Source organism: Coregonus lavaretus (assembly GCF_964263955.1).
Source record: "Coregonus lavaretus genome assembly, chromosome: 7".
Classification (NCBI taxonomy): Eukaryota; Metazoa; Chordata; class Actinopteri; order Salmoniformes; family Salmonidae; genus Coregonus; species Coregonus lavaretus.
In genome coordinates this window covers 32917664-33039559 of record NC_139994.1, presented here as the reverse complement: position 1 = coordinate 33039559, position 121896 = coordinate 32917664, and the positions used below count along the sequence as shown (strand labels likewise).

At 43.3% G+C, this 121896-nt stretch overlaps 5 protein-coding genes across 7 annotated transcripts; 3 read left to right on the top strand and 2 right to left on the bottom strand.

The window, feature by feature from the left end:
• The first annotated feature begins 335 nt into the window (after window positions 1–335).
• On the top strand, window positions 336–27884 carry LOC311132148 (lysosomal thioesterase PPT2-A-like). Of its 2 annotated transcripts, XM_084165369.1 has the most exons (9): window positions 336–502; window positions 675–825; window positions 23129–23282; window positions 23397–23492; window positions 23640–23747; window positions 23865–23948; window positions 25630–25714; window positions 26433–26487; window positions 26620–27884. In XM_084165369.1, exons 1-9 carry the CDS (start codon window positions 489–491, stop codon window positions 26761–26763), a joined length of 891 nt encoding a protein of 296 aa, XP_084021495.1. In that variant the 5' UTR covers window positions 336–488; the 3' UTR covers window positions 26764–27884. The 2 variants fall into 2 exon arrangements, with proteins under 2 accessions (XP_084021495.1, XP_084021494.1); XM_084165368.1 differs by lacking the exon at window positions 336–502 and having other exon boundaries at window positions 549–825.
• Window positions 27885–32639: 4755 nt separating this feature from the next.
• On the top strand, window positions 32640–35711 carry LOC311132644 (small ribosomal subunit protein uS7). The gene is made up of 6 exons (XM_084165904.1): window positions 32640–32716; window positions 33542–33651; window positions 33946–34155; window positions 34808–34936; window positions 35305–35403; window positions 35595–35711. Coding segments are annotated over exons 1-6 (618 nt in total). The 5' UTR covers window positions 32640–32715; the 3' UTR covers window positions 35664–35711.
• Window positions 35712–35790: 79 nt separating this feature from the next.
• Window positions 35791–45158, bottom strand: LOC311132643 (putative hydrolase DDAH2). The gene is made up of 6 exons (XM_084165903.1): window positions 44953–45158; window positions 42998–43644; window positions 42525–42713; window positions 41577–41696; window positions 41022–41165; window positions 35791–38183 (listed from the first exon to the last, which is right to left on the bottom strand). Exons 2-6 carry the CDS (start codon window positions 43304–43306, stop codon window positions 38067–38069), a joined length of 879 nt encoding a protein of 292 aa, XP_084022029.1. The 5' UTR covers window positions 43307–43644; window positions 44953–45158; the 3' UTR covers window positions 35791–38066.
• Window positions 45159–47208: 2050 nt separating this feature from the next.
• LOC311132417 (uncharacterized protein) lies at window positions 47209–49201 on the top strand (the record flags this gene model as incomplete). The annotated part of the gene is made up of 3 exons (XM_084165704.1): window positions 47209–47260; window positions 48116–48235; window positions 48990–49201. 3 exons carry the CDS (start codon window positions 47209–47211, stop codon window positions 49199–49201), a joined length of 384 nt encoding a protein of 127 aa, XP_084021830.1.
• A 261-nt stretch (window positions 49202–49462) lies between these two features.
• On the bottom strand, window positions 49463–60579 carry LOC311132416 (chloride intracellular channel protein 1-like). 2 transcript variants are annotated; one of them, XM_084165702.1, is made up of 7 exons: window positions 60478–60579; window positions 60098–60176; window positions 57335–57444; window positions 57068–57193; window positions 55592–55698; window positions 54816–54997; window positions 49463–53348 (listed from the first exon to the last, which is right to left on the bottom strand). In XM_084165702.1, exons 2-7 carry the CDS (start codon window positions 60137–60139, stop codon window positions 53187–53189), a joined length of 729 nt encoding a protein of 242 aa, XP_084021828.1. In that variant the 5' UTR covers window positions 60140–60176; window positions 60478–60579; the 3' UTR covers window positions 49463–53186. The 2 variants fall into 2 exon arrangements, with proteins under 2 accessions (XP_084021828.1, XP_084021829.1); XM_084165703.1 differs by lacking the exon at window positions 60478–60579 and adding an exon at window positions 60387–60417.
• Window positions 60580–121896: the final 61317 nt, after the last annotated feature.

Genomic DNA, 121896 nt, shown 5'->3' with positions numbered 1-121896 from the left:
GTGATTTTGTGGGTGAGCAAAATAGTAACTGAGCGACACATTCAATAGTTGTATTTTGGTATGATGACCAGGCCTTGGCGACATCCGGAACAATTCAGCAGATCTTGACTTGAATTATCATTTGAGTATGTCCTGACTGAGCTACAAACTTGTTTACAATGGATTTATTGTATGTTGACGTCCTAAGTGTGTTATTTTGGGAAAAGGTGCATGCTGTATTTGTCTGTGTAGGTGGTATTTTTCTGTCTAGGATAGTTGGGGCCACGGTTGGGGCATGCGGCTCCTTTGAGATGCTATCGAAACCGGAAATGACTTAATGTGTGGTCTTACGTTTTGATCAAGAACCGGAACAAACAAAACCCCAAGCAAATATCAAGTGGTGTTGTCTAAACACCAGTCATATGCAGAATGTGCATGCAGACATTCTGCAAGGGTGTTGATTTAATTTAAAAGGGTTTATGAAAGGGAACGAGAGTAACGAGTAGCAGATGAGATGGCAATTGTATGTAGGACCTATTTATTTCTAACATTGTCAAAAAGCAACAAGATTTTAACCTGATTCGGTGTTGGGCGGATTGTGTACAGTGTACGATATTTTAGTATTCGTTGGTTTTTACCGCGATTTAATGTTTTGTTAGAATAACTATGAAAGGGCCCTCTTCTGCTGTCTTTAGCCGGAGGAAGAGCGGGGCGACAAGGTTGTTGTGGACACTGTTTGGTGCCTGCCTTGTTGCTGCGGTCATCGGGTACAAACCAGTGGTCATAGTCCATGGGTTGTTCGACAGCTCCGGGCAATTTGTGGAGTTGCTTCGCTTCATCAATCAGGTGAGTGCATGAAAATATACCAACACAGGCTACAACAAATATCACTCAAGAAAGATTGGATATGGGTGATAATAAACGCCTGTTAGGCTATGTAACAATGGAACAGATATGGCAGACTAAATTATATAGAATGTAACATGTCTAAGACCCACATCAGTATCTTAAACTATAACTTGTTTGTATTAGGGTTTCCATTGTGCTGCTGTAACCTTGGCCCGCGCTTAAGTTTACTCATCAAACATGGCTGTGGTCTGCTTGAATAGCACGAGACCATGTTTTTTTTTAAATAAGAACTTCGGTCGCTACAATGTTTCCAATCTCGCTGGGACTGTTACATAAGTGTCACATTGTTCTTCTATGAAGGCTATGTTTTAATGAAATCATCAACGTTTGTCGCCAGTCATATCAGCTGAGCTCTTAATGAATACTACTGAAATAGGCTGTTGATTGTTGCCAGATTCTTGGCATAATATTGCCTTTGTTACCCTTTGCCTTGGTGTGTGCACAAGAAAACAATCATAAGGAATATAGCTGTGAGCAGCAATAAACGGGGTTCACAGGATGACAGAAAGGACAAGATTAACTGGATAAAGCAAGCACTATCCTGTAGGAACTATCTTCCTTTATGTGCAATCTGTGAAAGCATTACCATGTTTCTCTCAATAACTGAAGGATGACGAAAGTGAAGTTTAGTCTAGCGCTGTTTGAATGCAGCAGGTAATCAATTCTTAGTCATTGTCAGTGGTGATTTTAGCATGTAAATCTTGGTGGGGCAAAACCAAACAAAAAAAGTGATGCATGCCAGCAAAGCCACAACACTAAACAATACATTAATTGCACAATAACGGTGATAAACCATGCCCACAAACTGTTAGGGCCTACATAAAGCTGTCCCAACATCTTACCACTGCTACACCTGGCTGTCAGCGGAGCCTTGTCTGGCAGTGAAACAGTTCATTCAGCCTCATTTACTTACTTAAAAAAACAAAAAACATAGCTGATATGGCTGAGTTGCTTAAGCAAATGTGGTTTCTACTGACAATTGAGATGTACAAACTATGGCATAAGGGGACGACAAGCGGATAAGAGGCAGTCCGTAATTTCGATTAAGACATTAATGAGCGAGCTAGGATGGACATAGTCAATAGCTATTTGTTTAGCACTTTTTAAATATACAGCGACAATTCAGAACATGGGCAATTTTTACAGTATTCTCCCTGTACACCAAGTCAGAACCGTAGGATAAATAAAGGGGGCATATAAGCAGACAATGAAAGCTCTTACAATATTCAATGATGACATTTCTCTAAAACAGGTTAAAGGCTACATGTGCACCACCAAGTCCGAACTGTAGGTGAAATTAAGAGGGGTAAATAGACCAAATTATTAGGGTGAGGCGCATGGGCTACTAACATCTTACTACACAACATACACTTAGTATTACTTTCTTAGCTACAGTATACGTACAGTGAGGGAAAAAAGTATTTGATCCCCTGCTGATTTTTGTACGTTTGCCCACTGAGAAAGAAATTATCCGTCTATAATTTTAATGGTAGGTTTATTTGAACAGTGCGAGACAGAATAACAACAACAAAATTCTGAAAAACGCATGTCAAAAATGTTATAAATTGATTTGCATTTTAATGAGGGAAATAAGTATTTGACCCCCTCTCAATCAGAAAGATTTCTGGCTCCCAGGTGTCTTTTATACAGGTAACGAGCTGAGATTAGGAGCACACTCTTAAATGGAGTGCTCCTAATCTCAGCTTGTTACCTGTATAACAGACACCTGTCCACAGAAGCAATCAATCAATCAGATTCCAAACTCTCCACCATGGCCAAGACCAAAGAGCTCTCCAAGGATGTCAGGGACAAGATTGTAGACCTACACAAGGCTGCAATGGGCTACAAGACCATCGCCAAACAGCTTGGTGAGAAGGTGACAACAGTTGGTGCGATTATTCGCAAATGGAAGAAACACAAAAGAACTGTCAATCTCCCTCGGCCTGGGGCTCCATGCAAGATCTCACCTCGTGGAGTTGCTATGATCACGAGAACGGTGAGGAATCAGCCCAGAACTACACGGGAGGATCTTATAATATAACAATATAAATAATAATATGCCATTTAGCAGACGCTTTTATCCAAAGCGACTTACAGTCATGCGTGCATACATTTTTGTGTATGGGTGGTCCCGGGGATCGAACCCACTACCTTGGCGTTACAAGCGCCGTGCTCTACCAGCTGAGCTACAGAGGATCATCTTGTCAATGATCTCAAGGCAGCTGGGACCATAGTCACCAAGAAAACAATTGGTAACACACCGCCGTGAAGGACTGAAATCCTGCAGCGCCCGCCAAGGTCCCCCTGCTCAAGAAAGCACATATACAGGCCCGTCTGAAGTTTGCCAATGAACATCTGAATGATTCAGAGGAGAACTGGGTGAAAGTGTTGTGGTCAGATGAGACCAAAATGGAGCTCTTTGGCATCAACTCAACTCGCCGTGTTTGGAGGAGGAGGAATGCTGCCTATGACCCCAAGAACACCATCCCCACCGTCAAACATGGAGGTGGAAACATTATGCTTTGGGGGTGTTTTTCTGCTAAGGGGACAGGACAACTTCACCGCATCAAAGGGACGATGGACGGGGCCATGTACCGTCAAATCTTGGGTGAGAACCTCCTTCCCTCAGCCAGGGCATTGAAAATGGGTCGTGGATGGGGTATTCCAGCATGACAATGACCCAAAACACACGGCCAAGGCAACAAAGGAGTGACTCAAGAAGAAGCACATTAAGGTCCTGGAGTGGCCTAGCCAGTCTCCAGACCTTAATCCCATAGAAAATATGTGGAGGGAGCTGAAGGTTCGAGTTGGCAAACGTCAGCCTCGAAACCTTAATGACTTGGAGAAGATCTGCAAAGAGGAGTGGGACAAAATCCCTCCTGAGATGTGTGCAAACCTGGTGGCCAACTACAAGAAACGTCTGACCTCTGTGATTGCCAACAAGGGTTTTGCCACCAAGTACTAAGTCATGTTTTGCAGAGGGGTCAAATACTTATTTCCCTCATTAAAATGCAAATCAATTTATAACATTTTTGACATTCTGTCTCTCACTGTTCAAATAAACCTACCATTAAAAATATAGACTGATCATGTCTTTGTCAGTGGGCAAACGTACAAAATCAGCAGGGGATCAAATACTTTTTTCCCTCACGGTATCTCCCTGGAATATTACATCATCAATACATTTTTGGACTCACCTTGTGCTGTGCTCACTTGATCAGGAAGGTGGTGCGGCGGTCCTTCATGGGCAAATTTTGTCATCAAAGAAAGAGAAAGAGGCTTTACAATTCCGATTTGGATGACCGTTCAAAATGTATTTTCCCAATCGGAGCTCGTTTATTCGACTTCCCAGTTAACTTGACTTCAGTGAGTTCAAGACTTCGCAGTTCAGAGTTAACAATTGTTTTGATCACGGCACAAATCATGCTTCATTGACCGCATGGCCAATGTTGAATGTTTATCATTTTAAACTTGGAAAAGAGCCCCTTAATCCCAGATTTGGGACCACACAGCCACTCCACTGAATAGCAGGCTAGTGATTGCTTTGCAATGCTTGCAGTTAGCCACTGTCACCGATTCCTTCCAAACCACTCATTGTTGAATTTGCGATTTCCAACTTGTTGTGTAATGTTATATTATATATTTATATTTTAGTCATTTAGCAGACGCTCTTATCCAGAGCAACTTACAGTTAGTGAGTGCATACATTTTCATACTGGCCCCCCGTGGGAAACGAACCCACAACCCTGGCGTTGCAAGCGCCATGCTCTACCAACTGAGCTACACGGGGCCATGTTTATGTCCAATGGCTGATGAGCACCGATACGTTTTATCTGTAATTTCTCTTCATTATTTATTTTCATATGACAAGGATTAAAAAGCATTTGCCAGTAGATTGTCGACTTGATTAATGATGATGACTGCTAGCTAAGATTTTGAAAGTATGATGTTGACATGATCAGTCCAATCAAAGCTACTGTACGTATAACGTGATTTGATGTCATTTTATCTGTGGCCAATGACCTTTAGCCTTCTTGGATGGGCACTTCTAATGTAACTCTATGGCAGCACCAGAGCATGTGAGCGGAGTGGAGCGGGAGCGAGCGTGGGGCGCGAGCGGGCGGATTTTGGACGGAGCGCAGAGCGGCATTTTTAAAAGGACGGAGCGTCGCCCTATGTCCCGCTCCAATTTCGCTCGCTCACACCACGAGTCTTAAGCATGCTCAAGCCTTACCCAGAATCCATCTGTTTAATTTAATTTGTGTCGTCCATGAATTTGTATTTTATAGAGCGAGAGGAGCAGCAGCAGCAACAAGAGAAAAGGGTTGAGGAATTCAAAAGTTTCTTCACTGCACGCAAAGGCCCAACCATAACAAGGGAGAGAAGCATTTTTAAAAAATGATTTTCATGGACTATGAACCGCTGAGTAAAGGAGAACGCGAAGGGATGCAACGCTTCGCCAGCGCAGCTCATCCGGGCTACACCCCCCCCGCCCCCCATGCTACAACACCGTACGGGACACGCTCATGCCACATGCCCTGGAAGAGATGGAAGCCAAACTGCAAGACCTACTGCAAAATGGTGATGGGTTCGTTCTGTCAGCGGACATTTGGACCAGTAGAAGAGGGCACAGCTTCCTTGGCATCGTGGCCAGTTTCATTGATGGGACGTTCCGGGGGCACACGGTTTTGTTGGGCTGTGAGCACATACAGGGGCACCATACCGCAGATCGTATTTACCAAAAGTATGAAAGTGTACTTAAATATTGGAACGTGCAACGACGTGTGATTCGGGTCGTCACTGACACAGCAACATGATCAAGGCGTTTAACCTCCTCCCTGGCACTGAAGAGGAGGCGGAGGGTGAAGTGACTGCGGATGCCAGCAGCAGTGCAGAACATGAAGAGGAGGATGAGGGACCACCTGCGCCCTCGCAAGTCCATGTGGAAGTGATAACCTCTAATGTAGAAACTATGATAAATCAGTACTTTACTTTGTCAAATTTACATCTGAGATGCCCCATTCACATGCTTCAGCTGGCGATCAAAGATGCCTTTAACGAGCACGACAACATTAATAGGCTGTTAGTGAAAGTCGGGCACCTGGTGAAAAGTGTACGCAAGAGCACAGAGGAAACCGACCAATTAGGTGTCCGCCCCACAAATGCCTGCACCATTCGATGGAGCAGCCAGCTGCGGATGATTCAGTCGTTCATCCAGTTGTTCCAAAAAGACCTGTTATGGCAAAACAAACTCAAGTCTAATGTTGCTAACATCACCCTGAATCAAGTACGGCAGCTGACGCACCTTGTCAGTGTGCTGACACCACTGGCAGACCTTGCAGACAAAATGCAGAAGGAGCTGCGGAACCTGGGGATGATCCTCCCTGCTGTCACAGAAATCAAATCCCTGCTCACCGATGACACTCACGCTGCACTTCCAATGGGCATCGCTGCTTTTGCAGAAACATTGGCAAACAACGTGTCAATTCGCTATGGAATATACTATACTGATTAACATCTCATTTTAGCATCAGTGTTAGATCCCCGTTTCAAGACAGAATGGATAATCCGAGATGAGTCTGTATGCAACAAATTCGGGGAGATAAAGTAGGCTGTGGTTTAAGCTAAAAGTGAAATACATGCAGATTTTGTTCCTTTTTTGGAGCGAGTGGGGGGCGATTTGAGTGGAGCGCGATGCAAACTGCGTTGAGTGCTGAGCGATAATGAGCGGACTGGCCTGATGTGGCTTTGAGCGGGGGGAGCGGAGGGGTGAACAGCTCCGTGATCGCTCACCGCTCCACTCCGCTCATATGCTCTGGGCAGCACCCAAGGGGCTTGAATTTTCTAGCTCTACACTTAGACTTGGCGGTGAAGTAGTGTTCCCATGAGTGACAGAACACTGAGCCAATCACGGCGCAACGCTCCGTATGTTCTGCTGGCTTGCCCCACCACCACAGAAAGCACTGAGCTAGGCTGAAACACCTGCGTTTTGGAGCTGCCTTACTCAAGAAAACAAAAGAGACCATGTTTATATGTGGCTTTATTAACTCGATGACATTGATTTTTTTTTTACATTGTTTGCAAACTGATATGTGACATGTATTAATGCCAAAATAACATGCAAAACAGGCTTTCTTTTGCTAAAAGTGGGGGGCTCCAAACAGGTGCCTTGAATGACGGGTCGCCACTGGTCATTGTATTGAGTTTATATACCAATACTGGGGTCCATTTGACTAATGATTTATGTTAAGTTTTGTAAAATATTTTTAATGGTATATTGCGGTCATATTTGAATTCTGGGACTTTATTTTGTTAAACTCATTAGAGATGAATTTGTTAAAGGTGCAATATGCAGAAATCGCTCTGCCATTTCCTGGTTGCTAAAATTCTAATAGTTCGCCTAATTTCAGTTTCTGACAAAACAAGCAATGTATGTATAGTGTAGAGAATCATTGTACCATCTAAACCGCTGTGAAATATCTGGTCAATAACAAAAAATATTGTATTTTCAGCTATTTGAAGCTGGTGTACAAACCTGAAAGTAAAAGACGCAAAAACGAAACTTAAACGGGAAGCACTGAAAGGGCGCACATAGAACAGATCTACCGCTTCTTATACTTGCTTTCAATGAGTGACAGATCTATAACTCACATTTAGATGTGAAGTTCGCCCAAAAAGTTAAATATTTAACCTTTTGGGCGAAGTCTACGTACCAAATATGGTTTGAATATGATTTGTGGTTTTAGAATTGTTCTCTTAACAGTTTTGTTCTTGACTCCTTGTGCATCCCTTGGAGCGTGTAGGTATGTGTGTTATGGTGTGAATTTGGTAAGATTTAGGAATTGTATTGATTGAAATAAACTAAACTACAGGTAAGTGCGTACATCATTAGTTAAGGCAATTTCAATTCTTAACAGTTTTTCAAGCCAATTTGTCTAGCGGCAACAAGGTGAAAATAAGACATTATGGTTAAATTCTTATAGGATGTGAATATATTGTGCCACTGGTGGCAATGACATCTATAGTGTCATCAACTGGTCTGGTGCAGTCATCTAAGGTTGCAGCGACTTTATATTCACACAGCTTCTAATTTAAATACCAAATTTCATGGCCCCATGTCCATCGCTTCAGTTCTTATAGCCCTGGTGTGATATGGTATAGCATGGCCGACTTTGAATGAAGCTAAATAATAATAATATGCCATTTAGCAGACGCTTTTATCCAAAGCGACTTAGTCATGTGTGCATAATTTTTTTAACGTATGGGTGGTCCCGGGGATTGAACCCACTACCCTGGCGTTACAAGCGCCATGCTCTACCAATTGAGCTACAGAGCTACTAATCATTCTGTCATTATAGGTGAATTCATTGAGTTTATATACCAAATCTGGAGTCAATCTGACTTATGGTTCATGAGAAGAAGATTCTGAAACTATTTTTAGCATATGTGCTAACGTGCATCTATAAGTACAATGCGGCCATAGTTTAATAAAATAACAAATCTAAAACAGACTGATGGATTTAGACTCATTACAACATCTGGAGTAAATCTGATGTATGTATCATGAGGAGAAGATTATTTTGAGCATTAGTGTTACATATGCAAAGAATTAGTTGATGATAGTTCCCTTGTTTTTTGAGATATCAATACCAAATTCAGTGTGGTTCATCCTAGGGACGTCCATGATAGCGATGACCAGTTTCAAGTTGATAAGCCACTGTGGAGGGATTTACAGTGGTTTAAATGGACAAGTGAAATCTGATTTGAGTTGTCAATAACTCTTTTGACCAATCCCTTAGCTCTGTACCATGGGCCTACATTCCACATTTGGTGCTATGGTTCATGAGAAGAAGATTTTTTATATATTTTTAGTATATGCGCTAATATGCATCTAGTGTGGCCATCTTTAAATGTATCAACGTTATTTTCTCAAACTCTTTAGGGACTACTGTGATGAGTCCGAAGAACATATTTGGAGTGAATCTGACTTTTAGTCCTTGAGAAGACAATTTTTTGGATTATTTTAAGCATTAGCGTTACATAGTCCAAATGAATTGAAGTTATTTTTTAAGATATCAATGCCAAACGTAACATGGTTAATCTTAATAATAACTTTTTAGGGTCATCAAAGACAAGTTGATAGGCCATTGTGGAGTGGATTTAAATGGACACAAAATCGGAATTGCTGATTTATCAATCACTCAGCCATCTCTTAACCAATCCCTTAGCTTTTCTCAAACTAAGTTAAGAGATGTACCATGGGCCTATATATTGGCCATATACCATACCCCTTGTGCCTTATTGCTTAAATCATAGCAGTCAAACAAGTTAAATCGACATCCATTGATGGAAAATGATCTGGCGAGTTTAATAAGTGCGAATTATCTTTTCTCGCCACATTCAAATTATTTTTATTACGTCATGTCATAGCTTGCAGTAATCATTATTTTGAGGAAACCCGAATTTTACTATGAAAGTTACTATGATATTCATTCTTAATTGGACCGATAACGTTATGGAAAAAGGGTTTATTGTATAGATATATCAACTCCTCTCTTGCTGTGAAAAAAAGTGGGCTAGTTTTCAGGCCTTTAGGGTGGGTTTTGAGTGGTCATTGGGCTAGAAATCTGAGCTTGACCTGGCAACCCTGCACACACTACATCATACACACATGCTCAAAGAAGTCAGCTCAGACAGATCCAGCTCAGCTCCTGAGCCCCATCAGTATCAGATATTAATTTAGAATGGAAAATGAATGTGTTCATGCAACAATTGTTAGTGCATCAAACAAAATCACATTGATTAGTTCCACTAATCGAATCATTTCAAACTAAAAGTATTGTGTCAGAGCCCATATATCAAGATGCGTATTGAATCGTGCTTGTAAGGAGAGATGCACATCCCTAGTTATTTGACCATGTAAAAAAAAAAAAGTAGATTCTTTGTGAACCCCTAATGATGAGACCACAGAAAATAAAGTACTTGAAACTAGTTTGTCATCATTCAGTTTTATAGATATCTAAATAACTTAAATGCCAAAGAGGGTATTACTGTAAGGGACAGAATTTAATGTAACCTGATTGCAATGTACACCGGATGGCAGGTGTGAGAATTAACTAGGTATCACAGGGACATTTTGATACAAGTGTGGTCTAGAATTCTGCTAGAAAGGCACACATCATACAAAATCTGATTTGAAGTCTCACTCTCACACACACCCATACTCAAATGAAGTGCACCCACTACTTCCAAACTGCCTTGCGATCAATATTTAAAACAACCTTAAAAGGGGAATTCAACCCTGGGGGAATCAAATTGCCCAGGAGGAAGGCAGGTCTGGACTTGAAACACCCTATGACGGCTTCGGGAGAATTGATGGGAGGGGGCGAGATCTACAAATAAATGTAGTCCTGCTTTATGGCATTTCGCGAAGGCTATGTTATACTGATTGCACTATACATTTTTGTGCATGTAGATATGGTTGTCCTTGTTCGAAAGAGCCATTGGATGTCTTTCAGCAATTTTCCTATCGGCTTATTCATTGCTAAATATACAAGCAGACAATTTTTTTCCAATCTCTGAAAGACTACAACTTGTGTTGGGTGGTGCTTCGTGCTCTGGCCCCCGTCCCTCCCCCAAGGCAGGCTTTTTTTTTAAAGGAAGCTGACACAAACACAATCCTTTGGGCAAAAGCAATGGCTTCAAGTGATTCCTCTCATCAACACGAATTCTAAGATGGATAATTTTTTGATGTTCTATTAGCTACATGGTGACATTCAACCATACATGTTTCAACCAGAATATAGCGAAAAGGATTCGAAACAGAGTTGGATTAGTGCCGTTAGAATCTCACAGCTGATGCCAGCACCAAGAGGGCAGATGATACGGTGCCTAGCTAAGTAAGTTATTTTTCCAGCAAGCCACCTAGCTAACTTTAGTTTATCTACTGAAACCCATATTATGTGTTGTTGGCTAACGTACTACTGAGATCTATTGTATCTCGATTGTAAAACCTATTTTCTTTTTAGTAGTAGATATGGCTACAACCAGCCACCTAAAGCTAGGTTTACTAGCAAACGTTAGCACATGACTGGAGTTGGCTAGCTATACTGAACAAAAATATAAATGCAACAAAGATTTTACTGAGTTACAGTTCATAAAAGGAAATCAGTCAATTGAAAAATTCATTAGGCCCTAATCTATGGATTTCACATGACTGGGAATACAGATATGCATCTGTTGGTCATTTACATTTACGTCATTTAGCAGACGCTCTTATCCAGAGCGACTTACAAATTGGTGCATTCACCTTATAGCCAGTGGGATAACCACTTTACAATATTATTTATTTTTTGTGGGGTAACGGGGGGTAGAAGGATTACTTTATCCTATCCCAGGTATTCCTTAAAGAGGTGGGGTTTCAAGTGTCTCCGGAAGGTGGTGAGTGACTCCGCTGTCCTGGCGTCGTGAGGGAGCTTGTTCCACCATTGGGGTGCCAGAGCAGCGAACAGTTTTGACTGGGCTGAGCAGGAACTGTGCTTCCGCAGAGGTAGTGGGGCCAGCAGGCCAGAGGTGGATGAACGCAATGCCCTCGTTTGGGTGTAGGGACTGATCAGAGCCTGAAGGTACGGAGGTGCCGTTCCCCTCACAGCTCCGTAGGCAAGCACCATGGTCTTGTAGCAGATGCGAGCTTCAACTGGAAGCCAGTGGAGTGTGCGGAGGAGCGGGGTGACGTGAGAGAACTTGGGAAGGTTGAACACCAGACGGGCTGCGGCATTCTGGATGAGTTGTAGGTGTTTAATGACACAGGCAGGGAGCCCAGCCAACAGCGAGTTGCAGTATTCCAGACGGGAGATGACAAGTGCCTGGATTAGGACATGTGCCGCTTCCTGTGTAAGGCAGGGTCGTACTCTCCAAATGTTGTAGAGCATGAACCTACAGGATTGGGTCACCGCCTTGATGTTAGCGGAGAACGACAGGGTGTTGTCCAGGGTCACGCCAAGGCTCTTCGCACTCTGGGAGGAGGACACAATGGAGTTGTCAACCGTGATGGCGAGATCATGGAACGGGCAGTCCTTCCCCGGGAGGAAAAGCAGCTCCGTCTTGCCGAGGTACAGCTTGAGGTGGTGATCCGTCATCCACACTGATATGTCTGCCAGACATGCAGAGATGCGATTCGCCACCTGGTTATCAGAAGTGTCGTCTGCGTAGCAATGATAGGAGAGACCATGTGAGGATATGACAGAGCCAAGTGACTTGGTGTATAGAGAGAATAGGAGAGGACCTAGAACTGAGCCCTGGGGGACACCAGTGGTGAGAGCATGTGGTGCGGAGACAGATTCTCGCCACACCACCTGGTAGGAGCGACCTGTGAGGTAGGACACAATCCAAGAGTGAGCCGCGCCGAAGATGCCCAATTCGGAGAGGGTGGAGAGGAGGATCTGATGGTTCACAGTATCAAAGGCAGCAGATAGGTCTAGAAGGATGAGAGCAGAGGAGAGAGAGTTAGCTTTAGCAGTGCGGAGAGCCTCTGTGACACAGAGAAGAGCAGTCTCAGTTGAATGACCAGTCTTGAAACCTGACTGGTTTGGATCAAGGAGGTCATTCTGAGAGAGATAGCAAGAGAGTTGGCTAAAGACGGCACGCTCAAGAGTTTTGCAGAGAAAAGAAAGAAGGGATACTGGTCTGTAGTCGTTGACATCAGAGGGATCGAGTGTTGTTTTTTGAGAAGGGGTGCAACTCTCGTTCTCTTGAAGACGGAAGGGACATAGCCAGCGGTCAAGGATGAGTTGATGAGCGAGGTGAGGTAAGGGAGAAGGTCACCGGAGATGGTCTGGAGAAGAGAGGAGGGGATAGGGTCAAGCGGGCAGGTTGTTGGGCGGCCGGCCGTCACAAGTTGCAAGATTTCATCTGGAAAGAGAGGGGAGAAAGAAGTAAAAGCATAGGGTAGGGAAGTGTGAGCAGGACCAGCAGTGTCATTTGACTTAACAAACGAGGATCGGATGTCGTCAACCTTCTTTTCAAAATGGTTGACGAAGTCATCCACAGAGGAGGGGGGAGGGGGGGGGGGGGGGGGGGATTCAGCAGGGAGGAGAAGGTGGCAAAGAGCTTCCTAGGGTTAGAGGCAGATGCTTGGAATTTAGAGTGGTAGAAAGTGGCTTTAGCAGCGGAAACAGAGGATGAAAATGTAGAGAGGAGGGAGTGAAAAGATGCCAGGTCCGCAGGGAGTCTAGTTTTCCTCCATTTCCGCTCGGCTGCCCGGAGCCCTGTTCTGTGAGCTCGCAATGAGTCGTCAAGCCACGGAGCAGGAGGGGAGGACCGAGCCGGCCGGGAGGATAGGGGACATAGAGAGTCAAAGGATGGAGAAAGGGAGGAGAGGAGGGTTGAGGAGGCAGAATCAGGAGATTGGAGGGAGAAGGATTGAGCAGAGGGAAGAGATGATAGGATGGAAGAGGAGAGAGTAGCGGGAGAGAGAGAGCGAAGGTTGCGGCGGCGCATTACCATCTGAGTAGGGGCAGAGTGAGTAGTGTTGGAGGAGAGCGAGAGAGAAAAGGATACAAAGTAGTGGTCGGAGACATGGAGGGGAGTTGCAGTGAGTAAAGATGAGGTCAAGCGTATTGCCTGCCTTGTGAGTAGGGGGAGAGGGTGAGGTAAAAAGAGGAGAGGAGTGGAAAGGAGGAGGCAGAGAGAAATGAGTCAAAGGTAGACGTAGGGAGGTCGAAGTCACCCAGAACTGTGAGGGGTGAGCCATCCTCAAGAAAGGAACTTATCAAGGCGTCAAGCTCATTGATGAACTCTCCAAGGGAACCTGGAGGGCGATAAATGACAAGGATGTTAAGCTTGAATGGGCTAGTGACTGTGACAGCATGGAATTCAAATGAGGAGATAGACAGATGGGTCAGGGGAAAAAGAGAGAATGTCCACTTGGGAGAGATGAGGATTCCTGTGCCACCACCCCGCTGACCAGATGCTCTCGGGGTATGCGAAAACACATGGTCAGACGAGGAGAGAGCAGTAGGAGTAGCAATGTTTTCAGTGGTAATCCATGTTTCCGTCAGCGCCAAGAAGTCGAGGGACTGGAGGGTAGCATAGGCTGAGATGAACTCTGCCTTGTTGGCTGCAGAACGGCAGTTCCAGAGGCTGCCGGAGACCTGGAACTCCACGTGGGTGGTGCGTGCAGGGACGCGGTGTGAGGCGTTTTGTATAGCCTGTGCGGAGAGGAGAGAACAGGGATAGACAGAGGCATAGTTGACAGGCTACAGAAAATGGCTACAATAATGCAAAGGAGATCGGAATGAAATGAACTAAACATCTGGGAAAGCGAGAGAGCGGGGCCTCCCTCACTTACGTTTCACTGAAACACCCAAATATAACTCTCCCAACTTCCACCTCAGAAACTATAATTGCTGTAAACTACAGCGGTTCAATGTTTTCTAGGAATAGACTAACTTAGTTTATTCAGCTAGCTAAATTGGTACAGTATTCTTCCGTGAAAACCGTCCAGGGCACCTAGTCATATGACGCCACAGCCAACTAGCATGCCGGACTCCAACAACAAGGTTTAGCACCAATACTCGGCCACAACAAACCACCAGTGTGTCAACACGCCAAGCAGATCATTCGTGTCCGTGTCTAACGTTGTGGGTTAGTCCCGACAGCTTGAGCGAGTCCATCGTCAACTTATTCAGCCAGTTAGCTAGCTAGAATAGTTAGCATACTAGCTAGCGATTGCTTTCTGCCAACGAAGAAACCCCTCCTCCCCCTGCACGAACACACAGAGAGAGCCAAGCTAACGTTAACTAGTCACCAATGTCCCGAATTCCCTTGAACGATTCTGGCTACCAGTATGTAAAAACAAAACACAAATGTAGGTTATAACTTACCCCTAGCAGCTACTGTTAGCTAGCCAAGTGCAAAGCTAGCCACTGAATTGACTCAGCCAGTTCGCGTCTGTTCGCTAGGTCGTTCCAGCTATTGTTTAGTAGCTATCCAGGTAGCAACAAGCTAGCTAAATTTCAAGCACAGTAGCCACTTACTACCTAACGTTAACGCTTCAGACAATGAGGTTAGAAAAACAGCTGAAATGGTAGGCATTATTGTATGTAATTATTGTAGGCAGCTAGCTGGCGTAATTACAGGTACTCTCAGGCGTAAAACAACTATCCACAATACAATACTAACCTACAATAATTACATACAACAACCCACGATAACTACCTACAATACTACCTAGAATACTTAACTACAATCTAAATACATAGTTTAAGCTTTACTCGACAAAGCCCAAACTATGTATATAAGCCATATAAGCCAAGCTTACCTCCCGCCAGAGAGAGACACAACCTCACCCAACGACGACCACACCAAGACCTCCCTACGTCTATGAAATACGGGTGCAAATTTTCAGCCTGCTAGGGGTGCAGTTTTCCTGTTTTTGTTCCTTCCCTGGCATATAATTGATTAGTATGTTACGATTGATTAAAATTGGTGTTATTGATTGCTCAGACAGTACACACAGCTAGTTCTACAGGTCTTAGTCCCAGTCCTTTGTGATCTCCCTTTTAAGGTCACAGATACCTTAATAAAAAGGTAGGGGCGTGAATCAGAAAACCAGTCAGTATCTGGTGTGACCATTTGCCTCATGCAGTGCGACATCTCCTTTGCATAGAGTTGATCAGGCTGTTGATTTAGGAATGCTGTCCCACTCCTCTTAAATGGCTGTGCGAAGTTGCTGGATATTGGCTGGAACTGGAACACGCTGTCGTACACGTCGTTCCAGAGCATCCCAAACATGCTCAATGGGTGACATGTCTGGTGAGTATGCAGGCCATGGAAGACCTGGGACATTTTCAGCTTCTAGGAATTGTGTACAGATCCTTGCGACATGGGGCCGTGCATTATCATGCTAAAACATTAGTTGATGGCCGCGGATGAATGGCACGACAATGGGCCTCAGGATCTCGTCATGGTATCTCTGTGCATTTGAATTGCCATCGATAAAATGCAACTGTGTTCGTTGTCCGTAGCTTATGCCTGCCCCCACTGCCACCATGGGGTACTCAGCAAACCGCTCACCCACACAACGCCATACATGTGGTCTGCGGTTGAGGCCGGTTGGACGTACTGCCAAATTTTCTAAAACTGATCTGATATGTGATCTGTGGTATTGTTGTGTGACAAAACCGCACATTTTAGTTTCCTTTTATTGTCCCCAGCACAAGGTGCACCTGTGCAATGATCATGCTGTTTTAATTAGCTTCTTGATATGCCACACCTGTCAGGTGGATGGATTATTTTAGCAAAGGAGAAATGCTCACTAACAAGGATGTAAAGAAATAAGAGAAATAAGCTTTGAGCAGAAGGAACATTTCAGGGATCTTTTATTTCAGCTCATGAAACATGGTACAAACACTTTACATGGTGCGTTTTATATTTTTGTTCAGTGTAGTTAGCAGGCACCAGGCTAGCTTTAACTTGTTAGCAAACATGTAACATCAGCAACTGTAAATAATTTTACTAGCTAGCTATCTTAACATAATTGACAAGGGATGACATTGATTATGACGCAAAATAGGATTCCAAACGGTCGTAAATAACAAGTACTGTATATCCAGCAAGCTAGCTAGCTAAGTTCACTAGCAAGCAGTGAGAAGAAACTATAATACAACAATTTGCTGTTGTAAATCTATAAAACTGAAGCTGGTTTTCCTAGAAAGATATTTCTCTAAGCATGCATGATAGACATGGCTGTAGGTAGATACTGTCTGCCTACCTACCAAGATACATTTGTACGGTCTAGTCACTGTGCAAAGGTTGAGGGTTATGCCATATTTCTTTTTATTATTAGGCTAGATATTGTTGTAAATGTAATCTCTGTGCCTGTGCACATGTTTGCAACTAGTCTACCCTAATGTTGATGTTATGCTGGCACAGTTCAACTCTCGTTCAAACTGTACAATAGAGTATAATATATATTTTTGTCTTACAGACAATATCGTGTGGTGCTTCTTCCTGGAGTGGATTCTAGATGGAGAGAAACAGAATTAATTTGACTGCGTGTGTCATTGTAACAGAACTGTATCCCTCTCGAGGGATTAGACATTATGCTGGATTTCAAGCAGACTCATGAGGAGCTGAATGGCAGTTTGAACATGACAACACTCCTCTCACAGCTTTACAAGTGTTCCCTGAACTTTACTACACTGATCATACTGTATGTTTCTTTGTGAATGGCAATTTCATCATAACCACCAGTTCTCTTAGCTAGAGATTGTTACACCAGATAATGTCATTTAACTAAAGATTTTTGGTATCCATTACTGGGAGAGTTACAGGATAGGTACTGTTTTGTGTAGCACAGAGCATTTTTGACCAACCTTAGCGATGATGCCTTTGTCCACGATTCGGGGAAACAGGAGTCTCATAAAATGTCCTTGTCCAGTTGCAGGGGGTCAGTTTGAATTTAGAAAATGCTCGTTATTAAAGTAAATACTTATTTGCTCCATGAAGTAATCCAACGATGTGTATGCCGCCATCTTGTGTATTTCAAGTCTTCTCTCATTGATTGAGACAGGTCTCTGTCATCATGACATGCAGCACCTTGGGGTGGACACCCACCTGTCTCGATCAATGAAAGAAGACTTGAAATAGACGAGATGTCATCAAAAATCTTTGGGTAAATCACATTATCGGGTGTAATAATCTGTAGCTACTGTTCTCTGCACTTGTGTGTGTCTACACCTGAGACACACTACACTGTTCAAATTATTATTATTTTTGTTACTTTTACCATAACATTCTTGCTGAATACCCAGTTGTCTTGAGTTGGCATTAAATAGTGGACACTCCCCTGTATTTTAGACAAATAAACATATCTGTTTGACGCTATAGAACCCTGTACATCTCATATAAATATATTCTGTGTAGCCATAAAGGCAGGCAAATTTCGAAGATTGATAGAAAATATCCATGTTTATTTTATGGTGGTTCTACATCAGGGCTCTCCAACCCTGTTCCTGGTGAGCTACCTTCCAAATGGTCTTGTCCTGTCTGCAGTGAACGGCCAGCTGGATAAGACTGCCGAAAGTGGTGGAGGGCTTCTTAACCACCAACTGTTTGGTCCTCTTGCAGAAGATTTTCTGGTACTGCACGTCTCCTGGAAAGACATGGTTGTGTTGTTAACATTTTACACTTTTGGTGGAAGGGACGTAGGGCAACACGCCTTTGTTGGTAAAGGTGTCAACCGAATTGGAGCGGCTAGCGTATTGTTTATTGACAATGAGGGACATTGGGAGCTGCTTTTGAGAGGAAAGATCAGTCAACAATGTGAAGCCTAAGTGTTGTTGTCCATTAGTTTACTCCAATTAGGAGAGGTGGTAGGGTTAGGGGAAAATATATATTTAAAAGGTGTGTAGGGGATGGCTGCCGTTTTATGGGCTCTTAACCAACCGTGCTATTTTGTTAGTTTTTTCGCATTGTAACTTATTTTGTACATAATGTTGCTGCTACCGTCTCTTATGATCGAAAAGAGCTTCTGGACATCAAAACAGCGATTACTCACCTTGAACTGGATTAATAATTTTTATTTAATGAGTCGGGCGAGAGGGATTTGCTCCAGACACCCGACAGGGCCCTCATCCCCGTCATTTGCAGTAGAAAGAGAAGGAGATATCGCGGAAGGAGATCGGGGTGCCTGGTAAGGAGCCGGCGACGAGTGGCTAATCTGCCTTTGCCATCGTTACTATTGGCCAATGTACAATCACTTGAAAATAAAGTACTAGCACATATATCCTACCAACGGAACATTAAAAACTGTAATATCTTATGTTTCACCGAGTCGTGGCTGAACGATGACATGAATAACATACAGCTGGCGGGTTATACACTGTATCGGCAGGATAGAACAGCAGCCTCTGGTAAGACAAGGGGTGGCGGTCGATGTATATTTGTAAACAACAGCTGGTGCATGATATCTAAGGAAGTCTCTAGGTTTTGCTCACCTGAGGTAGAGTATATCATGATAAGCTATAGACCACACTATCTACCAAGAGAGTTTTCATCTATATTCTTCGTAGCTGTCTATTTACCACCACAAACCGATGCTGGCACTAAGACCGCACTCAATGAACTGTATACGGCCATAAGCAAACAGGAAAACGCTCATCCAGAGGCAGCGCTCCTAGTGTCCGGGGACTTTTAATGGAGGGAAACTTAAATTCGTTTTACCTCATTTCGACCAGCATGTTAAATGTGCAACCAGAGGGGAAAAAACTCTAGACCACATTTACTCAACACACAGAGACGCGTACAAAGCTCGCCCTCCATTTGGCAAATCTGACCATAATTCTATCCTCCTGATTCCTGCTTACAAGCAAAAAGCACCAGTGACTCGGTCAATAAAAAAAAAAGTGGTCAGGTGAAGCAGATGCTAAGCTACAGGACTGTTTTGCTAGCACAGACTGGAATATGTTCTGGGATTCTTCCGATGGCATTGAGGAGTACACCACATCAGTCACTGGCTTCATCAATAAGTGCATTGATGACATCGTCCCCACAGTGACTGTACGTACATACCCCAACCAGAAGCCATGGATTACAGGCAACATCCGCACTGAGCTAAAGGGTAGAGCTGCCGCTTTCAAGGAGCGGGACACTAACCCGGAAGCTTACAAGAAATCCTGCTGTGCCCTCTGACGAACCATCAAACAAGTAAAGCGTCAATACAGGACTAAGATCTAATCATACTACACCGGTTCCGACGCTCGTCGGATGTGGCAGGGCTTGCAAACTATTAGACTACAAAGGGAAGCACAGCCGCGAGCTGCCCAGTGACACAAGCCTACCAGACGAGCTAAATTACTTATTTGCTCGCTTCGAGTCAAGTAACACTGAAACATGCATGAGAGCATCAGCTGTTACGGACGACTGTGTGATCACGCTCTCCGTAGCCGATGTGAGTAAGACCTTTAAACAGGTCAAAATTCAGACAGATTACCAGGACGTGTACTCCGAGTATGCGCTGACCAACTGGCAAGTGTCTTCACTGACATTTTCAACCTCTCCCTGTCTGAGTTTGTAATACCAACATGTTTCAAGCAGACCACCATAGTCAATGTGCCCAAGAACACTAAGGTAACCTGCCTAAATGACTACCGACCGGTAGCACTCACGTCTGTAGCCATGAAGTGCTTTGAAAGGCTGGTCATGGCTCACATCAACACCATTATCCCAGAAACCCTAGGCCCACTCCAATTTGCATACCGACCCAACAGATCCACAGATGATGCAATCTCTATTGCGCTCCACACTGCCCTTTCACACCTTGACAAAAGGAACACCTAAGTGAGAATGCTATTCATTGACCACAGCTCAGCGTTCAACACCATAGTGCCCTCAAAGCTCATCACTAAGCTAAGGACCCTGGGAATAAACACCTCCCTCTGCAACTGGATCCTGGACTTCCTGACGAGCCGCCCCCAGGTGGTAAGGGTAGGTAACAACACATCAGCCACGCTGATCCTCAACACGGGGCCCCTCAGGTGTGTGTGCTCAGTCCCCTCCTGTACTCCCTGTTCACCCATGACTCCATGGCCAGGCACGACTCCAACACCATCATTAAGTTTGCCGATGACACAACCGTGGTAGGCCTGATCACAGACAACGATGAGACAGCATATAGGGAGGAGGTCAGAGACCTGGCCGTGTGGTGCCAGGACAACAACCTCTCCCGCAACGTGATCAAGACAAAGGAGATGATTCTGGACTACAGGAAAAAGAAGAGGACCGAGCACGCCCCCCTTCTATCGACGGGGCTGTAGTGGAGCAGGTTGAGAGCTTCAAGTTCCTTGGTGTCCAGATCACCAACAAACTAACATGGTCCAAGCACACCAAGACAGTCGTGAAGAGGGCACGACAAAACCTATTCCCCCTAAGGAGACTGAAAAGAGTTGGCATGTGTCCTCAGATCCTCAAAAGGTTCTACAGCTGCACCATCGGGAGCATCCTGACTGGTTGCATCACTGCCTGGTACGGCAACTGCTCGGCCTCCGACCGCAAGGCACTACAGAGGGTAGTGTGTACGGCCCAGTACATCACTGGGGCCAAGCCACCCTAGTCATAGACTGTTCTCTCTGCTACTGCACGGCAAGCGGTACCGGAGGGCCAAGTCTAGGTCCAAGAGGCTTCTAAACAGCTTCTACCCCCAAGCCTTAAGACTCCTGAACATCTTATAAAAATGGCAACCCAGACTATTTGCATTTTTCAGCAGGGCACTGTGGAATAACTCCAGATAACCTGAGTTTTACAAAGAGAAAATGTAAAAATAGATGAGGGGTAGACTAAATTGATTACATGGTCTGTCTGGAAGGTACCTCTAACCCCATAACATAAACCATACAAACACTACCCAATTCATGTTTATGCCATGCTTACTGTAAATTGAGCAAATGTACCTTCACCTTGTGCAGAGCTTGGGTTGGAAGCACATGTTGGTACCATCTACAACAAAATATACAACAATACACAGTTTAACCACCACACTAATTGTATTGAGCTCTATTAGACTGGCTAACTTAGCACGCCTAATATGGACATTTCAAAATTGGCAGCTTGCGTCACTAAATTGGCAGCAAGATTGCTAGCCAGCTGAGACTGGCTGAGAACCAACTAAACAACCATAGACGATTTATACACATTCATCATTGCTACCAACACACAATCAGAGTGAGTTAGCTATATCGACAATTCAATTTTTAGTAACAGTGTTTTCCAGACAAGGGTAGAATAGATGACTACCAGATTGAGCTACTCTTATGGCACAAAACAAACATGTTTACTCTGCTGAAGGTATCTACCAGTCTAGCAGTGACTACCATGGCATAGGCGAAATTGATTGACAGGACCAAAAAAGTTTGTTTAATTAGCACAGAACACCACACAGTTCTGAGATTGTTGTGTGTTGTTCGACGTACACAATGCCACCATCCACGTTTGTGGGCATGCCCAATCTACTTCAGCGGGCGGTATCTGCATTCGCTGTGAATGCCGGACTTTGTGGTTCACTATGAGCAGACGAATACACAGGAAGTCGAAACTACCAGTGAAATGAAAATGTGCTAGTTCTAGCTTGTGGTTTGGATAATTGTGATGTTTATGACGAACATAATGTTGTTAATATAGTAATGGTTGAAATTCCCCTTTAATCGCCTCCCATTGATTTGTAATGCCTTACAAAGGATACGGCTATGCGATAACAAGACAAGCTGAGGCATTTCAAGCAATATTATAGTATCCCTGTTTGGCAGGGATCATCAACTAGATTCAGCCGCAGGCCGTTTCTTTTTGTCTTTTTTTTTCTTGAGCAGATGTTCAGGGGCCCGGAACATAATGGGCACGTTTGACATTGCCGCAGACTTTAAAGGCGAGATTGACTAATCTACAAATCATCTTCCATAATAAATTACTACTCAATATTGTTTGTAGATCACTGTCGGTCACAATTGACCCATGATTCAAATCAAATTTTATTTTCCACATGCGCCGAATACAACAGGTGTAGACCTTACAGTGAAATGCTTACTTACAAGCCCTTAACCAACAATGCAGTTTTAAGAAAAGGGGAAAAAAAGTGTTAAGTAAAAAATAGATAAGTATTTTTTTTTTTTTTTAAAGCAAATAATTAAAGAGCAGCAGTAAAATAAAATAACAGTAGGGAGGCTATATACAAAGGGTTCTAAATGATATGGAATCCAAAAAGGTGCTATCTAGTGATTATTTGGCTGTCCCCATAGGAGAACCCTTTGAAGAACCCCTTTTGGTTCCAGGTAGAACCCTTTTGGATTCCATATAGAACCCTTTCCACAGAGGGTTATACATGGAGCCCAAAAGAGTTCTACCTGGAACCAAAAATGGTTCTACATGGAACCAAAAAGGGTTCTCCTAGTACACAAAAAACTGGGACCACTTTTGGCTCGTGAGCACCACTTTCAAAACTACTGGCTGAAATTATACAAAAGTTAGTGCATGTTTTAAGTTTTTGCATAAGAAATTCTGATGTCAGTTGAAGAGACATTTATTTGACATATATTGACTAATTTGTCATCTTCTCTGACATTGCTAGCTTTATATAAGGTTTATTTGGAAGGCTAGCTTTGTTATAGTCATTGATCCTATTCAATTAGGATTCATATTCTAATTATATGCTTATAGTGCTCTAATCTGTCCCATCCTTTTCTTCTGACAGTCTCACCCAGGAACCAATGTGTCAGTCATCGACCTGTTTGACCGCAGCTCCAGCTTACAGCCACTATGGAAACAAGTGGAGGGCTTCAAGGAAGCCATCTATCCCATCATGCAAAATGCTGCAGATGGAGTCCACTTCATCTGCTACTCTCAAGGTGTGTGTGTGCGACTGTGTTATGCTGAATCTCATGAATGTCATTTACAGAACAAATGTGTGGAGGAGTGTTTTTTTTAAATACAGCTTTATATTCACCCTCGTTCTGTTACAGGTGGACTGATTTGTAGAGGGATCCTGTCCACTCTCCCTAATCACAATGTCCACTCCTTCATCTCTCTGTCCTCGCCTCAGGCTGGACAGTATGGAGGTATGCGTTCATTATAAGCCATCAACTTGATCTTTGTGCTCAACATCCAATGTGATTGTTTGAAACATGGTACATTGATGTTTTGTGCTAATGTGTGCTGAGGCCTGAATTAAACTGAAACTCAAATGTTCTATTGTTTCTGTTCAGACACAGACTACCTAAAGTACCTCTTCCCCCAGTTCATGAAGTCCAATCTGTTCCATTTCTGCTACACCGTAGTAGGCCAGAGGATATCCATCTGCAACTACTGGAAAGGTGAGTGTGTTTAGGACATAGGTTTCTCAAGGAGTCACTGTGGATATACTGAGGATCTGTGATCGTAGTGAAAAGTTGTTGTTGTTGTTTGACTAAACTGTTTGTTTTCTCTTACAGACCCCCATCACACGGACATGTACGTGAACGGCAGTGATTATCTGGCTTTATTGAACAGTGAGAGGCCAAATCCCAATTCAACAGGTCAGCAACATTTACATTTACGTCATTTAGCAGACGCTCTTATCCAGAGCGACTTACAAATTGGTGCATTCACCTTATGATAGCCAGTGGGACAACCACTTTACAACATATCAATTTATTTTTTATTTTTTTTATTTTTTGGGGGGGTGGGGTAGGGGGAGGGTAGAAGGATTACTTTTATCCTATCCCAGGTATTCCTTAAAGAGGTGGGGTTTCAAGTGTCTCCGGAAGGTGGTGAGTGACTCCGCTGTCCTGGCGTCGTGAGGGAGCTTGTTCCACCATTGGGGTGCCAGAGCAGCGAACAGTTTTGACTGGGCTGAGCGGGAACTGTGCTTCCGCAGAGGTAGGGGGGCCAGCAGGCCAGAGGTGGATGAACGCAATGCCCTCGTTTGGGTGTAGGGACTGATCAGAGCCTGAAGGTACGGAGGTGCCGTTCCCCTCACAGCTCCGTAGGCAAGCACCATGGTCTTGTAGCAGATGCAGGCTTCAACTGGAAGCCAGTGGAGTGTGCGGAGGAGCGGGGTGACATGAGAGAACTTGGGAAGGTTGAACACCAGACAGGCTGCAGCGTTCTGGATGAGTTGTAGGGGTTTAATGGCACAGGCAGGGAGCCCAGCCAACAGTGAGTTGCAGTAATCCAGACGGGAGATGACAAGTGCCTGGATTAGGACATGTGCCGCTTCCTGTGTAAGGTAGGGTCGTACTCTGCGAATGTTGTAGAGCGTGAACCTACAGGATTGGTTCACCGCTTTGATGTTAGCGGAGAACGACAGGGTGTTGTCCAGGGTCATGCCAAGGTTCTTTGCACTCTGGGAGGAGGACACAACGGAGTTGTCAACCGTGATGGCGAGATCATGGAGCGGGCAGTCCTTCCCCGGGAGGAAGAGCAGCTCCGTCTTGCCGAGGTTCAGCTTGAGGTGGTGATCCGTCATCCACACTGATATGTCTGCCAGACATGCAGAGATGCGATTCGCCACCTGGTTATCAGAAGTGTCGTCTGCGTAGCAATGATAGGAGAGACCATGTGAGGATATGAGAGAGCCAAGTGACTTGGTGTATAGAGAGAATAGGAGAGGACCTAGAACTGAGCCCTGGGGGACACCAGTGGTGAGAGCATGTGGTGCGGAGACAGATTCTCGCCACACCACCTGGTAGGAGCGACCTGTGAGGTAGGACACAATCCAAGAGTGAGCCGCGCCGGAGATGCCCAACTCGGAGAGGGTGGAGAGGAGGATCTGATGGTTCACAGTATCAAAGGCAGCAGATAGGTCTAGAAGGATGAGAGCAGAGGAGAGAGAGTTAGCTTTAGCAGTGCGGAGAGCCTCCGTGACACAGAGAAGAGCAGTCTCAGTTGAATGACCAGTCTTGAAACCTGACTGGTTTGGATCAAGAAGGTCATTCTGAGAGAGATAGCAAAAGAGTTGGCTAAAGCAACGCGGCTTTAGTGAATCTTGTCGGTCCACATTGCTGTGGGTTTTATAGTCATCCACTATTTCAGAGAAGGGTTAGTCTATCTACTCTATTGCTGCTGAGTCAGTGTTGTCATGTGTTGTATTACTCTGCATTTTATAGGAACCTTTTAGTCATTGTGCATTATTGTTGTTATGTGCATTTTGTTATCTTGTCAGTAATTACAATGATATTATGTAGTTAGAAATCATATCCTTTCTCATTCAAACAGTGTGGAAGAAGAACTTCTTACGTATCAAGAAGCTGGTCTTAATCGGGGGGCCAGACGACGGAGTCATCACACCCTGGCAGTCCAGGTGACTAGTTCATCCTTCCTCTTTCCTAGAGAGTGGAATATTCTTTGTAATCTACACTGAGTATACAAAACATTAAGAACATCTGCTCTTTCCATGACATAGACTGACCAGGGGAAAGTTATGATCCCTTATTGATGTCACTTTTTAAATCCACTTCAATAAGTGTAGATGAAGGGGAGGAGACAGGTTAAATAAGGATTTTTAAGCCTTGAGACAATTGAGACATGGATTGTGTATGTGTGCCATTCAGAGGGTGAATGGGCAAGACAAAATATGTAAGTGCCTTTGAACAGGGTATGGTAGAAGGTGCCAGGCGCATCGGTTTGTGTCAAGAACTGCAACGCTGCTGGGTTTTTCACGCTCAACAGTTTTCCGTGTGTATCAAGAATGGTCCACCAGCCAAAGGACATCCATCCAACTTCACACAACTGTAGGAAGCATTGGAGTCAACATGGTCCAGCATCCCTGCGGAACGCTTTCAACACCTTGTGTGTTAGGTGTTCATAATGTTTGGTATACTCAGTGTATATTCTGGTAAAGCATTGATTCCATTCTATCTGCTTGATAAGGTATGTTTGATCTTAAATTGACTTATATTCTCTCTCCACGTTAATGTATGAGGCATTGTGTTCCTAGAGAGATGATATGTCTGTGTGTCTCTTATTCATTCAAGGTCATCCATTCACTGTTTCCCTCTTCTTCTGTTTTTACTCTTTAGTCAGTTTGGATTTTACAATGACAACGAGACTGTCGTTGAGATAAAGGACCAGGATGTAAGTATTATTTTAGACCATGGTTTTGCATCATTATTATGACACAAGATTCCATCTTGATGCTAGATGTATCAAGATGCTAGATGTTATCTTCTCATAATGATTCCTTATATTCGTCTCCTTCTTTCCCAGCTATATTTGAGAGATGTGTTTGGCCTGAAGACCCTAAACGCTCGCGGGGACCTGTTCCTGTGCTCCATGGCTGGAGTAGAGCACGTCAAGTGGCACTCCAATGACACGGTGTTCAACACCTGCATTGAGAAGTGGCTCATCTAGAGCTGACTACACCAAACAGCATTACAAGAACAGATCGTCATATTTCATACAATCTTTACAGTGAAACACACACACACAGTTTTACCGCTGCAGTGTGATTCACACAGTGGAAATATGAGTAACTCTGTCTGCACTACATTGTGAACTACTCCTTATGTTCTTACATTTCTGTGAGAATGATTCAAAACATACCGTCATCATTACACTTCAAACCCACATGTACATACTGTTACATGTGTATCCATGTGTCTGTGTTTTACCCACACATACCTAAGAAAGAACCACACAACAGTGCCTGACTGAGTGACGTTCTGTTCATTTTCAGACCTACTGCCCAGTTCATCTCATTGCTATAGTGACTTTTACCATTGGTTTTAGCTGGTAACAAATGTATTGTCTTTTTAACCTGTAATGTAAACACTGTTGCTGGTCATTGCTGTTGCTAAGCTACCCGGCAGACTGCTGCAGTAGAAATCATGCCTTACGTTTTTAGAATGTTAGCCATGTGTGTCTCAGTGTTCCATTTATATGTTTCCAAACCGAAGTGTTATGACACACTGCCTACAGGGATGGTGCTAAAAAGGTGGAGTGGAAGAAAAAAGGGAGGAGATACTGGAGATCAAAAATGATAATATGAGGAAGGAGGGTTTAGGAATGGATGGAAAGGGAGAAAAGTAAAGAGTGGTATTTACCTGTCCACCTGAACATAATGTATGTGACATACCTGTACCTCTCGTTGCATTTAGATATCTCAGGCTTTTGATCAAACCTATGTCTGTTTTTGTCAGAAAGGGAATGGTTTATTTTTAACTCAACTGTTTGTTATACTGTTATAGGTGTTTTTATTATGGTTGTATGAAAAAGGGGATTGCCTGTGGGACTATAGTGAAAGTACTCGAAGTTATGTGAATTCAAATAGCAAGCATTGCACAAAGATTAAAAATGTAACTAGAAATGAGACTGTCAGGTATGAGGGATTGTTATATCTTGTACAAATATTTGTAAAGTTGTTGACATTGCAGTATTATGTGTGTGTCTTCTTGGTTTATGTTCTGCTTCTAAGGGATTTCTAAAGTATTTTTATCCTCTCATACAGGAGTAATAAACGCCTAGTGCACTAATTTGGTGGGGGAAACAATTTTTTATATACATTTTTTTAATTGTGATTTATCAGGGGGCACCTCTACTTCCTACGGCTATGGATGTAAATGAAATAGATTTTTTTTCAATAACTTATTCAAAATAATATTGAAATGTAGCACCTTTTTAAATACACTGAACGAAAATATAAACGTAACATGCAACAATTTCACAGATTTTACTGAGTTACAGCCAGGTCATATAAGGAAATCAGTCAATTGAAATAAATTCATTAGGCCCTAATCTATGGATTTCACATGACTGGGAATACAGATATGTATCTGTTGGTCACAGATACCTTTTTTTTTTAAAGGTACGGGCGTGGATCAGAAAACCAGTCAGTATCTGGTGTGACCGGAAGTTATGAATGTAACTATGGTTCTACGACTACCTGGAAGACCGTCGGTACGGTTGAAAGTATGGATTATATCCCTTGCGCTCCGCGCAGATCGAGTAATAATAACAACAAAGTCACGCCAGTGACGTGACAGCGTGGGAGAACGTGCCCCCGCGGTTCATATAAAACCGTACGTCAGACCACGCACGAATTCTCGCCCAAAAGATTGAGTGACAGGAAAGTACTGACGGTCTTCCAGGTATTCGTAGAACTATAGTTACATTCGTAACTTCCGTTCTACTTCATACCTTTCAGACCATCAGTACGGTTGAAAGTATGGATGACCCATACCAACAAGGTCATGAGGAATAGCACTACTAACCTCTGATTAATGCACCAGTGCCACTGGAAGAATGGCAGAGCCCATGGTGTGGCTGGATGCGAGGTTGACCTTGTAAAATCTTGAGAACGTGCAGGGCGATGACCAGGTAGCAGCTGCGCATATCTCATTCAGGGGGACGTCTTTCAGCGCAACCCAGGATGTGGCGACACTTCTGGTCTAGTGACATATCACACCTTCTGGGACAGGGAGCCCTAGGCCTGAGTGATGATGTCCACAACCCAGTATGAAAGCCTCTGCTTGGACAATGCAAGGCCTTTTGACTTCCCACCGAGCTGGTCTGACTTCCTGTAATACTATGAGGTTTTCATATAGCGTTTGAGGGAATGGACTGGAAGCAGGTGATTTGCTCGCTCCTCCTCCGCACTCACATATTGCGCTGATGAAATAGCTAAGAGGAAAGCCGTTTTCAGAGAACCATTTTATGTCCGGCTCCTCCGTATGCTCGAAAGGAGGTTTTGTCCGATAATAGCAGGATCGCAGCCGATCAGTAGAGGGTCTGGCTTTTCAGAGGCCACACCTATAGCTGTAGTTGGTCTGGGCTGGGATGCCATATCCTGCCTTCCAACTGTGAAAGCAGGTCCTGTCTGTGAGGGAGCTGCCATGGCTCTCCCTCCAGAAGACTTGGGAGGGTTGGAAAGCAGGGTCTCGCTGGCCATCTGGGGGCTACAAACAGCAGCCTATGCTGAGGCTGAGAGACCCTGTGCAGCATTGCTAAGATCAGGTAGGTGGGGGGGGGGGGATACAGTAGGCCTTCTGGCGATGCGTGGGCTAAGGCGTCCATGCCCAGGGGGCTCTTGGACTCTGCCAGAGAGAAACAGAGGGAGCAGTGGGATGTTTGCTCTGAGGCGAACAGGTCCACATGTGCTGTTCCAAACCGCTGCCATATCATCTTCACTACTTGTGGGTGAAGTCTCCATTCCCCCGGGGGTGGTTTCTGTTGCGACAAGAAGTCTTCCACCTCGTTCACCTTGCCTGGGAGATGAATGACTCGTAGGGAGGCCAGATGTGGTAGGGCCCATATCAAGAGTTGTTGGGCCACATGTAGGGTCCCTACAGACCTCGTTCCCCCTTGATGGTTAATGTGGAACACTGTCGATGTATTGTCTGATCGTATCGGGACATGTTTGTGTTTGAGAACCGGCAGAAAGTGATTCAGGGCTAGGAAACTGTCTGAAGTTCTAGCACGTTGATGTGCTCTTTCCTCCAGTGGGGGCACCACTCTCCTCATACAGACCTGTGTTGCCACACTGCTCCCCAGCCTGTTAGCGAAGCGTCGGTCGTTACTACCTCCCGCCTTGCCGGAATTGATCAGAGAGGGACACCTGTAGTCAGGTAGGCTCTCTTCCTCCACGGCCGCAGAGTAGAGTAGCACGCACTTGTCACCCATATTTTGGTGTTTCTGTCCCGCTTGGGGTCCAAGCGGAGGTCGTTGAACCACCCTTGTAGAGGCCTTAAAGACAGCAGGCCTAATGGTGTCACCGCAGAGGCCACCACAAGCATGCCCATCAGTTGTTGGAATGTTTGTACCTTCACCAATGCATTCAACAGAAATTATTGCAGAAGAAGAAGAATGCTGTCCACGCGCTGAGGTGTTATACATGCCCTCATAGTGCGGGAGTTCAGAGCCATGCCAATAAAGGTGACCTTTTGGCTTGGTGTGAAGTTGCTCTTCTCTTTGTTCACGGTAAGACCCAGTGCGGTGACGTGGTTCAGTGTCAGTGCTGTTCCCTCGGGCCGCACACTCGCAAGACGGGGCGCAGATGAGCCAGTCGTCGAGGTAAGGAAGGATCTTGATCCCTTGTAGGTGGAGGGAGCTCAGGGCTGCACTCACGCATCTTGTGAAGACGCGAGGAGCCAGGGAGAGACTGAAGGGTAATACCGCAAACTGGTATGCCTGGCCCTGGAAGGTGAACCGCAGAAAACGCCTGTGTTCCGGTAACACAGTAACGTGAAAGTAAGCATCCTTTAAGTCCAGGGACGTGAACCATTCCCCTGCGGCTACGGTCTGGAGAACGTTGACCGTCTGCAACGTGAAAGGGGAGAACTTTTAGGAATACATTGAACCGTTTTAAATCCAGAACTGGACAGAAACTTCCGTCTTTCTTCGGAACCAGGAAATAGGTTGAGTTAAAGCCATCTTGCTGTTCTCATGCTTTTACTCTTGTGATCGCACCCTTCCCCAGGAGAGATGTAATCTCCTGGTTGAGGGCGCAAGCTGTCAAGGGTTCTGTGACTGAAGGTATTCTGATCCCTGAGAATGGTGGGGGCCGGAGTACAGTGGCCAACACACACACTAGCTGGTGGGCTAAATCAGCACAAGACAAGGAAGCCCGATATCCTCTGATAAAAAGGATAGGTAGGGGAGAGCTGTCACACAGCCTTGGAGGGTGAATTTTGCACTCTGATCCACAGGTCACAGGCTGTTGGTGACATACTGACAGTGCACACAACTCACACAGAGTTTAGCTTACCCTACCGGGACCTGAGAAGATGCAATCCGAAAAACGGGTGCAGCAGAGCAGTCAACTTGTGTGATATGGCTAAGCTAACTTTGCGAGAAGAAATAAGAGACTGTACGTCAGACCACACACTGTTTTATATGAACTGCGGGGGCACGTCCTCCCACGCTGTCATGTCACAGGCGTGACTTTGTTGTTATTATTACTCGATCTGCGCGGAGCGCGAGGGATGTAATCCATACTTTCAACCGTACTGACGGTCTGAAAGGTATGAGGTAGAACACCATTTGCCTCATGCAGCGCGACACATCTCCTTCACATAGAGTAGATCAGGCTGTTGATTGTGGCCTGTGGAATGTTATCCCGCTCCTCTTCAAGGGCTGTGCAAAGTTGCTGGATATTGGCGGGAACTGGAACATGCTATCGTACACGTCGATTCAGACCTGCCCATACCATAACCCCACCGCCACCACGGGGCACTCTGTTCACAACATTGACATCAGCAAACCGCTTGCCCACACGATGCCATACAGTTGAAACCGGGATTCATTCGTGAAGAGCACACTTCTCCAGCATGCCAGTGGCCATCGAAGGTGAGCATTTGCCCACTGAAGTCGGTTACGAAGCCGAACTACAGTCAGGTGAAGACCCAGGGGAGGACGACAAACACAGAGATGAGCTTCCCTGAGACGGTTTCTGACAGTTTGTGCAGAAATTATTTGGTTGTGCAAACTCACAGTTTCATCAGGTGTCCGGGTGGCTAGTCTCAGACTATCCCGCAGCTGAAAAAGCTGGCTGTGGAGGACCTGGGCTGGCGTGGTTACACGTGGTCTGCGGTTGTGAGGCCGGTTTGGACGTACTGCCAAATTCTCTAACATGACCTTGGAGGCGTGGTAGAGAAATGAACATTACATTCTCTGGCAACAGCTTTGGTGGACATTCCTGCAGTCAGGATGCCAATTGCAAGCTCCCTCAAAACTTGAGACATCTGTGGCATTGGATTGTGTGACAAAACTGCACATTTTAGAGTGGCCTTTTATTGTCCCCAGCACAATGTACACCTGTGTAATGATCGTGCTGTTTAATCAGCTTCTTGATATGTCACACCTGTCAGGTGGATGAATTATCTTGGCAAAGGAGAAATGCTCACTAACAGGGATGTAAAGAAATTTGTGCACAACATTTGAGATAAACTTTTTGTGCATATGGAACATTTATGGAATCTTTTATTTCAGCTCATGAAACATAGGACCAACACTTTACATGTTGCGTTTATACTTCTGTTCACTGTACAATCCTTGCTCCATCCAAATTCAGTAGGTGTTATTTTCATTGAAAAATATGTGGATCACCACATCAATAACTTGAATACAACATGAGGGTTTCTGTAAAACATATCAGGGAAATGATATAGTCCAATTTCAGTTTTAATTACATTTACAGATTTCATGTAACTATCGGAGATGAGATTTCTGCCATGGAACTAAATTTCCATAAAATCCGTGCAAGCCGGATACTTCCGCCTAATTTCCGCTTCGCTGGATATGTGCATGAGGCAACCTGACCAGGCCCTTTTCCGTCTCTAAGAAGTGTGGTACAGAACGGCAGACACAAGTGAGTAATTTTTTTTTACTATTTTCAAGGGCAAAATTGCATGAAAGTGCACAATGTCAAACCATCGTAAGTGTAACATTACTCGTTTGCCTTTGAGTCAAAAGAAGACCACAATTTTTAGTCCAAAGTCGTTTTTAAAGCATCTGAATGTTTACTCCGTGCTCAAATAATTTCAGCCGGGGCAGATTGTTAGCGCGATGCTAGCACATGTGCAACATGGCTAACTAGCTAACTACACGTTTAGCGTCCTCGCGGGATCACTCTGCACATTATGTTGGTTTACAAGATGTTAAGTTTGCTGTTAAACACTTTATTTTAAATAGATATTGTAGTTATGTTTTTGCTCACAATTTGACATTGGCTGGTCAAATTGTAAGGTGACTGTAGCTAACTAGCGACCGCTAGTTGGTAGACTTGAGCTGATGTTAGGCTTTTGGGCCTAGTGTGTAGGCGCGTTCACATTGCCTTTGTATTTGTATCCCTACTAGTTCATTAGACACGTTGTAGTTATTTACACATGTAATTATGCTTTCCATGTGTAGCCTAACCCACTTTGCCAACATCACTAGCAAACGTTAACCGGTATAATATCTAACGTTAGCTAACTATTCGTGTGTTGCCAGCAGTGGCAGAAATTCCTTCCTAGTGTTGGTGGTTGTCGTGAAGCCTTTTCATTTCCTCATGTATTCAACTAATTAGTTGATCGTGAAGTGGTAACGTCATTGATTAATGTGGGATCTGAGATCAGACATTGTGCATGTGGTACCTTGAATCTCATAATGAAATGATAAGTGTTACCAGACCAAATATTCTGTTTCTCTCCAGTGACTTCAGAGTCGTGGGAGACTGCCCCAGCAGTGGCTGAAACGCCAGAAATCAAGCTCTTTGGGAAATGGAGCACAGATGATGTTCAGATCAATGACATCTCCCTGCAGGTAAGCCATTTCAATGTTCGACTGAGAACCCTTCTTGATACCCTATGCCCTAAAATGCAATTTGTCATTTGTGTAAGCGAGGCTAGAGTCACGCCTTTACAGCCCTCATTGTCCTGGTGTGCTAGAGTGCTCGCATAGTAAACTTCTTTGCATATTCATTGGCTGTAGTCTCTTGTGGCCCAGTCAATCACCAGCTCAGAAACATGAAAATGTATGTATTCCCATTTAACCTGGACATTCAAACCTAAATTACTGGGAAGGGAGCTAGTATTGATTATTTTTCCTTCAACTCAGGATTACATTGCCGTGAAGGAGAAGTATGCTAAGTACCTGCCACACTCTGGAGGCCGTTATGCCGCCAAGCGTTTCCGCAAGGCCCAGTGCCCCATTGTGGAGCGTCTCACCAACTCCATGATGATGCACGGCCGCAACAACGGCAAGAAGCTGATGACCTGTCGCATCGTTAAGCATGCCTTCGAGATCATCCACCTGCTGACTGGGGAGGTACGTACCATCGCTGTGGGGCGGCAGGTAGCTTAATGGTTAAGAGCGTTGTGCCAGTAACCGAAAGGTCGCTGGTTCTAATCCCCGAGCCGACTAGGTGAAACATCTGTCGATGTGCCCTTGAGCAAGGCACTTAACCCTAATTGCTCCTGTAAGTCGCTCTGTATAAGAGCATCTGCTAAATGACTAAATTATTTATTTAAATGATTACCTTATTCAACATAGTTTTTTGCATCCCAAATGGAATCCTGTTCCCTTTATAGTGCACTACTATGGTCCTTGGTCAAAATAGGGTGCCATTTGGAACTTTTACTTTGCCTCAAACTCCATGCCTGTCAGCCTCCCGCCACTATGCCGGTCTGTTTTTGTGACTGAGTATAATCCAGTGGAGGCTCAGATAGACCCAGCTCTAGGAAGCAGGGCTGCTTAAACAAATGGGCAACTCTGTGCCGAAAGGCCTGGAACACACACCACATGGAACTTTTAATGCTTTAAGTCCATGCCTACTCTCCTGTTACTGTTATCACTCCAGTTTTAGTTCAGTCAGCAGGACGTCCTGAGTGTCTTTCCCTGTGATATTTGTACTCCTGAATATGGTTTACAGTACGGTTGTGGTGGTTGACCTTGTCTCTCCTCTGCCTTGCCCTCTCAGAACCCCCTGCAGGTGTTGGTCAATGCCATTATCAACAGCGGACCCCGTGAGGACTCCACCCGTATTGGTCGTGCTGGTACCGTGAGGAGGCAGGCTGTGGACGTGTCCCCTCTGCGTAGAGTCAACCAGGTAACGTGAACTGCCTGCACATTATGCTCTCCAACGCAGTACCTGTGCATGCTGCCACTTGGTTCACTACCAAAAATCTAGGCTAAATCACAAGTGAAGTAACAGGAATATTAGACTTGTCATTTTTTGTGTGTAAGCGAGGCTAGAGTCACGCCTTTACAAACTCATTGTCCTGGTGTGCTAGAGTGCTCGTAGAGTAAACATCTTTGCCTATTCATTGGCTATTGTCTCATGTGGCCCAGCCAATCACCAGCTCAGATACAGAACCTCCATTTTTGACTTGTGATTTGTGTAGATTCACAACAGTTTATTTCTATTCAGTGTTGTGCATATCTGCCTCCACTAATGTCTTGCCACCTGTGTCTCAGGCAATCTGGCTGCTGTGCACTGGAGCAAGAGAAGCTGCTTTCAGGAACATCAAGACCATTGCGGAGTGCCTCGCTGATGAGCTGATCAACGCTGCCAAGGTGAGACTTTGTTTAATGTGTAGTCTCAAATGATATTTCAGTACTGAACAGATTTGGTTCCAAACCAGTCTGCAGTTTTCATCAGATTTTTGTAGTGTGCTGTTATATGTTAGGGGGGGAAACATTTAAAAAAAGTTATCAGTGTCAATTTATTTGGTTTTGATCAATATTGAATGTTTTGTCTCTGTCAGGGTTCTTCTAACTCCTACGCCATCAAGAAGAAGGATGAGTTGGAGAGAGTCGCCAAGTCCAACCGTTAAAGTTTGCTTTCTAGAAAAAAAAACAAGGAAATAAATTTGAAAACGTCATTTTTGTTTTAAGTTTAATGTGTTATGGTTTTTAGTAAAATGCACACTTATAAAGGCCTTAATACATGACTGGGTTGAGGAATGAGTCAAATGTTTAAAATTATTTTATTTGAGAATCTACTAAATACAAAGTTCTAAACATCACATACAAAAGCTACACTAAAATATGTAAATGAATGCAGCGTCTTAGATGCATACTACAGATTTGGATTCTAATGGGAAGTAGGTCAATGTCAGTGCTTTATCACCAATGAGGACTTTGCAAAAAAGTACAAAACCCAAGTACTGAGATTCAAACAATGCCAGTTTGTTCAGAGTTGCTATATTTAAATTTTAGTCATTTAGCAGACGCTCTTATCCAGAGTGACTTAGTGAGTGCATACATTTTTCATACTATATCATGGTCTGGGGGTGTTGAGCAATATAGTCTACAACCCTCAGTGATGTGTTTGAGACATTATGAACAACTGTCAGTGTTTCAATCCATAAATCTTTCCAATTTGGTCCTTGGTTAATCCACAGGACCTACAAACAATGCAAGGGTAATGATGGAAATTGTTGAAGGGGACTTTTGAACTCGTTCCTTCCCGGGGCAATTAATTTCACAGTCGGATCTCAACCACCAGGACATTCTTTAAATGTTTACAATTCCACATTGGTCATTATGTCCTATGACAAAGAACATAACAGCCTACATTCATACCTAGCGCCAGAAATTTTTTTACTGGGGGGGGGGGGGGGTCTGGATTTTCAACACGCAGACCCTCAATCTGCATTTTAGTAGATTTCACCTGTACTAATTAAACAAACTTGAATTTATAATCCCCTTTACAATAAAGCCTTGCATGCCAGGGTTGTGGGTTCGATTCCCACGGAGGGCCAGTATGAAGAAGGAAAAAAAAGTATGCACTCACTAACTGTATAGTAGCTCTGGATAAGAGAGTCTGCTAAAATGACGTAAATGTAAATGCCTCTATCACATTTGCATAGTGCCCTCCGCCTACAGTTGAGCATAGGTGTTTTTAGGATTTGTCCACAGAATCCAGAAAAAAATGGGCCTTCCATAAACTCATTTCCTGCTATTCTATGTCATTTAGACTACATGAATGGAGTCAGCACAATCATTATTTGTTATACCACACATGACAGAAATTAGTGGTTACTCTGACACCGACAAACTGAGAACAACAACCTCATGGTGAATGCAACCAAGACAGTATTAGGAGGAAATATGGGCTAAAAAAAACAGTTGTTCGCGAGAGGTACTAGGGATTCGCTTTCCGCGGAACGGTGGGCTGTTAAGCTCCCGCCTATGCCTCTCTGGATTGGTGGATACATCTAATTATTTCAATATTCGATGAGTGGTGTTGACGTCAACCGCCTATATTCAATGGAAATGAACGCTATGCTAGCCTCGTGCATAGTCTGTCTCGAATTTCAATAGAGACAACTCCGATAGTGTTTTTTTTCTCAAAGTTGCCGGGAAGTGACATGCAACAGTTATATCAGTACATTCGTAACAACTTGAGCATGACCAAACTTCTATCAAATAAGCCTCACGTACCAATTAATTTTATCTTGAATAAATTCGATACTTTGCCATCCATACAAATACTCCTCACTTGGCAGTCTGATTTTGGAATGAGTAAAACTTCTCGCTCCGCCTCTCCCTTTATGTTCGCAAAATATTGAGTTTAAAAAAAGGTAGATTCTAGACAGATTCGCCGTCTTTTTCAGCACGAGGCATTTGCTTTCCAAACTACTTTTTCCTGTGATTGTATTTAGAAATGTGCAAAAGGTCGATAAAACCATAGACATAGAATCCATACAACGGACGTGCCGATTCAAGTCAGAAGTGGCAGCCATTGCAAGTTTTCCTGTCAATTTTAGACGTGGCACGTCCCTTCTATGGATTATATTTCTATGGCCGCAACAACAGCCTACTTTGAGGATGGATGAGTCTATTTAAATACAAGTTGTTATATAGGGACATAAAATGGCCGCATACATCACACCTACATTTCAAATCTAGAGCCTAATAAAATTCCTCAAGCCACACCGCACTCTTTCCACAGTAGGGGGTGCAGTTGTGCAGAATATGCACATTGAACCCTCTATTCCTGGTTAGTGCTATCTGGGATCCTTGGGATGTCCCTACCCTAAACACTGACCTTAACCCCTTACCTTAGCCGTTTTAAATTTCAACTTCAGAGTTGGGATGTCCCAAGGATCCCATTAAGACTTCCCCTTTAGCCCCATTCCCAACAGTTGGCGATGTCCTTGATATGTTCACATTTGTATTTACATATAGTCAATGAAGGTCTATGTGTGTACTATTGGAGAAGGGCAGGGCATTCAGAAGTATGGCTTCCTATTGATAAGTAGGCAGAATGAAGACAGAGACCCTCCAAGCTTGGAGGCCTCGCTGCACGCTGTAGGGAGGAGGGTGTATTCCGTCAGCTTCTGGAAGGCCTGGGGGGGCAGGAATAGAGAGATCATAAAATTTTATTTAACCACAAAGACCAGGGAGGTTTTCCAATGCATTGTAAAGAAGGGCACCTATTGGTAGATGGGTAAAAAAAAAAAGTGGACATTGAATATCCCTTTGAGCATGGTGAAGTTATTAATTACACTTTGGATGATGTATCAATACACCAGTCACTACAAAGATACAGGCATCCTTCCTAACTCAGTTACCGGAGAGGAAGGAAACCGCTCAGGGATTTCGCCATAAGGCCAATAGTGACTTTAAAACAGTTACAGAGTTGAATGGCTGGGATAGGAGAAAACTGAGGCTGGATCAACAACATTGTAGTTACTCCACAATACTAACCCAAATTACAGTGTGAAAAGAAGGAAGCCTGTACAGAAGAAAAATATTCCAAAACATGCATCCTGTTTGCAATAAGGCACTCAAGTAAAACTGCAAAAAATGTGGCAAAGAAATGAACTTTAGGTCCTGGATACAGAGCGTTATGTTTGGGGAAAATCCAACACTTCACTGAGTACCACTCTTCATATTTTCATGCATGGTGGTGTCTACATCATGTATTGGGTATGCTTATCATCGGCAAGGACTAGGGAGTTTTTTAAGTATAAAAATAAACTGAATAGAGCTAAGCACAGGCAAAATCCTAGAGGAAAACCTGGTTCAGTCTGCTTTCTAAAAGACACAGAGACAAAATCATCTTTCAGCAGGACAATAACCTAAAACACAAGGCCATATACAGTTGAAGTCGGAAATTTACATACACTTAGGTTGGAGTCATTAAAACTCGTTTTTCAACCACTCCACAAATTTCTTGTTAACAAACTATAGTTTTGGCAAGTCGGTTAGGACATCTACTTTGTGCATGACAAGTAATTTTATAATAAATAAACAATTGTTTACAGACAGATTATTTCACTTATAATTCACTGTATCACAATTCCAGTGGGTCAGAAGTTTACATACACTAAGTTGACTGTGCCTTTAAACAGCTTGGAAAATTCCAGAAAATGATGTCATGGCTTTAGAAGCTTCTGATAGGCTAATTTACATAATTTGAGTCAATTGGAGGTGTACCTGTGGATATATTTCAAGGCCTACCTTCAAACTCAGTGCCTCTTTGCTTGACATCATGGAAAAATCAAAAGAAATCAGCCAAGGCCTCATAAACAGAATTGTAGACCTCCACAAGTCTGGTTCAACATTGGGAGCAATTTCCAAACGCCTGAAGGTACCACGTTCATCTGTACAAACAATAGTACGCAAGTATAAACACCATGGTACCACGTAGCCGTCATTCTGATCAGGAAGGAGACGCAATCTGTCTCCTAGAGATGAACATACTTTGGTGTGAAAAGTGCAAATCAATCCCAGAACAACAGCAAAGGACCTTGTGAAGATGCTGGAGGAAACAGGTACAAAAGTATATATATCCACAGTAAAACTAGTCCTATATCGACATAACCTGAAAGGCCGCTCAGCAAGGAAGAAGCCACTGCTCCAAAACCGCCATAAAAAAGCCAGACTACGGTTTGCAACTGCACATGGGGACAAAGATCGTACTTTTTGGAGAAATGTTCTGATGAAACAAAAATATAACTGTTTGGCCATAATGACCATCGTTATGTTTGGAGGAAAAAGGGGAAGGCTTGCAAGCCGAAGAACACCATCCCAACCGTGAAGCACGGGGGTGGCAGCATCATGCTGTGGGGGTGCTTTGCTGCAGGAGGGACTGGTGCATTTCACAAAATAGATGGCATAATGAGGAAGGAAAATTATGTGGATATATTGAAGCAACATCTCAAGACATCAGTCAGGAAGTTAAAGCTTGGTCGCAAAAGCCCTGACCTCAATTCTATAGAACATTTGTGGGCAGAACTGAAAAAGCGTGTGCGAGCAAGGAGGCCTACAAACCTGACTCAGTTACACCAGCTCTGTCAGGAGGAATGGGCCAAAATTCACCCAACTTATTGTGGGAAGCTTGTGGAAGGCTACCCGAAACGTTTGACCCAAGTTAAACAATTTAAAGGCAATGCTACCAAATACTAATTGAGAGTATGTAAACTTCTGACCCACTGGGAATGTGATGAAAGAAATAAAAGCTTAAATAAATCATTCTCTCTACTATTATTCTGACATTTCACATTCTTAAAATAAATTGGTGATCCTAACTGACCTAGAACAGGGAATATTTACTAGGATTACATGTCAGGAATTGTGAAAAACTGAGTTGAAATGTAAGGTGTATGTAAACTTCCGACTTCAACTGTAGTTGCTTACCAAGATTACATAGAATGTTCCTGAGTGGCCTAATTACAGTTTTGCCTTAAATCGGCTTGAAAATCTATAGAAAGACTTGAAAATGGCTGTCTAGCAATAATCAACAACCAACTTGACAGAGCTTGAATTTTTTAAAAAAGAATAATGTGCAAATATTGTACAATCCAGGTGTGCAAATCTCTTAGAGATTTACCCAGAAAGACTCACAGTTGTATTCGCTGCCAAAGGTGATTCTAACATGCATTGACTGAGGGGTGTGAATACTTACGTAAATTGATTATTTCTGTATTTCATTTTCAATAAATGTGCAAAAATCTCTATAAACATGTTTTCACTTTGTCATTATGGGGTAGTGTGTGTAGATGGGTGAGAGAAAAAAATGCTATTTAATCCATTTTAAATTCAGGCTGTAACAACAAAATGTGGAATAAATCAAGGGGTACGAATACTTTCTGAAGGCAATGTATATGCCAAAGACACAATACGGTGGATATAAAAAAGAACTGCTTAGTAAAGCAACCTAAAGACCACTGTTCACTCACAGGGACACTGTCGGGACACTCCTCAGTGGGCGGGTAAAGCAGGTAGTCCCCTTTGGAGGGGCCCCTGATGTAGACACAGTTAGCTGCTGCGCCCTCAGGGACCGTGAGCACTTTGTAGTGGTGTTCAGTCAGCTGCTCCATCATCTACACACACACACACAGAGGCAGGGCTAACAAGATTTGCATGACAGCAGCAGCCAGAGTCTGTTCACATTAGAGTAGCCCACACAGGGAGAAACTGAAATGTGCATGAGCCAATCATCTCCGGATGGGGACCAAATGGAGCACACACACTAGGGTAATGTGGGCTAATGGGGCTCTAAACAACACCATGAGAGTTTAAAACAGCCCAATAAAGCTTGATTTATCATTTACTTTATTCATCTGAGCACAGTGACATAAATACTGGGCTAGAGACAGTCTTTTGAGGTGATCACTTTGCATGTCTGAATGGCAGTTTGTTGTGGCAAGCAGAATGTGGTCTGCACATGGATAGAGAGCTACAGTATATTCATTCAGTCTTTCTCTCGGACACACACAAACACACACACTCACCCGGAGGGTCTTCTTGGCCCCATCACTGTTGCTGATGATGATAGTATCAGGACCTCCCATAGAGCAGATGTTCTTTAGACGAGCACCCCCACACACTGGCACTGTGGACACAGCAAAGTCCTAAAACGAGGTCAGAGATGGTAAGAACATTAAGTGACCTATATAATATTGTACACAGGGACCGAAAGAAAATGATTTATCTTTTAATTACTTTTTTGTTTTTAATATGGTCATGTACTTGGACATCAAGTAAGTAATCAGATAGATTAGATAATAACTTGTGTAAATATTGCATGTAAAAGGAAAGCAGACAGACGCAGGCACAAACAGCCCTACACACAATGGTGTAGATTGCATGCCACACCCTGAGTGATATTGAATTATCAAATCCAACAGCTTATGGTATTAACTACCATTATAAGTCCATTCAAATTCAATTAAATAAACAGAACTGACTGCGAAAACATAATGTCTAGTTTATGGGAGCATGGTAGAGAAGTAAGAAGTATGCATTTACATTGTACATTCATACTCTCCCCTCTCTCTTTCTACCCTCACACAAGTGAACTCACGTGCACAGATATACACACAACTGCCAAAAATGCACTTAGCAAGAGAAAGCCATCAATACCTAATGGCACTACTGTGGACCATGTCAAATCTCAGGGGACTTCCTGGTGTGATCACCACCATCCCTGACCAATGGGACATAGCTTACTCCTCCATCATTTGTCTTTGAGCCTTAAATCTCATAATACAATAGGACAATGGCCACCTGCTCATCCCTGCTGCAACACATGGGCTCTTTCCCAATTTGTCTTTCCTTGATTCCTTACGTCCTCTTTGCTTGCCTCCTTCTCAGAACACATTGGAGGAGAAGGTCGGAGGGGAGGGACTTTGGGTCTTGTCCTCTCATGTGGTTTGAGAAAGGAATAAAACTATACTTACTCTGAAAGTGTCGGCCAGAACCTCAGCTCCTCTGTGGTTGGTGTGGGAGGAGATGCCCACAAAGAACTCCCTGCCAGTGAAGAGCACGTCACTGCCCTCCAGCGTGGCTCCTGCGGAGCCCCCCTCCTCTTCCCCCATCTCCACCACTGTCAGGTTGAGCTCCAACATCACCCTTCTCACCGCTTCAGCCTTAGGGAGATAGGAGAAAGGGACAGGGAGGGAGGGAAAAGGGGAGAGATAGTTGATTTTCCAGGTCAAACTGACTCTACTGCAACATTAATCTATAATTAAAACATAAATAACAGCAAAATAAATCAATAATTACATTTACATTTACATTTTAGTTGTAGACAGAACTACAACACGTTTAGCGGAATGATTCACAACACACACAAATGTCCTTCATTTAGTGTAAAAAAATTATGCGATAAAGAGAATAAATATTTTTCTCAGTTATTGTGGTCAATGTTTACCTCACTGCGTCTCTGCTGTTTGAAAGGTCTGGTGATGAGTGCCGTGTCTCCCTGTATCACCGCTACATCCTCTATCCTCCAGCTCTCTGGTAGCTCTGGGTCTGCAGGGATCTCTATGAGCTGCAGCCCCACCTTCTGTCTCAGCGCCCCTGTCAGCACCCCAAACTGACGCTGTGCTTTGGCCAGGTCCGTCGTGGTTTCCCCGTTTTCAACCTTGTCGGTTTTCTCGTTATCGACCTTCCCAAAGGTCTCTGGGATGACTCGCACCACGGCGTGGGTGAAGCGGCCGTACGGCAACACGCTCGCCATGATGTGTGTGTGCGTAGTGTATGTGTGAAGGTGTGGGAGTACCCTGGCTATGGGCTAGTAAAAGTGTGTGTGTGCGCCACAAGATGAGTGGGAGGGAGTGGGTGAGAGTTCTTGTCAGAGTGTATTCCCAACTGTTTGAGAAGCTGCGAGGTGTGATGGCAAGACCAACTGGACACTAAAGGGATGTAATGGAGAGAAACAGTAACTCTATGGGGAGTATGTCACCCAGGCAGGAAAACACACAGGAGAAAGTCTTCATCCCTGTTCTTCCACTTCAGTGATCAGCCACTCCAAAGTTCCAGGGAGGTAAATATGGGGAGTTTCTGTCTGATTGGTGTCTGAAAGAAAGGAGGAAGACAGATTCTTTGGGGCTTTTGATGTAAATGCTCAGTAAACATGCTCAGTGACTCATTAGATGAACGTTCCTGTGATCAATTGTCTCTGCTCTACTGCATACATCTCGGTCTCGTCAACTGTAGGCCATACAGTAGGCTAACCATTCTGTCTGGACCATAACATATTTTCCTCAGAGAGACAAATGTCTGTTTTGTGGTGGTACTGGAGTTGGACAAAGATGGCATGAAAGAAAAACAGGGTAATCTGAAGTGTCCAGTGTCCACCACTATATAGCCCCCATATGCTATTGAATAGGCCTACTTGATTTAAATGATTGAGACCAACTAAATAAAAACAATGATTCAATAGTTAGTCATGTAGATAGTGACACTATACTTATTTCAAGTTGAACTGTGAACCAGAATTAATACAGACAAGGGCTGCATTGTTCAAGGGCAGATTATTTGAGCACAACATCCTACAATGGCCTTGCAATGGCAAATCTATCTGCTCGTTGGCTACAGTTTAGAGACAATCACTGCTTTATTATCATCCTTTAGTGAATCCCAGCGGCAATATTCTCTTTGCATGAACGACTCTCCCTGCTATGCACATCACGTTTCCCAAACCAGAATGTGGAGCAAATTCAGGTTGACCCCTCTAACATTTTGACGCAACAAGTGTCGCGGGATTGTCAATATGTGCCCCTATATGTTCACATGCTGCCTACATTTGGTGTTTTCTGGATAATTAAGAGAAAAAAATAACATTTGATAGCAGGGTGATAATAACCATTCACGGCAGAATTTGAGTAACTATCAGACAATAAACAAAAAGTGATGTCTCTCAGTATTGATTTTAGGAATGTAGCCTACCTAAACCTAGATTTAGGAATATTGCTCTTACTAATTTATTTCAATGCCTTTTTATCATCCCATGCCAGCCATCTGCAGAGTAACAAATTAAACAAAAAGCATCTGAAATATTTGCCTGTAAGAGCTCATCACGCCCAGTGCAATGTCAATATTCCAAAATATAAATGGAGATGTAAGCCTACCTCATTATTGCTTTTACAGTTGTTCAAATTCTGTTATTTCCCCTGGCAGTGTCTTCCCGGTCATCGTATCCCGTTTTTATTTCCTCTTCTATATTCCCCTCTCCCCGTCTCACCGGTTGCCCTGTTCACGCTGTCATCCCCAACTTGCCCTCCCCATCCCCCACCAGTCTGTCCTGTCCAATCCGGATTCCCCCTCTCCGCTCAACGACAAAAGTAGACAGTAGGTTATATTAATGATATATTTGCTTCTTACCTTGTATGAAAAGTGTAGATCGAATAGAATTCATCCACCAGAGTTCAACTCGCAAATTATTCTGACTTCTGTCTCTTTAATAAAGTAGGCCTAGGCTTAACAGCTAATCTCTTTATAAAAGGTTTCCCAAACCCGTTGAAATGTTCCTTCTAACGTAATCTCTTTCTATGCAGCATTCTTAGTAACAAAGATTGATTTAAAGTGGTTTCCAAGTGTGCCCCCCCACCCCGGAGAGATTATTGGTTTCATATTTTCCCCCTGATCCATTGGGTTCATATTTTCCCCCTGATCCATTGTTTCCAAGTGTGCCGCCCCCCCCCCCCCCCCCCCCCCCCCCCCCCCTCGCCAAAGTTGTATCCGCCCATTCTACATATAAACGTCAACAGTTATATCAATTCGCAATGCTATTTTCTTCTCGTGCGCTCATCCGAGTAAATTCTACATGGCCACATTATTCATTTCCAACCTTTTTTTTTACAGACGCAATAAGTTTGTCTATTCAATTGTTTATCTTTGTGTGTGTGTGTGTGTGTGTGTGTGTGTGTATGTTGTTGGGGTCTAGTCTTTGTCTGCGAAAAATAATCCAATTTTTTCTGCAATATGGGTAATGTAACTGTGCAATGGGTCCAAGAGAAAGAGATATGATGGAGTCACATAACATAGTTTGTCAAAGTGTCTGTTTGTCTTGGAGAATTAACAACAGGTTTCTAATTTATTATCAATGCTGGTGGTTTATCACACTTCAGAGGTTCGGCCTGCAATTGTTGAGCATTACTCAGTCTCACATTTGAGATAATCATCTCTGAATAAATGGTTAACACACACAAACAGACCCACTAATGACAGATGGTGTGTGACCTGCAGACAGGGCAGTGCAATGTTCCCGTCTAGCGACTGGCATATGTTACTGCAGTCAAAAATATAAAAACAGTCCACTGCAGATTTGATTCATTTCATGTAGTTAGAGAGAGAGAGATGGGGAGAGAGACACAACAGACACACACACACACACACATGATTAACGAAGAACACCATCTGTCAGCCCAACTCCAGCCCACACAAAACATCCCACTGAAATACAGTGGAGGACATGTATTCTACACACCAGCACCAGCATAGGCCAACTAGCTAATCCTCCCTTCCCCATAGCAAAACAAGCAGTTCTTATTGGACAAGTTAATGTAGTTCTTCCCTGTTTCACTCTGTTTTCTTCCATTCTGTGCGCTATGAACATGACCCTTGCCTATCTAATGGGTTTCAGGAAGGCTGGCTGTATGTGGTGTGCTTAATGACTGGTAAACTGTTTATCCGGTCTGATCCCACCCCAATCACAAGGCCCCTGTCACTTGACTATCCTCCCTGCCCACCTCACGGCACTCTTTAGGGAGTTATGGATAATGCAGTTACTTTCTCTGCCTGCCTCCTACTTACTCTTTCTCTTTCTTAGTCATTCTCTGTCCGTCTGTCTGTTTGTCTGTCTCCCTCCCTTTCTCTCTTTATTATTTCATGCATAAGCTGAATGCATAAATTGAATGCATAAGCTTTTCAGCAATAAATACTAATGTATAAAATGCATAATGTTATATTGTAGGTTACACATACAGTGCATCCCCTCCACTGTTTTTACTGTGTCATCTGTATCCACATCTGTGGGTGTAGCTTTCATTTTGGACATGATGTGTAACTTGCCTTGCTATTTTTGAGTCAGTACAATATAAATCACATTTAGTTGTTTTCTTAAAAGTAAGGCCCTCTGTGTAAATCCCAGTTTTAGACAGATTTAGACATATTAAACTGTAGGCATGTCAGTTTAAGCATTACATGGTTACCATCCAAATTACATTTGGAGAGTTTTGGATGGGAACCTTTGCTCCCAATGTGTCTGGTTTGTCAGAAAGAAAGAGCACCAGAGATAGATGGGGAGGTAGATTGAGGGAACTTACAACTGACCATCTGAGGACAATACAAATTACATCTGGACACATTGCATTATCAGAGAGAGAAATAATACAGTAAGAAAAAACAGAGTTTGTGGTTGACTGGGAGAGAATGATTGAGAGTTGGATGGATTGGATGCTGACTTGGAAGGAAAGTAAATTCAATTTGGGTTTGAATGGGACACGCAACCTATTAACTGCTAGTGGAGTTGGGAGAAGAGAGAGGCTGAAGGTATCAGGCAGGGACGTTTACCAAAACGAGAGAAGAGCTTCTAATATTTTCTAAAGTGCCCAAGAATCAACTTCTACGACTTCTAAGATGTCTCCTCTACAACTGTTCCTTCTTTTCCTGTGCTGTCTTCCTTTGGCAGGTATGTAAGAAAAGGATGGAGATGAGAAAGTTTGAGGAAAAGAGATAAGCTTTATAATGCCTAGGAATACTAAATTCTCTATGTTTAACAAGGACAACTCTGTTTTTAGATTCGACCCATATCTCAATAGCAGGAAAAATGCATTGAGATAATAATGCTACATTATCTAGTTAGTCAACCCGGTCTCAGAGCATTTCGTATTATTCTGTATGTAAGCCCACTCCATTTAGTATGATATGTTACCTTTGGTATGGTTACGTAAGCCAGATGGTTACTTAAGGCAAGGTCAGGGTGGATGGGTGGGCTTATAACGCAAATGTCTAGCAACCCAAAGGTTGCGAGTTTGAATCTCCTCACAGAAGACATTAGCATTTTAGCAACTTTTCAACTACTTACTACTATTTAGCTACTTTGCAAATACTTAGCATGTTAGCTAACCCTTCCCATAACCTTAACCCTTTTAGATAACCCTTCCCCTAACCTTAACCCTTTAACCTAACTCCTAAACTTAACCCTAACCTTAACCCTAACCCCTAGCCTAGCTAACGTTAGCAAGCTAACTAACATTAGCCACCTAGCTAGAATTCATAACATATCATACGTTTTGCAAATTCGTAACATTAGTACATTTTGCAAATTGGTAACATATTGTACTTTTGGCAAATTCATAACATATAATATGAATTGTAATTCGTAGCATATCATACGAAATGGGTGATGGACATCTACAAATTAATACATAACATACGAAACGTAACATATCATACTACATTTTGTGTTTTACCCCCATTAGTATGATGTACATCTTATATTTAATACATAATTTTATTGTATGTTGGTCCCTTTCTTTATTAGCCCCTCTGTGCTGTTACACATGTGTGTTTCCTGCCATCTCTCCCATGGACTGCCTCAAGTTCCCTCAGGAGTGTCCTGACGGACAGCGCTGCCTAGCTAGCACTGCAGTGGGGACGCGAGGTGAGTGCAGGCTGTGCCTTTGTGTGTGTATGTGTGTGTGCGTGTATGCATGCGTGTGTTTGTCTATGTGTGTGGGCATTGGGGACAGTATTGGGTTTCCGGTGGAGGTGGCATGACATAAACTTAAGAGAATATACAATAATGTGTCATGATTGTGAATCGGATTGAATAACAAACTTGAGTGGCACTGCAATTGTGTAACGTTAACTGAAGTTGAAGAGTGTGGGAGATGTTTTATGGGACACTATGCCAGCCTTGCCTTCCTACTGGATATTCACTACATAATGTGAGACAAAAGACTAGCTGAAAAGACCAAATGTCACCACAATTCTCTCACCAAGCCGGTTGTTAGCTCTCTAATGCCTGTGATGCCATCAAATGATCTCTAAAAATAGCCAAGCGCTAAATGAGTGGGACACAGGATTCTGTGTGCCTCTGAGGATAAGAGGAAAGGGACTGCTCTGAAAAGTATTTATGCCACATAATTCAATTGAGGTCAGTAATTTGCAGTGATTTAATGTATTGTGTTAACACCTTTCTAAATGCAGAGCTGGTGTGGTCTATCCACTGACTTTTGGTGGGCCAATTGTATGTCTCTTAGTGTGACAGTAATACATCACAATGTCTGTCAGTCTAGCAATTACACTATCATCTCCTCTTGTCTCTATTTCAGCCAGTGCACTGACAAATAGGCCTCGATTTACTGAAGTGAAATATACTGTACTGTATGGATACAACTTTTCCCCATCTGTAGGCTCCCTGCGTCTGCTCCTGTATGAGAAGAGCTGTGCCATTCCCTCTCAATGTGGTCTATCTGGGGAGAAACATGCTGCAGGCCTGAACTTCACCTACCAAAACGACTGCTGTGACACGGACCTGTGCAACGGGGCTATGGCCCATGCTGCCCCCATCTGGAGGGGAGATGCACTGTGCATCCTGCTTATTTTCTCTCTCATACTGGGCTGATATACTCATTTATTGCATTTTATATGTACATTCATGATCATACAGTAACATGCACAACCTATACTGCAATGGGGTTAATCCCATTAACCCAAAAATCTCAGTATAGAGATACACAGTGTGACACACTGACAGTGCCTTGTTTACATGTAGGCTTAGAACTCACATACAATATATGCGCACGCACGCACGCCCACACACACACACGGCACGGAAACACCAACAGATGTATCCTTAAAATGAGTGCACAGTCACAGAGTCGCCTGAGGGTAGAAATGAGTAATGTGTCTGTTGAGACATATCACACAGTTTTAATGAAAATGAAACTAGTGTGCGAAACATAATCCACATGTAGATCAAATCCACTGCATTAATGTATCAGAACTTTTGTTTAAATTATGTTTAACATGGCTTTCTAACATTTCTACTTTTCTATGGTGCTATATTAAGCATAACTTTGTTGAAAAAGGATTGGCAGCAATTCATAAACAAACAAGTAAAGAAACAGTAACCAATTGTGTTTTTATTTTGACCTTATTGGAATTAAGAAATGACTGTCTTTTCAGGATGATTAAAACCTACAAAAGAAATAAAATACATTTCAGTCTCATACTAAGTTTGATTGTCATCATCAATAGAGATCTAATGAAATGTAATTGACTCAATGTCCACAACATAATCTACGTTAAGTGCAACAGCCTTCGAATAAAATTGAAGGTGAAGTAAAGAGCTGACATATGTGGAGGAAAGAATGCATCAAAAGTAGGAAGAAAATAAACAACAAAAATGAAGATGGGTCTTCAAAGAATTAGGATGGGTTTGAGGAGGAGGGGATAAAGATGGAAAATAGATATGTATGAAATGGAGAAGAAGTAAAGGAGGAGGATAATACATTAAAGAATAATTAAAGAGGAATGTAAAAAGTCCCTGAAGTCATCACTAATCTTACAGTAAAAGGAAGTAAAAAATAACTGTTGCAAGCTTCAATAAAGGAAAATAACAGAATACAACAGGCAACATTGAAATGAAGACTTGGTCCCTTTTGACAAATAGTAATGACAGCAGGACTATAGACAATTGTCCGGTAAAAGTTGGTCCATAGAAACCAAATAACATCAATAACAAATAATTCAGTCATGTAAAAATAATAATGGGTTTAATTAATAATTTTCTTATCTATCAGCTGTGGAGGACATGTATGGGTTTTAAACTACAGACTCATCCCACGGGTTGAGGATGCGACTGTATAAAATAGTTGACATAACAATGCCAACTCAGATGCTAAATATGTTGCAAATGACATCTTCATGTTTGTACTATTCAATATCGTGAATTGCACTTAGTGATAGTCTTACAAAACCTTACCCTGGAAGACATACAAAATATCTAGGTTCTGTTTGCACAAAGCTGTTGTAAGCTGATCCACTTAAATCATTACCATGAGACTGAACCATCTATCAGTCAGTCTGAGGGCTCTATTCAATCTATATCGCTGTGTTACAGACTGCGCAATAGAAATTCAAAGGTACATTGCCTTTACATTACATTTCAATCACGCTGTACCGCTGAACTTCCGCGATATGGATTGAATAGAGCCCAAACAAATATTTCCAGTTCTTTCCCAGGTGACTGAATTTCAAGTCAATGTAAAATGGATGACTTCTTCAAAGTCACTACACACTACAAAGCACTAGTGCTGAGCAATTAGCCAACATTTCGTTTTTTTCCCGCTTATTAAACAACTAATTGACCAAAGTCGGTTCAATTACTTGAATTCCATTTAGTTCGTTTTTTGTGAGCCCAGCGCGTCGTTTCTCTAAAGACAAATCAAATCATTCAGGAAAGAAATCATGTCAAGAACTATGTGGGACGCTGGGCTGAAGGGAGTTGTAGTTTTCATTAAGCAAATTTTCAACCTAGTTCAGCGCAGAAACGTCGTAATTCATTACAATGACCACAATACATTGCGCCAGTTTTTCCCCGGCTCAGACGGATCAGAGATGAAGAGGCGAAGCGAGAAGTTTTACTCTCGCCAAAATCTGTCCAAAATAAACCGCATGCAATGTGCTTATTTTGGTACGACCACGACGAGAGGGACAGAGACAGTTCGTGAAAGTATGCCTTATCTACTTTGAAGAACTAGTAAAATGATTTCGTCAGAAAGCTCTGCAGCATACAGTATGGGGCGGACATAATACAGTATGGAGCGGACATAATGTTAGATGACCTGGCTTGCTGATTGTTACTGCCTGAGCAGAGATGAGATTATTACTTTAAAGAATGAAAAAATAATAAAGTAATCAAATAAAAACTAAGTAATATACACAACTGAAATATTTTATTATTTCATAGTAATTTCAGATTTTTCTGTTGATGTTTATCCAATGTGGATCTGATCAGAGACAATGGAATATTTTCAATGTTTTGGAAATTCAATATTGACTATTTTAGGCTAAAAAAGCTCTAAAACATTGTAACGTAATTATTTCATAATGCATTTCATATTTAAAAAAATAATCAAAACCATGATAATTTTTTATTAAGCGAACCGAAACCGAACCGACCTAAAAAAGCACTAATCGCTCAGCACTACAAAGCACAGGACGGTAGTAGGTTCAAAGGTGTTGTTGATTTAAATAACTTAAACAACACCCAGCGCCATAAACCTGAAGTAAAACCTTTCATTTGGCTCACTAAAGGTTCAAACTCTTCTCTTTTTTCAAGTTTGATTGAGTCTTCCATTGTCAATAACCATATGAAAGAGTACAAATACACAATCCTGTAGCATTCTCTCCTTGAAGATTTCAGTTATCTATGCAATGTGCATCTCTATTTTTCATGAATGTGACGTTTATGGTTTAGTCATGTGAAGAGCTGTGTGCATGTCTGCATTACATTCTGTAGTTTTCCCTCAGATTTACAGTGAAACGTGACTGAACCGTCTTGGTGCCTCAAGGCCATACAGAGTAAAGTACTTCTTTAATAACCTAAAGTTCCCACAAAGCAGCAACAATAGCCACATTACTTCGTCTGGAATAACTCAACTGTCCTGCATTATGAGCCTCTCGCAGTTTTTTTTATAGTATAAAAAATATCCTTCACTTTGAATGGGGGAATGGAGGTCAATTACTAATAGCAAAAGAGACTTACAATGGGGGGATATAAACTTGATGAACCCTTCACAGCGCTACAAGGCGGAGAAAGGGGAAGCCGCGGTCTGTTGAAATAATTTCCTGTGTCGGTAACTGTACAGTGCTGAGAAACAACTCCGTATAGTGTGCCCCAATGTACTACTACTGGCCCAAGACCTGCTTTCCTATTCCCTGAACCTAACTTCTGACCATTTAGCACATATAAACAACTGATTCAAACTGACCATGTTAAAGGCGGTTTGCCCTGAACAATATATCAACTTTGTAATAATATATCTGTAATAATGTATAATTATAGACATGCCTATAACAGACCTCTCTCTTTCAGCTGCAGGTAGCAGTTAAACTGGTCTAAGTATGTGTGTCTGTGTGTAATCACAACAGAACAGCAGTTTCTTTAAGGCTTGGCCAAGAGATAGAAACTAATAGCTGGTAATGTGGCAATGTATGGAGTGCAGAATTAATCATAGTGACTGAACACCTTTAGTTGGATGCTACCATATGTAACCTACTGCCTGTGTATAGAACCTTAACTGTGTGTAACTGCCTGAATATACGGTATTAAGAGTGGATATGGCATGTGACAAAAAGGGAACCATACACTATAAGTCTCAGAGAGTTTCACAAACTCTTAAATGGCCAATTAAATATTTCCAACTTGATCTTACAGTAATATTGATTTCCTGTTCTAAAGCAAGGCTGTTGAATACTATGTGTGTCTGAGCGCATTAGTGTGTGTGTGTATGTGCGTAGGTGGGTGTGTAGGATGTCTGTACAGGTATGTGTGTAGGTGTGTATTCACTGGTGTGTGTGACTGATGGAATCCCCTTCTCCTCCTACTTAAGTGCTTTAGCCACGGCTGAGTAGGCGATGTGTATCTCTGTGTCGTTGGGGCAGGTAGAGGAGAACTCCTCACGGGCGTACGCAGCGTCCAGGTACCGCCACAGGTTGGAGAGAGACTTAGGGATGGAGAAAGTACGATACTTCAGACACACCACCTGAGGATTGGACAGGGAGAGAGAAAAAAAGAGAATGAACGGAGAGATAGATGTAATTTCCCCCATTGCACATAATCCTGTAACATTATTTTTATTCATACTGTATATCTCTACATGCATAGTTCTAATGTAGATTATAGTGTTCATAGTGTAGTCTGTAAATTCTGCGTCTATATACACATTGTCATGCTGAAACAGGAAAGGGCCTTTCCCAAACTGTTGCCACAAAGTTGGAAGCACAGAATCGTCTAGAATGTCATTGTATGCTGTAGCGTTAAGATTGCCCTTCACTGGAACTAAAGGGCCTCGCCCAAACCATGAAAAACAGCCCCAGACCATTATTTCTCCTCCACCAAACTTTACAGTTGGCACTATGCATTGGGGCAGGTAGCATTCTCCTGGCATCCGCCAAACCCAGATTCGTCCGTCGGACTGCCAGATGGTGAAGCGTGATTCATCCTTCCAGAGAATGCACTTCCACTTCTCCAGAGCCCAATGGTGGCGAGCTTTACACCACTCCAGCCGACGCTTGGCATTGCGCATGGTGATGGTAGGCTTGTGTGCGGCTGCTCAGCCATGGAAACCCTTTTCATGAAGCTCCCAACGAACAGTTCTTGTACTGACGTTGCTTCCAGAGGCAGTTTGGAACTCAGTAGTGAGTGTTGCAACCGAGGACAGACGATTCTTATGTGCTATGCGCTTCAGCACTTGGCAGTCCCGTTCTGTGAGCTTGTGTGGCCTACCACTTCGCGGCTGAGCCGTTGTTGCACCTAGACGTTTCCACTTCAGAATAACAGCACTTACAGTTGACCGGGGCAGCTTTAGCATGGCAGAAATTTGACGAACTGATTTATTGGAAAGGTGGCATTCTATGACGGTGCCATGTTGAAAGTCACTGAGCTCTTCAGTAAGGCCATTCTCCTGCCAATGTTTGTCTATGGAGATTGCATGGCTGTGTGCTCGATTTTATACACCTGTCAGCAACGGGTGTGACTGAAATAGCCGAATCCACTAATTTGAAGGGGTGTCCACATACCTTTGTATATATAGTGTATTGTATCCATATAGTTTGTTTATTGTGCCTGTCTGTATATTCTGTTTATTGTGGCAGCACCATTTCACAGAGTCAAATTCCTGAACATGCAAATGTATGCAAATGTCTTTGGTGGGTGTCTTTGGTGAATAACCAAAATAAAAGTATGATACAAAAAAGTAAAGACAAGAAAGGTAACAGTTATAGCCAATAAATGTTTACAGTCCAAAAAAGAATTATCAAAAGATCCCATTGGATCTGCCTAAACACTTTTATAAATATGCTCTTGTGTTCTTACTTTGCAGTTTGCACTGAAGTTAATACTGTACATGTGGGAGCATTTAGCTCACAAGTGGTCCACCAACCCCAATTAATACTGATTTGATTATGGACTTCACACTAGGCCACAAGCAGGGCTTAAAACAAAGGATTACCTTGACAATGTTCAGCTTCGGCAGCAAGTTGCAGTCGGCCAGAGTGAGGTCCTGCCCATCCAGGAAGGGGCGGGAGGAAGAAGTGACATCATCAGCACTATTCTCGTCAATCTCCTCAGGAAGTGGGGAGCCGAGGTAGTCATCTAGCTTCTTCAGGGCCTTGAGCAGGCCTTTCTCTAGGTCTGACGACACGGAGAACACACAAAGTACAACACATTGATTAAGCCTGACACGTACATAAACAAACTGTAGTATGAGCATAGCTAAAGCTCCTCACTAGTATCATGCAAGTAAAGCCTTCATAGAGCTCCCTGTAATTATACTGAAACAAACCTCTGAAAGAAGGAATTGAATGTGCTGCACCATGAAACAATGCACAATACAAAGGAAATATGACGTAACACCCATAGAAATAGAATTACTTGAATTATTTGAACAAAAACATAATTGAGGACTTGAGGCACAGTTGTAAATTGTTGAGTTAAAGAGTAATTTAAAATGTCCTTTTTGACTCATTGCGTGTGACAAATGCATATCTTAGTGTGTACTTTTCACTGTACTTCTGAAAGTGCTGCTAAAAATACAAGACAACAGGCAACCAGTTTGGGAAGAGACGCAAAGCTCAGAGCATAATACCATTAACAAAGACACTCCCTGCTGCTCTGGAATACAGAGACAGATTGTGGGAGTTCTTGCAGGTGCTTGTTAACATGCAATAGTGTTTTTGTACATGACTGGTCGGGCTCAGTTCATTCTGATTTGTCATTGTCACTCACTGTCATTGAGCTGGGGGTTTGAATTCTTGATGTAGGCCGAGAACTTAGAGAACACGTCCAGGCCGGCTGTGTTAGACTCAGGGTTCCTGGAAGCCATGCGGGGGTATCTGTGAAGGGGGTGGAGGACGCATTACAAATTTGGCATCTAGCAGACCTGAGTGTCTTTCAGTCAGAAAGATATCATGGGAGAAAGCATATTGTCTTCAGAGAGGAACATAAGAAGTAATGTTAAATACATAAAGTATCAATAGCCTACATGCAAGTACAGTACATAACCTATCAACATACTCTACAGAGGCAAACAACAGATAAAAATGATTCTACAAAGGAAGCTAAGCTTCTCCTACAGTAAATTGAATTAAATTGCCAAAATTATATAATTACTTCTGTCTATACAGAAATAAATAAAATCATTCAAAATATGCTAGTACACCTGAAAGCATGATTTGGCCCCAGATCATCACTAGCTTCTAAAAAAATAAGCTGTGGATTGTTTTAAATCACAAGCGCATAGCCTACAGTCGGAAGGCCCGCAATTTGGGCAGCGCGCGCATTTAAATACCAAATAGATGATTGTTGAGTTGTGACTGTCAGTGAAAAACAGCTAAAATAGGCTCAGGCATATCGCAATATTTCAAAATACAATTGCGGGATAACATAGAAAAGAGAAGACAATGAAAATACTCTAATCTATCTTTTAGTTATCAAAATTCTCAATTTGAGCAAACAGTAGCCTATCTTATTGGCACCAGAAGAGAGCATCGTCCTTATCCCCGGTGAGTGCGCACATTCACTCTTTATCATTGGGTCAGTGCAACTTAAAAGTTTGTTTTTGGACAATAATTTCCTCCTCCAGGTTAGATGGACTTCATATTGTATAATGTCTGTCTCCCCTTTTCATAGGCCTAGATTAGATAGTTGCAGACAAGGTCATTTTTATTGATCTGTTTGTCAGTGTCAGCAGTAGCCTATAGGCCTTTATGTAATGTTTGTCTTATTCAAAAATATTATGTTAATTTCTCCAGTCATATAAAGTTTAGTAGAATTGAAATGAAATGTGTTTATAAAAGGCCACATTTTTTTCCAGTGCAAAGAAAGGAGAAGAAACGTATCTGATATAGCCTATAGCCTAGCCCTACTCTACGCCACAACACGCTCAGCCATGCATTGAAGGGTATTTTTAGCGAACAGTGATTGATTTATATTATTAGCCTAAATTATGACTATCCAATCTACTCAGAATAGTAGGCTAGCTTACATAAGTCTGGAAATGCGATGATAGGTGCATGGAATGCTTTATTATAAAGGTGCATTTTTATGGTGAAAATGAGCTTCCCCAAACTTGAAATTCCCGCCCCGCCTATGAACATAGACCTGGAAGGATATGAAACTTTGCTTGATGCAAGTAGCAGCATAAATGTCTGATGGTATGATCAGAGGATGGAATAAGGATATAATGATGGAAGGAGTGATTACTTTGGAGGGGACAGGTTCTCCTCCAGGAACTCTTCTATCTTGTTGGTGTCGGTTTTCACCTCCGTCCCATACAGCAGGAAGGGGGGCTGAGCACCAGGGGCCAGGTCCTTAAGGATGTCTGGTTTCCTATCAAGAGAGAGAAAAATGACAGAGGGAAAAAGGGAAACAATGACAGCATGAGAGGGAGTGAGAAGTATCTTAGGCATGTGCAAATGTAATATAAATGTATATGTAATATAAATACAGATTGATAGGCATTAGACAGACCTCTTCATGTCCACGGTGGTGACGTTGAACGTGACTCCTTTAAGCCACAGCACCATGAAGAGGCGCTGGGAGAATGGACAGTTGCCAATGCTCTGGCCATCACTGCCTGCCTAGAATAGGATAGAAGGCCACATATTATGGTCATTCATCCAAACAAGAAGATCATATACTACCCAAGAGAGATAGGGGAAGTCAAAGACGGATCCCATGGTTATGGATGAATTCAAAACATAAATATGGGCAACACTATAACCTAGCCTACATAAGGAAATCATTTAAAATTGCACATAGCCTGTAAGGTAAGTGAGAATGGAATTGACAATAATGTGTGTAGTTGAAATGTTTTCATAGGAGGAAATGAACTGTTTTATGTTACAGAAGAAGGTCGCAGTTCCGGAGCGACCCACTAGGTGTCATCCTCCGGCAACCTTAGGCACCTCCTCACTCAAAGTCGGGACTAATTATCTATTGGTGTCACCTGTGGCTATCTGATTCACCTGCGTATTTATGCCCTCACTTCCCTGTGTTCCCTTGCTCAGTTTTCTCTGCTATTTCCTTAATGTCAAGCAGTACGTATCAGTGTCGGATCATGTGACGGAGTTACAGGTACTCGAGAAGTGTTCTCCCTGTGTCATTGTGTTTTTCCAGTCAGAGTTAGTATTTCGTATTGTTTGTTGTCAGCCTGTTTTTTGGAGACCTATGTGCTCCTCATTTGTTTTCGTGTATAGTCTGTTGTTTTGTATACTGGTTTTTGGACCACCAGTAAAGATCCTTGTTTCACCATCCTCGCCTACTGTTTATCCTGCAGCGCACCTGGGTCACACCTCACACCAACCCTTACAGTTTTAGTCAACTATACAATGCAATGTGTGACAGAGCAGGGCTATGGGTCTCTTGAAATTTGAATGTGGGGAAATGGACAGGAAGTCCGCATTTTAATCTGCTACCACAAGGACATCTTTCATACCTGAAGAAAGAAACGGTTCTAAGCCTAGATATTCCCACAGATAAATCATTATAAGGTAGTAAAGGACCATGAGAGTAGGAAAAAAAGGTACACTCTTTATATTGGACCATGTTTTCCTCTGAATGACCACACCCCTGGGCTGCTCTGGCCAGTTTATTAAATATATAACTGAACAAAAAATATAAAACGCAAGAATCTGGTGTGTCCACCACTCGCCTCATGCAGTGCGACACATCTCCTTCGCATAGAGTTGATCAGGCTGCTGATTGTGGCCTGTGGAATGTTGTCCCACTCCTCTTAAATGGCTGTGCGAAGTTGCTGGATATTGGTGGGAACTGGAACACGCTATCGTACACATCGATCCAGAGCATCCCAAACATGCTCAATGGGTGGCATGTCTGGTGAGTATGCAGGCCATGGAAGACCTGGGACATTTTCAGCTTCCAGGAATTGTGTACAGATCCTTGCGACATAGGGCTGTGCATTATCATGCTGAAACATGAAATGATGGCGGTGGACGAATGGCACAACAATGGGCCTCAGGATCTTGCCATTGATAAAATGCAATTGTGTTCATTGTCTGTAGCTTATGCCTGCCCATACCATAACCCTACCGCCATCATGGGGGAACTCTGTTCACAACTTTGACATCAGCAAACCGCTCGCCCATCTGCCCGGTACAGTTGAAGCCGGATTCATCTGTGAAGAGCACACTTCTCCAGTGTGCCAGTGGCCATTAAAGGTGAGCATTTGCCCACTGTTGTCGTTTCTGACAGTTTGTGCAGAAATTCGGTTGTGGAAACCCCCAGTTTCATCAACTGTCCGGGTGGCTGGTCTCAGATGATCCCGCAGGTGAAGAAGCTGGATGTGGAGGTCCTGGGCTGGCGTGGTTACTCGTGGTCTGCGGTTGTGAGGCCGGTTGGACGTACTGCCAAATTATTTAAAACGACGTTGGAGGCGGCTTATGGTAGAGAAATTAACATTCAATTATCTGGCAACAGCTCTGGTAGACAGTCCTGCAGTCAGCATGCCAATTGCTTGCTCCCTCAAAACTTGAGACATCGGTGACATTGTGTTGTGTGACAAAACTGCACATTTTAGAGTGGCCTTTTATTGTCCCCAGCACAACATGCACGTGTGTAATGATCATGCTGTTTAATCAGCTTCTTGATATGCCAGAACTATCAGGTGGATGGATTATCTTGGCAAAGGAGAAATGCTTACTAACAGGGATGTAAACAAATTTGTGCACAACATTTGAGAGAAATTAGCTTTTTGTGAGTATGGAAAATGTCAGGGATTTTTGATGTTAGCTCAAGAAACATGGGACCAACACTTTACATGTTGCGTTTATATTTTTGTTCAGTATAGATTAAGGAGCCTATATGACATATGTATTATTTTAATGTGCATTTAATAAGATTCTAAAATGTTCTGGCCATTCAACTGATGAGCCAAATTGGGTACAGCAATAGGCATAGCTACTATGTTAATAAAATAGCGTAATGTATTACTACTATCTTATTAATACTATGAAAGCCATTAGGCATGCCTTCTCTAGGCATTCAGTCTTCAAACAAATGGTGAGAGGGACCAGTGGCAACAGTTTACTTTTCTCACTGATAAGTTATCTTGTTGCAGAAATGCGTGGGTATAATGATGTTTTAGTCAAATAGATTACATTGTACCACATAATTACATTTAGGTAGCGTAAAGTAATGACGCATTGTTTACAAAGTAACTTGTCCAAGATATGATTATGCATGTCACAGAATGGATTTAATGATGTTGCTTACCTTCACAAAAAGTTCAACTTCAGGTTGATTTTCGTCACTCATCTTTTTGTTTCAAGTGTTGTCGCTGGAACTGGAAGACCTAAAGGTGACAGGACAGTTTAGTTTTTGGAGGGGTAACAACTGTCAATGTGCAGTCTTGTACTAACTTTCAGATATTAGGCTAATTTCAATGATAAACAGAAACCGATGTCGACCAAGGGCTTGGCCGCCCTATCTGCTGTAGTCAGTCAGATAAATTATGTAGTTTATATAAACTAATACAAACAAGCATCAGAAAATAAGGTCTTACTGTAAACCGTTATGACTTAATAACAACCTTTCACGCGAGTTTGGTGAGTAACAATGTAGTCTAAATTGTAACAAATGTTTCCTTTCCTTACCTCGCTCACGTCCTGTGTGGAACTTGCAGTAAACGCCTTTTCAGTTTCCCCTCCCTCACTACACACTCATTCCTCCATTTCCTGGAAAGTTCACGTACAAGTGACGTTTAGAACTTCGTTGTACCCTGACCAAGCGCCCCGAGTGAATAGTGGTGATAAGAAAGAAAGACACCGATTGTGTACGTGAGAGAGATGGGGAAAAGAGGGGGGATAAGAGGGGAAGGTGTGGTGATAGTTATGCTGACAATTAGCCTATGTGGTCATCTATATAAATTGGGTTTAATCAAAATGGGAAGGTGTGGAAATCAAAAATAAGCCTACTGTGGCTAGCCTGGCCTACACAACGTGGAAGGAATTGCACATGTACCAAATTGTAATACAGTAGCCTACTGTACATGAAGACAGCAGATATTTAAATGTAGGTTGTCAGCTCATTGAGTCAGGCACTCATGCTTCAGTAATAAGCTTATGTAACAGACCTGTGACAGTGTGTGACACTTAATCAGGTGTTCTGGTGTATTCAATTTCTGAAATGTGTCATTATGTACTTAGACAATGATATAAATAGAAAAGTATATATTTGACTAATTCAATTTCCTGGAATATTGTGATATCATGTGTGTTTATGAATGTTTATACGCTCAGCACCAGAGGGGGATAAAACACAAGCTACATAGCTATAATTTAAAAAAAGTATTACATCATGTGTACATAATATTACATTCCTCTGGGGAAATACTGTAGGTGCAAACTGTGTTTAAATCTTGCCTATGAGATCAATGAGATGTGCTTATATACAGTACCAGTCAAAAGTTTGGACACACCTACTCATTCCAGGGTTTTTCTTAATTTTTTACTATTTTCTAAATTGCAGAATAATAGTGAAGACATCAAAACTATGAAATAACACATATGGAATAATGTAGTAACCAAAAAAGTGTTAAACAAATAAAAATATATGCTATATTTGAGATTCTTCAAATAGCCACCCTTTGCCTTGATGACAGCTTTGCACACTCTTGGCATTCTCTCAACCAGCTTCACCTGGAATGCTTTTCCAACAGTCTTGAAGGAGTTCCCACATATGCTGAGCACTTGTTGGCTGCTTTTCCTTCACTCTGCGGTGCGACTCATCCCAAACCATCTCAATTGGGTTGAGGTCAGGGGATTGTGGAGGCCAGGTCATCTGATGCAGTGCTCCATCACTCTGCTTCTTGGTCAAATAGCCCTTACACAGCCTGGAGGTGTGTTGGGTCATTGTCCTGTTGAAAAACAAATGATATTCCCACTAAACCCAAACCAGATGGGATTGTGTATTGCTGCAGAATGCTGTGGTAGCCATGCCGGTTAAGTGTGCCTTGAATTCTAAATAAATCATAGACAGTGTCACCAGCAAAGCACCCCCACACCATAACACCTCCTCCTCCATTCTTTACGGTGGAAAATACAAATGCGGAGATCATCCGTTCACCCACACGGCGTCTCACAAAGCCACGGCGGTTGGAACCCAAAATCTCCAATTTGGACTTCAGACCAAAGGACAAATTTCCACCGGTCTAATGTCCATTGCTCGTGTTTCTTGGCCAAAGCAAGTCTCTTTGGTGGTCTTTAGTACTGATTTCTTTGCGGCAATTCGAAGAATCTCCAAATATAAAATATATTTTGATTGGTTTAACACTTTTTTGGTTACTACATGATTCCATATGTGTTATTTCATAATTTTGATGTCTTCACTATTATTCCACAATGTAAGAAATTGTAAAAATAAAGAAAAACCCTTGAATGAGTAGGCGTGTCCAAACTTTTGACTGGTAGTGTATATTGAAGTGCTTATATTGAAGTATTTGTATGTGGGTGTTTGGTGTGTCAGAACAGAACCCCACTGAATCCACTAACCCACCAGTCACCTGAATTAAGTACTTGTTTCTGGACATTTGACAGCATCGGGCCTAGTCGTAGATTCACCAATGTGCTTTCGTCTCTCTGATGCACTTGATGGCGCTATTGGTTTGAAAGTGAGTTGCAGACAACCGGGGTGGAGAAAGATTCCACCAGCCTGTCTGCCAGTTCAGTTTGGCTGCCAAAGATGCTAATGGGGTCAGGGTGCAGACATAACCTGTTACACTAAAGTTATGGGACTTACGCAATACACACCCACTCTCCTACAGTACAAGACACACTAATGTAGGCTAATGTGAATAGACACCCAAATGATGCAAACTGACATTAGCTTGAGTTGATGTCCACACACCGGCCCAACCCTTACCCTAGCCATAGCCCAACCCTAACCCTAGATGTTTCATAAGAAAGTCTTTCATTTCTTATGTTACCATTTCTTATGTTTGACAGATTGGCAGCCTCCTAACTAAAGCAGTATTTGTACAACTTATTATCACATAAACATCCATTATTGTTTCAGCATTTTTAGGCTGCTTTATTTGACCAAACAGTGCATTCTCAATGAAATTTCAGAATAAAGACGTGTAGAGGACACTATTGTGTCACCAACGAAAAACAGCACCTTTTATTTCCGTTTTGTGACATGATTTGATGTATTTATTATTCAGAATAATATTACAGCATTGGTATGTGTGTTCTGTAGAGTAGTGTAAAGGCACTTCAAGTTGTTGCAGATCATAGTTGCAAGTACTATTCAGTTGATAAATGTTATTAAAGTAGATCAGGAGTTACAATGTAGGCATTTTTTTCTGAGCTCAGGGTGCCAAACCTAGTTAATAGAGGATGGAGACAAAGTAGTCTCAAACCTGTTAAAACAATGTGAACAGAAGTGAAAAGGGTTTAAACAGTGTGAACAGAAGTGTAACATGTTTAGACAGTACTGTGAACAGAAGTCATTTTACATTGACATTTGTGTCATTTAGCAGAGGCTTTTATCCACACTGTTTGAAAAAAAGAGTTTCCAGTTTCATTCCCCCAGGCAAGCAGGGTGACGCTAAGGGCTACAGTCACATAGACCTGGACGGAGCTGGCGCTGTTACACAGGTCTGTCTGGCAGCATGAGAAGCTGCTGGTGACACCAGCACCAATATGGTTGCAGTGATGGTCTTGCCACACAGGTCTGTGTCCAGACAGCCACGGGTGTGGCGTTTCAGAAACCCTGTGGCATTGAATTCTAGATGGAATTAGATTTTGGATACGATTTTTCAGTGATTGGTTCATTATGACATTGATGTTATATAAGCTAATTCATTGCATATTCACACGTTTTTGGTGTACAGGCTTCCTTACTTGCTTCTCCGATGTAACAGTTGAGAGTGGAGTTGTCACACACCATGCTTGCGGGAAATAAACATGTCCCAGAGATTCCCACACTGCACTGCTTACAGGTCAGGGACTGGACTGTGGAACATGGAGGAGTGGCAAGAGAAGTTGATGAATCATGTGCAGTGCAACACAATACAATACAATACAAACAATTATATAATAGATAGGGAGGAGCACCTGACTGAACATGTGCTTGTCCCTTATCACGAGTGGTATCAGGTGGAAGAATGCAAGAAGACAGAATGACATCATACCTATAACTCACTCAGCAGTTCATGATAAAAAGCTGAAACGTACATGTTTAGACATTCACAATAAGTATAGGTATTAGGTATATACATTAAGATGAATGGTCTACTGTATTGTATTCTGTGTAAATGTATATTGTACACACAGTGCAGCCCTGAAACTAGAGGAGTGTTCACTGGCTTCTCTCATCTACAAACTTTCCAATTACATGTGGTTCAGTTATTACAGTGGAATTAATATAATGTAATTAGTGAATGTAATGCCACCACAGGAGACTCAATTTGTCATGTCAGAACGGCATAGTTACCCATGGGATATATGTATAATTATTTCTGGAAATCAGACTAAAACAATAGAAAGCACTCTCAGGTTCTTGAAACTTCTTTGTTGTGTACAGAATAGGTAACATGCATCCCATGGATGTCTACCATCATATTTACCAAGTGGGTCATACGTAGGGGAGTGTACCATCATCCCATATAAACAATTTATAGCTTCAGAAAATAAAAGCACCTAGTACAGAATTTGCGATAAACCCTAACTAATCAAATCACAACCTTTTACTGTACCCATCTTTGAATATTGCCATAGGGACAGATTATTCTGATAGGACTTGCCCACTGCTATGAAGACCACCAGGACAGTTAGCCCAATGAAATATTAGTCTTCATCTTCTTGTAGGAGGGTAGGGTGTGTTGTTTTCAATAGTCTGACACCTAATCCCTAATGAATGAGTCTTGCTCAAAAAGTGCTCACTCTATAGAAAATGGTGAGGAAAGATTACTAATCAAATGAATGGGGAAAATTCCAGTTTCCTGCTAAGGGGCGGTGCAGATGGAGACTATAATTTTTATTTAACTAGGCAAGTCAGTTAAGAACAAATTCTTATTTACAATTACGGCCTACACCGGCCAAACCCGGACGACGCCGGGTCAATTGTGCGCCGCCCTATGGGACTCCCAATCACGGCCAGTTGTGATACAGCCTGGAATCGAACCAGGGGGTCTGTAGTGACGCCTCAAGCACTGAGATGCAGTGCCTTAGACCGCTGCACCACTCGGGAGACCATATATGAAGTATAGAATAAGGTATAGCAGGTTCTATCATCTTCCATGAGGGTGCTAAGAGGACGTTTGTCAGAAAAGAAGAGTCCAGAATGCAGACAGTATCTATCATTTGCGTCACATTGGAATGCTCAGTCAAAATGTTAATTTAATTTAACATCTTAATTTTATTATTTGTTCAACCATTTCACACACACACAGACATAATGTAGTGTCTCGTAGTAGTAAATATTTTTTTAAGTGTAGTATGTAGTATATTTATTTATTGTACATAGAATACATAGAAAGGTTATATTTATAAAAAAGTACAGAGTGTAACATACTCAATAACTCACTAGATATTAAGATAAATGATAATGACGTGGTTGAGAAGAAGTTATGCCATTAAAAAGTGCTAAGTCACTGATATGTTCCCAATATAAATACAGTGACATTGTATAGCTGTTCATGGGTCATTCTTGGGCTCGGGTAATATTTCAGTCCCTCTGACTTTTTATATTATATTTAAAGTATTGGGTCACCAAAATGAAATTTAAAAAGTTTTGTATATAAATTGAAATGTCCAATTTAATGAATTGAAATGAATATAGCATTAATTTAAACTTTATTATTAAAAAATCTATTTTTTTTTACTGACACTAAGAATCGTGTCATGTCCCCCAGGCATTTCACTTAATTTTTACTTGGGAAATTAATATTAAAATGTTCACATAATTAATCAATGTTGCCATTAATGCATACAGTGCCTTGCAAAAGTATTCATCCCCCTTGGCGTTTTTCCTATTTTGTTGCATTACAACCTGTAATTTAAATGGATTTTTATTTGGATTTCATGTAATGGACATACACAAAATAGTCCAAATTGGTGAAGTGAAATGAAAAAAATTATGCAAATGCAAATAGTCCAGGTAGCCATGATTAGCTGTTCAGAAGTCTTACGGCTTGGGGGTAGAAGCTGATAAGAAGCCTTTTGGACCTAGACTTGGCGCTCCGGTACCGCTTGCTGTGCGGTAGCAGAGAGAACAGTCTATGACTAGGGTGGCTGGAGTCTTTGACAATTCTTAGGGCCTTCCTCTGACACCGCCTGGTATAGAGGTCCTGGGTGACAGGATGCTTGGCCCCAGTGATGTACTGGGCCGGACGCACTACCCTCTGTAGTGCCTTGCGGTCGGAGGCCGAGCAGTTCCCATACCAGGCGGTGATGCAACCAGTCAGGATGCTCTCGATGGTGCAGCTGTATAACTTTTTGAAGATCTGAGGACCCATGCCAAATCTTTTCAGTCTCCTGAAGGGGAATAGGCTTTGTCGTGCCCTCTTCACGACTGTCTTGGTGTGTTTGGACCATGATAGTTTGTTGGTGATGTGGACACCAAGTAACTTGAAGCTCTCAACCTGTTCCACTACAGCACCGTCGATGAGATTGGGGGCGTGCTCAGTCCTCTTTTTTTTCCCTGTAGTCCACAATCATCTCATTTGTCTTGATCATGTTGAGGGAGAGGTTGTTATCCTGGCACCACACAGCCAGGTCTCTGACCTCCTCCCTATAGGCTGTCTCATCGTTGTCAGTGATCAGGCCTACCACTGTTGTGTCGTCGGCAAACTTACTGATGGTGTTGGAGTCGTGCCTGGCCATGCAGTCATGGGTGAACAGGGAGTACAGGAGGGGACTGAGCACGCACCCCTGAGGGGCCCCAATGTTGAGGATCAGCGTGGCAGATGTGTTGTTACCTACCCTTACCTTGAGAGAGAGTGTCAGAGATGGAAAATATATGTTGAAGCAGGAAAAAATAAAAATATCAGTGATTTAAGTGAGAGAGACCAGCGTCAGAAGCGTAAACAGTGGAGAAAAGCATACAAAAGAAGCAAGGAGAGGAAAGGAGCACTGAGTTTCTTGACAACTCCTCCACAAAGTCCAGATCATGTTCCAGAGCAGTCTCCACAGCCAGGATCTTCAAGGTCAGGGCCATGTGCAAAAATCCTTGGGCAAGCAAAGGAGGCTAAAGGACAAATACAAAAAGAGACTCCAACGATTAAAGAAATACTCAGATTCTCCCCCGGTCTAAAGTGAATGAGCTGACAGCGAAATGCCCTGTAAACTCCAGAATCAGGAAAACCTTGTTGTACCATGAAGCACTCATTGCAGACATCAAAAGCAAATATCTCAAGACCAGAAAAGAAAAGGAGAGACAAATCATTTCAAAAGTGATTACAGGGAAGATTGTCAGAAAATACACTGCTCAAAAAAATAAAGGGAACACTTAAACAACACAATGTAACTCCAAGTCAATCACACTTCTGTGAAATCAAACTGTCCACTTAGGAAGCAACACTGATTGACAATACATTTCACATGCTGTTGTGCAAATGGAATAGACAACAGGTGGAAATTATAGGCAATTAGCAAGACACCCCCAATAAAGGACTGGTTTTGCAGGTGGTGACCACAGACCACTTCTCAGTTCATATGCTTCCTGGCTGATGTTTTGGTCACTTTTGAATGCTGGCGGTGCTTTCACTCTAGTGGTAGCATGAGACGGAGTCTACAACCCACACAAGTGGCTCAGGTAGTGCAGCTCATCCAGGATGGCACATCAATGCGAGCTGTGGCAAGAAGATTTGCTGTGTCTGTCAGTGTAGTGTCCAGAGCATGGAGGCGCTACCAGGAGACAGGCCAGTACATCAGGAGACGTGGAGGAGGCCGTAGGAGGGCAACAACCCAGCAGCAGGACTGCTACCTCCGCCTTTGTGCAAGGAGGAGCAGGGGAGCACTGCCAGAGCCCTGCAAAATGACCTCCAGCAGGCCACAAATGTGCATGTGTCTGCTCAAACGGTCAGAAACAGACTCCATGAGGGTGGTATGAGGGCCCGACGTCCACAGGTGGGGGTTATGCTTACAGCCCAACACCGTGCAGGACGTTTGGCATTTGCCAGAGAACACCAAGATTGGCAAATTCGCCACTGGCGCCCTGTGCTCTTCACAGATGAAAGCAGGTTCACACTGAGCACGTGACAGACGTGACAGAGTCTGGAGACGCCGTGGAGAACGTTCTGCTGCCTGCAACATCCTCCAGCATGACCGGTTTGGCGGTGGGTCAGTCATGGTGTGGGGTGGCATTTCTTTGGGGGGCCGCACAGCCCTCCATGTGCTTGCCAGAGGTAGCCTGACTGCCATTAGGTACCGAGATGAGATCCTTAGACCCCTTGTGAGACCATATGCTGGTGCGGTTGGCCCTGGGTTCCTCCTAATGCAAGACAATGCTAGACCTCATGTGGCTGGAGTGTGTCAGCAGTTCCTGTAAGAGGAAGGCATTGATGCTATGGACTGGCCCGCCCGTTCCCCAGACCTGAATCCAATTGAGCACATCTGGGACATCATGTCTCGCTCCATCCACCAACGCCACATTGCACCACAGACTGTCCAGAAGTTGGCGGATGCTTTAGTCCAGGTCTGGGAGGAGATCCCTCAGGAGACCATCCGCCACCTCATCAGGAGCATGCCCAGGCGTTGTAGGGAGGTCATACAGGCACGTGGAGGCCACACACACTACTGAGCCTCATTTTGACTTGTTTTAAGGACATTACATCAAAGTTGGATCAGCCTGTAGTGTGGTTTTCCACTTTAATTTTGAGGGTGACTCCAAATCCAGACCTCCATGGGTTGATACATCAATGCTTTACAAAGCCCTCCGTGAGACAAACACGTCAGTGAAGCTGTTCTTTGTGAAGAGTGCCGATGTTAAACGTGCGATGGAAATGATGCCAAGCCCGATAAAAGCGGTGCCCTCCACAAGTGAAATGTATGCATTGTGTAGGACCAAACAGATTTTTCTGGCCTTCTCGAGACGACATCCACTAGTATCAGTTTGATGAAGTCCTTGAGATGATTCCACCCCCACAGCGTGTGACATCCCGCCACGTAGAGGTTGAGAGAGATGTGTGGGCTAGACTCTCAGGAAGAAAACCATGAATTGATGAATATAGTGCCCTTGAGAAGAAGGATAGTCACTAGTGATGTAGTTAAAGCTGTTCTAGCATTCTAAATGCCCTTGGAAAATGTTCCTACAGTTTGATGACACGTTGAACTTTTCTGATGAAACCTGTTGAATGTTATTAATTACCCTAATGCCTGATGTGCTTTTATTTGTTTCAATATTTACTGCAGTTTGGTTAATAAAACCCATATTATTCTAAATATATCTAATGTCCTTATTACATGGTTGCATACAATGAAATGCAATGTTTTGGGCAAATCTTGGAGGGAGTTTATATGGAAACCGATGTGTCTCTTCAACCCCGTTACAGTATTCAACCCTGTCACCCTAGTCTCAACCCCGTCACATGACAATATTTGTTAAATAAAATGGCAAAGATTAATAAATATGAATTTAATGTTTTCTGAGCTCAGTCTGAAATGTTAAGGACAATCCCAAGAACATTTGATTTATGTTAAAATTCTGAATTAAAAGCATTTTTTTTATTTACATGATGAGCCCGCTGACCCATAATGTGTCTATTTCAGGGGTTAATATGGCAAAATTCTGAGATTTTACATACATTTTATATGTATATTAATTTAATTGGTTTGGTTTGGGGGACACATGAGCATTAGGTAAATGTTGATTTTATAACAAGTATCTTTTATAATCATTACCGCAGCCCGAGAATGACCCTCATACCGATGTTATTTAGCCTACGCCCTAGAGGTAAAACCAGTTTGAGTTGGTACTTGGAACTAAAGCTTAGTGAAACTAGCCTGAATAAACATTGCAGTCTTTACCAGAATAAAACCGGATTCTGTACCAAATATTAAGTTCTGCTTTTCTGATGTATCAAATACTTATGTCATGCAATAAAATGCAAATTAATTACTTAAAAATCATACAATGTGATTTTCTGGATTTTTGTCTCTCACAGTTGAAGTGTACCTATGATAGAAATTACAGACCTCTACATGCTTTGTAAGTAGGAAAACCTGCAAAATCGGCAGTGTATCAAATACTTGTTCTCCCCACTGTATATAAAAAACATTAAAAATAATAATACAAAAAAAAACAATTATATATATATATATATATATAACACATTAAAATTAAAAATATACTCTAGAAATAAATGTTTTAGAAAATTAACAAAAATAATTATGAAAATAAAATAAATAAATAAATTGTAAAGTAGTTGTCCCACTGGCTATCATAAGGTGAATGCACCAATTTGTAAGTCGCTCTGGATAAAAGCGTCTGCTAAATGACGTAAATGTAAATGTAATTCACCCGGGAGTTACGCAAGGTGTTCGACACCTCTCAGGTGGTGTCAGGGCACGAGGCCGGGATGCGGCTCACGGCTTGTCGGCAGGGTGACCGTTCGGTGGCGGACTACTCCGTGGAGTTCCGGACCCGGGCTAGAGAGGCAGGATGGGAGGAGGCCGCCCTGGTCGTCCTGTACGCGCAGGGGCTATCGGAGGGGATGAAGGACGAACTCTCCTTCAGGGAGCTGCCTGAACAACTGGACGGCCTCGTCGACCTCTCGATGCGGGTGGACAATCGGCGTCGTGAGAGGGCGTATGAGAGAGGTATAACGCAAGGCTGGCCTCTGCATCTGCATTGTCCTGGATGGAGTGGCAGAGGTGTCTGCCCCAGGGACGTTGCCGGTACTGCGGCCACGCAGGTCACCACGGTGACTCATGCCCGGAGATGCCGGGAAAATGGGAGGGCTCACTGGTATCGGGAGGGGTGCTAGGGAGCCGGAAACGAAACCCCAACTCCAAGACCCCCAGACTTTTCTCCCCGTCAGGGTTCAGTGGGCCCGCGCTGCGCGTAGGGCGCATGCACTGGTGGATTCTGGGGCTGCGAGAAACCTGATGGACGCGGGGCTGGCCCAAGGGTGGAGCGTTCCGTTACTCTCTCTCTCCGAGCCGGATCCAGTCATGGGCCTGGACGGCCGGCCGATGGGGTCGGGCTGCATCACCCGGCGCACTGTCCCCGTGCATGTCCGGGTGGCGGGTGGGCTATGGGAGCATATCCAGTTTTTCATTGTGGACTCTCCGGAGTGTCCCCTCGTCCTCGGGTACCACTGGCTGGTCGCCCACAATCCCCGGATAGACTGGTCCACGGGGCGGCTCATCCGGGAGGGAGGCTCCGCCTCCGTCCTGATCCGGTTGCCACCGACCACTCATCAGCCCAAACCACCGTCCCAGACCACCTACCAATCCTCACCTCTTACCCAGGAGTATTGGGATCTGGGGGAGGGGTTTAGTAAGAAGCGTGCCAAGGGCCTACCTCCTCACAGGCCTTATGACTGCACTAGCGATCTCCTGCCGGGCGCCATGCCCACACGAGGGCGATGGCTTTCCTTGTCTCGGCCGGAGACGCTGCCCATGAGGGATGACCCCATTGTCCCCCAACGCCCTGATGGCTGCCCCAGTTTCGTAGGGAATTGATAGGCTGGTCAGAGCAGCGCTGCGGTGGGAGCCCGATCCGGACGGAGGTCCATTGGGTAGGATGTACGTACCCAAGGCTGCGCGCTCGCGACTGCTTCAGTGGGCACACGCGTCTGACCTCACCAGCCATCCGGGGGCGCTAGGACGTTGGAGTTCCTGCGTAGGAGGTTCTGGTGGCCATCTGCTGAGGGGGATACGCGCGCCTTCGTGGCTGCTTGCTCAGTGTTCGCACGCACAAAGAGCTCACGTCAGCCCAACGCCAGGGCTGCTCAGACCCCTGCCTATCCCCAAGCGCCCCTATTCCCCGAGCAAGAGAAGAAGGCTGCGGTCCCGTCGGGCCATTCAGAGTGGTCCGGCGAGTCAACCCAGTGACCTACTGCCTGCAACTTCCGCTCACCATCCCACATTCCATGTGTCCCTCCTCTAGCCTACCGCCACCTGTCCCCTGGCTCCCCCTCCTCGTCCTGTTCCCCGCTGCGCCTCGTCAGAGGGCAGCCGGCTTTTACGGTGGACCGGATCCTGGACTGCCGGCGGGTGGGGAGCGGTCTCCTATTTCTGGTGGACTGGGAGGGTTTGGGGACGGTGGAGCGGACCGGGGTGCCCAGGAGGGACATTCTGGACCCAGGGCTGATACAGCATTCCATCGCATCCACTAGGAGGCACCGAGGTGAACGGCTAGGGACGGGGGGGACTGTTTGTCAGCCTGTTTTTTGGAGACCTATGTGCTCCTCATTTGTTTTCGTGTATAGTCTGTTGTTTTGTATCCTGGTTTTTGGACCACCAGTAAAGATCCTTGTTTCACCATCCTTGCCTACTGTTTATCCTGCAGCGCACCTGGGTCACACCTCACACCAACCCTTACACTCAATTAATGGCTAGGGCTGTTAACTGCAGTGTTGTAGGCTCATTTGAATAACCGCTCAAACATCCTGTTTTGAATGCTTCATGCCAAAATAACTGCATACAGCCTAGGCCTGATTACGCAACCATTTAGATCAGTTATGGGTCTATTCGACAGTTTACAAGGTCCAGAAAGGTACATTAGCAGGCTACTCATATGGTGTATTTTGATCACACCATCGCACGCTCTCTTTCTCTCCTTTCAAACTCACAGCCAGGTCTTTCGGTTTCTGTATTTTACATTCAGCAAGTAAGAGCAAGCTGAAATCTCTCCTCAATAGGCTAGTAGTAGAAAATAAAATGCTTGAAATAAGTGTATGACAATCTATTGTAGGCCTAGCTTTTCCTGGGACTCCAAGATCTAAAGAGGAATTATTAGGAATAATACTGCAGTGAATAGCCTTGTAAAAAAAGGCTGTCCTGTTCCTCTCCTCTCTACCTAACATCCCCTCACAGTGCTTCAGTTTCCCTTAAGTCCCGTTAGTTTGGCTGCTCACCCATCATAGCCCTGCCATTCCCAACCAATCAGAGCGCTTGGAAATGCGTATCTGGACACTGCACCAACCCACTCAGGTCAGTGTTATTGTCGTCCGAAGGGAGAAGATGCATGTTTCTGAGGACTTTTTATTGTCGACAGTAACACAAATGTCTGAATGTTGTGCCTGCATTGAAAAGTAAGTTGCAGGAGGGTTTTATTGGGGTTTTTACATGCTGTGTAATAATAGGTAATTACCACTAATTACTTAATGTTACTTTGATAAGTTTCAGTCAGCTACTGTATGGCTGTTACTATTCTTAAAGTTAGAGTTGCCAATACTGGTTTGCGTATTGTTTATGGTATGTAGTATTATTCCGTATTGCCATAAGTGTTATTATTGCATTGGTTCCACAAGTACTTTTGCAGAAGGGGTTAATTGTTGTATTGGTAAACATAGTCTTTGCATGCACACGCTACCATAGCGTTTTCCTTTGTGTCCTTTATTAAGGTGTTTTATTGTGCTACTATGGGCAAGCTTCTAGAGTCATCTCAGTTCTTGGAGCTTGCTTATGCACAGAGTAATTTACCACCCTGTGGCGCCAGGGCAGATCTGATAAGATCTCAGCCTGGCAGATTCTGACACAAGGCAGGAGAGAAAGGGTGCCATAAATCTTGACCCTTTGTCAATCCAAGTAATTTGTTTCTCTCTCTCCAAGAGGTGAATGTTTAAGTTTATGTTTATATTGATGCTGTGTTTAATGGCCTTTATATACATGTAAGTGTATTAATGTACCTATATGTACTTTAGATTGCATAGTTATAACCCTTAACTAATATTGTTTACATGTGTGCATATCTTTGTCTTATAGAACCACAACAATAAGATTACAAGTCATTCGGATTACCACAATCGTATAAACATCTTCAAATGGAAAAAGCTATGTCTGCATGTGTGTGTGCGTGGTGGTGACTATCAAGAGTACAGTTGTTTCCATGCCCCAGGATGCAGACGAGTTATCCTGCATCCCTTAGACATATCGAGCTGCTGTCACCACCCACCTCAGCCCACACCAACATCATGTTCTAACCGGACAGCACTATAGAGGGCAGAACAAAAACAATAAGTTGTAAGTATATAGCAGGTGAGGGCATTCATAGCCAACCGCTCAGACGAGTGAGGGCATACCAGCCAGCTGTTTTACGTGGTCCTTCTAGATGGATTTAGCGACCAATAGTTTTACAAGCCTATAGGCCTACCCAATGAATTTACACAGTGATTTTTTGTCTTTTTATCAGTTTATGAAATGACAGGCAGCCTAGGATAAACACATTGCTAGAAAAACTCCCAGGCATACAGATAGTCCAGCCATCCACATGGACTGTTGTCCTCCCCATTCGGTAGCAGCACCCCTTCCGACACCAGATTTTTAATACATTCAGATGCTAGAGTTTCCGACTTGGAATTCCAAGTTGTATGACCGTTCAAAACTATTTTTGCCAGTCAGTGCTCGTTTTTTTCAGAGTTCCCAGTTGTGTTGAACGCACTGAAGTCAGAAATCTGAGATTTCTGAGTTCAGAGTTCCCAGTTGTTTTGAATGCAGCAATTAACCACATATTTTTTTTACCACTGTTCTTGTCGCGCTCTAGTCCCCTACGTCATCAAGCGCTATTTGATTCGCCATATACTCTACACGGCCACATTCTGGATATGCCAAGCATATCCCTCCGGGTAACAATTGTGTGAATTCTGAACGCTCCCTTAGTAATTTTTTTATTTGATTATACTATATTTATAAAGCATATGTCATTTCAAGCCTCAGTCATACAGTTTTGTTGAATAGGAAATACATCATATGAAATATTTCATATTTTCATATTTTTGTCATATGTGTACTTGAGCTTGTGTCCTCAAAAGTGACTACACCTCGGCAATTTATAACTATCTTGGAGTATGCAGCATTACTAGTTACTAGCATCTGGTGTTTATGGCCCTCTCATGATAAATAATTACTTTGGGGGATTACCTAGATTACATTTTAGATTGGGGGGGGGGGGGGGGGGGGGGGGGGCATAGCCCAGTGCACAACTAGTATTGCTTTAGAGCCCTATAAAACAAGGTAGATTGGTCCTACTACTGTTCAAATGTACAAAAATATAGCCATACACATCAACAACCAACAACCATCGCTTTATATAATAACAGAAAGATATGCATAAGAGAAAGATATGTTCCCCACTAAGAAGTGTAACCGAAATGCAGCCATAGCTGCCGTAGGCCTACACATAATTTACGCCTACCAACAAGCACAGATCAACTGACAGGATGAGCACCACTAGTTTATCAAAAATTCTTACAGGCTTCATAGCTTAAACTTCAATAATTAGAACTATAGGCTACATTTATGTCGAATTTGTGACACTACGCAATGAGCATAAACAAGCCGCCACTTCTCCAGGTGCGCAATATTTTCTGCTGATGTGACATTTCCTACATGGCAGTACCTAAGGGAGTTAACTCTATTTATAATAATCGGACCTCTCTAAAATGAAAATAAATGGCCCTCCCTTTAGCAAAATATATTTGACCTAAACCCTCCCTGAACGGTTGAAAAAGTGACCCTCCCCTATACCCAAAATAATAATTAAAACATAAAGTGGACGGCAGAGAACATCCTTACCGTTTACCCTCACTTCTTCGACAGACCAGAGCCATAGATATGCCATTTTAGAAACTGTTCTTCTTCCTCTAAGGGACAGATCGACATTTACTGGGGGGGACGGGTGTTCCAAAATAGGGGAGGGTTGTCAAATGTAAAAAAAAAAAAAATGCTTTGGGGAGAGTTGTGTGGTTTTTTATTGGGCACAGGGGAGGGTAGTGTGTTTTTTCCCTGTTTTACATACACTACTCTTCTTGTATTTTCCCTATAAACAATGGCTTGACTTACTTTTGAGATTACCCTAATAAAGTTTAGAAACATTTGTGAAGGTTTGGTATGGTGTGGCTGTTATCAAGCTTTAGCTATTGCAGGCCTATAATATGAAGGCAATGCGGCCCGACGCTCACTGTCACGCCCTGACATAGAGATCTCTAGTTGGTTTGGTCAGGGTGTGAATATCTATGTGTATATCTAGTATGTGTATTTCTATGTTGGCCGGGTGTGGTTCCCAATCAGAGGCAGCTGTCGATCGTTGTCTCTGATTGGGGATCATACTTAGGCAGCCATTTTGCCTACCTTTAGTTGTGGGATCTTGTTTCTGGTTTGTCTTTGATTATGCCTGCACATCATGGTTCACCAGCAGCCCAAAACATCAAAAGAATAAGCTACCAGCTAAACAATCTTGTAAGAATTGTAATTTAACTCCCCCCTCATACTCATCTCGAGGTTGAGCATTTTTTCATCTCCATCTATGTAATGTGTCTGTATCTATGTAATTGTATACAGTGGCTTGCGAAAGTATTCACCCCCCTTGGCATTTATCCTATTTTGTTGCCTTATAACCTGGAATTAAAATGGATTTTTGGGGGGTTTGTATCATTTGATTTACACAACATGCCTACCACTTTGAAGATGCTAAATATTTTTTATTCTGAAACAAACAAGAAATATGACCCAAAAAAAGTAAAACTTGAACGTGCATAACTATTCACCCCCCCAAAGGCAATACTTTGTAGAGCCACCTTTTGCAGCAATTACAGCTGCAAGTCTCTTGGGGTATGTCTCTATAAGCTTCTTGCCCATTCTTCAAGGCAAAACTGCTCCAGCTCCTTCAAGTTGGATGGGTTCCGCTGGTGTACAGCAATCTTTAAGTCATACCACAGATTCTCAATTGGATTGAGGTCTGGGCTTTGACAAGGCTTTTAAATGTTTCCCCTTAAACCACTCAGGTGTTGCTTTAGCAGTATGCTTAGGGTCATTGTCCTGCTGGAAGGTGAACCTCCGTCCCACTCTCAAATCTCTGGAAGACTGAAACAGGTTTCCCTCAAGAATTTCCCTGTATTTAGCGCATTCCTTCAATTCTGACCAGTTTCCCAGTCCCTGTCGATGAAAAACATCCCCACAGCATGATGCTGCCACCACCATGCTTCACTGTGGGGATGGTGTTCTCGGGGTGATGAGAGGTGTTGGGTTTGCGCCAGACATAGCGTTTTCCTTGATGGCCAAAAAGCTCAATTTTAGTCTCATCTGACCAGAGTACCTTCTTCGATATTTTTGGGGAGTCTCCCACATGCCTTTTGGCGAACACCAAACGTGTTTGCTTATTCTTTTCTTTAAGCAATGGCTTTTTTTCTGGCCACTCTTCTGTAAAGCCCAGCTCTGTGGAGTGTATGGCTTAAAGTGGTCCTATGGACTCCAATCTCTGCTGTGGAGCTTTGCAGCTCCTTCAGGGTTATCTTTCGTCTCTTTGTTGCCTCTCTGATTAATGCCCTTCTTGCCTGGTCCGTGAGTTTTGGTGGGCGGCCCTCTCTTGGCAGGTTTGTTGTGGTGCCATATTCTTTCAATTTTTTAATAATGTATTTAATGGTGCTCCGTGTGATGTTCAAAGTTTCTGATATTTTTTTGTAACCCAACCCTGACCTGTACTTCTCCACAACTTTGTTCCTGACCTGTTTGGATAGCTCCTTGGTCTTTATGGTGCCACTTGCTTGGTGGTGCCTCTTAATTAGTAGTGTTGCAGACTCTGGGGCCTTTCAGAACCGGTGTATATATACTGAGATCATGTGTCAGATCATGTGACACTTAGTTGCACACAGGTGGACTTTATTTAACTAATTATGTGACTTCTGAAGGTAGTAATTGGTTGCACCAGATCTTATTTAGGGGCTTCATAGCAAACAGGGTGAATACATATGCACACACCACTTTCACTTATTTCTTTTTTAGAATTTTTAGATTTTTTTTTTATTTTAAATTTCACTTCACCAATTTGGACTATTTTGTGTATGTCCATTACATGAAATCCAAATAAAAATCAATTTAAATTACAGGTTGTAATGCAACAAAATAGGAAAAATGCCAAGAGGGATGAATACTTTTGCAAGGCACTGTAACTGTCCTACAACAGCACTGTATGTATTGATGTAAGAAAATAGGGACCACAATGGAAATAAGTCCCCGACTTTAATGTGCAATCCCGGTCACTTTAAAATATCTATGTGTATATATGTATTTTTTTAACTGACTAATAAAATCAATCAATCAATAAATCCAACCTGTGCGGTGGCCAATTGATGAATGGAAAGAGACATCTGTTACAAAACACCAAAAAGTTTAATGACATACTGTACCTTCGATACTGGGTAAGCAGGAACAGGCCGGGCCGGGCTGGCAACAAGCACCACTGGCTTGGTGCGAGGAGCAGGAACAGGCCGGGCCGGGCTGGCGACGCGCACCAATGGCTTGGTGCAAGGAGCAGGAACAGGCCGGGCCGGGCTGGCGACGCGCACCACTGGCTTGGTGCGAGGAGCAGGAACGGGCCGGACCGGACTGTGAAGGCGGACTGGAGGTCTGGAGCGGAGAGCTGGCACAACCCGTCCTGGCTGGCTGCCCACTTTCGCACTACACGTGCGGGGCGCTGGCACAGGACGCACTGGGCTATGCACGCGCACTGGCGATACAGTTCGTAGAACTGGCGCAGGATATGCGGGACCGAGGGGGCGTACTGGAGACCAGGAGCGTTGAGCCGGCACACCCCGTCCTGGCTGGATGCCCATCTTCGCACGGCACATGTGTGGTGCAAGCACAGGACGTACAGGACTGTGCCGGCGCACTGGCGACACAGTACGTAGCTCCGCATAACACAGAGCCTGCCCAGTCATACGCTTCCTCGTGTGAGTACGGGGAGTTGGCTCTGCTCTGACACTAGGCTCCGCCAACCTCCTCGACCGGCCTCCTCCGTGTTGCCGTTGCTCCTCTCCTGCCTGGGCATTTACCTTAGCCCATGGTCCTCTCCCAGCAAATATCTCTTCCCATGACCACAAATTGCCCACCTGTGACATGGCTACTCGCTCCGCCTGGGCACGCTGCTTGGTCCTCGTTTGGTGGGATCTTCTGTCAGTTCGTTGAATGACGGGTCAGACCAAGGCGCAGCGTGAAATGCGTACATGTTTATTAAACTAAATAAACACACGACAAAACAATAACCCAACGATACGTGAAGTCCTAAGGTAACACACAACAAACCTTACACGGAACAAGATCCCACAACTAGACAGTGCCAATAGGCTGCCTAAGTATGGTCCCCAATCAGAGACAACGAGCGACAGCTGCCTCTGATTGGGAACCACACCGGCCAACATAGAACTAAACATACTAGATCCCACATAGAAAATACTACATAACAAAGAATATACACACCCTGACTCAACATATACATACTCGATCGGGTTCATGTCTGGGCTCTGGCTCTCTTGTCCCGAAGCCCCTCCTGCGTTGTCTTGGCTGTGTGCTTACTGTTGGAAGATGAACCTTCGCCCCAGTCTTAGTTCCTGAGCGCTCTGGAGCAGGTTTTCATCAAGGATCTCTCTGTACTTTGCTCCGTTCATCTTTCCCTCGATCCTGACTGGTGTCCCAGTCCCTGCCGCTGAAAACATCCCCACAGCATGATACTGCCACCACCATGCTTCACCGTAGGGTTGGTATTGGCCAGGTGATGAGCGGTGCCTAGTTTCCTCCAGACGTGACGCTTGGCATTCAGGCCAAAGAGTTCAATCTTGGTTTCATTAGACCAGAGAATCTTGTTTCTCATGGTCTGAGAGTCCTTTAGGTGCCTTTTGGAAAACTCCATGCGAGCTGTCATGTGCCTTTTACTGAAGAGTGGCTTCCGTCTAGCCACTGTACCATAAAGGCCTGATTGGTGGAGTGCTGCAGAGATGCTTGTCTTTCTGGAAGGTTCTCCCATCTCCACAGAGGAACTCCGGAGCTCTCTTAGAGTGACCATTGGTTTCTTGGTCACCTCCCTGACCAAGGCCCTTCTCCCCCGATTGCTCAGTTTGGCCGGGTGCCCAGCTCTAGATAGAGTCTTGGTGGTTAGAAACTCCTTCCATTTAAAAATAATGGAGGCCACTGTGTTCTTGGAGACCTTCAATGCTGCAGACATTTTTTGGTAACCTTCCCCAGATCTGTGCCTCGACACAATCCTGTCTCGGAGCTCTACGGACAATTCCTTCAACCTCATGGCTTGGTCTTTGCTCTGACATGCACTGTCAACTGTGGGACCTTAAATAGACAGGTGTGTGCCTTTCCAAATCATGTACAATCAATTGAATTTACCACAGGTGGACTCCAATCAAGTTGTAGAAACATCTCAAGTATGATCAATGGAAGCAGGATGCACCTGAGCTCAATTTTGAGTCTCATAGCAAAGGGTCTGAATACTTATGTAAATGAGGTATTTCTGTTTAAAAATATATATAAATTAGCAAAATAATCTAAAAACCTGTTTTCGCTTTGTCATTATGGGGTATTGTGTGTAGATTGATGAGGAAAATGTTTTATTTAATACATTTTAGAATAAGGCTGTAATGTAACAAAATGTGGAAAGAGTCAAGGGGTCTGAATACTTTCCGAATGCACTGTATATACTGTATTCTAGTCAAGGCCATCCTATTCAACTATTGCTGTACATATACTATTCAATCCCACATATTCTTCAGATATACTACATATTCTATCCACATACTGTCCATAAAGTCTATACACATATACAGTACCAGTCAAAAGTTTGGACACACCCACTCATTCCAGGCTTTTTCTTTATTTTTACTATTTTCTACATTGTAGAATAATAGTGAAGACTTAATAACACATATGGAATCATGTAGTAACCAAAAAAGTTGTCACGGATCCCCCCGGTACTGCTGCTCATTCCATTCACCAGTTCCTGAGGTGTATGTCACCGGCCTTCTAGGCGTCACAGACCTGGTTCATTACCACCAACCCCGGACTGTCTTGTCTCATTACGCACACCTGGTTCCCATTCCCCCTGATTAGTATGTGTATATATGTGCCCTCTGTTCCCCATTGTCCTTGTCGATTATTGTCCCATGTCCATTGGTCTCGTGAGTACCGTGTATTGTGCTCTTGTTATTACGGGTCTCGTCCCGTGTATTGTTTAGAGGTTCACACCTCACTCTTTTGTTTGGGTTACATCCCTGTGATTTATACAGTTGAAGTCGGAAGTTTACATACACCTTAGCCAAATACATTTACATTCAGTTTTTCACAATTCCTGACATTTAACCCTAGTAAAAATTCCCTGTCTTAGGTCAGTTAGGATCACCACTTTTTTAAGAATGTGAAATGTCAGAATAATAGTAGAGAGAATGATTTATTTCAGCTTTTATTTCTTTCATCACATTCCCAATGGGTCAGAAGTTTATATACACTCAATTAGTATTTGGTAGCATTGCCTTTAAATTGTTTAACTTGGGTCAAACGTTTCGGGTAGCCTTCCACAAGCTTCCCACACTAAGTTGGGTGAATTTTGGCCCATTCCTCCTGACAGAGCTGGTGTAACTGAGTCAGGTTTGTAGGCCTCCTTGCTCGCACACGCTTTTTCAGTTCTGCCCACAAATGTTCTATAGGATTTGAGGTCAGGGCTTTGTGATGGCCACTCCAATACCTTGACTTTGTTGTCCTTAATTAGATGTCCTAACCGACTTGCCAAAACTATAGTTTGTTAACAAGACATTTGTGGAGTGGTTGAAAAACGAGTTTTAATGACTCCAACCTAAGTGTATGTAAACTTCCGACAGTAAACTTCCGACAGTTGAAGTCAGAAGTTTACATACACTTAAGTTGGAGTCATTAAAACTCGTTTTTCAACCACTCCACACATTTCTTGTTAACAAACTATAGTTTTGGCAAGTCGGTTAGGACATCTACTTTGTGCATGACACAAGTAATTTTTCCAACAATTGTTTACGGACAGATTATTTCACTTATAATTCACTGTATCACAATTCCAGTGGGTCAGAAGTTTACATAAACTAAGTTGACTGTGCCTTTAAACAGCTTGGAAAATTCCAGAAAATGATGTCATGGCTTTAGAAGCTTCTGATAGGCTAATTGACATCATTTGAGTCAATTGGAGGTGTACCTGTGGATATATTTCAAGGCCTACCTTCAAACTCAGTATCTCTTTGCTTGACATCATGGGACAATGAAAAGAAATCAGCCAAGACCTCAGAAAAAAAAGTTGTAGACCTCCACAAGTCTGGTTCATCCTTGGGAGCAATTTCCAAACGCCTGAAGGTACCACGTTCATCTGTACAAACAATAGTACGCAAGTATAAACACCATGGGACCATGCAGCCGTCATACCGCTCAGGAAGGAGATGTGTTCTGTCTCTTAGAGATGAACGTACTTTGGTGCGAAAAGTGCAAATCAATCCCAGCAAAGGACCTTGTGAAGATGCTGGAGGAAACAGGTACAAAAGCATCTATATTCACAGTAAAACGAGTCCTATATCGACATAACCTGAAAGGTAAACAATTTAAAGGTAATGCTACCAAATAGTAATTGAGTGTATGTAATCTTCTGACCCACTGGGAATGTGATGAAAGAAATAAAAGCTGAAATAAATAATTCTCTCTACTATTATTCTGTCATTTCACATTCTTAAGATAAAGTGGTGTCAAGGAATTGTATTTGGCTAAGGTGTATGTAAACTTCCGACTTCAACTGTACGTGTTAGTTTTGGGCTTCGTCCCCGTATTTTTTTCATAAAGTACCTTGTGTTGGGTGGAGTAAATAAAACCCCTAATACGTATTCCTGCGCCTGTCTTCTAATCATTACACAACATGACAGAATAATCGACCCTATAAAATGGAGACTGCGGGAAAGTATGAAAAAGAAAATGTATGCACTCACTAACTGTAAAGTCGCTCTGGATAAGAGCGTCTGCTAAATGACTAAAATGTAAATGTAATGAAAGGCCGAGCTGGCGACCATCATCGTAGAGACAGTCCAGAATCACGAGGACTGTTTCTCCAGACTCAGCAGAGCCATGGACAGCATGCTGGCAACCATCCTGCAGTTGGATGGGAAAGTTCAGCCCTTCAGTCTCGAGCAACGGTTCCTGCACCATCCCCCCCACCACCACTACCTGCCTCCGTCCCAACTGAGCCAGTCCATGGAATACCCCTGTCCCTCCCAGAGTGCTTTGATGGCGCGCCAGCGAGATGCAAGGGTTTCCTTCTGCAATTCGACCTGTACCTTGCTCGCTACGCCGAGGCTGTCTCCGGGAGAGACCGCATTGCCACAGTCATCTCGGCACTGACCGGACGGGCCCTGGACTGGGGTGCCGCGGTCTGGGAAATGGGCGGACCCGAGGTCGAGTCCTACGAGCGCTTCACCTTCCTCTTCTGCTCGGTGTTTGATCATCCTGTGGAGGGCGGAGATGGGGGTGAGCGTCTACTCCGACTATGCCAGGGATCTAGGACCATCGCGGGGACTGTGCCATTGACCTGCTGTCTGACGCAGTCCTCCCGAGAGGACACGTCTATCCCCTCTCCTACGCGGAGACCGAGGCCATGGAGACCTACGTACAGGAGAGCCTCCAGCTCGAATGAACAAATTGTCTGTCGGCATTTATAAAATTGCACAGGCATTTCATATTTCCATCAGCCTGTTCGTGACTTCTTTCATGCGTCAGGTAATTCATCTGCATGAAATGGTTGGATGGAAACGGGGTTATTGTCTGAAATAAATGTACATTTACATTTACATTTTAGTCATTTAGCAGACGCTCTTACCCAGAGCAACTTACAGTTAGTGAGTGCATACATTTTCATACTGGCCCCCGTGGGAAACGAACCCACAACCCTGGCGTTGCAAGCGCCATGCTCTACCAACTGACATTTCAGCTTTTCATTTTTTATTAATTTGTAAAAATGTCTAAAAACATAATTCCACTTCGACATTATGGGGTGTTGTGTGACGGCCACTGACCAAAAATCTCAATTGAATCCATTTTAAATTCAGGCTGTAATGCACTAACATTTCTTCAAATAGCCACCCTTTGCCTTTATGACAGCTTTGCACACTCTTGGCATTCTCTCAACCAGCTTCAACTGGAATGCTTTTCCAACAGTCTTGAAGGAGTTCCTACATATGCTGAACACTTGTTGGCTGCTTTTCCTTCACTCTGCCGTCTGACTTAACCCAAACCATCTCAATTGGGTTGAGGTCGGGGGATTGTGGAGGCCAGGTCATCTGATGCAGCACTCCATCACTCTGCTTCTTGGTAAAATAGCCCTTACACAGCCTGGAGGTGTGTTGGGTCATTGTCCTGTTGAAAAACAAATGACAGTCCCACTAAGCCCAAACCAGATGGGATGGCGTATCACTGCAGAATGCTGTGTTAGCCATGCTGGTTAAGTGTGCCTTGAATTCTAAATAAATCACAGACAGCGTCACCAGCAAAGCACCCCCACAACATAACACCTCCTCCTCCATGCTTTACGGTGGGAACTACACATGCGAAGATCATCTGTTCACCCACACCGCGTCTCAAAAAGACACGGCGGTTGGAACCAAAAATCTCAAATTTGGACTCCAGACCAAAGGACACATTTCCATCGGTCTAATGTCCATTGCTCGTGTTTCTTGGCCCAAGCAGGTCTCTTCTTCTTATTGGTGTCCTTTAGTAGTGGTTTCTTTGCAGCAATTCGACCATGAAGGCCGGATTCACACAGTCCCCTCTGAACAGTTGATGTTGAGATGTGTCTGTGACTTGAACTCTGTGAAGCATTTATTTTGGCTGCAATTTCTGAGGCTGGTAACTCTAATGAACTTATCCTCTGCAGCAGAGGTAACTCTGGGTCTTCTATTCCTGTGTCGGTCCTCATGAGAGCCAGTTTCATCATAGCGCTTGATGGTTTTTGCGAATGCACTTGAAGAAACTTTCAAGGTTCTTAAACTTTTCCAGATTGACTGACCTTCATGTCTTAAAGTAATGATAGACTGTCGTTTCTCTTTGCTTATTTTAGCTGTTCTTGCCATAATATGGACTTGGTCTTTTACCAAATAGGGCTATCTTCTGTATACCCCCCATACCTTGTCACAACACAACTGATTGGCTCAAACACATTAAGAAGGAAAGAAATTCCACAAATTAACTTTTAAGAAGGCACACCTGTTAATTGAAATGCATTCCCGGTGACTACCTCATGAAGCTGATTGAGAGAATGCCAAGAGTGTGCAAAGCTGTCATCAAAGCAAAGGGTGGCTGTTTGAAGAATCTCAAATATTAAATATATTTTGATTTGTTTAACACTTTTTTGGTTACTACATGATTCCATATGTGTAATTTCATAGTTTTGATGTCTTCACTATTATTCTACAATGTAAAAAATAGTACAAATAAAGAACAACCCTAGAATGAGTAAGTGTGTCCAAACATTTGACTGGTAGTGTATATTTGATTTTAAAAATGTATTCTTCAGATCTCCATTCTCCACATTCTTTGTCATGACCTCAAACAAATATTGAGTCAAAAACTGTTGTGGACTTTTTGGGGCATTTTATCTAACTCACAGAAAAAGTACCCTGTGAAACGTTTTTGGAACAATCACTAATTTCTCCTATGAAAAATAATTCTAACCACCTTCATACCATGTTATGGATAACTTGCCAGGCGGGAATAAAACCAATTTACCCACAACAAAGAGTCCCACCAGGAGGAGCAGGAGCAGGAGGAGGAGGAGAAGATGAAGAAGAGTGAGACAATCACGGTGTGTGTGTGTAGTGATAATAATAATAATAATAATAATAATAATAATACCTTTCATTTGTATAGCGCTTTTCATTACATAAATAATTAAAAGCTCTAAAATGAGCATGCTTTTGTGGCACAGTCGATGCCGTGCAGGGCTTCAGGTCAGAAGGTTGAGGGTTTGCCGACCACCGCGGGCTCACCTTCCCTGCCTTTTTCATTACACTTCACCTTTTTACTAATATAATGACTTCAATAGATCATAGATGACAGAACTACAATGTCCAGAACAGAGGATCAAGTTCTCAAGTTATTCTGTATATTTTTCCAAACTCACAGCCATTGCTTACGCCAAATAAACATATAATAATCACAAAATATATGTATCTCACTGTCTGGACGTTATGGATCTAATTTATTTCTCTGTCACACATGCACACACCAGACCTGGGTTCAAATACTATTTAGGGTATTTCAATGACTTTGAAGTAAGTATTTTGATATTTTTTCTTTGAAAATACAAGTATTTTGTAAATAGTAGGCTATTTATAGGAAGTTATTTGCAAATACTTTCAAATACTTTAAATAGAAGTAGTTGATTTCAGAGACATTATTTAAAAATACTAAAATACAAAGAAAATAAGTATTTTATTAACAAATACTGAAAAGGTATTTGAAACCAGTTCTGGCACTAGCAGCTTCACTGGAAGAGCCAGTAAGTAACCCCCCCCCCCCCGTTGTAGAAACTCCCCATCCCCCTACAAAGACACACACACACACACACATACAAAGGGTTATCATTACGGTTTTGGAAATACAAACCAGTGAGAGCGATTCTCATTGGCAGCAACAGTACAATGCAAATAAAACGATATAGTACTGTACTGTATTTCTCTTGTGCACACCTTTACATCAGGAATCTTTATTGTCATAATATTCACACACGTATTTATCAAGTCACTGCATAGCTCAACCTATGAGAATAACAATTAAAGACTATTTAGAACTGTAAGTAAAGCAGTGGTTTCTAAAATTTGAAGCAGAAAGGTTGTTGGATGACAATGAAGTAGTTAGCACTAGCCAAAATAAACACAAGCATAATGCACATGCACGCATGCCCGCCTCCCCGGTGCCCGCCAAAACCAATTCAAAAACTGGTAAAAACATTATGTCAAAACATGATTTGTCATATCAGCCCTTTACTTTTCCATAACATGCCTCTGTAGTCCAGAAGTCACGTACACCGCACGTATACTGGCACAGAGACATCATACCAAGATGGTGGTTGTTGTTGCCAGGTAGCAAACAGGCACATGCCACTGTAGTCATAATCTTGACCATCTCCTGACTGTGACACATAGCTAAGAAATTTGAAGTGTTCACCTAGCTGGGTGTTTCAAAGCTTGACATTCTTTATTGTAACATCCGGTGTCAAACAAACCTGCCTTGTTTCCCTGTTGTGTATTAGTAGAGCATCCTATTATGTTTGTTTTGTCTTCATAGTAAAATATCCTTCTGTGACCAGTGTAAAATACACAATGCTTGAATGTTACCATTTAGGCCTATAAGCTTAATATTTTTGATAAACAACCTGGAGTGGATCCCTAGCATTCTTGTAAACCACTCTTACTGCGAAGTTGCACAGTGTATACTCTATGGTATAATTTTAGCTCAGTGTCACCTCAGTGTGACTATCTCCTGATATGGTAGGAAATTCTAAGGTGATAGTCAGTCAGTGGGCTTGTAGTTGCTGTGCGGCGACATACCTAGGATATATTTGAATATTTGAATGACAGAAGATTTCAGTGACACCCAGATACTGTAAACCAGAAACCCCCTCCCTCTTTTCCCTCCCTCATTCCTTCCCCTCATCCCCACTCCCCTCCCATTCCCCCACCTGCTCCCTCCTCAAACACTTCCTATACTTTGCTTCTCATTCCAAACTTTCACAGTTCACACCTGGATTGCTTCACACTCTACTCTTACCTTTCAGAGGATGACAGAAGACCAGTTGAACCCTCCTCCCTTCGCCTCCTCCCTTTGCCCCCCATCCCAACCCAACTCTGACAGTATAAAATCCCAGGTCTAGGACCCATGCTTTACCACTCTGTTGACACTGCCAACTTTAAGTACACTAGACTTTTGGAACGGATTCTTTCTGGGATCCAAACTCAATTCATCACTTTCGTCAAAATGAACAAAATCATTTTTGGAATCCTTGCAGTTGTTGCATCTTTTATGCTGGGTGAGTCTAATCGATAATCAATGCCACTCACTCACAAACAAAACTGAGGATGCAGTTTGCTTGGACAGTATTTGATTTCAGTGGTTATCATTTTAGGTCAGGGTCAATTTAGCTAAAGGTTTGTTAATCCAACAATTCCTCCTCCATAGGTTTCATCATGTGAGTTAAAGTGTTAATGCTATTCAGTTTAAAGGGATAGTTCACTTTTATTTTCGACTTATCCATGGTTGTCGTTTCATCCATAAAGTTTGTATTGAATTCGTTGGCTGGTAATATAGCAATGTCCAGCATCTCCAGGCAAAACATTTTTAAGCATGTAGCGATGCTAGTGTAAAAGGTAAGCATCGGCTAGTGGTGCATTCAACAGCATGGAGAGAGCAGGGGAGTGGGTTTGGAATGTAGAAGGTAGAAGGTAGAGACCACTTTCCCCATACTTTTGCTTGCAACCGCTAGGTGATTTTTCAATAAAGTCTGAGATTACTACAAAACACTTGTAGAGACCAACAGAGAATAATGGAGACTAAAGAGATTAGTTTTAAATGATGAGAGAGGGATTTGTATGATCAATGCCATGTCTATGTTGTAATGGCATGGCATTTCAGTGATTTTCTTCTTTCATTGTATAGCACACCAAACAAGGGTGTGGTCTGTGGTCTTCAGATGTCTATGGCCACACATCAAAACTGAGTGTGGCCTTCAGTTCAACCACAGCAGGATTTGGTGATGACTATTGCTTTGGTGTTGGCATAGAATTCACATAATGTACAATAACAGAATATAACATAATAGAGTGAAGTAATGAATGTGTGCTCTCTCTCTCTCTCTCTCTCTCTCTCTCTCTCTCTCTCTCTCTCTCTCTCTCTCTCTCTCTCTCTCTCTCTCTCTACCCCCAACGATGAATGACTTAGTGACAAAACAATGGTCAGCCATTGTCTGTGAAGCCATGTGATCTAATTGTCTAACCCCACCCAACGTTTTGTGTTTCAGCCGAGTCCGCCTCAAAGTTTAGTCTTACATCCCTGACATGTAACAAATGTAGTGTGGGCTTGCTGGGTGTTTGCATGAACGCTGCTGATGAGGTCTGCATAACCAACAAAAGTAGCTGCTTCACTGGAAGAGCCAGTGAGTACCCTTCCCCTCCTCAACCCCCCCCCCCCCCACCTGAATGACCTACTTGGAAGAAACTACCCACCCCTGTACACAGATATACAGATGTGCACACACACACACACACACACACACAAAGCATCATGTTCACTATCATTCTAACCCTCCTATCCTCTCTCTCTCTCTCTTTATCTCTCTCTCTCTCTAGCCTTCCCCTCTCTCACTACTTTCGTAGGCTTCAACACCCAAGGCTGTCTGGAGAGCATTATGTGCAACACCACCACCAACGCCACCCTCCTGGGCGCCACTTACACCTCCGTCAAGACCTGCTGCGACTCCAACAAGTGCAACCCAGTCACGATTAGCGGCGCAACCTCTGCCAAGCTCTCTGTCACCACAGCTCTTGGCGCCGCCCTGGTGGCCTCCGTGTGGAGCATGCTGTACTAGAACTACTAGAGAAGGGTTTCCCAAACTCGGGCCTCGGGACCCCAAGTGGTGCATGTTTTGGTTTTTGCTTTAGCACTACACAGCTGATTCAAATAATCAACTAATAATCAAGCTTTGATCATTTGAATCAGCTGTGTAGTGTTAGGGCAAAAACCAAACGTGCACACCTTGGGGTCCCGAGGACCGAGTTTGGGAAACGCTGAGCTAGAGAAAGTAGGAGACCAATTCTGATTCTGAAAAACTAGAAGACTGTCCCGGTTTGTTTTATTTACACTGCATGTCTAAACCATCTTGACTCATGTGTTGATGCTGTTGGATTCTAGCATGAAATATATACTTATTCATGTTAATATACTAGAACTACTTTACATGTATAATGTTATTGTTAAATCTCATGGATCCTATGGAGAGGGCCAAAGGGTAACAGTCTGGTTTCAGCCACTGATAAGGTTGGATAGCTGTGGATTAGGGAGGGGCGAGGAATGTGTGCCGAGGTCAGGTCAGATGAAGTGACAAGGAACAGTTCTATTACACACACCACCTAAGTTCCTGCCTAGCAACAGATATGTATTGGCTGTCTAGATGTGCAAGGAGGAGTTTCTGCCTAATAGGAGGGTATAAATACTTGTGCTGGTGGAAACATGTCTTTGTCTTTTCAGCTGTTTGACCCAGTGGGGGAATAAACTTGGACCTTTACTAGTTGTCTGTGAGTTTTATTCTGTTTGTTCAGAACCTAACAGTTGGCGTTGTCGACAGGATTCACCACGATTTACAGTCGAACTAAAGAGTCCGAATCAGTGAAACAGGAGCCGGCACCAAAACCAAGGTAGACACAGTTCCTACACCTGTTACCACTCATTCTGACATCTTGGGTAGATGAGAGTCGTAGGCTGAAACAATTATAGGATACGGACCTAGAAAGCCTGAGTTTATTCAGTAGTTCCATTGTGATACCACCTGTCATAAATCTATGGTGTAGGGTTGGTTCCGTAAGGATAGGTCCCGAGATCCATAGGTAAATCTATGGTGTAGGTTTGGTTCCGTAAGGATAGGTCCCGAGATCCATAGGAAAATCTATGGTGTAGGGTAGGTTCCGTTAGGATAGGTCCCTAGATCCATAGCTAACTACAGTGTAGGGTAGGTTCCGTGTAGGATAGGTCCCTAGTGGGGTTGTTCACCTGCGAGATCCGTAAGTGGGACGAAAGTCCCAGCCGTGGTGTCCGTGAGGCAGTAGAGTGTGTGTGTAGTGATAAATTGTCATGCTTGTGTACTAGTACGAAAGGTTGTCGAGAAGTAGTCCATGTAGAAGGACAAAGGAAGGAAGTGCATACAGTGGAGAATAGGAGATATCTGAGAATATCTGTACTTAAAGATGAAACATTGTCAGTGAGTGGGAATGTGGATGGTGATAAAAGGCTGCCTACAAGTTCTGGAGGAGAGCCTCATCCATGGTTAGAAAAGCAAAAAGATATTCAAACGTTGTTTGAACATGATTTGAGTGTATTAGCAGTAGCAATAAGGAGAGAGGTTGGTTTATGCCCTATTGGGCCGGGGAACTGTGACAAGAACACAGTGGCCTCCATCATTCTTAAATGGAGGAAGTTTGAAACCACCAAGACTCTACCTAGAGCTGGCCACCCGGTCAAACTGAGCAATCAGGGAAGAAGGGCCTTGGTCAGGGAGGTGACCAAGAACCCAATGGTCACTCTGACAGTGCTCTAGAGTACCTCTGTGGAGATGGGAGAACCTTCCAGAAGGACAACCATCTCTGCAGCACTCCACCAATCAGGCCTTTATGGTAGAGTGGCCAGACGGAAGCCACTCCTCAGTAAAAGGCCGCTTGGAGTTGGCCAAAAGGCACCTAAAAGACTCTCAGACCATGAGAAACAAGATTCTCTGGTCTGATGAAACCAAGATTGAAATCTTTACCCTGAATGCCAAGCGTCATGTCTGGAGGAAACCTGGCACCATCTCTACGGTGAAGCATGGTGGTGGCAGCATCATGGTGTGGGGATGTTATTCAGCGGCATGGACTGGGAGACTAGTCAGGATCGAGGCAAAGATGAACAGAGCAAAGTACAGAGAGATCCTTGATGAAAACCTGCTCCAGAGCGCTCAGGACCTCAGACTAGGGCGAAGGTTCACCTTCCAACAGGACAACGACCCTAAGCACACAGCCAAGAGAACGCAGGAGTGGCTTCGGGACAAGTCGCTGAATGTCCTTGAGTGGCCCAGCCAGAGCCCAGACTTGAATCAGATTGAGAGACCTGAAAACAGCTGTGCAGCAACGCTCCCCATCCAACCTGACAAGCTTGAGAGGATCTGCAGAGAAGAATGAGAGAAACTCCCCAAATACAGGTGTGTCAAGCTTGTAGCGTCATACCTAAGAAGATTCGAGGCTGTAATCACTGCCAAAGGTGCTTCAACAAAGTACTGAGTAAAGGGTCAGAATATTTATGCAAATGTAATATTTCAGTTTTTTATTTTGTATAAATGTGTAAAAATGTCTAAAACCTGTTTTTGCTTTGTCATTATGGGGTATTGTGTGTAGATTGATGAGGGGGAAAACAATTTAATCAATTTTAGAATAAGGCTGTAACGTAACAAAATGTGGAAAAAGTCCTGGGGTATGAATACTTTCCGAATGCACTGTATATCGATGTGTGCCCGATGCCGCCCGCCATCTCTGATTCTCCTCCGGGTGTGCAATATCAAGTGCGCCTATAGGCTATTTAGTGCGGTCTCAATTAAATGATCCATAGCCTATAGGCTATAGTCTACGAAGTCCATGCTCGGAGAATCACAGAGTAAAGTTACATTGCTAAGATAGCTGCTGGGATGGTGTAAATAAAACTAGGCTGCATTACACATGGCAATGGATATTCTTACCCTGAGTTCTGGCTTGCTCTGCTCTTGCTGATCAAAACTTTTTTGTGTGTGCTGCCTAACCAATGCTGTGCTGTGTAGGCCTACAGTTGCAGTTCAGGAGGAGAGTCAAAGGCTTCTTCTGAAAATATTTTTATATTAGGCCTAGTCCAAAAAATTCAATATTTTGCGGGCGGACTAGCCTGTAGCCTATGTTCTGTTCAGTTTGAGAAGGAAAGCGCGAAGATGAGAAAGAGGACTACTATAATTGATTTTAATAAAAACAATATGTTTCTTGCCCATGGTGTATTTTTCAGAGTTATTGACCTCACAATAATCCAGATTCGTGTAACTGACATTGTGATGCTGAAACTTGAAGCAGCAGGCGTGGCATAATCAATCGGAAATGGACAACTCATGGTGCTGAAAGTAGGCAAATACGAGTAGGCATAATTCATTTCAACCATCTTCATTTTAATTAGACCTTACAATCAACAAGAGGGCTTTGTGTTGGAGCCTATTTCTTCCTATTTAAGAAATAAGAGGTAGGCCTACCTGTTAGTCAGACGCAATTAGGCTATAGGCCGCTATATCCATAGATTTGTCGGTCAATACCTCCACCCACCATGCACTCTTTAAATTTTATTTTTATTTATTTCACCTTTATTTAACCAGGTAAGCCAGTTGAGAACAAGTTCTCATTTACAACTGCGACCTGGCCAAGATAAAGCAAAGCAGTGCGATAAAAACAACAACACAGAGTTACATATGGGGTAAAAAAACATAAAGTCAAAAAAAATTATACAACAGAAAATATATATACAGTGTGTGCAAATGTAGCAAGTTATGGAGGTAAGGCAATAAATAGGCTATAGTGCAAAATAATTACAATTAGTATTAACACTGGAATGCTAGATGTGCAAGAGATTATGTGCAAATAGAGATACTGGGGTGCAAAAGAGCAAAATAAATAACAATATAGGGATGAGGTAGTTGGGTGGGCTAATTTCAGATGGGCTGTGTACAGGTGCAGTGATCGGTAAGGTGCTCTGACAACTGATGCTTAAAGTTAGTGAGGGAGATAAGAGTCTCCAGTTTCAGAGATTTTTGCAATTCGTTCCAGTCATTGGCAGCAGAGAACTGGAAGGAATGGCGGCCAAAGGAGGTGTTGGCTTTGGGGATGACCAGTGAGATATACCTGCTGGAGCGCAGACTACGGGGTGGGTGCTGCTATGGTGACCAATGAGCTAAGATAAGGCGGGGATTTGCCTAGCAGTGATTTATAGATGGCCTGGAGCCAGTGGGTTTGACGACGAACATGTAGTGAGGACCAGCCAACAAGAGCGTACAGGTCACAGTGGTGGGTAGTGTATGGGGCTTTGGAGACAAAACGGATGGCACTGTGATAGACTACATCCAATGACATCGCAGAAGTCAAGGATCGGTAGGATAGTCAGTTTTACGAGGGCATGTTTGGCAGCATGAGTGAAGGAGGCTTTGTTGCGAAATAGGAAGCCGATTCTAGATTTAACTTTGGATTGGAGATTCTTAATGTGAGTCTGGAAGGAGAGTTTACAGTCTAACCAGACACCTAGGTATTTGTAGTTGTCCACATACTCTAGGTCAGACCCGTCGAGAGTAGTGATTCTAGTCGGGTGGGCGGGTGCCAGCAGCGTTCGATTGAAGAGCATGCATTTAGTTTTACTAGTGTTTAAGAGCAGTTGGAGGCTACTGAAGGAGTGTTGTATGGCATTGAAGCTCGTTTGGAGGTTTGTTAACACAGTGTCCAATGAAGGGCCAGATGTATACAAAATGGTGTCGTCTGCGTAGAGGTGGATCTGAGAGTCACCAGCAGCAAGAGCGACATCATTGATATACACGGAGAAAAGAGTCGGCCCAAGAATTGAACCCTGCGGCACCCCCATAGAGACTGCCATAGGTCCAGACAACAGGCCCTCCGATTTGACACATTGAACTCTATCTAAGAAGTAGTTGGTGAACCAGGCGAGGCAGTCATTTGAGAAACCAAGGCTATTTAGTCTGCCAATAAGAATGCAGTGGTTGACAGAGTCGAAAGCCTTGACCAGGTCGATGAAGACGGCTGCACAGTACTGTCTATTATCGATCACGGTTATAATATCGTTTAGGACCTTGAGCGTGGCTGAAGTGCACCCATGACCAGCTCGGAAACCGGATTGCATAGCGGAGAAGGTACGGTGGGATTCGAAATGGTCGGTGATCTGTTTGTTAACTTGGCTTTCAAATACTTTCGAAAGGCAGGGCAGGATGGATATAGGTCTGTAACAGTTTGGATCTAGAGTGTCACCACCTTTGAAGAGTGATGACCGTGGCAGCTTTCCAATCTCTGGGGATCTCAGACGTTACGAAAGAGAGGTTGAACAGGCTAGTAATAGGGGTTGTGACAATTTCGGCGGCTAGTTTTAGAAAGAAAGGGTCCAGATTGTCTAGCCCAGCTGATTTGTAGGGGTCCAGATTTTGCAGCTCTTTCAGAACATCAGCTGTCTGAATTTGTGTGAAGGAGAAGCGGGGGGGGGGGGGTGGGCATGGGCAAGTTGCAGCGGAGAGTGCAGAGTTGGTGGCCGGGGTAGTGGTAGCCAGGTGGAAAGCATGGCCAGCCGTAGCAAAATGCTTGTTGAAATTCTCGATTATTGTAGATTTATCGGTGGTGATAGTGTTTCCTAGCCTCAGTGCAGTGGGCAGCTGGGAGGAAGTGCTCTTATTCTCCATGGACTTTACAGTGTCCCAAAACTTTTTGGAGTTAGTGCTACAGGATGCAAATTTCTGTTTGAAAAAGTTAGCCTTTGCTTTCCTGACTGCTTGTGTACATTGGTTCCTAACTTCCCTGAAAAGTTGCATATCGCGGGGGCTATTTGATGCTAATGCAGTACGCCACAGGATGTTTTTGTGCTGGTCAAGGGCAGTCAAGTCTGAGGAGAACCAGGGGCTATATCTGTTCTTAGTTCTGTTTAAGATTGAGAGGAAATTACTTTTAAAGAACAACCAGGCATCCTCTACTGACGGAATGAGATCTATATCCATCCAAGATACCTGGGCCAGGTCAATTAGGAAGGCCTGCTCGCTAAAGTGTTTTAGGGAGCATTTGACAGTGATTAGGGGTGGTCGTTTGACCGCGGACCCGTTACGGACGCAGGCAATAAGGCAGTGATCGCTGAGATCCTGGTTGAAGACAGCGGAGGTGTATTTAGAGGGTAAGTTAGTCAGGATGATATCAATGAGGGTACCCATGTTTACGGATTTAGGGTTGTACCTGGTAGGTTCGTTGATAATTTGTGTGAGATTGAGGGCATCTAGTTTGGATTGTAGGATGGCCGGGGTGTTAAGCATATCCCAATTTAGGTCACCAAGCAGTACGAACTCTGAGGATAAATGGGGGGCAATCAATTCACATATGGTGTCCAGGGCACAGCTGGGGGCTGAGGGGGGTCTGTAGCAAGCGGCAATAGTGAGAGACTTATTTCTGGAAAGGTGGATTTTTAAAGTAGGAGCTCAAACTGTTTGGGCACAGACCTGGATAGTATGATAGAGCTCTGCAGGCTATCTCTACAGTAGATTGCAACTCCACCCCCTTTGGCAGTTCTATCTAGACGGAAAATGTTATAGTTGGAGATGGAAATTTCAGAATTTTTGGTGGCCTTCCTAAGCCAGGATTCAGACACTGCTAGAACATCAGGGTTGGCGGAGTGTGCTAACGCAGTGAATAACTCAAACTTAGGAAGTAGACTTCTGATATTAACATGCAAGAAACCAAGGCTTTTGCGATTACAGACGTCAACAAATGATAGCGCCTGGGGAGTAGGAGTGATACTGAGGGCTGCAGGGCCTGGGTTAGCCTCTACATCACCAGAGGAACAGAGGAGGACTAGAATAAGGACACGGCTAAAGGCTTTAAGAACTGGTCTTCTAGTGCGTTGGGTACATAGAATAAAGGGGGCAGATTTCCGGGCGTTGTAGAAAAGATTCAGGGCATTATGTACAGACAAGGATATGGAAGGATATGAGTAAAGTGGAGGTAAACCTAAGCGTTGGGTGACAATGAAAGAGATAGCATCACTGGAGGCACCAATTGAGTCGGTCTCCGCGTGTATGGGGGGTGGAACAAAGGAGCTATCTAAGGCAGGTTTAGCTGGGATGGGGGATCTACAGTGAAATAGTACTATTAGAAATAACCGAAACAACAATAAGCTAACCATATTGACATGGGAGAGAGGCATAAAGCAATCACAGGTGTAATTTGAGAGAGCTAAGACAACAGCTGGTAATGACGACACAGTTTGGGCTGAGGCTTAACATAAACAGGATGCGGTACCGTAAAAAGGAACAGTCCAGCATGCATCAGCTGTATAGCTGAGTTATCATAAGGTCCGGTGAACAGCAATAGGATAGTTCGGAGGTAGTTCGGGGGCTGCTAAAGCACTAGCGAGCAAGAGGCCACGGCTAGCGTGTGCTAGCGGGCCGGGGCTAGCAGATGGAATCTTCGTGTTCGACGTCGTTACGGGAAGCCTGTTGTAACCACATCAGACGATTTCGTCGGCAGACCAGCCGTGTAGGATCGGCGGGGCTCCGTGTCAACACTAGGTGGTCCCGTCCGGTTGACAGAGAGGTAGATAGCCGGGAGATGGGCCTAGCTCAGGATGATTAGCCAAACCACAACGTCCATTTTGTTGCAGCTAGCTGGTAGCGATGAATCCGGAGTTAAAGGTCCAGTGATTCAGTGATTCCAGCAGAAAAACTGATATGTTCTGGGTCGATAACGCGCTGTGCAGACAGTGCAGACTGGCCGAATAATAGTCCAGGCTAGAGCTGGCTGGTAGGTGGTGCAGGACACGGACAATGGTGAAAAACCGTTAACGGTAGCTGATAGCAAGTAGCTAGTTAGCTGGCTACTCCCGTCCGGTAGACCGAGAGGTAGATAGCCGGGATATGGGCCTGGCTCTAGGCTAGCTCGAGGCTAACTGGTGCTTGCATCGGGGCAGTGGTGATTAGCCAAACAGCAACATCCATTCGGTTGCGGCTAGCTAGTTGCGATCCGGTGATTAATGTCCAGTGATTAAATTATTCCGGCAGAAAATCCAATGTTCTGGGTGAAATACCGCTAACTGTGGCTAATAGCAAGTAGCTAGTTAGCTGGCTAGCTAGTTTCAACTGGAGATTCTAGATAAAGGTAAGTCAATAATAGAATCCGTTCCACATTGAGTGAGGCGGGTTGCAGGAAAGTATATTTTGTAGAAGGATGAAAAGTCTGATAGGGAAATATGTACGAAAAATACAAAAAAAAGGGTATTTACAGGCTATTTACAGACACATGACAAAAACAGGACTGCACTACTACGCCATCTTGGATTTAGCCTACCTCCGTGTCAATGAAGGGCTGTGAAGTTAATACCAGGACTCAAATTGAGGGGGTATGAGAGGGTATGACATAGGCCTACCTTTTATTAAAGAAAATGGCAAAAAGCACAGGCCTACCCTTGTTAGTTTAAGATTTTTAAGAAAATAAAACGGATCCGAATTATATAAAGTGATCTATAACAGCGCTTAGGTCCGGGAGGATTTATGCTACAAACAAACTGTAAAATACCCGCGAAAGATTCCGATGCATATGGGGATATCATTGTTTCGTTTCTTTGACATTCAGAGGCTGAGCTACAACCTTCTATAGCCGAGGAGACAACACATTTACTTTGCTTGGGAAGTAATCTAATTCTGTCACTATTCATTGATTAAGCTATTCATTTTCTGTACAATAGATGTTTAAACCCAGACAGCTTTTAGGGAATCACTTGTGACCTTCTCCACAGAAGAAGAGTAGCCATCAGTTCAAGCTTACATTTTTCTGTGTCGGTAGGCCTACTCTGTCTGGGGAGGAAAGGTAGGCCTAACTTCTGAAAGTACAATGCTCAGATTCCTAATGACGTCTCAGATTTAATTATTTGCAAACAGGGACAGTTTCGTTGCAAACAAGACACTGATTTGACATTGGAGAAATACGATAAGATGAACACATAGGGATATCTCTCTGTCCATTCTTAGCCTGTAATTTCGGTAATTTGCGTGGTATTAGAAAATATTCTGCTAATATGTAAAATGTATTTTTTTTCTCAGACATGCAAATACAATGATAGATTCATGCAATGCTTTTACTATAAAGGAGATCTTTCCACCCCTACTCTTGTCAATGGTGGTCTGTGAACCCACAACCTCCTGGCCCACAGCTATCTGCACTATCAAAATTCCAGTGTTGCCATATAATGCTTACAGGACAAAGAACAGTTTCTAAAACGGCCTATCTAAGGCTCTGGTCTGTCCAAGAAGTGAGGGTAAACGGTCTCTGTTCTCCACCTTATGTTTTAATTATTATTTTGCACTTTGTGAACGTACACTCTGAGTTAGTCAGTGGATTGTTCAGAGTTGGAGTACGTCCTATGTTGCCAGTAAAAGGTGTGACATTTATAACGATATTGCCGGAGGAAAGGTGATACCCTTATTGGAGGTATTAGATACAAGTGACCAGTCTCTCTCCGAGGAGCTGGCACAGAGTTATCCACGTGTTCCCCGCATGGGCTGTCACACATGCTCAAGCACGACAAGTGGGTGACGTGATAGATTTGTCGAACACGATTCTGTTCAGAGTGTGACCCAGAGGATAGCTTGTGTGCCACCTCTGGTAAGATGGTGCGGTCTGACCAACAGCCCAGGGAAGGGGAGAAGTATGTGGAACTTGTTGCTGATGTAATACAGTTACCAGTCACTCGTGAGCAGCTGATTGCTAACCAAAAGGTTGACATTAGCCTGGATAAATGTTTTTCTAGTGTTGTCTCAGTGGAGGAGCTAAAGAAGAAAAACATGGCCTACTTCATTGATGGTAATCTCCTCATGCGTAAATGGACATCCCATGTTGACGCTGGCGGAGATTGGAATGCTGTTTACCAAATAATGATTCCTACAGCCTTTAGACTAAATGTTTTATCCATCGCTCATGATCACCAGTGGTCCGGACATCTGGGAGTCACCAAGACTTATGATCAGATTTTGCGACATTTCTTTTGGCCCGGTTTAAAACAAGATGTGGCTCAGTTCTGTCGGACATGCCACACCTGTCAGGTAACTGGGAAACCAAACCAGGTTATTCCTCCCGCTCCTCTTTGTCCCATACCTGTCATAGGTGAACCATTCGAACATGTGATGGTTGATTGTGTTGGACTATTACCGAAGACAAAATCTGGTAACCAGTTTCTGTTGACGGTTATGTGTATGGCCACCAGATACCCAGAGGCCATTCCTCTGCGAAGGATTACTGCTCCGGTGGTGAGTGAAGCCTTGATTAAATTCTTCTCAACTTTTGGGTTACCTAAGGTGGTACAAACTGATCAGGGTACGAATTTCCTTTCTAAGCTTTTCAAACAGGTGTTAAAATCCTTGTCAGTTACATGCCGTGTGTCAAGCGCATATCACCCAGAGTCTCAGGGTGCGCTTGAACGTTGGCATCTATGCTTCGTAAATATTGTTTGGAATCTAAGAAGGATTGGGATGAGGGAGTTCCTCTAGTTTTGTTTGCTATCCGTGAGACTGTACAGGAATCCCTAGGGTTCAGCCCAGCTGAACTGGTGTTTGGACACACAGTGAGAGGACCTATGAAAGTCCTTAAGGATCAGTTTTTATCACAAGAGTTGTGTGCGGAAGAAGATGTGTTGGACTACGTTAGTCGCTTTCGTGAGCGCCTACATGGTGCCTGTGCTCTGGCAAATGAAGCGCTGTCTTCCTCACGGAGACGTATGAAATGGCTTGGAGAAGCCTAATTACCATGACTAAACAGTCACGTGGAATTTCACTGCCATCATGATTTGTGACCGCCGGTGTGGTGGTAATATGGTCACCTTAACAGCCCTAGCCAGGCACACTGGTTTGTGTCAAGAACCGCAACGTTGCTGGATTTTTCATGTTTCTTGTGTTTATCAAGAATGGTCCACCACCCAAAGGACATCCAGCCAACTTGACACAACTGTGGAAAGCATCAGAGTCAACATGGCCCGGCATCCCTCTGGAACGCTGTTGACACCTTTTAGAATCCATGCCCTGACGAATTGAGGCTGTTCTGAGGGCAAGGGGGCTGTTCTGAGGGCATTCAATATTAGGAAGGTGTTTTTTAATGTTTTGTACACTCAGTGTATGTCGCCATTTGAACGTGATCCATAAACCTGCCCCCAAAACATTTATTCTGTCCACAGTCCCCGAATGTCCCGCGAAATCATTCCCTTGACCTGCATTTGGGCTTTTTAGAAGTGGTCACCCTAATTCCACCGGTGCAAACATTGCTACTGCAACATATTAACCCCATCTTTATGTTATTCTACTCACATGTGAAATGGTGGTATTAACATGTGAAAATATGGTTTCACGTGTGAAATTTAAGTTCAACATGTGAAAACAGCTATTTCACATGTGAAAATGATATTTTCACAGGTGAAACTGCAAATTTGACTTGTGTTCATTTTGTAAGGGCAACTAGACCTCGTTTCAAATGTATTAAGAAATTACCTAGGAAGAAACCTAGAGCGGAACCAGACTCATCCCAAACCATCTCAATTGGGTTGAGGTCGGGGGATTGTGGAGGCCAGGTAATAATAATAATATAATATGCCATTTAGCAGACGCTTTTATCCAAAGCGACTTACAGTCGTGCGTGCATACATTTTTGTGTATGGGTGGTCCCGGGGATCGAACCCACTACCTTGGCGTTACAAGCGCCGTGCTCTACCAGCTGAGCTACAGAGCATGCAGCACTCATCCGTTCACCCACAACACGTCTCACAAAGACACGGCGGATGGAAGTCCCTTCTGAACAGTTGATGTTGAGATGTGTCTGTTACTTGAACTCTGTGAAGCATTTATTTGGGCTGCAATGTCTGAGGCTGGTAACTCTAATGAACTTATCCTCTGCAGCAGAGGTAACTCTGGGTCTTCCATTCCTGTGTAGTCCTCATGAGAGCCAGTTTCATCATAGCGCTTGATGGTTTTTGCGACTGCACTTGAAGAAACATTAAAAGTTCTTGACATTTTCCGTATTGACTGACCTTCATGTCTTAAAGTAATGATAGACTGTCGTTTCTCTTTGCTTATTTTAGCTGTTCTTGCCATAATATGGACTTGGTCTTTTACCAAATAGGGCTATCTTCTGTATACTCCCCCTACCTTGTCACAACGCAACTGATTGGCTCAAACGCATTAAGAAGGAAAGAAATTCCACAAATTAACTTTTAAGAAGGCGCACCTGTTAATTTAAATGCATTCCAGGTGACTACCTCATTAAGATGGTTGAGAGAATGCCAAGAATGTGCAAAGCTGTCATCAAGGCAAAGGGTGGCTATTTGAAGAATCTCAAATATAAAATATACATTGATTTGTTCTACACTTTTTTGGTTACTACATGATTCCATATGTGTTATTTCATAGTTTTGATGTCTTCACTATTATTCTACAATGTAGAAAATAGTAAACATAAAGAAAAACCCTTGAATGAGTAGGTGTTCTAAAACTTTTGACCGGTAGTGTACATCAAAAGGTGCAAAATTATGGGCAAAGACACAAAACATCCACAACAATAAAATATTTTTCTTGATCAAACAACATAGAAAACAACCACTTCTTGTGCTGTATTAATTCACCATCCTTAACACCCCTCTAAATGTAAATGTACATTACTGTTTTGTACATAGGCTGGTCATCTAGCGTTTGTACCTGCAGACTTTCCATCACCATGAAGAAAAACAATGCACAATACATGAATTGAGTACATTGAGACATCAAGTGGTTTGGGATGATTTGATGATGTGGCTCAGTTGGCAGTGCATGGCGCCTGCAATGCTAGGGTTGAGGTTTCAATTCCCACTGGGGACCAGTACAAAAACATATGAAAATGTATGCACTCACTACTGTAAGTTGCTCTGGGTGGCTATTTGAAGAATCTCAAATACAAAATATGTTTTGATTTGTTTAACACTTTTTTGGTTACTACATGATTCCACATGGTTATTTATTCACTATTATTCTACAATGTAGAAAATAGTAAAAATAAAGAAAAACCCTTGAATGAGTATGTGTGTCCAAACTTTGGACTGGTAGTGTAAATTAGCAAACCAATGCCCCCCCACTCCAACACAGTAGTATGCAGAGCTGCCAACTCTCACGCATTGGCCATGAGACACATGCATTTGACCCTCTTCTCATGCTCACACGCCCACACCTCTTATATCTCACGCACTGAAAAGTACTGCTTTTACTTTCCTAATTAGTCCATTGTATAGTCAGTGCGTTAACTTTTCAACTGTGCTCCAAATCGTTTTGAAATCAGAGCATCTGCACCTGCAATTTAATCATCACAAGCGGAACCTCTATCATTGTCCTCTCCTGCCACAGCACCGTGAACCGCGGCACATTGAAGCATATGATTGGTCTGGTTATGTAAGGGATCAAGGTGATTGGATGCGCATTTTAAAGAAATGCGCATCCATAGTCTGATCAGTGGAACAATTCTCATTTTTAACAATGGCCTAAAATATAGGGTAATTAGCGTGCTTGTCAGCAAGAACACTGCTGTTATTCCCCACACTTATTTTATTATTCCACTTCTTTCCAATTTTGCCAGTGTAATCACCATTTGCAATCTGATATGCCTACTTGTGTCTTTGAAAATGAATTATATGAGGCTATGTATATTTGCAGCCATTCATGGACAGTTTTAAATAAGTCACACAAATAAGCATTGGATATTAAATGCTCCAGGCCTCAAATATAATTTTGGACATTTTAGTATTGTGCACATGCACGACTCATAAACACATCATATTTTGTCCATGAAGAGTAAGATGATGGCAAGGATCTTCAGCTAGTAGGCATAAACCACCTAAATATGGATATTCATTCGATTTTTCTTGAAGGTTGGGTGATTTTGAGAAATTAATTTTTATAACAATAACATTTTGAAACACCCAGCACTTGGGAAACATAGATCAGGTGTGGTCAACCCTCCTGGAGAGCAAGCAGGATTTTCTTCTAGACCTATTTTAAAAAGATAGTTCACCCAAATGACAAAATCCAACATTTCTGTGTCCTTACCTTGAAAGCAGTCTATGGACAAGGACACTGCAATCTATGGTTTAGTTACCAATTGCCATCAACCAATCAATATTAGTATTCCTGTGCAGAGCCTTGGTGTATTGGTAACAATCTCCCGCACGTGTCGCATATAACATCTCACTGTCTCCCCATCTAACTTCATTACTGTCTGAATAAAGTGTCAAACCCCCCCAAACATATGTAAAAAAAATAATAATAATAATATATATATATATGTATATTAGCATACTTAAAATGTATCCCCAAAAAATCTCTAAGTAACAAAGTCCTCGAATTTTAAGTGTTCATGTATTGTTCAAAGCATCCTGAATACATCGGACTTGTGTTATTATATACAGTGGGGAAAAAAAGTATTTAGTCAGCCACCAATTGTGCAAATTTTCATCATAGGTACACGTCAACTATGACAGACAAAATGAGAAAAAAAAATCCAGAAAATCACATTGTAGGATTTTTAATGAATTTATTTGCAAATTATGGTGGAAAATAAGTATTTGGTCAATAACAAAAGTTTCTCAATACTTTGTTATATACCCTTTGTTGGAAATGACACAGGTCAAACGTTTTCTGTAAGTCTTCACAAGGCTTTCACACACTGTTGCTGGTATTTTGGCCCATTCCTCCATGCAGATCTCCTCTAGAGCAGTGATGTTTTGGGGCTGTCGCTGGGCAACACGGACTTTCAACTTCCTCCAAAGATTTTCTATGGGGTTGAGATCTGGAGACTGGCTAGGCCACTCCAGGACCTTGAAATGCTTCTTACGAAGCCACTCCTTCGTTGCCCGGGCGGTGTGTTTGGGATCATTGTCATGCTGAAAGACCCAGCCACGTTTCATCTTCAATGCCCTTGCTGATGGAAGGAGGTTTTCACTCAAAATCTCACGATACATGGCCCCATTCATTCTTTCCTTTACACGGATCAGTCGTCCTGGTCCCTTTGCAGGAAAACAGCCCCAAAGCATGATGTTTCCAACCCCATGCTTCACAGTAGGTATGGTGTTCTTTGGATGCAACTCAGCATTCTTTGTCCTCCAAACACGAGTTGAGATTTTACCAAAAAGTTATATTTTGGTTTCATCTGACCATATGACATTCTCCCAATCCTCTTCTGGATCATCCAAATGCACTCTAGCAAACTTCAGACGGGCCTGGACATGTACTGGCTTAAGCAGGGGGACAGGTCTGGCACTGCAGGATTTGAGTCCCTGGCGGCGTAGTGTGTTACTGATGGTAGGCTTTGTTACTTTGATCCCAGCTCTCTGCAGGTCATTCACTAGGTCCCCCTGTGTGGTAGAATACTCTGCCATTAGTGACCATGCTCCTCTGTCGCTTGACCTCTCATTCTCATTCAACTATACAGATCGCCCCCCATGGAGACTTAACTCATCTTTACTTTCAAACAATTCATTCTGCACCATTTTATCAAATGCAATTGATGTCTTTATTGAGACAAATAAAACAGAATCGATCTCTCCATCTACACTTTGGGAAACACTTAAAGTTGTTCTTAGAGGCGAAATCATTTCCTATTCCTCTCTTCTCAATAAACAACGGAAAATTAAACAACAACAGCTGATCGACGCAATTCTGGAATTAGACCAACAATACTCCGCCTCTCCATCACCAGAACTTTACAACGAAAGGCTGAGTCTTCAATCTCAGTACAATTTACTATCCACAGATAAGGCTGGGCAGCAGCTACTCCGTGCATGCGTTTTTGTTTATGTACATGGAGAAAAGGCTGGTCAACTTCTAGCTCATCAACTCAAAATCAAATCTGCCTCGCAGCTGTTCCCTCAAATTCACAACACCTCGGGTGTCTTAACAGTTAGTCCCACTGAAATCAATAATACTTTCAAACATTTTTATTCAGATCTTTACACGTCAGAATCACCTGAAGACAATTCAATTATGAATGATTTTCTTGACAACTTGGAAACTCCTACCATTAGTACAGAGAAGAGAGAGGAAATTGATCAACCTTTGCAGTTAGGGGAGATTATTAATTCAATTACAGCAATGGAAAGTAGGAAATCCCCTGGCCCAGATGGCTACCCAATCGAATTCTACAATAAGTTTTCTGCCAAACTGGCCCCACTCCTGCTTAAAATGTTTGAAAACGCCCTGGACCAGGGTGTTTTACCCCAAACCCTGACAGAGGCGCTGATCACACTTTTGTTAAAACCCGGCAAAGATGCATCTGATTGTGGCTCATACAGACCAATCTCACTTTTAAATGCAGATGTTAAAATATTAGCGAAATTGCTTGCCTCTCGAATAGAGTCCACTATGACAGACATCATATCGACTGATCAGACAGGGTTTATTAAGGGTCGCCACTCCTTTTCTAACATTCAACGTCTGCTTAATGTCATGCACTGTCCTGCATCTTCGGACATTCCTGAAGTAGTTATCTCTTTAGATGCGGAGAAGGCATTTGATAGGGTAGAATGGGAATATTTATTCTCTGTACTGGGAAAATGTGGCTTTGGTGCAAACTTCATTTCCTGGGTCCGACTGTTGTACTCATCACCCAAGGCATCAGTAATTACAAACAGACTTCGTGCAAAGTATTTCCCATTACCAGGGATGCCCAATGTCCCCTCTGTTATTTGCCCTGGCGATAGAACCCCTTTCTATTGTGCTAAAGGCCACACCCTCAATACATGGTATCTACAGATGGGGACTGGAACACAAAGTTTCCTTGTATGCAGATGCTTTTATATATCTCAGACCCTGAAGCGTGTGTCTCTGAGGTAGTGGACCTACTGCGTAGGTTTGGTGTGTTTTCGGGTTATAAATTGAATTTCTGAAAAAGTGAATGTTTTCCTATTAATGAATTAGCATTACAAATTCCAGGGGATTCTATTCCATTTCGTATGTCCAAGTCTGGCTTTAAATATTTAGGGATCAATATCACCCGTACCTTGTCTTCCCTCCATGATGAGAACTTTACTCCCCTGATTAGCTAACTTAAAGTGGACTTTCAGAGATGGAGTATTCTCCGTTTTACTTTAGCTGGTAAAGTGAATTGTATCAAAATGAATGTATTGCCCAGATTTCTGTATTTGTTCCAATGTCTCCCTCTTTTTTTACCAAAGTCTTTTTTCACTTCAGTGGATAAGCTTATCTTTTTTTTATGGGTTGGTGGGAATCCAAGAATACGTAAAGTATTCCTCCAGAGAGATAGGACACATGGAGGACTAGCCCTTCCTAACTTTATGTATTATTACTGGGCAGCAAATATACAAAAGATTGTTTACTGGCTTCACACCCCAGAAACTGACTGGTGCCAAACAGAAGCCAACTCCTGTTTCACCTCCTCTTTGTCAGCTTTAGTCACCTCCAATCTCCATCTTTCAGCTTCGCGCTACACATCCAATCCAATTGTTGTCAATACTCTTAAAATCTGGACTTAATTCCGTCAACATTTTAAACTCTCTGATTTCTCTATTCAAGGACCTATATGTAATAATCACCTCTTCCTTCCAGGCAAACTAGATTCAGCTTTCAGGCTGTGGCAGAGGAATGGCCTTTCTAAGTTTAGGTATTTCCAAATCGGCCTGTTTATTCGCACTCAAAGCCCAACCTTTCCAATTCTATCACCCGGATCGGGTCTGGATGCCCTTCTGAAAACACCTTTTCAACTAAAGGGACTCATATCCCGTATTTTTTAGATAATCATGTGCCTTGATAACCCGTCACACAATAAAATCAGATCTGAGTGGGAAAGGGAACTTGGTGGAGAGATCTCTGATGAAGTCTGGAATGGTACCTTACTTGGTTGTGCATGGCGCCTGCAATGCTATGGTTGAGGGTTCAATTCCCAATGGGGAGCAGTACAAAAAAGTATGAAAATGTATGCACTCACTACTGTAAATTGCTCTGGATAAGAGCATCTACTAAAATGGAAAATGAATGAATAGACCATTTCAGTTTTCACATAGAAATAAGTTGCATTGGCAAAGTATTTCAAGAAACTGGATTTTTATTTTTAAGTATTTTTATATTTCACAATTATTATCAGATTAATGGTTTTGTACAGATAATTATCAGACTTAACTTACAAATGCTGGTAAACACTCAAATACATTGTTCATTTTTTTTTCACAAAAGTAGTGTACTAGGTCTTTACTAGTATATAGATGTCATCAGTGTGGACGATTTCACACTGATGATAGTTAAAAGCCTTTCTGTTTTGCAGAGCCAACTCACACAATTATTTTAGCCTTGGAAATGTTCTCTACGTCTCTAGAGATCTCACGAATTTGGTCTAGGGCACATGCATATTGACTTTCACAGGAAAGAGAGAGAGAACACATGTTATAACAGTTTCACACCAACCTTGATAAGAATGAGATTGGGGCAAGGTTAGCCCAAGCTACAATCTAGTGGCTCTCCTCACAATTTAGGGGCATAGCTCTGTCTCTAGAAGCCTCGCCTTTCCAAATCATAATTATAACTATTGATCAATTATCCAACACAAATTTAGAATGACAGTCCTTAGTGCTTCATGTTGGTTCTATCACTTTAATTTAAGACCCTCAATTTAGGACACACCGATACTGGCAGAATGTACATTTACATTGACATACATCATATTCATCTCATCATTTCTATCATTAACTTTTCTTATTACTTGTGGTAATGACAGATTGGTATCTCAATGCATTCTTAGTCTTAATTACTATACATTTTGCAGTGTGCATACCTCCACAATCAACCTGATACCCCAAATAAACCAATTTTGGATAAGCCTAAATAAATTACCGGCACGGTTGACCACCCCCCTCCATCCCGGCACTCATCCTTCTGGCGTTTCTTCAGATAGTGTTTCAGTTCATCCTTTTAATGGCACATGTTCAAAGTGGATGGCCCTTGATAATGTCTCACCTGAGACGCCACTGTCCTTGACAGTCCATTCTGTCTTGTCCATTTTCCTACCAGTACACCAGCAAGTTTGGACAGGATCTCTTTCCACGCTCACTCCACGTGGACTCATGTCGCACTCCTGAGAGAAAAGTCATGAGAGAAAAGGCAGTTGATAGCTTCGACTGGATGCCGTGTACAGGTTGCTGGCTCGGACTCAGGTCTCACGGTAGAAGTGGTGAAGGACCATACTGAACACCATTTTCACCATTGCTTCAGCCGGTAAGGGGGGGTTGAGGTTCACACTGTTCTTGGTCAAATTATCCCTTCCATGCATCTAGACACCATCTGTGGTTACCTTCGCCATAACCTCGAGAGAGGACAGACCAGAACAACAGTATAGTTTAGGGCATTTCTGATTCAGGAAATCCAGACAAATGATTTACTGTATGACAAATTATTACTACTACCAATATTCTTAATACAGATTTCTAAAACAAATGTCAAAGAGAATAACAAAACACAGTTGAAACAATTTTTTTCTCCAAAATTGGCTTATACTCCCCTATCAACTTGCCAATTTCACTGCAGAGCTACAGGTCAGGGAGTTAGAGGGCCAATCCTTAGGGAGAAATCCGGACCATCCAGCAGACCCAATCTGGTGAGATTTGTTATTGAAGCAAGACAAAAACAAAGAAAAGAAAACAACAACAGCAATGCACATTTCACTTGGTGTGGGGAAAACTTCAATCCATTTGGAGTAACTGTCAACCATTACCAACATATATTTTTTCCTTTTACAGGCAGGCATGTGAAGAAAAACAATTTGCATATTTTCCAAAGGGCCCCAGTGGACTGGTAATTCCCCCTTTGGACACATGACTCACATCGTGATTCATGCATCCAAAAAATAACAACACTGCCTGTTAAATCAAAAATAAACAAATTAGAATAACAAATCAAATTAGAATTACAACTCTTGATAACTCCATAAGGAAATAATTGTATCCCATAAGGTAATGGTAAAATAGACTAGAGACAGGTGTCCCTTATTCAGGGGCAGTGCTCTCGCTCTGTCTTCTCGTGGTCCGAATCACACATGGGACTATTGATATATTATAAACTTTTTCTAATTATTAGTGTTTACATAGCTCATTTAAATCTCACCCAATGTCTCCAGTCTTTCTAGTGAGGGTGATCAGGCCTCACCAGGAAGTCAGAACAGCCCTATTAAGTGAGTGTTTGTTTTCCTGTACCTCAGACATTAATGAAAGATATTTCAAACATTTCAAACATGTTGTGTATCAGGTTTACATTGGGTTTTTTCAGTACATTTCTTCTAATCAAGAGAATGTATATGTGTGCACCCAAAACTCTGACAATAAAAACTTCAGAAAATTTCATTTGTGTACAGCATCCTAAATTAAAAAATAAAAAGACCCCACACAGTGGGTGCTGGCGTGTATATAGTAAAAATTGTAGGGTAACTACTGGGTGATCTGAAAAGTCATAGTCAATCGATCAATAACATAATAATGCTATTAGCAAAAATGTTTATTTTCAATTTACAATCTGTAGAAACAATGAGAACAGAAAGGTTCAGAACTTTTGTAAGACGTCACAGTACAGTTGAAATATATATGGCAAATAGAAATCCTATATGCATGGTGTTAAAAGATAGATGGGAGGTGTTGAATGGAATTGAAGGATGGGACTAATAACAACTAACAACAAACAATAACAAGATAACTAATAATGTAGGCACGCTGTGTCCATAATAAGTGTATGGGTTGTAGGTTGGGAGCTTTTGTGAAGGAGCACAGTTAGAAAGATATGGCATATAGAACCGGATGGACATCATGAAAATGATCGGAGAGGTTGAGAGTAGAAGAAGTTCAGGAGAAAGAACAAACAAAATGTAATTACTGTAAAATTGACTGTGTCCATAAAATGTAGATAGTATATATGTATATGTATATGTATGTGTATGTGTGTATGTATATATATATATATATATATATATATATATATATATATATATATATATATATAAACATGAGGATTGGAAGTGATACAGACAATTACATTGATGGAAGTTACAATCTGTCTGCAATATTAAGCTGATCTACCCCCCCCCACAGATCAATTTATAAGCATAAATGTCGGTCAGAACCGGTACCGGAACCACGCAGGTCCCCTAAACAGAGGTTTTAAGGTGGAACAGCCACCAAATATCAATTTAGATGTGTCAACTATAGCCAGTACTGCACTACAAGTTGGTTGTCATATAGAGAGCTGGGCCCACTCATATTGTGAAACAAGCTTCATTTAATCAATTGAGTTATAATGCACACATAAACAGTGTGCCATGTGTCGTAGCAGCAGTTTAAATAGCAAAGTCTATACAGCGGTTGATGGGGCTATATTGACTGTTCATTCAGGTTGTAGGCAATTTCCTCTATTGCGGTTTTATAAAACGTGCTTATCAAACATGGATTAATACTAGTTATCATTTGAATAAACCAGTTGATAAAGCATAGATACAATCAAGATAAGGGTAACATCATGGAAATTATTATGTACAAATGCAAACAATCCAAATTATTCAAAGACAAATTCCTAGTAGTATATTGAAAACACATCCATTTCACACACCTTTGCATTATAATACTTCTGTATCTATTTCCACTAACAATCGACAGTATTTACGGAGCGATATGTGAGAGAGCACCTCAGTTATTTTAATGGTAAGATAGATTCCCATAAAAACACTGAAATTGGCTATTATCTGGTAATTACTCAATAACAATGTAGGCAGTAATAATTCAGCAACTCAACAGCGCTGAAAACTCTGTGTTAACGTGAGGATGGGGTGGGCGAAGAGATCCGATAACACAAACACACACACACCTGTGTGAACAACACACACGCTTGAGCGCACACACTCACACACTCACTAACCAAAACTCACGGATCACGGTTAATTGTTCAGAACCTGCATCTGTGAGTGTTGCTGTCTGTCTCAGAAGGGTTTGTAGAAGTGATTTGTGCCTATTGAGAATTGGTTAAAAACACCACAAAGGGATTCTTTGATGTGAGTACCTAGACGTTTCTAATGTTATATATGTATTAACTTGCTCACCCAAACGTAGACGTACGTCATGGGTAGGGGAGTAATTAATATGGGTTTTCTAAGTTTGTACCGTTGTTGGATCATGTGATAGAGATAAGGTTTAAGGTGTAAACTGACCATAAGTAATGTGGTTATAGACGTAATTTATAATATAGTACAAAGCCAATTATCAGTGCGGAGTTAAGGTGGTGAAGTGAAGGAACTTCATTTTGTTCAGAGGGTAAGATGACAAACCATTGTAAATTGCGCTATTTGTGGGATTTATTTGTCATTTCAATGGCATCGAGTAAAATCTGGGTTTATGAGTGTAATTTCACTTTTGGTATGTGTTGCTTGAACAGATACTACAGAGGGACACTCAAAGTCAATCTTAAATGAATCTTTATTTATTGTCAGTGCGCTGGAGTGGTTCCAACAAATTCAATGCACCAAGTACACATGTCGATTAGGAGCTCTAACGGGGCAGTCCCGTTAGTTCCCTTATATACTGACAAGTTATATTTGCATGATTTAGCTTATTCATCATTCATAATTCATGTTTGCTTTATTCATGTGACGACCAATACTGGGTCATGCATGTGACAGACCAATACCTCATGAGGCTTCTTCTCTCTAAGCTGAGACCTTGAAACTGAGATATCCCTTTCTCTAAACAAGGTTCTGGGCGTACTGCCAAATTGCAGATACTGATAGTGAGGATTTGTTCAATCAGTTACTTGCATGAACACAGAAATTGGTTTATAGAAAATCACAAACAGAACACAGAAATTGGTAATTAGAAAAGCACAAACAAATCCATCACAAATGTTCCTGAGTTGCCTGTTACAGTTTTGACTTAAATCGGCTTGAAAATCTATGGCAAGACTTGAAAATGGCTGTCTAGTAATGCTCAACCACCAACTTGACAGAGAATGAAGAATTTTAAGAAGAAGAATGTGCAAATATTGTACAGTCCAGGTGTGCAAAGCTCTTGAGACTTACCTGTTAGGCCTACTGCTGCTAGGTAGCTCTCTCTCTGCTCTCCCCCTCCCCTCTGTCTGTCCTTGATTGCAGGAGTGAAGTCTGGTGTGCGGGAGTCAGGGTTCCAGCTGCAGCTCATTCACCATAATCACCTCAGCCTTTAAGACCCGGTCAAACTTGCCACTCATCGTCAGATCATAGTCAAGACGACCATATTATTGGAACCTGACTCCTGCCTCCGCTTCACTCCTGCCACCACCATCCTGCTTTCCACTACCGGACCTCCCTTTTGGACTCACCACGGACACTAGGACATTACGGTACCACACCTGCCCTGACCTGGATCTGTTACCCTCCCTGTAACCTGGACTTGCTCTTCCCCTATTATTGGAAACCTGGACTAATTGAACATTGTAAATAAACCTGTTAAACCTTCTCTGGCTTGGTGTAGTTGTCTGCATTTGGGTTCAAATCCAGTTAAATCGTGACAGTATGATCTGACCAACATGAACCCAGCAGACAGTAGCTCGGATACCACCCCAGAGTGCACTCAAATTCGGACTGCCATAGCCAATCAGGGCATTTTACTTGGCCAACATGATACCCTGTTTAAGACTATTGCTGAGAACAGTCAGGTGCTGCTTAATCAGGTTCAATTACTCACCAATCAAGTGTCTGCCCTTACTACCCAAGTTAATAATGCACCCCTCGGGCATGGCATACAAACTGCTCCTGCTCCGCCTATTTTTCCTGCTTCTCCAGCCCAGATCAGAGAGCCTTTTGTTCCTGCTCCAGAGCGCTATGACGGGAACATGGGAACCTGTGGCGATTTTTTGACTCAATGCTCGTTAGTGTTTGAACAACAGCCCCTCACCAACGCCTCAGAAAGAGCCCGTATTGCCTACCTTATCAACTCTACTAGCGGTTCCGCTCGTTCCTGGGGATCCGCGGTCTGGGAGAGTCAGTCGGACATTTGCAACGCTTACGTTGCCTTCACCACTGAGATGAGGAAGGTTTTTGACCACCCCGTACGGGGCAAGGAGGCTGCGAAACGGTTGTTTTCTCTTCGGCAGGGGGCTCGCAGTGTGGCGGAGATGGCAGTGGAGTTTCGGACTTTAGCGGCAGTGAGTGGTTGGAATGACGAGGCATTACAAGGAGTGTTCATCAATGCTTTGTCTGAGACTTTAAAAGATGAATTGGTGTCATATGATGAATCGCCTACGCTGGATAATCTTATTTCACTCACCATCAGGTTGGATAATCGGATTCGGGAGCGCCGCCGGGAGAGGAGTGTTAGTTCCAAGCAACCTGTCTGTCGTCAACAAACTCCTCCCCGCATCTTCCCTACGGAGAAAGCCGTGTCTTCCCGAGTCAATACGAGGAGCACTGAACCCGAAGCCATGGAGGTGGGTCGTGCACGGTTGTCCTCAGAGGAGCGTGCACGTCGTATTCAGGCTCGGGTCTGCCTGTATTGTGGAGAAGCTGGTCATTTCGTTCCTTCCTGCCCAGTTCGTCCGGGAAAAGGGCCGGCTCATCATTATTGGGAGAAGTTTTGGTGAGCCGAGCAGCGGATTCTTCCTCTTCTCCCCGCATTCTGCTCCAGGCATCCCTCCAGTGGCAGTCCCAGAATTTCTCTGTTAGTGCGCTGGTTGACTCTGGTGCCGATGAAAACTTTTTGGATAGAGAGTGGGCTCAACAAATGGATTTGGAGACTGTTCCTATGGACTGTCCGCTGCAGGCTAAGGGTCTAAATGGACAATTGTTGACCCGTATTACTCATCAGACTGTTCCTGTTTGTCTCAGAGTGTCGGGTAATCATCAGGAGAACATTCAATTCCATATAATCGACTGCCCACAGACCCCCCTGGTCCTTGGTATCCCCTGGCTCATAAGACACAATCCACACATTGATTGGGTGACAGGTAGAATTGTTTCATGGAGCACATTTTGTCATGTGAATTGTTTGTGTTCTGCTCAGACCCCTGCCAGCACTGTGCCTCAACCTCCACTGGAGTCCATGGATCTTTCTGCTGTCCCTGACGTGTATCATGACCTGGCATCCGTTTTCTGCAAACACAGAGCTACTTCTCTTCCTCCTCACCGGCCTTACGACTGCGCCATTGACCTCCAGCCAGGAGCCCCGCTCCCCAGCAGTCGCCTGTACAATCTCTCCCGCCCGGAGACGGAGGCTATGGAGAACTACATTCGGGACTCCTTGGCGGCAGGTATTATTCGTCCTTCCTCGTCACCTGTAGGAGCGGGATTCTTTTTTGTTGCTAAGAAGGATAAGACCCTCAGACCCTGTATTGATTTCCGTGGACTTAACAACATCACCATTAAGAACAAATATTCTCTGCCATTAATTAATTCTGCTTTTCCCCTCCTTCATGGTGCAACTATCTTTACCAAACTGGATCTACGAAATGCGTATCACCTGGTGCGCATTCGTAAAGGTGATGAATGGAAGACTGCCTTCAACACACCCTTGGGACATTTTGAGTATCTAGTTATGCCTTTTGGGTTGTCCAATGCCCCTGCTGTTTTTCAGGCACTAGTCAATGATGTCCTTCGGGATATGTTGAATCGGTTTGTTTTTGTCTATCTGGATGATATCTTGATTTTCTCAGAGTCCTCCCAGGAACATGAACTGCATGTGCGCCAGGTGTTGCAAAGGTTGTTGGAGAACAAACTGTTTGTGAAGATGGAGAAATGTGAATTTCATGTGTCTGAGACCTCTTTTTTGGGTTACATCATAGCTCAGGGGGAGTTGCAGATGGATCCAGCTAAGATCTCTGCTGTCACGGACTGGCCAGCCCCCTCCACCCGCAAACAACTTCAACGATTCCTGGGGTTTGCGAACTTCTACAGGAGGTTCATCTAGGACTACAGCCGCATTGCGGCGCCACTCACCGCTCTCACCTCCATCTCACGACCGTTCGCTTGGAATGAAGGGGCCGAATCAGCGTTCGAAGAACTGAAACATCGCTTCGCCTCGGCTCCCATTCTGATGCAGCCGGACCCCGACCGCCAGTTTGTCGTGGAGGTGGATGCATCCGACACTGGGGTAGGTGCGGTGTTGTCACAACGTTCTCCTGAAGATAACAAACTGCATCCCTGTGCTTTTCTTTCAAGGAAACTTTCTCAGGCAGAGAGGAATTATGATGTTGGCAATCGTGAACTGCTCGCCGTTAAGCTGGCTCTCGAGGAGTGGCGACATTGGTTGGAGGGGGCGGAACAACCCTTCATCGTTTGGACGGATCATAAGAATCTGGCTTACATCCAGTCAGCGAAGCATCTCAACCCCCGTCAAGCCAGGTGGGCACTATTTTTTGGGAGATTCAATTTTTCTCTGTCTTACCGTCCTGGGTCACGCAACGTCAAGCCTGACGCCCTGTCTCGTGTTCATTCGGCTGTTGATACTGGTAGTAACCCTGAACCCATCTTGCCTCCTACCTGCAGTATTGCGGCCATCACATGTGACATTGAAGGGATTGTTAGACAGGCTCAACATCATCAAGCTGACCCTGGGAGGGGTCCTCCTAACCGGTTGTTTGTCCCTGAGTCTGCTCGCTCCCAGGTACTTCAGTGGGCTCACTCGTCTCCCCTTACCTGTCACCCTGGAGTTTCGCGGACCCTTGACTTTGTGCGACGGAAGTTCTGGTGGCCCACGATGGAGGCGGACACTCGAGCCTTCATTGCTGCTTGTACGGTATGTGCACGAAGTAAGAACTCCACCCAGGCCAGCGCTGGTCATCTACGACCTCTACCTATACCCAGCCGGCCCTGGTCGCACATTGCTATGGATTTTGTCACTGGACTTCCCCCCTCGTCTGGAAAGACTGTCATTCTTACTGTGATTGATCGTTTTTCTAAGTTCGCTCATTTTTTGGCCCTACCTAAACTGCCCACTGCCAGAGAGACGGCTGATATTTTGGTTGAACATGTGTTCCGCTCTCATGGTCTACCCACGGATATTGTCTCTGACAGGGGTCCCCAGTTTGTCTCCCAGGTATGGAAAGCTTTCTGTAAAGCTTTGGGCATCACATCCAGCCTGTCCTCTGGATATCACCCCCAGACCAACGGGCAAGCCGAGAGAGCAAACCAGGAGATGGAGACCGCTCTCCGTTGTGTCACAGGGTCTAACCCTGGGTCATGGAGCTCCATGCTCCCCTGGGTGGAATATGCTCATAACACCTTGACTAACGCTTCCTCTGGTTTGTCTCCCTTTCTGTGTGCTCTGGGTTATCAACCTCCCCTGTTCCCTTCTCAAGAGAGGGAACTGGCGGTACCCTCGGTGCAGTCCCACATGCGCCGCTGCTTCAAGGTCTGGAGGAAGGCCAGGGTAGCTCTGTCCCGAGCTTCGGCGTACATGCAGAGGCAAGCCAACCGTCACCGGTCCCAGGTTCCCGGTTACTCTCCTGGTCAAGAGGTATGGCTTAAGTCACGTGACCTTCCATTGAAAGTGGAGTCTAAGAAGATGGCGCCTCGTTTTATAGGACCGTTCAAGATACTGTCTATTGTTAACCCCTGCGCGGTTAAGCTACAGCTTCCTGCCTCCCTACGGGTTCATTCCACCTTTCATGTTTCCCAGATTAAGCCTGTGTCATTTAGCCCTCTGTGCCCGCCCTCTCGTCCCCCTCCTCCGCCCAGGATCGTGGGTGGGGGTCCGGTCTACACTGTCCGGCGACTTCTGGATGTTCGCCGCCGGGGTCGTGGTTTCCAGTACCTGGTGGATTGGGAGGGTTATGGTCCTGAGGAACGTTCCTGGGTGCCCAGGAGCTTCATTGTGGATCCTGCTCTGGTCCGTGAGTTTCATAGGTTACATCCTGATAAACCCTGTCGGCCGCCAGGTGGCGTCCGTAGAGGGGGGGGTACTGTTAGGCCTACTGCTGCTAGGTAGCTCTCTCTCTGCTCTCCCCCTCCCCTCTGTCTGTCCTTGATTGCAGGAGTGAAGTCTGGTGTGCGGGAGTCAGGGTTCCAGCTGCAGCTCATTCACCATAATCACCTCAGCCTTTAAGACCCGGTCAAACTTGCCACTCATCGTCAGATCATAGTCAAGACGACCATATTATTGGAACCTGACTCCTGCCTCCGCTTCACTCCTGCCACCACCATCCTGCTTTCCACTACCGGACCTCCCTTTTGGACTCACCATGGACACTAGGACATTACGGTACCACACCTGCCCTGACCTGGATCTGTTACCCATATTATTATATAAACATCTGAATTTAAGTAAACATTAAATCATTTATTCATCAATGCCACAAACCTGGGACTTCAAAGAGCACAATATGAACTATACGGAACTAAAATATAAACACAACATGCAACAATTTCAACGATTTTACTGAGTTACAGTTCATATAAGGAAATCAGTCAATTTAAATAAATTCATTAGGCCCTCATCTATAGATTTCACATGACTAGGCAGGGGTGCAGCCATGGGTGGGCCTGGGAGGGCATAGGGCCCACCCACTTGGGAGCCTTGCTGTGGACTACACAGGCATCTTTTAGGAAAGTAAAGGGCTGATATGACAATGTTTTGACAATGTTTTCAGTTTTTGAATTGGTTTGAGCGGGCACCGGGGAGAAGAACAAGGAAAACCTGTATGACCTGATAAGCAGAACAATAAACCCTCTGAGGAATGGATTGTTTAGGGGTGGAGAAGATGCCATGACACCAATAGACAGTACCAAAGAACTCAGAAGAAGGCAGATAATTTTGTAGAAGATTTAAACATTTATTGAATTATTTTAACAACCAATTTTGCAAAGTCATCCAGCCATCACATACAGAATACACATTTACACTTTAAAAAGGTTTAAGAGTCAAAAAGGTTTCAGATATACCCAATCAGTCAACCCATTTACGGTTAGTACATGGCTAACATCAAATTAGTACACAGAAAGTACCTTCGACAAATTTCCAGTTAACCTAGATATCCCAATAACGATAACACATAAACATAAACAAATATAACTTTAAAGCTTGCTACAGTAAAATCTCTGAAGCTGGAGACACTTATCTCCCTCACTAACTTTAAGCATCAGTTGTCAGAGCACCTTACCGATCACTGCACCTGTACACAGCCCATCTGAAATTAGCCCGCCCAACTACCTCATCCCTATATTGTTATTTATTTTGCTCATTTGTACCCCAGTATCCCTATTTGCACATCATCTCTTGCACATCTATCATTCCAGTGTTAATACTAATTGTAATTATTTTGCACTATAGCCTATTTTATTGCCTTACCTCCATAACTTGCTACATTTGCACACACTGTATATATATGTATTTCTGTTGTATTTTTGACTTTGTTTTGTTTTACCCCATATGTAACTCTGTGTTGTTGTTTTTATCGCACTGCTTTGCTTTATCTTGGCCAGGTCGCAGTTGTAAATGAGAACTTGTTCTCAACTGGTTTACCTGGTTAAATAAAGGTGAAAAAAAAAATAATAATAAATAAATTCACTTAGTGTGCAGGCTAACTCAAATGAGCTGCTAACGTAATGTTAGGTAGGTAACTTTACATACTGTATAGTCATCTAAGTGAATTAAATATAAAATACTTATTTCCCTCATTAAAATGCAAATCAATTTATAAATTTGTTGTTATTCTGTCTCTCACTGTTCAAATAAACCTACCATTAAAATTATGGACTGATCATTTCTTTGTCAGTGGGCAAATGCAAAAAATCAGCAGGGGATCAAATACTTTTTTCCCTCACTGTAGCTAAAAGCCATGGAAGAGGGTGAAAGGATTAGAAGCTCCAGCTGTCAGAGAAGGGAGAGAGTAGGCTACTATAGATAGGGCAGGTACCTTTGTGGGAGGACATTATGAAAATATTATCCAGTTACAGCCCCTAGCGAGAAAAACTATGAGGACAGAGAGCTACAGCAAGATAATATTCAGTGCACCTTTTACCATACCCCGTTCAAAGAAACTTGACCATTTTCTTGACCATTCACCCTCTGAATGGCACACATACACAATCCATGTCTCAATTGTCTCAAGGTTTTAAAATCCTTCTTGAACCTGTATCCTCCCCTTCATATACACTGTTTGAAATGGATTTAACAAGTGACATCAATAAGGGATCATGGCTTACACCTGGATTCACTTGGTCAGTCTATGTCATGGAAAGAGCAGTTGTTCCTAATGTTTTGTACGTGTACCTATGTGTACCTATGTTAGCAAATGTTGTAAACAAAAATACAGTTTAAGGATCCTGGGACTAAACACCTCCCTCTGCAACTGGATCCTGGACTTCCTGACGGGCCGCCCCCAGGTGGTAAGGGTAGGTAACAACACATCTGCCACACTGATCCTCAACACGGGGGCCCCTCAGGGGTGCGTGCTCAGTCCCCTCCTGTACTCTCTGTTCACCCATGACTGCATGGCCAGGCACGACTCCAACACCATCATTAAGTTTGCCGACGACACAACAGTGGTAGGCCTGATCACCGACAACGATGAGACAGCCTATAGGGAGGAGGTCAGAGATCTGGCCGTGTGGTGCCAGGACAACAACCTCTCCCTCAACGTGACCAAGACAAAGGAGATGATTGTGGACTACAGGAAAAAAAAGAGGACTGAGCACGCCCCCATTCTCATCGACGGGGCTGTAGTGGAACAGGTTGAGAGCTTCAAGTTCCTTGGTGTCCACATCACCAACGAACTATCATGGTCCAAACACACCAAGACAGTCGTGAAGAGGGCACGACAAAGCCTATTCCCCCTCAGGAGACTAAAAAGATTTGGCATGGGTCCTCAGATCCTCAAAAAATTCTACAGCTGCACCATCGAGAGCATCCTGACTGGTTGCATCACCGCCTGGTATGGCAACTGCTTGGCCTCTGACCGCAAGGCACTACAGAGGGTAGTGCGTACGGCCCAGTACATCACTGGGGCAAAGCTCCCTGCCATCCAGGACCTCTATACCAGGCGGTGTCAGAGGAAGGCCCTCAAAATTGTCAAAGACTCCAGTCACCCTAGTCATAGACTGTTCTCTCTGCTACCGCACGGCAAGCGGTACCGGAGTGCCAAGTCTAGGTCCAAAAGACTTCTCAACAGCTTCTACCCCCAAGCCATAAGACTCCTGAACAGCTAATCATGGCTACCCGGACTATTTGCACTGCCCCCCCACCCCATCCCTTTTACGCTGCTGCTACTCTGTTAAGTATTTATGCATAGTCACTTTAACTCTACCCACATGTACATATTACCTCAACTAGCCGGTGCCCCCGCACATTGACTATGCAACGGTACCCCCCTGTATATATAGCCTCCCTACTGTCACTTTATTCTATTGTATATATAGCCTCCCTACTGTCACTTTATTTTTTACTTCTGCTCTTTTTTTCTCAACACTTTTTTGTTGTTGTTTTATTCTTACTTTTTTGTTTAAAATAAATGCACTGTTGGTTAAGGGCTGTAAGTAAGCATTTCACTGTAATGTCTGCACCTGTTGTATTCGGCGCATGTGACCAATAAAATTTGATTTGATTTGATTTGATTTGATTTGATTTGATGTCACACACAATGTATAAACCTATAACAACTGGAGCAGGCCAACCCTGCTGTGTGTGCAGGCTTATGTTCCAGCCCAGCACTAACACACCTGATTCAACTTATCAAACCTAATTAGTTGATAATTAAAGTGTGCTATTGCTGGGCTGGAATAGAGGTCTGCTCACCAAGTAGACCAGGGATCAGTGGAGCGAGGTTGGCCACCTCTGGCATTGACCTATTTTTGTTCACCTGAAATTATGCTTTAGTAATAATAGCCTACTTGTTACTAAGATGTATAACCTTTACATATGAGTTAGCAGACTTGTACACTTTGAAATGTTATGAAATAAAGGGTTGATTCTTTGAAGCGAAGTGTTTAAACTTATTTTAATTGTTAACTTAAAACAATTATTCAAGATGAAGTAGTGTCAATGTTGATTAATCACAGATCACAATTCTGCAATAAAGAGGGGTGTCAGTAGGTGCTGTAGGTGGGTGTGGTGTGGAATCAGGCGCAGGACGCAGAAGTTAAGTCCAACAAAGACTTTTAGTAGAGCACACAAAAATACAATCCAAACAGCCCGGAGGCGAGAAAATGCGCACACAGGCGTAAACAAACGGGCGCACTAAACATGTGCGAAAATCCTCTCCTAAAATACAAAGGAGGCAAGCTACAAATAGCGCACCGAAAAGGGTAGCGCACCAACACGACAATGGAAACAATCACTCACAACACCTGACAAACACAACGAGAACTTATAGGACACTAATGACACTAAACGACAGGTGTACAATTCCAGACAAGACCAAACGAACATAGAAACATACAACGGTGGCAGCTAGTATTCCGGAGACGACGAACGCCGAAGCCTGCCCGAGCAAGGAAGAGAGGCAGCCTCGGCCGAAACCGTGACAAGGGGAAGGGAATCTGTTTCTAATTTCTCTGTGTTTCTGTGTTGTATTCTCAA

Coding starts and splice junctions, on each gene's coding strand:
- LOC311132148 (XM_084165368.1), top strand. CDS start 646: ATGAAAGGGCCCTCTTCTGCTGTCTTTAGCCGGAGGAAGAGCGGGGCG. Junction 23,283..23,396: donor CTTCATCTGCTACTCTCAAG/GTGTGTGTGTGC, acceptor GTTCTGTTACAG/GTGGACTGATTTGTAGAGGG. Junction 25,715..26,432: donor ATCACACCCTGGCAGTCCAG/GTGACTAGTTCA, acceptor TTTACTCTTTAG/TCAGTTTGGATTTTACAATG.
- LOC311132644 (XM_084165904.1), top strand. Junction 34,156..34,807: donor TCCACCTGCTGACTGGGGAG/GTACGTACCATC, acceptor TTGCCCTCTCAG/AACCCCCTGCAGGTGTTGGT. Junction 34,937..35,304: donor CTCTGCGTAGAGTCAACCAG/GTAACGTGAACT, acceptor CCTGTGTCTCAG/GCAATCTGGCTGCTGTGCAC.
- LOC311132643 (XM_084165903.1), bottom strand. CDS start 43,306: ATGGCGAGCGTGTTGCCGTACGGCCGCTTCACCCACGCCGTGGTGCGA. Junction 41,166..41,576: donor GGGCCAAGAAGACCCTCCGG/GTGAGTGTGTGT, acceptor GTGTGTGTGTAG/ATGATGGAGCAGCTGACTGA. Junction 38,184..41,021: donor AGTGTCCCGACAGTGTCCCT/GTGAGTGAACAG, acceptor CTGCCCCCCCAG/GCCTTCCAGAAGCTGACGGA.
- LOC311132416 (XM_084165702.1), bottom strand. CDS start 60,139: ATGAGTGACGAAAATCAACCTGAAGTTGAACTTTTTGTGAAG. Junction 57,445..60,097: donor AAGTTGAACTTTTTGTGAAG/GTAAGCAACATC, acceptor ATCCTATTCTAG/GCAGGCAGTGATGGCCAGAG. Junction 54,998..55,591: donor AAACCCCCAGCTCAATGACA/GTGAGTGACAAT, acceptor CCGTGTCGTCAG/ACCTAGAGAAAGGCCTGCTC.